We start from the raw sequence: 128,046 nt of genomic DNA, 5'->3' as shown, positions 1-128,046 counted from the left end.
TGGGGAGCGTATTTTGGCTAACACACTGGGGTGCAGCCATGCCCCTGCTTTGAGGGTGGTGGTGAATTTTTAGGTAACACATTGAGGAGTGCAGCATGCATTCTGCTGGGGAGTGTGTATTTTTTTGGTAACACATAAGGGAGTGCAGCCATGTACCCTACTGGGGATGGGGTATTTTTGAGTAACAGATTGGGAAAAGCAGGCATGCACTCTCCAGCCGGGTCTACTTCTTTGTAACCCATTGAGAGTGCAGGCATGCACACTCCTGGAGGTAACACATTGTGGAGTGCAGCCATGCACCCTGCTGCGGTGGTGTATTTTTGTGTAACACATTAGGGAGTGCAGCCATGCCCCTGCTGGGGGTGCTGTATTTTTGGGTAGCTCATTAGGGAGTGCAGGCATGACAGCACACAGACAGGGGGCATGGTTTGTATTGGCTTACTGTCTTAAAAGCTCTTTCCCATACTGCTATTGCTGCTGGTTGTATGTACAGATGCCCCATTCACACAGGTGGTGGTCATTTCTTGGATCTGCCTTCTCACACTAGTGGACGAACATGAGCAGCTCCTTCCCTGACGCACACCCCCACCCACCCACAATAATAATGCCCCCCCCCCTGCTGTATGCTGTCCCCCCCAGTAATAATGCCCCCTCCTGTGTACAGTCCCCCTCCCTCCCACAGTAATAATGCCCTTTCCTGTGTACAGCCCCCCTCCCATAATTATAATGCCCCATGCTGTGTACAACCCCCATCCATAGAGATAAAGCCCCTGCTATGTTCTGCCCCCCACTCAGAGTAATAAGGCCCCCTGTTGTCTACAGCCCCCCACCCACAGAAATAATAGCTCCCGGCATCTCGTAGGCTGCAAGCACAAAGTGCCCTCGGCCTGTGACAATGAATAGAACAGTAGGACGCTGACAGGTGCTGCTGCTCTATTCTGTTCCTTATGTTCAGCCCGCTCACCCTGCGGCGGGCTGAACATCACACTGCAGGGACATCCCTTGAAGCTGCACGGCCGCAGCTTCTAGGGATGCCTAAAGGAGACGTTCCCAACGGAGTGCCGTGGTACTCAGGGGGCGGCAAGCCCCTCTCAGGGTCTCTGTGCAGCCGAATCGTCCGCACATGCGGTATGTCCGCCACTGGCTCTGTACCTGTGCCAGGATGAGTTGCTCCTATGGACACCAGGTCCACTGTATTTTTCTGGGACCCTGTGTGATCTGTACAGCACCCTGAACAATCTCCTGCCCCGTACAATTTAAAAGGTGATTTACGGCTCTTTCAGACGGCTGTGTATATAGTCTTGCCTTATCCACATTAGTTACCTCATTAGTATCTTAGTTAGTGTTGTGGATGACAATTTGGTGGCTTCACAACCAATTATTAAGTTTTCCATGGAGCTGTGGTCTCACAGTACAATAGGAATTAGTACCAGGTCAACCCCCAGTCAGGGGCGTAACTAGAAATGACTGGGCCCCATAGCAAACTTTTGATTCCCCCTCCGCCCGCCGCATTTTACGGTTCTGGGTCGTCCGCTCCCCACAGTCGTCAGTTTTTCCACACATCCACTGACATGCTGCTCCCACAAAAAAAATGGTCAGCACAGACAGTATATAGAGTCTATGCTGACCGGCGGTCATTGGAACACGCTGACAACATCGGAGAGCGGACAGCCCAGAACCGGAAGGTGTGTCAGGAGCGCAGTTTACACATAAGCACACATGCACATTACATATACATATCAACAGTACTAACACACACACACACACATACACACAAATAAGCCCATGACATAAATCCACACATATGCACAACAATAATGCAGACACATGGCACAGATACACACATACCTATATATGCAGTACAGACACATGAAAGATACACACATGCACATATACAGACACATACACATACTATCCGCATATACAGTACAGACGCGTGACATAGATACATACGTATGCACATATTCAGTACAGACGCATGACACAAATACACACATATGCACGTATATAGTACGGACGCATGACACAGATACACACATATACAGTACAGACACATGATAGACACGGGTATGAACATACACAGACAAAAGCACACTGACTTTTAATGTAAGGAAGATGCAGGGCTGTTTATACCTCCTTCACATCAGATAACACCAGTAGCTTCTCCCGCCTTTCCTCCACAGTTCCGACATCAGAAAGTGAGGAGGAAGCCCGAGCTCCTAGTCAGGAGGTTGGGGATAGACCCAGGGGTGCAGGGGAGGGGGCCTTGCTTCTCTTGTCTGTCAGAATCACTGTCTCCATACTGTAAGCTGGGTGCTTATCCAGCTTACCGTGGGAAGGCTGTGGGCGGCATGACAGGCAGGAGCACACAGTTAGTGGCCGAGCATATCCAATACAGGGAGGCCGGAGGTGCAGGAATCTGTCCAGGACCAGCCCCTGTGATCTCTCTGACGCAGTCCTGATTGTGGCCCTGCTGGGCCCCCTGATGCCCCGGGCCCCATAGCAGCCACTGTGGCTGCTACTGTGATAGTTACGTCCCTGTCCCCAGTATATTACAATGTGGAACACTGCAGCTTGTTCACGGCACTTTAGCTTTATTAACCCTTTAGGACCTTTGTCATCTAGGCTCTATACAGTGTGAGGTTCTTAGCGCACAATCTGATCACATTGTGCGAGCCCATCTGCCACGTCAAGGCGACCTCATTCAGATGGGTCCCTACACTAAGACTATTTCTAACAGGATGCATGATGTAAAAGCACATTGCTGGTGATAAAGCTCCCCAATGCCACCCAATGGATCCTGTTATACATATGCAGTGTTAGTGTAGGGACCCACCTGAGGGCAGAAGTGCTGCAGGTGGGATTAAATAATAGATAAAAACTGCACCCATGTGATTGTATAACAAAATTGGGTGAAAGAATGTATTATTTGTAGTCACTATAGGGAAAAAGAATTTAGTTTATGGGGTGTTGGGGGCACAGGCCAAGCTTTATGATATCTTTTGGGAAAATGAAGTAAAGTGGCTCCCCAAAAGGGGCTGCTTCTCTCAGTGTCCTCCTGGTGCACCGCTCTTAGTCAAAGGAAGGAAAGTGGCTCCCATAAAGGGCTGCTCCTCGTGAATCTCCACCTGGTGTGCCTTTGATAGAGATTGAGAGGAGCAGGCCCTTTATGGGAGCCACTTTCCTCCTTTCTCTTATCGAAGGCACACCAGGAGGTGATTGAGAGGAGTAGCCCCTTTTGGGGAGCCATTTTCCTTTATTTTCCTAAGGGGGGCGTACCTGATGAAGATTGAGAAAAGCAGCCCCTTTCGGGGAGCCACTTTTTTTCCCCTTCTATTGATGGCATAACAGGTGGAGATTCAGCCCCTTTTGGAGAGCCACTCGCCTTCCTTTTCCTAAGGGCGGCGCACTAGGTAGAGATTGAGAAGAGCAGCCCCTTTTGGGGAGCCTCCTCTCAATCCCCACCGATGGCAGAAAAGAGAAGAGATCGGCTCCCTGAAAGGTGCTGCTCCTCTCAATCCCCACCGATAGGAGAAGTGAGGAAAGCGGCTTCCTGAAAAGGGGCTTGTCCTCTCAACCCCAACTGGTGTCGCGTCGATATGAGAAGGGAGGAAAGCGGCTCCCTAAAAGGGGCTGCTCCTCGCAATCTCCACCGGAGGAGAGCGGCTCCCTGAAGGGAGCTGCACCTCTCAATCCGCACCTGGTGTAGCGTCGATAGGAGAAGGGAGGAAAGCAGCTCCCTGAAAGGTGCTGCTCCTCTCAATCCCCACCGATGGGAGAAGGGAGGAAAGCGGCTTCCTGAAAAGGGGCTTCTCCTCTCAATCCCCATCTGGTGTCGCGTCGATATGAGAAGGGAGGAAAGCGGCTCCCTAAAAGGGGCTGCTCCTCGCAATCTCCACCGGAGGAGAGCGGCTTCCTGAAGGGAGCTGCACCTCTCAATCCGCACCTGGTGTAGCGTCGATAGGAGAAGGGAGGAAAGCAGCTCCCTGAAAGGTGCTGCTCCTCTCAATCCCCACCGATGGGAGAAGGGAGGAAAGCGGCTTCCTGAAAAGGGGCTTCTCCTCTCAATCCCCATCTGGTGTCGCGTCGATATGAGAAGGGAGGAAAGCGGCTCCCTAAAAGGGGCTGCTCCTCGCAATCTCCACCGGAGGAGAGCGGCTTCCTGAAGGGAGCTGCACCTCTCAATCCGCACCTGGTGTAGCGTCGATAGGAGAAGGGAGGAAAGCAGCTCCCTGAAAGGTGCTGCTCCTCTCAATCCCCACCGATGGGAGAAGGGAGGAAAGCGGCTTCCTGAAAAGGGGCTTCTCCTCTCAATCCCCATCTGGTGTCGCGTCGATATGAGAAGGGAGGAAAGCGGCTCCCTGAAAGGGGCTGCTCCTCGCAATCTCCACCGGAGGAGAGCGGCTCCCTGAAAGGAGCTGCACCTCTCAATCCGCACCTGGTGTAGCGTCGATAGGAGAAGGGAGGAAAGCAGCTCCCTGAAAGGTGCTGCTCCTCTCAATCCCCACCGATGGGAGAAGGGAGGAAAGCGACTCCTTGAAAAGGGGCTGCTCCTCTCAATCCCCATCTGGTGTCGCGTCGATATGAGAAGGGAGGAAAGCGGCTCCCTGAAAGGGGCTGCTCCTCGCAATCTCCACCGGAGGAGAGCGGCTCCCTGAAAGGAGCTGCACCTCTCAATCCGCACCTGGTGTAGCGTCGATAGGAGAAGGGAGGAAAGCAGCTCCCTGAAAGGTGCTGCTCCTCTCAATCCCCACCGATGGGAGAAGGGAGGAAAGCGACTCCTTGAAAAGGGGCTGCTCCTCTCAATCCCCACCTGGTGTCGCGTCGATATGAGAAGGGAGGAAAGCGGCTCCCTGAAAGGGGCTGCTCCTCGCAATCTCCACCGGAGAAGAGCGGCTCCCTGAAAGGAGCTGCACCTCTCAATCCGCACCTGGTGTAGCGTCGATAGGAGAAGGGAGGAAAGCAGCTCCCTGAAAGGTGCTGCTCCTCTCAATCCCCACCGATGGGAGAAGGGAGGAAAGCGACTCCTTGAAAAGGGGCTGCTGCTCTTAATCCCCACCGATGGGAGAAGGGAGGAAATCAGCTCCCTGAAAGGGGCTGCTGCTCTCAATCTCTACCTGGTGCGCCACCCTCAGGAAAAGGGAGGAAAGCGGCTCGCTGAAAGGGGTTGGTGCTCTCAATCTCCACCTGGTATGCCATCGATAGTAGGGAGGAAATCGTCTCTGTGTCTCTGTTACAATTTTACATTTTTTTGTGTTTTTGTCTTTTTAACTCTTTTACTTTTATATCTATGTATATAACCAGAAATGAGTGTACTTTGTAATGGCGTCTTTCAATCTACCATAAAATTAATGGAGCCACCACCAAAATATTATTTATGCTGTGAAATTTGGGGAAAAAATACAATTCCGCAAATTATTATTTTTTTTTCTTCTGGGGGTTGGGGGTGGGGGTTCTGCATTTATGTAATGCACTTTTTGGTAAAACTGACTTGGTATTTATATTCTGTAGGTCGGACTGAATACAGCGATATGCAGTTTCTAGCTTTTCTAATGTTTTGCTATTTTTTTTAACAGTAAGGGGGAGATTTATCAAACATGGTGTAAAGTGAAACTGGCTCAGTTGCCCCTAGCAACCAATCAGATTCCACCTTTCGTTTTCCAAACAGTCTGTGAGGAATGAAAGGTGGAAGCTGACTGGTTGCTAGGGGCAACTGAGCCAGTTTCACTTTACACCATGTTTGATAAATCTCCCAAGATTTTTTTTTTTTTTTTGCAAATAGGTGTGATTAAATTGGCCCTGTTGTGACTCTTGTAGCGCTTTTATTTTTTCACCTATGGAACTGTATGGGGTGTCCTTTTTTGCGCCTTGATCTCTAGTTTTTATTAATATCCCATTTTTTTAGATGGGACATATTATGTACTTTTTATTAATTTTGTTAAAATATAAAACATTTTTACATGACATATCTAATACTTATTGTTGCTATGCCATAGCATAGCATTGATAAGTGTTATCTGTGATCATTGCATAGAGCCAGCCTGTGGCAGACTCTATGCAATGATCGCCCATCTGACTGCCGGGAGGAAGGTAAGATACTTCCAACACTCAGAACGATCGTAACCCCAGCAGTCACACTGTGGTGGTCCCGATCGGACAGTGACAGGAGCTCAGCTCATTATTTCCGGCTGTCAATATTATGAGAAAGCCGGCATTCCCAGCTATGATCCCGTAGTGGGAACATAGCCATAATGTGCTGAGTACATGATAACCTCCATATGTCCCATACATATAAATATAGGAGGGGGAGATTTATCAGACTGGTGTAAAGTAGAATTGCCTTAGTTGCCCCTAGCAACCAATCAGATTCCACCCTTCATTCCTCACAAATTCTTTGAAAAATGAAAGGTGGAATCTGATTGGTTGCTAGGGGAAACTAAGACAATTCTACTTTACACCGGTATACCTGAGCCTGCCTGGTCGTCCTGCTTTTCTTCTTTCTTCTGGATCTTGATTGGTGGCTTCTTCTCCTCCACTGCAGAATCCAGGATGTGCCTCTTCTTGGCCTGTCGCCTGTTTGGGCTCTCCATGGAGGTCTCCTTGTTTCTCCGGCTCTGCCTTGGTCCAGCAGACAGCTCTCTCTGTCGCTTAGCAACAGTCACAGATAACATCACACCTGCCCTGGCCGCATGCACGGCAACGGTCATGTGATCAGTGAGTGATACCATGATTGGGCTATAGAGATATGTATTACAATCAGTATCATGGCGGCTTTACTTTGCTTCAGGACTTGTTGGTTTTTCTTGAGAGACAAAATACAACTTCATTGGTGAGACTGATCCCACCAGGACTGACTCTACACTTGGATATGTATATGTGATAGAAAACCATGGCAGAATACAACCAGTGTAGAGTCATTGTAGCCTCAGAGGCCTCAGATGGCCCCATGGATGACATTACAGCAAGTCTGTACCCACTGAGGCTGTTTGGACACCGGAAGGAACTGGCACATGGCTTTTAGCCATCTAAATGCCACAGTAAGCCTGACCTATAATATACTCAATCTTTCTTTTTCAAATGAGATATATATATATATTGTTTTGCAGAAATCAGTAGTATAAGCGATTTTAAGAAACTCTGTAAAAGGTTTTCTTAGGCAAAAAAGCCTCTTTCTGGACTCAAAAAGCAATTTCTAAGCCTCCTCCCCTCACTTCTTGTCTGTGCATTATCAGGCAAATCCGTCTTCATTGCAGAGAAGCAAGTGAAGACGGGCTCTGCTGTCTCCATTATTTCCTAGAGAGGCGGGAGGGGCCGAGGGAGATGAGTGAGCAGGAAGAAGAGACATGAAGGTCAGCTGTTTGTAGACTGTCTGGGCACCTAAAACCCTGGATTATTGTTTTCAGAAAAATTACCCTGAAATGACAGTTACGCTTTAAAAATACAAATATATGCCCCCTACCCAGACTGCGGATATGACGCCCCCATGTACCACATTTTTATTTATGTGACTTTTTGATCACTTTTTTGTTACATTTTACAGCTTGGGCAATTAGGCATGCAGTGATGCCAAATACATGTATTTTTCTTTTTTTTAACTTATTTTTTTTGTAAAAGGAAAAAGGGGGGGATTATTAGAACCTTTATTAGAATTTTTTAAATAATTTTTAAAAGCACTTTTATTCTCTCTCTCTTTCTCTCTCTTTTTATTTATTTATTTTTTGACATTTTTTAACTCCCCTCTACCTCCCAGCAGGGCTCCTTGTGCACAACCCCCAGTATACATTCCTAGCACTATAATTCCTAGCATACCTCCTTGTGCACTACAACTCCTTGCATACCTCCCTGTGCACTACAATTCCCAGCATACCTCCTTCTGCACTACAACTCCCAGCCTACCTTTTTGTGCACAGGGAGGTATGCTGGGAGTTGTAGTATATAAGAAGGTATTCTGGGAGTTGTAGTGCACAGGGTGGTATGCCGGGAGCTGAAGTGCACAAGGAGGTATGCTGGGAGTTGCAGTTGTGCAGCAGCAACCACCTGACACAACAACTCCCAGCATACCTCCTTGTGCACTACAACTCCCAGCATAACTACTTGAGCACTACTACTCCCAGCATACCTCTCTGTGCACTTCAACCCCCAGCATACCTCTTTTTGCTTAAGGAGGTATGCTGGAAGTTGTAGTGCGTAAGTAGGTAACTTCTCACAGCGTTGGCGGTATGCAAAAAAAGGATGAAAAAAAAACCGACTGCAAAAAACACATAAATAGTGCAATAAATTTTGCAAGATGTATCAAGGCACTTGCGTCTAATGATGATTTTTGCGCAACAACAGTACAATTTTGCACGGCCCATAAAAACCTCAGATGATGCAGTGATGGGACAGCGCCACCTACTGTCAGTTCAATGTAAGCACTGTACTGTATTTCTCAACAAGAGGAAGCAGCTGTGTGTCCGAGTATGATAGAAAAAAAAAATGTGCGCACTTTTCAACAAATTAGAGATAAAGTGACAAAAACACTGAAGTCATAACATTATGACCTGGAGGGATATATTCTGGCCTAGGCTATATTACACCCCCTGGTATAGAATATATCCCCTGGGGTATACTGTAGCCTGGGTCAGAACTGAAAAAAACAGTGACATGATAACTTTGAGGGATATAGTCTGGCCTTGTTTTACACCCCCAAATATAAAGTTTTTCCCCCGGGGTATATTGTGGCCTGGGCTAGACTGTCTCCAGGTTTATCGTATAGCCTAGGCTATATTACACCCCTGGGTATGAAAAATATATGCCCTGGGGTATACTGTGGCCTGGGCCATGGGTGAGAAAACCAGTGAAGTAATAACATTATGGCCCGGAGAGATATAGCATGGTCTCCGCTGTTTTACACCCCCAGGTATAGAGTTTATCCCCCGGGGTATAATGAGCCTGGTTCGACATTAGATGGATATATTCTGGCCTGGATGGGTATACTCTGGTCTAGGCTATGTTACACCCTGGGGTATAGTTTGGTCTAGGCTATTTTACACACCGGGTGTAGTTTGGCCTTGGCTATTTTACACACCCGGTATAGTTTGGCCTAGGCTATTTTATACCCCAGGGTATACTCTGGTCTAGGCTATTTTATACCCCGGGGTATACTCTGGCCTAGGCCATTTTATACCCTGGGGTATAGTCTGGCCTGGCGGGGTATAGTTTGGCCTAGGCTATTTTATACCCCTGGGTATACTCTGGCCTAGGCTATTTTATACCCCGGGGTACACTCTGGCCTAGGCCATTTTATACCCGGGTATAATCTGGACGGGCGTTAATCTGGCCTGCTACACTGGGTTGGCTGCCTGGCAGCAACTTAACTGCTTGTTTTCCTGTCTGGGGGCTATATATGTCATTACAGCCTTGATGACATCATCACGGAAAACTTTCCTGGCTGGTTAGCTGTAAACAACTGTTGCTCTATGCTAACATGGTAATGGAGACAGAAAAGTGCTTTATAAGAATACAGCCATGCACCTTGCAGGGGGTGTATTGTTGGGTAACACGTTGGGGAGTATAGCCATGCACTCTGCTGGGGGGTATATTTTTGGGTAAAACATTGGGGAGCGTGGCCATGCACCCTGCTGGGGAGCGTATTTTTGGCTAACACACTGGGGGGTGCAGCCATGCCCCCTGCTTTGGGGTGGTGGTGAATTTTTAGGTAACACATTGAGGAGTGCAGCCATGCATTCTGCTGGGGAGTGGTGTATTTTTTTGGTAACACATAAGGGAGTGCAGCCATGTACCCTACTGGGGGAGTGGTGTATTTTTGAGTAACAGATTGGGAAAAGCAGGCATGCACTCTCCAGCGGGGTCTACTTCTTGGTAACCCATTGGAGAGTGCAGGCATGCACACTCCTGGAGGTAACACATTGTGGAGTGCAGCCATGCACCCTGCTGCGGGTGGTGTATTTTTGTGTAACACATTAGGGAGTGCAGCCATGCCCCCTGCTGGGGGTGCTGTATTTTTGGGTAGCTCATTAGGGAGTGCAGGCATGACAGCACACAGACAGGGGGCATGGTTTGTATTGGCTTACTGTCTTAAAAGCTCTTTCCCATACTGCTATTGCTGCTGGTTGTATGTACAGATGCCCCATTCACACAGGTGGTGGTCATTTCTTGGATCTGCCTTCTCACACTAGTGGACGAACATGAGCAGCTCCTTCCTGACGCACACCCCCACCCACCCACAATAATAATGCCCCCCCCTGCTGTATGCTGTCCCCCCCAGTAATAATGCCCCCTCCTGTGTACAGTCCCCCTCCCTCCCACAGTAATAATGCCCTTTCCTGTGTACAGCCCCCTCCCATAATTATAATGCCCCATGCTGTGTACAACCCCCATCCATAGAGATAAAGCCCCTGCTATGTTCTGCCCCCCACTCAGAGTAATAAGGCCCCCTGTTGTCTACAGCCCCCCACCCACAGAAATAATAGCTCCCGGCATCTCGTAGGCTGCAAGCACAAAGTGCCCTCGGCCTGTGACAATGAATAGAACAGTAGGACGCTGACAGGTGCTGCTGCTCTATTCTGTTCCTTATGTTCAGCCCGCTCACCCTGCGGCGGGCTGAACATCACACTGCAGGGACATCCCTTGAAGCTGCACGGCCGCAGCTTCTAGGGATGCCTAAAGGAGACGTTCCCAACGGAGTGCCGTGGTACTCAGGGGGCGGCAAGCCCCTCTCAGGGTCTCTGTGCAGCCGAATCGTCCGCACATGCGGTATGTCCGCCACTGGCTCTGTACCTGTGCCAGGATGAGTTGCTCCTATGGACACCAGGTCCACTGTATTTTTCTGGGACCCTGTGTGATCTGTACAGCACCCTGAACAATCTCCTGCCCCGTACATTTTAAAAGGTGATTTACGGCTCTTTCAGACGGCTGTGTATATAGTCTTCCCTTATCCACATTAGTTACCTCATTAGTTATCTTAGTTAGTGTTGTGGATGACAATTTGGTGGCTTCACAACCAATTATTAAGTTTTCCATGGAGCTGTGGTCTCACAGTACAATGGGAATTAGTACCAGGTCAACCCCCAGTCAGGGGCGTAACTAGAAATGACTGGGCCCCATAGCAAACTTTTGATTCCCCCTCCGCCGCCGCATTTTACGGTTCTGGGTCGTCCGCTCCCCACAGTCGTCAGTTTTTCCACAACATCCACTGACATGCTGCTCCCACAAAAAAAATGGTCAGCACAGACAGTATATAGAGTCTATGCTGACCGGCGGTCATTGGAACACGCTGACAACATCGGAGAGCGGACAGCCCAGAACCGGAAGGTGTGTCAGGAGCGCAGTTTACACATAAGCACACATGCACATTACATATACATATCAACAGTACTAACACACACACACACACATACACACAAATAAGCCCATGACATAAATCCACACATATGCACAACAATAATGCAGACACATGGCACAGATACACACATACCTATATATGCAGTACAGACACATGAAAGATACACACATGCACATATACAGACACATACACATACTATCCGCATATACAGTACAGACGCGTGACATAGATACATACGTATGCACATATTCAGTACAGACGCATGACACAAATACACACATATGCACGTATATAGTACGGACGCATGACACAGATACACACATATACAGTACAGACACATGATAGACACGGGTATGAACATACACAGACAAAAGCACACTGACTTTTAATGTAAGGAAGATGCAGGGCTGTTTATACCTCCTTCACATCAGATAACACCAGTAGCTTCTCCCACCTTTCCTCCACAGTTCCGACATCAGAAAGTGAGGAGGAAGCCCGAGCTCCTAGTCAGGAGGTTGGGGATAGACCCAGGGGTGCAGGGGAGGGGGCCTTGCTTCTCTTGTCTGTCAGAATCACTGTCTCCATACTGTAAGCTGGGTGCTTATCCAGCTTACCGTGGGAAGGCTGTGGGCGGCATGACAGGCAGGAGCACACAGTTAGTGGCCGAGCATATCCAATACAGGGAGGCCGGAGGTGCAGGAATCTGTCCAGGACCAGCCCCTGTGATCTCTCTGACGCAGTCCTGATTGTGGCCCTGCTGGGCCCCCTGATGCCCCGGGCCCCATAGCAGCCACTGTGGCTGCTACTGTGATAGTTACGTCCCTGTCCCCAGTATATTACAATGTGGAACACTGCAGCTTGTTCACGGCACTTTAGCTTTATTAACCCTTTAGGACCTTTGTCATCTAGGCTCTATACAGTGTGAGGTTCTTAGCGCACAATCTGATCACATTGTGCGAGCCCATCTGCCACGTCAAGGCGACCTCATTCAGATGGGTCCCTACACTAAGACTATTTCTAACAGGATGCATGATGTAAAAGCACATTGCTGGTGATAAAGCTCCCCAATGCCACCCAATGGATCCTGTTATACATATGCAGTGTTAGTGTAGGGACCCACCTGAGGGCAGAAGTGCTGCAGGTGGGATTAAATAATAGATAAAAACTGCACCCATGTGATTGTATAACAAAATTGGGTGAAAGAATGTATTATTTGTAGTCACTATAGGGAAAAAGAATTTAGTTTATGGGGTGTTGGGGGCACAGGCCAAGCTTTATGATATCTTTTGGGAAAATGAAGTAAAGTGGCTCCCCAAAAGGGGCTGCTTCTCTCAGTGTCCTCCTGGTGCACCGCTCTTAGTCAAAGGAAGGAAAATGGCTCCCCAAAAGGGGCTGCTCCTCTGAATCTCCACCTGGTGTGCCTTTGATAGAGATTGAGAGGAGCAGGCCCTTTATGGGAGCCACTTTCCTCCTTTCTCTTATCGAAGGCACACCAGGAGGTGATTGAGAGGAGTAGCCCCTTTTGGGGAGCCATTTTCCTTTATTTTCCTAAGGGGGGCGTACCTGATGAAGATTGAGAAAAGCAGCCCCTTTCGGGGAGCCACTTTTTTTCCCCTTCTATTGATGGCATAACAGGTGGAGATTCAGCCCCTTTTGGAGAGCCACTCGCCTTCCTTTTCCTAAGGGCGGCGCACTAGGTAGAGATTGAGAAGAGCAGCCCCTTTTGGGGAGCCTCCTCTCAATCCCCACCGATGGCAGAAAAGAGAAGAGATCGGCTCCCTGAAAGGTGCTGCTCCTCTCAATCCCCACCGATAGGAGAAGTGAGGAAAGCGGCTTCCTGAAAAGGGGCTTGTCCTCTCAACCCCAACTGGTGTCGCGTCGATATGAGAAGGGAGGAAAGCGGCTCCCTAAAAGGGGCTGCTCCTCGCAATCTCCACCGGAGGAGAGCGGCTTCCTGAAGGGAGCTGCACCTCTCAATCCGCACCTGGTGTAGCGTCGATAGGAGAAGGGAGGAAAGCAGCTCCCTGAAAGGTGCTGCTCCTCTCAATCCCCACCGATGGGAGAAGGGAGGAAAGCGGCTTCCTGAAAAGGGGCTTCTCCTCTCAATCCCCATCTGGTGTCGCGTCGATATGAGAAGGGAGGAAAGCGGCTCCCTAAAAGGGGCTGCTCCTCGCAATCTCCACCGGAGGAGAGCGGCTTCCTGAAGGGAGCTGCACCTCTCAATCCGCACCTGGTGTAGCGTCGATAGGAGAAGGGAGGAAAGCAGCTCCCTGAAAGGTGCTGCTCCTCTCAATCCCCACCGATGGGAGAAGGGAGGAAAGCGGCTTCCTGAAAAGGGGCTGCTCCTCTCAATCCCCATCTGGTGTCGCGTCGATATGAGAAGGGAGGAAAGCGGCTCCCTGAAAGGGGCTGCTCCTCGCAATCTCCACCGGAGGAGAGCGGCTCCCTGAAAGGAGCTGCACCTCTCAATCCGCACCTGGTGTAGCGTCGATAGGAGAAGGGAGGAAAGCAGCTCCCTGAAAGGTGCTGCTCCTCTCAATCCCCACCGATGGGAGAAGGGAGGAAAGCGACTCCTTGAAAAGGGGCTGCTCCTCTCAATCCCCATCTGGTGTCGCGTCGATATGAGAAGGGAGGAAAGCGGCTCCCTGAAAGGGGCTGCTCCTCGCAATCTCCACCGGAGGAGAGCGGCTCCCTGAAAGGAGCTGCACCTCTCAATCCGCACCTGGTGTAGCGTCGATAGGAGAAGGGAGGAAAGCAGCTCCCTGAAAGGTGCTGCTCCTCTCAATCCCCACCGATGGGAGAAGGGAGGAAAGCGACTCCTTGAAAAGGGGCTGCTCCTCTCAATCCCCACCTGGTGTCGCGTCGATATGAGAAGGGAGGAAAGCGGCTCCCTGAAAGGGGCTGCTCCTCGCAATCTCCACCGGAGAAGAGCGGCTCCCTGAAAGGAGCTGCACCTCTCAATCCGCACCTGGTGTAGCGTCGATAGGAGAAGGGAGGAAAGCAGCTCCCTGAAAGGTGCTGCTCCTCTCAATCCCCACCGATGGGAGAAGGGAGGAAAGCGACTCCTTGAAAAGGGGCTGCTCCTCTCAATCCCCACCTGGTGTCGCGTCGATATGAGAAGGGAGGAAAGCGGCTCCCTGAAAGGGGCTGCTCCTCGCAATCTCCACCGGAGAAGAGCTGCTCCCTGAAAGGAGCTGCACCTCTCAATCCGCACCTGGTGTAGCGTCGATAGGAGAAGGGAGGAAAGCAGCTCCCTGAAAGGTGCTGCTCCTCTCAATCCCCACCGATGGGAGAAGGGAGGAAAGCGACTCCTTGAAAAGGGGCTGCTGCTCTTAATCCCCACCGATGGGAGAAGGGAGGAAATCAGCTCCCTGAAAGGGGCTGCTGCTCTCAATCTCTACCTGGTGCGCCACCCTCAGGAAAAGGGAGGAAAGCGGCTCGCTGAAAGGGGTTGGTGCTCTCAATCTCCACCTGGTATGCCATCGATAGTAGGGAGGAAATCGTCTCTGTGTCTCTGTTACAATTTTACATTTTTTTGTGTTTTTGTCTTTTTAACTCTTTTACTTTTATATCTATGTATATAACCAGAAATGAGTGTACTTTGTAATGGCGTCTTTCAATCTACCATAAAATTAATGGAGCCACCACCAAAATATTATTTATGCTGTGAAATTTGGGGAAAAAATACAATTCCGCAAATTATTATTTTTTTTTCTTCTGGGGGTTGGGGGTGGGGGTTCTGCATTTATGTAATGCACTTTTTGGTAAAACTGACTTGGTATTTATATTCTGTAGGTCGGACTGAATACAGCGATATGCAGTTTCTAGCTTTTCTAATGTTTTGCTATTTTTTTTAACAGTAAGGGGGAGATTTATCAAACATGGTGTAAAGTGAAACTGGCTCAGTTGCCCCTAGCAACCAATCAGATTCCACCTTTCGTTTTCCAAACAGTCTGTGAGGAATGAAAGGTGGAAGCTGACTGGTTGCTAGGGGCAACTGAGCCAGTTTCACTTTACACCATGTTTGATAAATCTCCCAAGATTTTTTTTTTTTTTTTTTTGCAAATAGGTGTGATTAAATTGGCCCTGTTGTGACTCTTGTAGCGCTTTTATTTTTTCACCTATGGAACTGTATGGGGTGTCCTTTTTTGCGCCTTGATCTCTAGTTTTTATTAATATCCCATTTTTTTAGATGGGACATATTATGTACTTTTTATTAATTTTGTTAAAATATAAAACATTTTTACATGACATATCTAATACTTATTGTTGCTATGCCATAGCATAGCATTGATAAGTGTTATCTGTGATCATTGCATAGAGCCAGCCTGTGGCAGACTCTATGCAATGATCGCCCATCTGACTGCCGGGAGGAAGGTAAGATACTTCCAACACTCAGAACGATCGTAACCCCAGCAGTCACACTGTGGTGGTCCCGATCGGACAGTGACAGGAGCTCAGCTCATTATTTGCGGCTGTCAATATTATGAGAAAGCCGGCATTCCCAGCTATGATCCCGTAGTGGGAACATAGCCATAATGTGCTGAGTACATGATTACCTCCATATGTCCCATGCATATAAATATATGAGGGGGAGATTTATCAGACTGGTGTAAAGTAGAATTGCCTTAGTTGCCCCTAGCAACCAATCAGATTCCACCTTTCATTTTTCAAAGAATCTGTGAGGAATGAAGGGTGGAATCTGATTGGTTGCTAGGGGAAACTAAGACAATTCTACTTTACACCGGTATACCTGAGCCTGCCTGGTCGTCCTGCTTTTCTTCTTTCTTCTGGATCTTGATTGGTGGCTTCTTCTCCTCCACTGCAGAATCCAGGATGTGCCTCTTCTTGGCCTGTCGCCTGTTTGGGCTCTCCATGGAGGTCTCCTTGTTTCTCCGGCTCTGCCTTGGTCCAGCAGACAGCTCTCTCTGTCGCTTAGCAACAGTCACAGATAACATCACACCTGCCCTGGCCGCATGCACGGCAACGGTCATGTGATCAGTGAGTGATACCATGATTGGGCTATAGAGATATGTATTACAATCAGTATCATGGCGGCTTTACTTTGCTTCAGGACTTGTTGGTTTTTCTTGAGAGACAAAATACAACTTCATTGGTGAGACTGATCCCACCAGGACTGACTCTACACTTGGATATGTATATGTGATAGAAAACCATGGCAGAATACAACCAGTGTAGAGTCATTGTAGCCTCAGAGGCCTCAGATGGCCCCATGGATGACATTACAGCAAGTCTGTACCCACTGAGGCTGTTTGGACACCGGAAGGAACTGGCACATGGCTTTTAGCCATCTAAATGCCACAGTAAGCCTGACCTATAATATACTCAATCTTTCTTTTTCAAATGAGATATATATATATATTGTTTTGCAGAAATCAGTAGTATAAGCGATTTTAAGAAACTCTGTAAAAGGTTTTCTTAGGCAAAAAAGCCTCTTTCTGGACTCAAAAAGCAATTTCTAAGCCTCCTCCCCTCACTTCTTGTCTGTGCATTATCAGGCAAATCCGTCTTCATTGCAGAGAAGCAAGTGAAGACGGGCTCTGCTGTCTCCATTATTTCCTAGAGAGGCGGGAGGGGCCGAGGGAGATGAGTGAGCAGGAAGAAGAGACATGAAGGTCAGCTGTTTGTAGACTGTCTGGGCACCTAAAACCCTGGATTATTGTTTTCAGAAAAATTACCCTGAAATGACAGTTACGCTTTAAAAATACAAATATATGCCCCCTACCCAGACTGCGGATATGACGCCCACATGTACCACATTTTTATTTATGTGACTTTTTGATCACTTTTTTGTTACATTTTACAGCTTGGGCAATTAGGCATGCAGTGATGCCAAATACATGTATTTTTCTTTTTTTTAACTTATTTTTTTTGTAAAAGGAAAAAGGGGGGGATTATTAGAACCTTTATTAGAATTTTTTAAATAATTTTTAAAAGCACTTTTATTCTCTCTCTCTTTCTCTCTCTCTCTTTTTATTTATTTATTTTTTGACATTTTTTAACTCCCCTCTACCTCCCGGCAGGGCTCCTTGTGCACAACCCCCAGTATACATTCCTAGCACTATAATTCCTAGCATACCTCCTTGTGCACTACAACTCCTTGCATACCTCCCTGTGCACTACAATTCCCAGCATACCTCCTTCTGCACTACAACTCCCAGCCTACCTTTTTGTGCACAGGGAGGTATGCTGGGAGTTGTAGTATATAAGAAGGTATTCTGGGAGTTGTAGTGCACAGGGTGGTATGCCGGGAGCTGAAGTGCACAAGGAGGTATGCTGGGAGTTGCAGTTGTGCAGCAGCAACCACCTGACACAACAACTCCCAGCATACCTCCTTGTGCACTACAACTCCCAGCATAACTACTTGAGCACTACTACTCCCAGCATACCTCTCTGTGCACTTCAACCCCCAGCATACCTCTTTTTGCTTAAGGAGGTATGCTGGAAGTTGTAGTGCGTAAGTAGGTAACTTCTCACAGCGTTGGCGGTATGCAAAAAAAGGATGAAAAAAAACCCGACTGCAAAAAACACATAAATTGTGCAATAAATTTTGCAAGATGTATCAAGGCACTTGCGTCTAATGATGATTTTTGCGCAACAACAGTACAATTTTGCACGGCCCATAAAAACCTCAGATGATGCAGTGATGGGACAGCGCCACCTACTGTCAGTTCAATGTAAGCACTGTACTGTATTTCTCAACAAGAGGAAGCAGCTGTGTGTCCGAGTATGATAGAAAAAAAAAATGTGCGCACTTTTCAACAAATTAGAGATAAAGTGACAAAAACACTGAAGTGATAACATTATGACCTGGAGGGATATATTCTGGCCTAGGCTATATTACACCCCCTGGTATAGAATATATCCCCTGGGGTATACTGTAGCCTGGGTCAGAACTGAAAAAAACAGTGACATGATAACTTTGAGGGATATAGTCTGGCCTTGTTTTACACCCCCAAATATAAAGTTTTTCCCCCGGGGTATATTGTGGCCTGGGCTAGACTGTCTCCAGGTTTATCGTATAGCCTAGGCTATATTACACCCCTGGGTATGAAAATATATGCCCTGGGGTATACTGTGGCCTGGGCCATGGGTGAGAAAACCAGTGAAGTAATAACATTATGGCCCGGAGAGATATAGCATGGTCTCCGCTGTTTTACACCCCCAGGTATAGAGTTTATCCCCCGGGGTATAATGAGCCTGGTTCGACATTAGATGGATATATTCTGGCCTGGATGGGTATACTCTGGTCTAGGCTATGTTACACCCTGGGGTATAGTTTGGTCTAGGCTATTTTACACACCGGGTGTAGTTTGGCCTTGGCTATTTTACACACCCAGTATAGTTTGGCCTAGGCTATTTTATACCCCAGGGTATACTCTGGTCTAGGCTATTTTATACCCCAGGGTATACTCTGGTCTAGGCTATTTTATACCCCGGGGTATACTCTGGCCTAGGCCATTTTATACCCTGGGGTATAGTCTGGCCTGGCGGGGTATAGTTTGGCCTAGGCTATTTTATACCCCTGGGTATACTCTGGCCTAGGCTATTTTATACCCCGGGGTACACTCTGGCCTAGGCCATTTTATACCCGGGTATAATCTGGACGGGCGTTAATCTGGCCTGCTACACTGGGTTGGCTGCCTGGCAGCAACTTAACTGCTTGTTTTCCTGTCTGGGGGCTATATATGTCATTACAGCCTTGATGACATCATCACGGAAAACTTTCCTGGCTGGTTAGCTGTAAACAACTGTTGCTCTATGCTAACATGGTAATGGAGACAGAAAAGTGCTTTATAAGAATACAGCCATGCACCTTGCAGGGGGTGTATTGTTGGGTAACACGTTGGGGAGTATAGCCATGCACTCTGCTGGGGGGTATATTTTTGGGTAAAACATTGGGGAGCGTGGCCATGCACCCTGCTGGGGAGCGTATTTTTGGCTAACACACTGGGGGGTGCAGCCATGCCCCCTGCTTTGGGGTGGTGGTGAATTTTTAGGTAACACATTGAGGAGTGCAGCCATGCATTCTGCTGGGGAGTGGTGTATTTTTTTGGTAACACATAAGGGAGTGCAGCCATGTACCCTACTGGGGGAGTGGTGTATTTTTGAGTAACAGATTGGGAAAAGCAGGCATGCACTCTCCAGCGGGGTCTACTTCTTGGTAACCCATTGGAGAGTGCAGGCATGCACACTCCTGGAGGTAACACATTGTGGAGTGCAGCCATGCACCCTGCTGCGGGTGGTGTATTTTTGTGTAACACATTAGGGAGTGCAGCCATGCCCCCTGCTGGGGGTGCTGTATTTTTGGGTAGCTCATTAGGGAGTGCAGGCATGACAGCACACAGACAGGGGGCATGGTTTGTATTGGCTTACTGTCTTAAAAGCTCTTTCCCATACTGCTATTGCTGCTGGTTGTATGTACAGATGCCCCATTCACACAGGTGGTGGTCATTTCTTGGATCTGCCTCCTCACACTAGTGGACGAACATGAGCAGCTCCTTCCTGACGCACACCCCCACCCACCCACAATAATAATGCCCCCCCCTGCTGTATGCTGTCCCCCCCAGTAATAATGCCCCCTCCTGTGTACAGTCCCCCTCCCTCCCACAGTAATAATGCCCTTTCCTGTGTACAGCCCCCTCCCATAATTATAATGCCCCATGCTGTGTACAACCCCCATCCATAGAGATAAAGCCCCTGCTATGTTCTGCCCCCCACTCAGAGTAATAAGGCCCCCTGTTGTCTACAGCCCCCCACCCACAGAAATAATAGCTCCCGGCATCTCGTAGGCTGCAAGCACAAAGTGCCCTCGGCCTGTGACAATGAATAGAACAGTAGGACGCTGACAGGTGCTGCTGCTCTATTCTGTTCCTTATGTTCAGCCCGCTCACCCTGCGGCGGGCTGAACATCACACTGCAGGGACATCCCTTGAAGCTGCACGGCCGCAGCTTCTAGGGATGCCTAAAGGAGACGTTCCCAACGGAGTGCCGTGGTACTCAGGGGGCGGCAAGCCCCTCTCAGGGTCTCTGTGCAGCCGAATCGTCCGCACATGCGGTATGTCCGCCACTGGCTCTGTACCTGTGCCAGGATGAGTTGCTCGTATGGACACCAGGTCCACTGTATTTTTCTGGGACCCTGTGTGATCTGTACAGCACCCTGAACAATCTCCTGCCCCGTACATTTTAAAAGGTGATTTACGGCTCTTTCAGACGGCTGTGTATATAGTCTTGCCTTATCCACATTAGTTACCTCATTAGTTATCTTAGTTAGTGTTGTGGATGACAATTTGGTGGCTTCACAACCAATTATTAAGTTTTCCATGGAGCTGTGGTCTCACAGTACAATAGGAATTAGTACCAGGTCAACCCCCAGTCAGGGGCGTAACTAGAAATGACTGGGCCCCATAGCAAACTTTTGATTCCCCCTCCGCCGCCGCATTTTACGGTTCTGGGTCGTCCGCTCCCCACAGTCGTCAGTTTTTCCACAACATCCACTGACATGCTGCTCCCACAAAAAAAATGGTCAGCACAGACAGTATATAGAGTCTATGCTGACCGGCGGTCATTGGAACACGCTGACAACATCGGAGAGCGGACAGCCCAGAACCGGAAGGTGTGTCAGGAGCGCAGTTTACACATAAGCACACATGCACATTACATATACATATCAACAGTACTAACACACACACACACACATACACACAAATAAGCCCATGACATAAATCCACACATATGCACAACAATAATGCAGACACATGGCACAGATACACACATACCTATATATGCAGTACAGACACATGAAAGATACACACATGCACATATACAGACACATACACATACTATCCGCATATACAGTACAGACGCGTGACATAGATACATACGTATGCACATATTCAGTACAGACGCATGACACAAATACACACATATGCACGTATATAGTACGGACGCATGACACAGATACACACATATACAGTACAGACACATGATAGACACGGGTATGAACATACACAGACAAAAGCACACTGACTTTTAATGTAAGGAAGATGCAGGGCTGTTTATACCTCCTTCACATCAGATAACACCAGTAGCTTCTCCCGCCTTTCCTCCACAGTTCCGACATCAGAAAGTGAGGAGGAAGCCCGAGCTCCTAGTCAGGAGGTTGGGGATAGACCCAGGGGTGCAGGGGAGGGGGCCTTGCTTCTCTTGTCTGTCAGAATCACTGTCTCCATACTGTAAGCTGGGTGCTTATCCAGCTTACCGTGGGAAGGCTGTGGGCGGCATGACAGGCAGGAGCACACAGTTAGTGGCCGAGCATATCCAATACAGGGAGGCCGGAGGTGCAGGAATCTGTCCAGGACCAGCCCCTGTGATCTCTCTGACGCAGTCCTGATTGTGGCCCTGCTGGGCCCCCTGATGCCCCGGGCCCCATAGCAGCCACTGTGGCTGCTACTGTGATAGTTACGTCCCTGTCCCCAGTATATTACAATGTGGAACACTGCAGCTTGTTCACGGCACTTTAGCTTTATTAACCCTTTAGGACCTTTGTCATCTAGGCTCTATACAGTGTGAGGTTCTTAGCGCACAATCTGATCACATTGTGCGAGCCCATCTGCCACGTCAAGGCGACCTCATTCAGATGGGTCCCTACACTAAGACTATTTCTAACAGGATGCATGATGTAAAAGCACATTGCTGGTGATAAAGCTCCCCAATGCCACCCAATGGATCCTGTTATACATATGCAGTGTTAGTGTAGGGACCCACCTGAGGGCAGAAGTGCTGCAGGTGGGATTAAATAATAGATAAAAACTGCACCCATGTGATTGTATAACAAAATTGGGTGAAAGAATGTATTATTTGTAGTCACTATAGGGAAAAAGAATTTAGTTTATGGGGTGTTGGGGGCACAGGCCAAGCTTTATGATATCTTTTGGGAAAATGAAGTAAAGTGGCTCCCCAAAAGGGGCTGCTTCTCTCAGTGTCCTCCTGGTGCACCGCTCTTAGTCAAAGGAAGGAAAATGGCTCCCCAAAAGGGGCTGCTCCTCTGAATCTCCACCTGGTGTGCCTTTGATAGAGATTGAGAGGAGCAGGCCCTTTATGGGAGCCACTTTCCTCCTTTCTCTTATCGAAGGCACACCAGGAGGTGATTGAGAGGAGTAGCCCCTTTTGGGGAGCCATTTTCCTTTATTTTCCTAAGGGGGGCGTACCTGATGAAGATTGAGAAAAGCAGCCCCTTTCGGGGAGCCACTTTTTTTCCCCTTCTATTGATGGCATAACAGGTGGAGATTCAGCCCCTTTTGGAGAGCCACTCGCCTTCCTTTTCCTAAGGGCGGCGCACTAGGTAGAGATTGAGAGGAGCAGCCCCTTTTGGGGAGCCTCCTCTCAATCCCCACCGATGGCAGAAAAGAGAAGAGATCGGCTCCCTGAAAGGTGCTGCTCCTCTCAATCCCCACCGATAGGAGAAGTGAGGAAAGCGGCTTCCTGAAAAGGGGCTTGTCCTCTCAACCCCAACTGGTGTCGCGTCGATATGAGAAGGGAGGAAAGCGGCTCCCTAAAAGGGGCTGCTCCTCGCAATCTCCACCGGAGGAGAGCGGCTCCCTGAAGGGAGCTGCACCTCTCAATCCGCACCTGGTGTAGCGTCGATAGGAGAAGGGAGGAAAGCAGCTCCCTGAAAGGTGCTGCTCCTCTCAATCCCCACCGATGGGAGAAGGGAGGAAAGCGGCTTCCTGAAAAGGGGCTTCTACTCTCAATCCCCATCTGGTGTCGCGTCGATATGAGAAGGGAGGAAAGCGGCTCCCTAAAAGGGGCTGCTCCTCGCAATCTCCACCGGAGGAGAGCGGCTTCCTGAAGGGAGCTGCACCTCTCAATCCGCACCTGGTGTAGCGTCGATAGGAGAAGGGAGGAAAGCAGCTCCCTGAAAGGTGCTGCTCCTCTCAATCCCCACCGATGGGAGAAGGGAGGAAAGCGGCTTCCTGAAAAGGGGCTTCTCCTCTCAATCCCCATCTGGTGTCGCGTCGATATGAGAAGGGAGGAAAGCGGCTCCCTAAAAGGGGCTGCTCCTCGCAATCTCCACCGGAGGAGAGCGGCTTCCTGAAGGGAGCTGCACCTCTCAATCCGCACCTGGTGTAGCGTCGATAGGAGAAGGGAGGAAAGCAGCTCCCTGAAAGGTGCTGCTCCTCTCAATCCCCACCGATGGGAGAAGGGAGGAAAGCGGCTTCCTGAAAAGGGGCTTCTCCTCTCAATCCCCATCTGGTGTTGCGTCGATATGAGAAGGGAGGAAAGCGGCTCCCTAAAAGGGGCTGCTCCTCGCAATCTCCACCGGAGGAGAGCGGCTTCCTAAAGGGAGCTGCACCTCTCAATCCGCACCTGGTGTAGCGTCGATAGGAGAAGGGAGGAAAGCAGCTCCCTGAAAGGTGCTGCTCCTCTCAATCCCCACCGATGGGAGAAGGGAGGAAAGCGGCTTTTTGAAAGGGGCTGCTCCTCTCAACCCCAACTGGTGTCGCGTCGATATGAGAAGGGAGGAAACACATCGTACACGCTCCGGCCGGGATCTATGCGGCGCCGCAAATAACTGATAGGTCATTTTTCTGCGGCCGGAATTCAGTGAAATCTGGCCGCAGAAAGGCCTGTCAGTTCACACATTGAAGCGAGCGTCTCCGGCCGCTTGCTTCACTGTGTGCTATGGCAAGCTCTGATGCGGGCGCGCGCTGATGCACCCGTATCAGAGCTCCGCGCCCGAAAGATCATCCGGCCGGTACTTAAGTACCGGCCGAGATGATCCGGCCAGAGACCGGCCGTTTTGTGATCCGGCCGGGGTCACGGAACGGCCGGTCTCTTACGTAGTGTGAAGATAATAGGAAATAATAGGTTGGATGTCTTTGACTCTGTCTGGGCTCCATGGGATTCCTATTGTGCTCCTTCTGCATCCACCAGCGGAACGTCCTAGATGCTTTCCTCTTTATCTACCCTTCTCTGTTTGTCATTTTTTTCTTTTCCCCTTCTGAATTTTGCCTTGTCGTTTGCTTTTATTGAGATTCCTTGAAAGGCATCGTCTACCTGTACCCCAGTTGATATTTCTATTGCTATCTTATCTTGACATGTTTTCTTTATGCTACCAGTTGGGGTGTATAGTTTGTGTTTTGATTATTTTGTTCTATTACAATGTACTGATGAGACTGTAGTTTTGCAACAGCTGGAGAGCCAAGGTTCCCTACCCCTGATTTGACATGTAAGAGGTTTCTATTGGTGGGGTCCAGGTGCTGATGCAGTGTCCCAGAACAGAGTATTTATTTGTCACTTTATCTCTGCACCTTTGTTATGGCCAGTTCTGTTCTGGAAAGCTATGGTCCACTGCAAACTGTGTGTATTGTGTCACCCCTCTCAGTGTTCAGGTCTGCTATTCCATTCATTTCTTGTATGCATGTTCAGTTATCATTGCTTAATGGTATGGTACTTCTCATGTATATTTGGTCCTATATGCCTAATGGTGTGATGATGCAATGGCTTGCTGTCACGCGACTGCCCCTGCTTCTATGGTAACTCCAATAGCCGTCGAGCTTTGGATGGGGAATACCATGTGACTTCCTCTCTACCTCATTCCTGTCTTCCACCTTCAGGGGAACAGGGTGTGTGTTGCTGCTGCTCCTGTGTCACAAGGCCGCAACCCTGCGGTATCTTCTGCAGCATTACCAGAAGTGTTCCTGGCTGTGTTCTATTCTCAAGTCCTCAAGATTCTCATCCTAACCACAAGATCTGGGTCCTGTCTTCAGTCATTCCTCTCATCATCTTCTCTAAATCATCAACAGCAAGCATTCATCTCAGTTCCATTCCGCCCAGCATCTTATCCTCAGTATCACTACTACTCCCATCATTCAGTACGCTATCATCACAGCCTATTGCAGCATCACCCATTACTCTGCCTTACCCAAGATTGCCTTATACCCGGTTGCACCCGAAGAGACTGTTGCTACTAGTTACCACCGTTACAATAAATATACAACTACTGTTGTTTCTGAACCTTGGCATTGGTGTGATAATTGGTGCCCTGACTAAGGATAACGAAGAATCGCATGCCTAGTCTCCGCTCGGTCAGGAGCCCAGTTTCCAGCTGTTACCCCTCGTGCCTAAACCGTGACAACCCTCTAGCTAGCAGATGCCCCGGTTCCTGCCCGCAACAACACCTCTCAGCGGAGTGGCCCCTAGGGGCCCGGGCATCGCACTGAGACCCCTTCCAAATGCTAGAATGAAGAGACAGAAGCATGATGGTGCACGCACTCTGCCCCTTCATCTCCGCTCTGAACAGCTCTAGCTATGGGACATCCTATGTACAGATCAGAAATAGAGCAAGAGAAAAAAAACTGGGTGGAAACATAGCCTATAAAAGGAAGTGAGCCTTGATCCAGGTAGGTCGTATGCAACTTTCCCGTTAAGGGTATGTTCACACTGAGTAAAACTAAGTAAAAACAGAATTCCACAGCAGAACTTTCCATAGCTATAGCCCGTCTATGGGAGAGAGCGCGCTCCTCTGCAGTCGCCACTCTCCGCTCAAAGAAGTGACATGTCACTTCTTTGAGCGGAGAACAGTGGCAGCGGAGGAGTGCACCCTCTCATTCACTCACATTGGGACACTGAGCACGGCGGGAATTCCGCTGTATTTGCTACGAGTGGACATACCCTAAGGGGGCCTTTACACAGAGAGATTTATCAGACAGATTTTTGAAGCCAAAGCCAGGAATGGATTTGACAAGTGGAGAAACTTCAGTCTTTCCTTTATGACCTGTTCTTTGTTTAGGGTCTGCTGCTGGTTTTGGCTTCAAAAATATGTCAGATAAGTGTGTGTGTGTGTGTGTGTGTTTGTGTGTGGTGTGTGTGTGTGTGTGTGTGTGTGTGTGTGTGTAAACGCAAAAGCTTTGGCCACTGCTGAGCAGTATAGCAAGAGAGCTAAGAAATGTTCAAGCAAAGTTGGGCAAACCAAAAACTTAACACACGAACATGAAACATAGCAAATTAAATATATAGCAGTATATAAATGTAGTATTCCTCAGGTCGGTAGCTCCCCATGGTAGTTAGCAATCCCCTCCCCGACAAATCACCCTGAAATATGGAGTATCCCCCCCTCTGGCGTCTTCTTCCTCTCCCAGTTCTGTGAGCGCACAGGTGATGTCACTTTTGCTCCGCCAGACCGCTGGGGGAGGAATGATGCCTGCAGCTACAAGATAGATTGCCCCGGCGGGTGCCAATAGTTCTTCACTGTGTCAATCTTTGCCAGCTGCAGCTCAGAGATCACGGGTTGGTCAGGTGGCAATAAGCTAATACTGAAAGCAAGACCAAATATTTTACAAGTGTTATCAATTTACGGAAACTATTTCATAATTTTTGGCAAATCCACCAAGATCTTTGGGTCTTAGCACAGCCACTTTCCTGGATGTTTTTTTTTTTTTTTGAGGATGCACATTATATTCAGTCCACATGTAACTATGTGCTGGAGAAGGAAAGGGGGAAGGCCAAGGGAGTTTTGGTGGTGGTCACAATTTTTACCGCTATGTCAGGGACATAATGGCCCGGATTTATCAAACTGGTGTAAAGTAGAATTGTCTTATTCGCCCCTAGCAACCAATCAGATTCCTTCTTTAATTTTTCAAAAAATCTGTGAGGAATAAAAAGTGGAATCTGATTGGTTGCAAGGGGCAACTAATGCTGGGTTTACACGGAACGATAATTCGCCCGATCGTACGATTAACGACTTTGAAGTAACGATTTTTCTTTTATAACGATCAACGTTTAGACGGAATGATAAATCATACAAAAAATGTGTTTTGCGATCGCTTAAGCCTATCTCGCACATAGGTAAAATAGGTTAACGACTGTTTACACGGAACGATCTGCGAATTTTTTGCGAGCGACGATTTAAGAACATGTTCAAAGATCAAAATGAACGATTTCTCGCTCGTCGTTCGATCGTTCGTTGCGTTTACACGTACGATTATCGTTCGAATTCAATCGTTATCGTGCAAATTTGCACGATAATCGTTCCGTGTAAACGCAGCATAAGACAAATCTACTTTACACCAGTTTGATATACTCCTATATAGACCAAAGAAGATCGGCCTGTCCTCCAGCCAACTACACAACTCCTACAACAAGGACAACAATGTAATCAATAGTAATCTTTATTATTAAATTCACATAAAATCTTCAGACAAACGATAATAAAAAAGCCATAATAGCCATGCACATGGGGCAAGTAATACACAGGAAATATTGAACAGTATTGCACAAGATCCAGTAAACCAGTTATGTAACAATCTATTATTATTGGTTCATTGCACAATTCCCTTCATGGAGATTATAAATATATTGCACAAGACCCAGTGGCAACAAGAGGAATTAATAAAGAAGGGTGAAATCACATAAAATATATAATACCTGTGGTCAAGGTGTGTGCACGCTCCCCTCCAACGCACGTTTCGCGCAAAGCTTTCTCTAGGAGGTGATGTTCCCCTATCCCTAGGTCCCTTTTATACTAGTCTTAATGGAGAATCCGGCCTCCAGACGCCGTCCTCACTCCCGTTTACGTGATCGCAAACCGGCGCGGCAACGTGACTGCATCACGTGATCCGTCATGTGGACGGGTCTCCGTATGACGTCACGGTGCGTTGCCATGGAGTCGGCCACGCTTCTAGAGGTGATTTCGGCGTCTGGCCATTCCCGGGAGCACACACCCACCAAAGTCACATGACTGTTGCTGGAGCACTATAGATGTTAAACACACCGCACAGGATATCGTTATGATGCATAGGATAATCTAGGCATCACCAGACAGTATAATATCCCAAAAAAACATATAATAAATACACATAGTATCAAATGACAGTTTAAAAAAATAATAATTAAAGGGCCAATACATAATAATTCCAGCTACAAGTACACCCATAATACAGTCTCCATATCTACAGATGTGAATGTGAATATATGTGAATATAAATGACGACCGTGTTGAGAGAAACAAACCCCCAAGCCAAAACAACACCCACACAAACCCCCCCCCCACACATAACCCCCCACCCCCCACCCCCACACCCCCCAAAAAAACTATCCCAACTAATAAAGTGTGACCAACAATATAAAGATATAAAAAAAAAAATATATATATATATATATACTAATGATGATAATAATTAATGAAAATAAATTAAAAATTGATAATGAATAAATGAAGTGCAAATATGCAAAGTATCAAGTGTGAAATATGTGAATAAAAATTAAACAATGACAACCTGTGTAGTGATACCTAACTGGTAATGCCAAATGAAAAAGTGACCATGACCTATGTGAGGTGTATAAATGTAATCACTAAAAACTGTGGAAATGTGCAAATGCAGGGCCTCCTAGAATCACGGAAATAATGGAGGTGGCAAATAAAGTGAAACAATGTATAGGTAATGGGCATGGACAACTGAGTCCTGATCATAGATAAGGTGATGCAATGGCCTGTGCCATGAATGGTGTAATGTGCCTAGTCAGAATAAAAAATAGTAATACAAGTGTACCTAGTGTGACATCACGACACGTGGTGACCATGTGAATTGATATATGATGTAAGAATGCACTATATAATATACCGCGTGCAGTGTGCTAAAAAGTAGACACCCAACAGTTAAAACCAGGATATAATCAAATAGAAGGTGAGACTCCAGATAGATGGACAACACAGGAACGGAACTCCAACACTCCAAAAGGCCTGGGGGTTCAACACTTAATCTAAAAAAATATATATAAAAACAACAATTAATGATAAAATCAATTTTTACACAAGAGAACCTGAACAAACACTCCCACCCCAACCCCAGGTAGAAATGACCATCTACCCCATAAACAAGACTATAAGAAGGAGGCAAAGCTAAGAACCTCGTTTAACCCTTTCGGACTTACACAATCCACTTTCATAATCCAACGAGTTTCCAACTGCGCAAGAATCTTTCTCCAATCTCCACCTCTTCTCCCAATATGGACGCGGTCGATGCCCTTGATCTTCAACAGGTTCGCATTCCCATTATGTACCGTTTTGAAATGACGCGGGATTGGTTTCAGCAGGTGTAGGTCATTAACATCCAAGGACTTCCTAATGTCGTGTATGTGCTCACGTACCCTTATTTTCAATTTCCTTGATGTGAGTCCTACATAACTAAGGTTACAAGGACACGTGGCATAATATATGACTCCTTCCGTATTACACGTAATGTGTTGCGTGATCTTGAAATTTTTACTCCCATCACTGGACAGAAAATCATTGGCCTTCACAACATTAGGGCATGCCACACAGGTCCCGCAGGGGTAACATCCCCATTTGGGCCCCTTAGAGCCAAATGCATTTCGGGCTGTTATGCCCCCATGATAGCTCTGGACTAAAATGTCTTTCAGATTAGCAGCCCGTTTATACGTAATGGCGGGAGCATCCGAAACCCATTTGCCAATACCAGGGTCCATAGATAGAACAGGCCAGAATTTACATAATATTGCCCTCACTTCTGTTGCTCTCTCATTGTATGGGGTGATAAACCTCACCTGGTTCTCTTTGTCCTTGTTCCGTGGAGATCGCTTCTTAGGTATAATCAGTTCCTCTCTTTTGGAGCGAAGTGCCCGATCAAATCCTTTCTGGATACTACGCCTGCTGTATCCTCGTGCTGCAAATCTTCCGGATAACTCGGTGGCTTGTCTATAAAAGGAAGAATCATCTGAACAAAGGCGGCGGACCCTCAGAAATTGTCCAACTGGGATCCCATTCACTGTCGCTCTAGGGTGGAATGATGAGGCCTGTAACAATGCGTTCACCGATGTTTCTTTACGGTACAAGTCCGTCTGTATAATCCCTCTCTCGTCTTTGTATATTTTCAAGTCAAGGAACTCAATTGCATGCTGACTGTATTTCAAGGACAATTTGATGTTCTTCTGATTCTGGTTCAGGGCCTGGACGAACCTGATGAGCTCCTCCTCCGTGCCCTGCCAGATAAAAAGAACATCATCTATGTATCGAATCCATAGATGGACCTTATCGATGTTTGTGACTGGGTTAGTGCAAAAAATCTCCCTCTCCCACAGCCCCAGGAATAAATTAGCATAGGAGGGCGCACAAGCTGCCCCCATGGCAGTCCCCTGGAGCTGTAGGTAGAGGGATTCCTTGAAGATGAACACATTATGTGTTAATACAAATTCTAATGCCTCCAACAAAAAGTTGCTCAGTTCTAAATCCACCGAATTCATAGATAAGAATGCCTGGGCAGCTTCCAGGCCATCTCTGTGTGTGATGGAGGTATAAAGAGCCTCAACATCACATGTAACGAGCCACATATCATCATCCAGGGTGATATTGTCCAATTTCCGAAGAACATCCCCCGTATCCATCACAAAAGAGGGTAAATCCCCCACAAATGGTTTCAAATGTAAGTCAAGGTACTTACTTAGTGATTCACATAAACTTCCATTTCCGGACACTATGGGGCGCCCTGGTGGATTCTGCATGCTTTTATGCACTTTAGGGAGAAGATATAAACAAGCCATCCTTGGATTCTCCACCATTAGACACTTCATCGTATTCCCAGAGATCACCCCATTCTCCCGAGCCTTCTCCAGTAGTGTCTTCAATTGTGTCTGGAAGACAGAGGTGGGGTTAAAAGTCAGCTTTCGGTAGCACTCCCGGTCACGTAGTTGTCGAAATGCCTCTTTCTCATAGAGGGTGACCGGCCAAACTACCACATTACCCCCCTTGTCTGCCATTTTAAACACCACTTCTTTCATGGTCTTGAGTTCTTTCAATGCCGCCCTTTGATCTCTACTCAGATTATCATGACGGACTCGAGTAGAGATTTTCCGTAGCTCAGCGGTTACCAATTTGACAAACATGTCCACATTGGGACAAAGATTTAGTGGCGGGAATCTAGTAGATTTTGCTACCCACTGATGAGCTCCCTTACCTTCATAGGCATCCAGTTCTTGTTCCCCCATCAATTCCTCCAATGCTGATAGGGCTTCCCTTTCCTGTGTGGACCAATTGCCGTCCCATGTGAATGGCCGATCATGCAGTTTCTTTAAAACCAATTTCCTTGCGAATAAATGTAAGTCCTTTACAGCTGTAAAAAAGTCAAAACTTGATGTTGGGGAAAATGTCAATCCCAAGCTCAAAACCTCTAATTGGGCCGGGGAAAAGGCAATGTTGGATAAATAACCTGCACCGTTTGACCACTCACCTGATGTCTCTTCCCGCTCGATTGTCCATGCGCAGGGGTCTTCTTTCTTTTCATCCCTCTATCTGCTAGGTACGGTCTATGTGTTGACACTTGACTCGAACTGTCAGTGGATGTCAATGAAGTCATAGAGGCCGACCTAGATACCGGGCGAGTCCTCTTGAATCCATGATGCCATTTATATACCCTATTCGACTGAAAGTCATTAGCATCCCGCTGAAATTTCTTCATCTTGGTGTCCTGGATGTCTTTTTCCCAGGTCGTATATTGTGCCTCCAATTCCCTTTTGAAAAGATCCATACTGGAGGTCGACATCTCCTGTGCCAGTTTAGTCTGGATTTCAGTGATTTCACCCTCCAAACCCTCTAATGTTTTTTTATTTATGCCAATAAGGATCTCCATGAATGTCTTGGAGCACGTACCACATGCTTCTTCCCATCTCGATTTCATTAATGCATCTTCCACAGGAAAGGAGGGGAACACCTGTACACGTAACCCCCTCGGAATGAGGTTTTTGGCCAAATAGTTCTCCAGAGTGGCCTTATTCCACCAAGTGCGCATTCGTCTATGCAGCAGTTGTTTCAGAGTTTCCTTAGATTCTTGTATTTGTCCTCCTTCACTGGCTCCATACAATATTTCTTGTTTAAAAATAGAATCAATCTGAGACAACCACGCTTGGTCCCTCCCTCTCAGATCCATGGTGGTCTGCACTCTGTAAATACACAGAACAAATCAATATACTCCTATATAGACCAAAGAAGATCGGCCTGTCCTCCAGCCAACTACACAACTCCTACAACAAGGACAACAATGTAATCAATAGTAATCTTTATTATTAAATTCACATAAAATCTTCAGACAAACGATAATAAAAAAGCCATAATAGCCATGCACATGGGGCAAGTAATACACAGGAAATATTGAACAGTATTGCACAAGATCCAGTAAACCAGTTATGTAACAATCTATTATTATTGGTTCATTGCACAATTCCCTTCATGGAGATTATAAATATATTGCACAAGACCCAGTGGCAACAAGAGGAATTAATAAAGAAGGGTGAAATCACATAAAATATATAATACCTGTGGTCAAGGTGTGTGCACGCTCCCCTCCAACGCACGTTTCGCGCAAAGCTTTCTCTAGGAGGTGATGTTCCCCTATCCCTAGGTCCCTTTTATACTAGTCTTAATGGAGAATCCGGCCTCCAGACGCCGTCCTCACTTCCGGTCACGTGATCGCAACCCGGCGCGGCAACGTGACTGCATCACGTGATCCGTCATGTGGACGGGTCTCCGTATGACGTCACGGTGCGTTGCCATGGAGTCGGCCACGTTTGATAAACCTCCCCCATAGTGTTTTTTTTTTTTTAATTATTATTTTCCTTTGCCGGCTGGCACATATACTGACCAATGACGATTGATGTCCCGCATTGTGGCTTTGTTACGGTTCTACAGTGCTGCTCTGATTCCACGGGCGCCCACATGACCTCTTCCAGCCTCCTGAGCTGCAGAGCTGAAGCTGAAGTCAGGGTCTCTAATGCATCTCTATGAGAGCGCTTTCATACGAATGTTTTTGGTTTTCTTAGCCTATGTTCTTATGTAGTTGAACTGTCTCAGTATATGTTCTCATGTAGTTTTCTTGGACCTCATTTTTAGATATAAATTACAGTTTTTCCCCCCCATTGAATTGCTTTAAAAATCTTTTTCTTTCAAATCAACTGGTTTCAGAAAGTTGTATAGATTTGTAATTTAATTCTATTTAAAAATCTCCAGTCTTCTAGTAATTATCAGCTGCTGTATGTCCTGCAGGAAATATTGTTTTCTTTTCAGTCTGACACAGTGCTCTCTGCTGCCATCTCTGTCAGAGACAGGAACTGGCCAGGGAAGCAGCAAATCCCCATTGAAAACCTCTCCTGCTCTGGACAGTTCCTTTCTCAGACAGATGTCAGCATAGAGCACTGTGTCAGACTAGAAAGAAAACATTTCCTGCATGACATGCAGAAGCTGATAAGTAAGGGAAGACTGGAGATTTTTAAAAAGAAGTACATTAAAAATCTATAAAACTTTCTGAAACCAGTTGAAATAAAAAGATTTTCGCTGGAAAACCCCTTTCACTTAAATGGGAAACATCTGTCAGTTCACATGTAGTTTAATTTGACATCCAACATCCAACAGTAGAGAAAGTGCAAGGGACATATTTTATGCTGGGTTTACACGGAACGATTATCGTGCGAATTTGCACGATAATGATCAAATTCGAATGATAATCGTACGTGTAAACGCAGCGAACTATCGAACGAGAAATCGTTCATTTTGATCTTTTAACTTGTTCTTAAATCGTTGTTCGTCGTTCACTGATTTTACCTATGTGCGAGATAGGCTTAACGATCGCAAAACGATCTGAAAACTAATTTTCTGTACGATATATCGTTTCATCTAAACGCTGATCGTTATAAAAGAAAAATCGATACTTAGAAATCGTTAATCGTTCGAATTATCGCTCCGTGTAAACCCAGCATTAGGCTGCTTGTGTTCCATGTTTTTCTTTTTTTGTCTGATTGTAGCCAGTAATGTCTGGCTTGTTGTAGCTTATCCCAAGAAGGGTTTAAATTGAGCTGGATTAATATAGCTTAAATATGGCTGGGAAAAAAACAAAAAAAAATGGTCCAAATGCAAAAAATTTAAGACTAATTTTGCTTGTAAAACTACCCCGCCTAGATTTATGAAGTTTTCTGAAACTCACATTGTCTGGTCTTCTCACAGCAACCAATCCCAGCTCAGGTTTCATTTTACCAGAACTTCTCAAGATATAAAACCTGAACTGTGATTGGTTACTGTGGGAAAAAAACAGACAATGTGAGTTTCAGACAACCTGATAAATTTGGGTCATTGTGGCAACATAAGTGCAGTGTCCCACTGCGTATCCCAGGGCGGGGACAAGGAGTTTTGGTGCCCTAGGCAGAGAAGGTAAATGGCTAACAAACCCCTCCCAGTGTATAGCCCCCTAATACAGTATAGCCTCCTGGCTGCCCCCCACATAGTGTATAGTCTTCACACATCCCCACATAGTGTAGCCCCCACAGTGTATAGCCTCTACATACAGTACAGCCTCCTGGCAGCCCCCACAGTGTATAGTCTTCACACAACCCCACAGTGTATAACCCCCGCATACAGTATAGCCTCCTGGCTGCCCCCACATAGTGTATAGGCAGGGGTCCCCAAACTTTTTACACAGGGGGTCAGTTCACTGTCCCTCCGGGGGGATAGAGGTCCGGACTATATGCTGCTGCTATGTGGCTTAGGAGTGTGGAGTTTTAGTTCTACCACAGCCACACAGGAGCATGCTGGGAGCTGTAGTTCTACCACAACCACAGGATCATGCTGGAAGCTGTAGTTCTACCACAGCCACAGGAGCATGCTGGGAGTTGTAGTTCTACCACAGCCACACAGGATCATGCTGGGATTTGAAGTTGCACCAAAGCCACACAGGAGCATGCTGGAAGTTGTAGTTCTACCACAGCCACACAGGAGCATGCTGGGAGCTGTATTTCTACCACAGCCACACAGGAGCATGCTGGGAGCTGTGATATTACCACAGCCACACAGGATCATGCTGGGAGCTGTAGTATTACCACAGCCACAGAGGATCATGCTGGGAGTTGTAGTTCTCCTAAAGCCACACAGGATCATGCTGGGAGTTGTAGTTCTAACTCAGCCACACAGGATCATGCTGGGAGTTGTAGTTTTACCTCAGCCACACATGAGCACACACACTACATTGAGCACAAGAAAACTAGTAAGTATGCAAATAGGGGCAACGGCACACCGAAATAGAAGGATAAATATCTTTATTTAACAAATCGCAGAATATAAAGGGAAAAACACTTGAAAAAGGTTAAAAACACTTAAAAAACAAAACAAGAGACCATGATTATAATCATGTGCTCAGAGCCAATAATGGAGAGTAATCTACTCCAGATACAAGTCTCTAACCCCATGGATGGGGTTAGAGACTTGTATCTGGAGTAGATTACTCTCCATTATTGGCTCTGAGCACATGATTATAATCATGGTCTCTTGTTTTGTTTTTTAAGTGTTTTTAACCTTTTTCAAGTGTTTTTCCCTTTATATTCTGCGATTTGTTAAATAAAGATATTTATCCTTCTATTTCGGTGTGCCGTTGCCCCTATTTGCATACTTACTAGTTTTCTTGTGCTCAGTGTTTTGTGTGGTATGCGGGCTCTGTGCACCCATCTTTCTTATTGGTATTTACATGTACTTTGAATGACTAGAGCAGTGCATCTCCAGCCTTTGTTTCTCACACACACTACATTAGCACACGCATTCCACTAACACACACACACACACACACACACACACACACTCCATTAGCACACACAGAGATACATACAAATACTCACCCACATAGCAGTAGCAGTGGAGGAAGACACTGTCTCTAAGTGGAGGATCATACTCTTCATCTGTCTCTGTTGGGAGGGGGTTGTTGTATCTGTCTCCCCTCTCCTGCTTGGCTCTGGACGTCATGTGACATTGCTCAGAAGCTTATCTTCAGCCAAGCAGAAGAGAGGAGGAGAGCAGGCGCCTGCTGCTGTGGGGCTGGAGCCTTTAGCAGCTGTGGGGCAGAGTGGAGAAGGGATGCTGCTGCGGGAGAGGTCGGGTGGGATTTTTAAAAGAGCTGAAAATTGTGCCCCCTGTAATTCAGCAGGAGATGGCGCCCTAGGCCATCGCCTGCCCTGGCCTACCATTTGTCCTGGCCCTGTAAGATAGGGGTAAGATATTTCCCTTTATTAATGTGTTCTGATGATGTTTCACTGCTATGCACTGTGTTATACTGTTCATGTGTGATTGCGTTGTTGCACACTGTGAGTGATGGTGCTCATTCATTTACACTGTCCCATGGTTTAACATTGGGAACATTTTGTTTGGTGGAAGAAGGGAGAAGAAATTCTTTTGAGTGAGTTCTAGCTAGGAATTTCCTCAGCTCAATGTTAGGGAGGCTAAGGAGCACATAAAGCTAATACGTATGTTAATTTAAGTATCTATGCACACTTCAGCCACATTTAGTTCTGACAGCATGGAATTTACTCAACCAACCATAAAAAATGCAGCCTGTAGCAAGATGCTGCATGATGTGTAGAACCATACTCCCTACTCCAGACAAGTCTCCTACATAGTCCTTTCTAGTCTTTCAAATCAACTGGTTTCAGAAAGTTATATAGATTTGAATTTTACTTCTATTTTAAAAACTCCAGTCAATCTTCTAGTACTTATCAGCTGCTGTATGTCCTGCAAGAAAAGTTGTTTTCTTTTCAGTCTAACACAGTGCTCTCTGCTGCCTCCTGTGTCCAAGACAGGAACTGTCCAGAGCAATAACAAATCCCCATAGAAAACCTCTCCTGCTCTGGACAGCACTGTGTCAGACTGAAAAGAAAACAACTAAAAATAAGCGAGTGCTCGTCTGAGCTTGGTACTTGTTCAAGTATTAGGGTACTCGATGGTACTCGTTATTTGGACGAGCATCACGCGATACTCGAGACAATGGCATCTTCCTCTCCTGCATGTTTGGCGTCTTTTTCTCAGCCAATCATCATGCAGAAGAGTCTTTGGGAGCTTGTAGCATCACGTGGTAACCCTACATGTTAAAAGTAGCGATTGGCTAGCCAGATCAGATGACCTGGGCATATAAGCACCAGGTCCCACGGTGCTCGTTTCAGATGCAGGCGGGATGAGCTTAGGGAGAGAGCTTCTGTCTGTCAGGGAGAGTGTAACGGTGGGTAAAATAGTGTCTGTTAGGCAGGAATCATCCACAAAGAACCCAACAGTCCTTCTAAGGGCTACAACTACATTTTTTTTGGTCTCCTCTCGGCTGCTGGCTGGGACCGCCATCTTGGCTGCACACTGTGCAGAGCGACTAGTGCCAGAAAGGGGACAGCACGTGGTCCACATAGACCCCAAAGAAATTGCCCAAAGTCCTCTCAGTACTCATTTTTACTGCTGCTGTACCTTGGCTTGCTGGGACCTGTAGTGCAGCTACACCTATTCTGGCTGTGCAGTGTAACGGGTGCTCTAAAACATACAGCACCTGGTACACACACACTCCATAGACTACACCAAAAGTCCCCCCAATTCTCATTTTTGCTGCAAAATCTTGGCTTGCTGGGGCCTGTAGTGTAGCTACACCTATCCTGGTTGTGCAGTGTGAAGTGTAACGGGTGCTCTAAAACAAACAGCACCTGGTACCTGGTACACACAGACTCCATAGACTACACCAAAAGTCCTCCCAGTTGCACCTAGTTGGGTGCTTTCCTAACATGTGCCAGCACATGTGCCTTGCCCATCTTGGTCTGGGTCAGCAAAATTGTATTGAGGGCCACCACCCGTTTGTTGCCCATAATTTGGCGTAATGTTGCGATTAGCCAGCCCCAGAGGCATCCATGCATGCTGGCCCTGCTGTTTCCTGTCCATTTCCATGGTGTTTCCATCATTTTCTGAGGTTTCCAGGTTTTTAGGCAACCTTCCCTGTGCAGAGCTTTGGTCCCGGGCAAATATGCTCGAGTTTCCCATTGACTTCAATGGAGTTCGTTACTCGAAACGAGCACCCAAGTATCTGGAATATTCATCTCAAGTAACGAGCACCCGAGCATTTTAGTACTCGCTCATAACTAAAAACAACACTTCCTGCAGGACATACAGAAGCTGATAAGTATGGGAAGACTTGAGATTTTTAAATAGAAGTAAATTCCAAATTTATATAACTTTCTGAAACCAGTTGATGGGAGTCTTTGACACAGGTAGGTCCTATAGGGTTAAGTGTTATCAGTCTCTGGAAATAATATAAAAATCTTGGCAAATGTGCAGGGATCGTTGGGTCTAAATGTGCAGTCACATTCCTGGATGTTATTATGAGAACACACACAGTATATTCAGTCCATGTGTAAGCCATATGCTGGAGAGCAATAGAAGTTGGAAGGGGTGGTTTTTTTTTTTACCATGTTTTATCTCTATGTTGATGGATCTGCCCTTGTGTGGGGCTTTATGTTGTTTTTTTGTTGTTTTTTAAACACGTGAAAAATGTTGGATCATGGTCCAAAAGGTAAAATCTAATCTTATAAACTTTTTTTTTGCCTTTTTGTCCAGGCTGCATCATTTTACTGGTAAAAAAAAAGGAAGCGACTACAAATGATGACTGCATCCGCTCTGCATGTAGTTCGGTTTTAGACTATTTTTATTTAATATTGCCACATCAGGAACGGAAAGCCAGCAACACTTCATTGCATCATATCCTTTCTTCTAAAGAAATATAAAAGATTTATTGTCTTCTCTAAATAAAAATATTAAGAAACTGATATTGTTCTGACCAGGAGCTCCTTATGGCTATGTTCACACAACGTCAAAAATAGAGAAAAGGAGGCCGATTTTGATTTTTAAAATAACGCCTGTTATTGCCGCGATTTAACTGACTGCAATAGCAATGCATTGAAGTCAATGGAAAAATGGACGTCCAACGCACACAATGTATTGAATAACGGACGTTTTTACCGCGGACTTTAAAATAATTATCATGATCATTATTTTCGGCCATCTTTTGCAAACCGCGGACATTTTCTATTAGTTGTTCACACACAGTTTTTCTTTTGTCACTGTTCTTTCTCTGTTTTTACTATTAAATTCAATGGACTTTTCAATTAAGACACACCCAAAGGCCAACCCACAGATATAATAATCACAGGTAATCTTTATTAGTATATGATACAAACAATATAAAAATAATCTTTAAAAAAAAATAAAAAAATAGTTATCATGGAGAGAACCAAAAAGATTAGGAAAAACACCGGAGGGTTAGGCACTGGTGCAAAACAAGCATATACCATATAAAAAAATAAAAAATGGTGCCTAGAAGGTGGCTACACTAATTGGATAAAGGTGGGTGTGTGTAAGACACCTAGTGGCCACTGCAGGTATGGCAGTAAACAGGAGTAGAAAATAAAATAAAAAATAATATATATATATATATATATATATATATATATATACAGTGGTACCTTGATTTAAGAGTAACTTGGTTTAAGAGCTCACAGTTTTTCAAAATTGTGACTTGGTTTAAGAGCATTGCTTTGGTTTAAGAGCTCCATGTACTGGGTGGAGGGGGTATGGTCTGCATAGCAGGGTCTACAGCACTGTACTCTGACCCAGGAAGTTTCCCTCACCTTCCACATCATAGCAGATCCATGTCAGGCTGGGGCTTGCATCAGAGGACAGGATTGTGCAGGTAATCTCTCCATACTTACTTCCATACACAAAAATGGAAGTTCCTACCAAATTATCAGTCTCTATGTTCAGGCCAGTGCCACCCCAAAGCTCAGGAGAAAAGATGCCCAGCACACCGGCCCTCTGCTGTAGCTGAATGAACAGCACATGCATTGTACATAACTAATTTTACTTAATAGGTGGGAGATGATATGTGGGCTGGTGGGGTTTGAGTGTCAGGGCTGATTTTCAGTCCCAGTCCGGCCCTGCCATGTGAAAGCTACTGTATGTGCTGGAAAGTAAAGAGATGGGGTATTTGATGTTGAAAGGCTTTGTTTTTGCCTCATGTTTTATGTATCTGTTGATGGATCTGCCCTTGTTTAGGGCTGTTAGTTGTTTTTTTTAACACGTAGAAAATGTTAGAAAGGTCCAGGCAGTAAACTCTAATGTATAAACTCTTTGTATAAACTTTTTTGTCTTTTTGTCCAGGCTGCATAATTTTATTGGTCAAAAAAAGGATGTGACCTTCATGTGACCTGCGTATAGTATGGTTTTAGACTAGTTTTATTTATTATAACCACATCAGGAACAGAAAACAAGCCAAGAGAAAACAGGTTCATTGCATCATATCCTGTATATTGTGTAAAAATTTATTGCCTGGAAATATATATATATAGCTGTGGTTTTCTATGATGTTGTTCTGAAGTACTTGTGGATTTTCTTACATGTCTCTACACTAGCCTGCATCCCGCTATAAGACATTTTAGCTCAACATTATTATGGTGCTTGAAAAAGCGCTATATTGTAATCCGTATTCTTCTTCTGCTTCTTCTTCTTTTTCCAGCCATTCTTCTGTGATTAATACAGCCCGAACTGCTTTGCGCACAAACTCCGTTCAAACTGCGTTTCGAAGCCCTCGGCGGTGACAGGTGTGCTATCTATTTTTGGTTCCGATCGGATTGTCGTTTTTAAGAAATTAACGTTTAAAGACCCCTAATTTCCCAGAGTAAATAATGGCCCATTGGAAATAATGGCCACACTCTAAACGCTAACAGCCAATCACAGCACATATGCAAATAGCTGAAATATAGCAGCCAATAGAAATTCTAAGGTCTTGTCAGTCAATTCCACACAGTCACATGTCCACTATTGGCCAATAGAAGATGTAGAAGATGGAAAGTCCTTAACGATTTTGTCTCACTGACATGAGTAAGATTGTCATGGTAACCGAGATATGATCTTTACCATTATAAGTAGCAGAGTTCAGTCAGTAAAGTAGCAGAGCGGAGCCAGCCATGTAGGAGAGCCGATACCCACACTACATAGTAGAGCTGAGCCAGCCGTGTAGCAGAGCCGATACCCACACTACGTAGCAGCGCTGAGCCAGCCGTGTAGCAGAGCCAACACCCGCACTATGTAGCAGAGCCGATACCCACACTATGAAGCAGAGCTGAGGCAGCCGTGTAGCAAAGCCGATTACTGCACTATGTAGTAGAGCTGAGGCAGCTGTTTAGCAGAGCCTATACCCGCACTACGTAGCAGACCTGAGGCAGCCGTGTAGCAGAGCCGACACCCACACAACATAGCAGAGCTGAGCCAGCCGAGTAGCAAAGCCGACACCCTCACTACAGTAGCAGAGCTGGGCCAGCCATGTAACAGAGCTGACACCTGCACTACGTCGCAGGGCTGAGCCAGCCATGTAGCAGAGCCGACACCTGCACTACGTAGCAGAGCTGAGCCAGCCATGTAGCAGAGCCGACACCCGCACTACGTAGCAGAGCTTGGGCAGCCGTGTAACAGAGCCGACACACGCACTACGTAGCAAAGCTGTGGCAGCCGTGTAACAGAGCCGACACCCGCACTACGTAGCAGAGCTGAGGCAGGTGTGTAGCAGAGCTGACACCTGCACTATGTAGCAGAGTTGAGCCAGCCGTGTAGCAGAGCCTACACCCGCACTACTTAGCAGAGCCGACACCCGCACTACGTAGCAGAGCTGAGCCAGCCGTGTAGCAGAGCCCACACCCGCACTACGTAGCAGAGCCGACACCCACACTACGTAGCAGAGCTGAGTCAGTAAAATAGCAGAGATGAGTCAGTAAAGTAGCAGAGCTGAGTCAGTGATGTAGCAAAGGTACCCAAGTCACTCTTAAAGGGACGGTACCCAAGTCTCAAAGGGACGGTACCCAAGTCTTTCTTAAAGGGATGGTACCCAAGTCACTCTTAAAGGGACAGTAACCAAGTCGCTCTTAAAGAGACTGCACCAAAGTTGCTCTTAAAGGGACTGTACCAAAGTCGCTTTTAAAGGGAGGGTATCAAGGGTTAACGTTTCTCTTAAAGGGAAGTCACTGTTAAAGGGGCGCTCTTTTCAAGCACTATGTATTCCCCTGGAAATGCAAATCTAGTTCACTAATGCTACTACTAATGCATTGCCTATATCTTCCAACCAGAAGCCAATCAGTAAAGATCCCTTTAACCCCTTAACGACATCGGGCATAAAATTACGCCCTCGCGCCCTGGTACTTGGCGCATCAGGGTGTAAATTTACGCCCGATGTTTCCCTGATCGCTGCGTGTTCGCACACAGCGATCGGGGAAGATGGCCTGCTATAAATCATAGCAGGCCATCTTAGCTTCACGGCACGGGGGGTGGTTAACACCCCCCGTGCTTACGATCGCTGCTATAGGCTGATCAATTCAGATCAGCCAATAGCGGCGATTGGAACCTTTCCGGGTCATTGGTGACCCGATGACCTGGAAAAAAATGGCGGTCGGTGCTGTCCGAGGACGGCACCGACCCCCATTACTGTAAAAAGTAATGGTGGTCACCGTGCCACCGGCCCGATCGCCGTGAACGGCTGTCCGGTACCGGACGGCCGTTCACGGCGATCGGGCCGGTGGCACGGCGATCAGAGTCCCACAAAATAGTAAATACCTGCCCTGGACCCCTCAGCTAGGTAGCCGAGGGGTCCAGAGCAGGTATTTGTACATTACTCACCTGTCCCGGGCTCCTGATCATCGTCTTCCGGGTTCGCGGCGTCCTCGTGTTTGTTCGGGTCTTCGGCTTCCTCCGTGACGTCACGTTCGGCTTCTCTCGGCTATTTTCGGCTCCAGCGTCGGCTTTTTCCGTATTTTGCGCTCTGCTGCCCTCTAGCGGCTGATATGTGTAATACACTTATCAGCAGCTACAGGGATGTTCAGAATGTAGAAAAAGTTTTGGGTTTTTTTTCAATTTTTTTTTTCTATTTTCCGCACCCTATCGCTGCTGAGTGTTAATCAGCATCGCACGAAAGTGCGCTGCTAATCAGCAACTCCTCCTTTTTGGCGTAGGGTGTTTTTTTTTTCTATATTCTACTGCCACGGTCTGCTCATAAGTGCGGCATTTATCAGCAACTCCTTTGTTGGCGTACTGTAAAAAAAACACTACATTACAGCACACTACATTGAATAAAGTTTGACACTACACCACTACATACCCCATATACCAATCCCCGTATAAAGATGACCCCCAGGGTGTTTTCGGTGTCAGAGGGATACGTTATTATTGCCTCCGACACCGAAACAGCCAGTGAGGATGAATGGGGGGATCCTTCTTTCCTCCTTTCATCCTCATCATCCTCATCATCCTGTGACGTGTCTGGGGGTAGCGTAGCGTATGCTGCCCCCCAGACACGTCTTTTCCGCCAGTACCGTCCCAATAAGAGATGACGGTATGGTGTGAAATTCTACAAACTGTGTGACAGTACCTCAGGGTACACTTACAGATTTAGGGTACGTGCACACTGCGGAATGGCAAAGGATAACTCTTCGTGCATTCTGCAGCTGGCACCCGCCGGCAGACTGATGCGGGCGCATGTCTCTACCCGTGTCATAGACTCCGTCGTCCATCCAAAGAATGAACACGTTGGACGGAGAGCGGAATCCGCCCGTGCATAGAATGTAGTCTATGACACGTGTGGAGACGTGCGCCTGCATCAGTCCGCCGGAGGGTGCCAACTGCGGAATGCACGAAGGGTTATCTGTCGCGATTCCGCAGTGTGCACGTACCCTTAGAGTGTATGTAGGAAGGGACACCCGTATCCAGCCCCCAGCTGCCCCCTCCCCCCCCATCCTCGGAACAAGTGGGAATATCGTCCGGGAACTGATCTTCCCACTGCTGGATAAAGGTTACCACCTGTACGGGGATAACTTTTATACCAGCACCCCCTCTTCCGGTCCCTCGCTGCCCGAGCTACTGTAGATTGCGGCACGATCCGAACATATCAGAAGTAGTAATAGAGCCATTATATTTAGCAGCCATGGAGCGGACCCAGCGCTTCTGGATATGAGGGACCCCGTATCGCACCAGGACAACATTTTCCAGGTGACGTCCCCCACACTGGAGAAAGGGAGACCCCAGAAGAAGTGCAGAGTGTGGCGTAACAGGGGGATCAGGATCCAGTGTGACACCTGTCCTGATCACCCCGGCCTCTGCATACTGGATCGCTCCAAGGCGTACCACACGTCATTGGGGTTCTACATTATCTAAATTCTGTCCCTTATTCCTATTTCAGGGGTCACGTTGATCCGGGGATTATTCTGATCGCCAATATGGAGTCGGGAAGGAATTTTTCCCAGTGATGAGGCTACTGTCGTCTGCCTCACGAGGGGTTTTTGCCTTCCTCTGGATCAACACAGGTTGAGTTTGATGGACACCTGTCATTTTCAACCTTATAAACTAATAATTGGCCTAATACCCCCAAATAAATTAGAATTGTCCCTTTTCGCCAGCTAAGTAGGTATGGCCGCCATTCCAATTAGAGGATGCCATGATGCAATTACAAAGCCTCTGTGCGGCCAGGACAGTAGAAACACCCCACAAGTGACCCCATTCTGGAAACTACACCCCATAAGGAATCTAACAAGGGGGGCAGTGGGGATATGGCCCCCTGGTGACGGCCACATTTGGGACGTGAAAATGAAAAAAATTGTATTTTTTATTTTCTCGGCACATGTTCTACGTAAGTGCCCGTCACCAGTGGGGTCCATATGCTCACTGCACCCCTTGTTAGATTCCTTATGGGGTGTAGTTTCCAAAATGGGGTCACTTGTCGGGGGTTTCTACTGTCCTGGCAGCACAGGAGCTTTGTAATTGCGACATGGCCTCCATCCTCCATTCCAGCCTCTAAATGGCGCTCTGTCCCTTTGGTGACTTGCCCTGTGCCCATATGGCACATTATGCCCACATGTGGGGTATTTTCGTACTCAGTGGAAACTACCCTACACGTTTTGTGTTCATTTTCTTTTTTAACCCCTTGTGGAAATGGAAAAAAAGGCTAGACCAACATTTAGTGTAATTTTTGTAAAATTTTTACTCTAAATCATTAATCTTGTCATGATTTTTTCATTTTCACAAGGGGTTAAAAGATAAAAAAAAACATTTAATGTATAGCGCAATTTCCCCTGAGTACGGAAATACCCCACATGTGTACATAAAGCGCCATGCGGGTGCAGGGTAAGCCTCCGAAGGGACGGAGCGCCATTTAGTTTTTGAAGGCTGGATTTGGATGGAATGGATTTCGAGGGGCCATGTTGCATTCAAAAGGCCCCTGTGTTGCCAAGACAGTTGAAACCCCCCACAAGTGACCTCATTATGGAAACTGCACCCCTCAAGGAATGTAACAAGGGGTGTAGTGAGCATATGGACCCCACTGGTGACGGGCACAAATGTGGAACAATGTGGCGTGAAAATGAAATATTACATTTTTTACACTATAATGTTGGTTTAGCCTTGAATTTATCATTTTCACAAGGGGTTAAAAGAGGGAAAAAAAACAAAATGTGGAGAGCAATTTCCCCCGAGTCCGTAAATACCCCACATGTGGACATAAAGCACCATGTGGGCGCAGGGCAAGCCTCCGAAGGGAAGGAGCCCCATTTGGATTTTGGAGGTTGGATTTGGCTAGAATGGATGATGAACGCCATGTCGCATTTACAGAACCCCCCACAAGTGACCCCATTCTGGAAACTGCACCCCTCAGGGAATCTAACAAGGGGTGCAGTGAGGATATGGACCCCTTGATGACGGCACATTTGTGCCATGAAAGTGAAAAAATGAAATTTTTTACTTTTACGTCACTTTGTTCCACATTTGTGCCCGTCACCAGTGGGGTCCATATGCTCACTGCCCCCCTTGTTAGATTCCTTGAGGGGTGTAGTTTCCAGAATGGGGTCACTTGTGGGGGGTTTCCAGTGTCTTGGCAGCACGAGGGCTCTGTAAATGCGACATGGCCCTTGAAATCCTTTTCAGTGAAATTCAGCTTCCAAAAGCCAATTGGCGCTCCTTCCCTTTGGAGGCTCGTCCTGCGCCCCCTTGGCACTTTATCGCCACATGTGGGGTATTTCCGTACTCGGGAGAAACTGCGCTGCACATTTTGTGTCTTTTTTTGCCTCTTATCCCTTTAAGAAAATGAAAAATTGAAGGCTAGAACAACGTTTTAGTGTAAAAAAAAAAAATTTTCTTTTTTCACGCCATATTGTTCGGAAAATCTGTGAAGCACCTGTGGGGTCCAGATGCTCACCGCACCCCTAGTTACATTCCTTGAGGGGTGTAGTTTTCTAAATGGTGTCCCTTTAGGGGTGTTTTTTAGGTTTTGGCACCCCAGAGCCTCTGCCAACCTGAAGTGGTACAGTCAAAAATGACCAAATATAACGGAGGCGTTGAAATTCCCTAGGCGCTCCTTTATATCTGAGGCTTGTGGTTGCGTCAAATAGCGCAATAGGGCCACATATGGGGTATTTCTATAAACTGCAGAAACGGGGCAATAATTATTGGGGTGCATTTCTCTGGTAATAGGTTTATAATTATGAAAAATATTGGATTACAATAAAATCTCTGCACAGAAAATTAAAATTTTCAAATTCCTTACACACTTAGCTTTTATTTCTGTGACTCCCCTAAAGGGTTAAAACACTTTCTGGATATGCTTTTGCAGAGTTTGGGGGGGGTGCAGTTTCTGAAATGGGGTGCTTCGTGGGGCTTTCTAACACACAGTCCCCTCAAATACACTTTAAACCTGAACAGGTCCCTAAAAATATCTGATTTTAAAATTTTACTGAAAATTTGGAAATTTGCTGCTAATGTTTTAAGCTTCCTATCGTCTAAAAAAAATGAAAGATAGTTTAATAAATGCCGCCAACATAAAGTAGACATGTTGCTAATGCTATTTAATATATAATTTATGTGGTATAACCACTTTCTGTATACGCAAAAAAGTTTCAAAGTTGGAAAAATGTTTTTTTTCACATTTTTTCACATTATTTGGGTTTTTTCATAAAGATTTGTTATGAGTATCGACTCCAATTTACCAGAAATGTAAAGTACAATATGTCACGAGAAAACAATCTCAGAATCAGCCGGATAGGTAAAAGCATCCCGAAGTTATTAATGAATAAAGTGACACAGGTCATATTCATAAAATTTGTCTCTGTCATTAAGGCCATTTCAGGCTCTGTCCTTAAGGGGTTAATGTTGTATAGTCAGGAGAATTTTCCTAAAAAAGTCTATAGCCTAGTCTGCTACAGTACAGCTAGAATATGATACCTCTTCACATGCAGTGGTGCTTTACTGTATATGAGAGGCTGTGTCCACCAAAACCAGTAAAGCATTTTTCTGCCATGTAGTTTCACGTGAAGAGTAGAGATGAGAGAACCTGGAGTATGTTCGGATACATCTGAACCCGAACCCTTGGCATTTGATTATGGCTATATCCATGTTTTACAGGGCTACCTAGGGCTGCATTCAACTTCTTCAGCCACCGGCGATATGCGGTGAACACTACAGGCATCCACAGCGAGAGATCCGGTAACAGAGACTTATAATATCAGTGCAACCCCCCAGCAACTTTACTTAAGGTCAGTGGTCCCACACCAGCTGGCATGGCACCAGTTCTACTGGTTTGGCTGGCTCTGAATGTACCATCTGCAGGTTGCATATACTGGGATAGGATTCTTAATAACAGGTTACCTTCTTGCCATGACCAATGCCCAAGGCGTAGCATACTGGGAAAATTTAGTTCTACTTCAGTATTTAAACATGCTATTTGCCAAGGATAACGCAATATAAAAAGGTATTATGTGAAACTACAGGTCCTGAAGAAGGATAACGTATACTGGGGGGGGGGGCGGGGTTCCAGCCATCAACTGCACATCCCTATTACATGGGGATGATTTTTTGACAGTTCACTCTATTTACACTTCAATGTGCTTCTATGCGGTTAGACTTAACCTGCTTTCAAGTATGTAACATCAGCCTGTACGTTGCTCATAGATCTGTAGGGAAAATGTGAGACTCCAGTGTCTGGAATCGCTCGGCTGTGTCTGAAAGCAGCAGCTCTTATAATAACATTCTATGTGTGCCTCATTACGTTGAAGTCTCAATCTTGCGGGGTGCAGAAGCATTTCAGAAATATTATTACGCAATATGAACGTTTCAAAAGGAAGCTTGTTCTCTTATGCCAGCATTTTGCTGTGTGTTAAACGTTACTGGAAGGCGGAGAGACAGATTGGGAACTACCTCACTTCCAGCAGCACAGGAAAGGGGAAACCAAGAAAAGAATGTGACAGCACATACTAACTCTGGATGTCTGAGTGAGAAGTAAGTGTTCAGATTTTATATGATGCTTTATGTATAGTGTTATACTAAATGTTTAGTCTACCTCCTTGTTTTATGTGTAACAATTGTTTTCTCTGACTGTGTTACAAGAATAGTAGTATGATATAAAAAGAGGATAAGGAATAGTATTACATCAAAATCCCCTTAATCTAGTACCTGATCCTCATAAAAGATGGTTGGGAACTTGTTTCTGACAAATGCAAGAAAACCTAGAGTCTTATGAAACCAGGCGAGATGAGATTACATTATTTATTTGTGTCTGTCAACTTACTAAAGATATTTGATGACTGAATAAACCGCTAAATTAACAGTTGACACAGTGAGACTATAAGGACAGAGCTGTAATACAGGACTGAATCAAGATAAAAAAAAATTTCAATATAACTTTCAAAAAGGCAAATCATTTTGAAATACATTTTTATGCAAAGTCTGTATCTCACACATTTTCCAAAGTTCCAGCAACAAAAGTCAGTACCCTGATGAGGAACTACACTATGTGTAGAACATGAAGTGCCTGGTCTCCTATATTGATTTACACAACTTTTTTATGTTAAAGGTAAAAAGAAGCGCAATGTGATGGTGGGGATCCTTTTTGCTTTTGTCAGGATAGAATTTTCGTAGGGCCCATTCACACTACGGATTCGGCGCAGAGATTCCACTGGCAACCTCCATCATCGGACTCTGCACCAAATTCCTCCTGCTATGTCTTTGAATGGGAGGGCTCTGTCAATTCTATGAGCGGAAAGCGGAAGCCCATTTAATGACATAGCAGGAGTGATTCTGCGCGGAGTCCGTGGATGGAGGGTCTAAGAATATTCTTAGAAGGTTCCCAGAATATTTCCAGAAAGATCAGTCATTTTTCACCTGGTGTCTATTTTAATGTATGGCCAGTTTGAACAACTTTAACAAGCAACATGGAAGACAATGTGCATGGCTACCTCTGGCTTCATCAGACAATCATTTGATTAAGTCTGAAGTCTATGATTGAAGTCTATGGTGTATGGGGACGTCAAAGGTGCCGATACACCTTTTAATAGTTGACAGCTGAATGATCTCTCTCATTCTTTCTATACACATGGACATTCGGCATGGGGAGGGAAAGGGTAAGCTGCAGCCAGCCAACTCTGGTATCAGCAGATCTCTCCGAGAACAGTAGTGTTTTGCATTGAAAATCTTTCACGCTTGATCTCTCTCTTCAAAGACATTATCTGACGATGGAGAGTCGGAGACCCCTTACACCTTCTACTGTGGGCCAGCGGCAGTATAAAATATATAGGTACCTAATGTACCAGAGATAGAGAGTCAGAGATAGAGCACAGTGAGGACTGGCTGCCCAGATGTCTAAGGAAAGCCAGAGGAGAAAAACATACATTGGGTGTGAGCTGCAGTTAGAGACGACAGGGACAAACTTTCAGAGTGGCTAAAAGAAAACCAATGTGTTTGCCAGTGTACCCTCCTTCTTCAAGCTGAGAAGGTACAAACGGTACTAAACAGCCCGGTGTGACAGAGTCTGTATTATGAAGAGAAACCCAGTCTGCCAAGTTTGAGTTAAGTGAAGTTATTGTACTATTGCTGTTCCAAACTATGTGTAAGCAGTTCTCTTTATGAGGTGATGTCCCTGTGTGAAAGACTTGGAGTCAGACTAAGTAGATCACCTGGTATGGAATCTGGCAGTGCTAAGTGATGGGCGGTGGACAGTTAGGAGGTAATTTAGAGAACAGTAGTAGTAGTTGTAAGGCATCACAAAGGCTGGCATCGGACCCTCTGAGGGCCTAGTGGTGTGTCCCCAGGTCCTCTCGGCCTAGAAGAGGCCTGGGTGCTACACAACTTATTATTAGCCACTCTGTAGTTACTGCCTATGTGATTTAAAACCATCAATGGTGATGTGCTTCTTCGAGAAGATAACTAAAAACAGAGAAAATTATTGTCAGAAAAAGACCACTTGGTCCATCTAGTCTGCCCTTAGCAATCCCTTTCTTATTATCTTAGGATAGATATTAGAGATCAGTGAATTGCTTTGTTCCTATCTGCATTCTGCTCATTAGGCTGTGGGCTTTGAAATCTTCTCTGCTCCATGACGCTTTTCCCCCGAGTGCTGGAAAGATGGATCCAGTCCTGGGAAACTGGGAGAAGTTTCCCAGGACTGGATCAATCTTTTTCCCAGCACTCAGGGAGGAGCAGCCCAGAGCACAGCAGAATCCAAATCCTGCAGCCTGATGAGCAGAATGCAGATTGGAACTCAGTGAACACATCACCGAGGTGGTGGGGGCGCTGGGCCCGCCTGCAGTGCCGGGCCGTGCACATGCAAAAACAGCACCAATTGCAGGAACTGGGCAGCATTTTGAAAAATGGACTGCGCCACCTCTTTTTTTAGGTGAGGTCTCTAGAACTAGACATTATTCCAGATGTGGTCTCACTAGAGTTGTATATAGCGGGATCACACTTTCTCTCTTCCTTCTGGTTATACCTCTAGCTATACAACCCAGCATACGATTAGCTTTCCCTACTGCCTGGTTGCACTGAGAAATCACTACCCCTAAATCCTTCTCTTCTGAAGTCTTTGCTAATATGTTGACATTGCAAGAAGGGACAACCCACTTAGCATATGTTTACTCTCTTAGATCTTTGCCTAGTGCAAGTAGATTTGATAGACCTCTTACAGGCTTTGAACGATTGTGTAAAGGAGCGGGTCCTGTGCGTCATGTATTGTCCTCTATTTACTCAGTTCTCTCTACCCCCCCCCCTCCCCAAACACTACGAGCCCTTATTTTTGCGAGTGGGAGAGAGATTTTGGGAGATCTCTTACAGAACAAAAGACACGTATTTGTGTACTTACTCATAGGTCATAAATTTTGAGTAGATCTCTGGAAACAAGTTTTAAAATTTTGGCAAGATGGTATCAGGTGCCAACGAGACTTTATAAGATCTACCCAGATTATTCCCCAAGGTGCTGGAGAGGTTGTGGTGAGGAGGGGACATTTATCCATATCTTTTGGAGTTGTCCTCGTTTGGTGAGTTTCTGGAAAGAGGTGTGGAGAATTGCTTCCAATTTTACAATATATCCATTTCCGTTTTCTCCCGAATTTTTCTTATTGCATTTGTCGGAAATATCTATGAGGCAGTGTTGCAATTCGGTGGTCCGGCACCTGGTCAATGCCGCTAAAGTTTGCATTCCAGCATTGTGGAAAAGTGCAGAGACTCCCTCAGTAAAAATGTGGCTAAGAGAGGTTTAAAAAACGTATAAAATGGAAGATCTTACAGCACAGTTAAGGGAAAATTACAATAGACGAGAGATATATGGGCTTTATAGGGTCAATATATAGAATCAAATAAATTCAAAATATAATGGCTATATAGATTTTGTAATTGGAAGGAGGGGGGGGTACAGGGTGGAATTGAGTTTGTTTCTCTTCTTCAATAATTGTGTGTACCAAACCCTATCCTGAATAAACACTGAAATAAAAGTAGGCACAATGATCATTCTGTCACTTAAAGCAATAGATATCAATAGAGTTTTGTCAAAGTGTGCAGTACAACACAATAGATGGCGTGTGTGTGTGTGTGGGGGGGGGGGCATGTGGCAGCATTGGTATTTACCCAAGGAGTAGCTGCTTAGAACTTTATGGGTGGTTAACAATTAACTGGAAGCCATGATTTACCTTTCAGGCACAGTCTGAATCCTCTGGATGAGCCAAACAGGCTGACAGATTGCAGGGACACTGCCCAGGTTTGCTCTCTTAATCTCATAACACTAGCTAAGAAGCATCCCCACTTTATGTGTTCTGTCTTAGTCTCTCTGTTACCACAGGTGGACTAAGGTAATGTTCACACTGAGCAAAGCAGGCAGATTTCCACAGCAGAGAAGTGAGACACCTTGTGGTCTAGGCTTTAGGGCTTTTTCTGGTGTTGGAAGTCATTTCTGGTAAATAATGTTTTACAGATATGATATAAACCACCCATGAAATGGTGGGAAGTTGTTTGAAGCAAAGGAGACCATTTAAACTCCCACACATAGGGAAGTTTGCTCACCTGTCACTTACAAATAGGACATGGACACAGGGCCGGTTTTAGGCTAAGTGAGGCCCTGGGCAAAATTAAAAATGGGGCCCCAATTAAATGTACCATGTTTGCTGTAGATTGGATGCAGTGTTTCATCATTCATTTACATAGCTTAGTTCTGGCCCTGCATTCTGTATATCTGCTGCAGGAATGTAGTGACCGCCATGTTTAACTAATTAACTGCCAGTAAAAATAATAAAGAGCAACTGCTTACCTGTCTGCGCACCCTCGCCACGCTCCTCCATGAGTCTCTGGGTCTCTGCACTCAGCCACTCAATGTGCTGTCCCGCTGCAGCCTGTGATTGGTTGAGCGGCTATCAGTGAGCAGGGACCCAGAGACTCCTCAAACAGGAGCATGGACAGGTAAAAGCAGACAGGTAAGCATGAGCAGGTAATCATGGGCTGGTTATTATTTTTACTGGCATCTAATTAGTTAAACATGGCCATCACTACATTCCCATAGTAGAATGAATATCCTATGTAAGAATCCCGGGCCATTGACTATAATGATACTGAGTATTGCAGCGGATTTGCTGAGAAACTTGCAGCATGAAAGCCACTGCAAACTCGCTACATGTAAATGCACAATAAGGGTACATGCACACGTACTGACTCACAGCGGAAATCTCGCTGCGAGTTTGGCAGCAAGATCTGCTATGAGTTAATATCCTGCCAGGTCCTGTGCACACATACTCGCAGCGGTAGTATGTAATGCAGCTGCCCCCTTAACCCCTTCCTCCGCTGTGTATATACATTACCTCTCTCCTGCACGGGGTCCCGGCGTCCTGCTCTCCCGCCCAGTGGCTGCGGCTGAGCTAAACACTGATTGGCCGGGCGGGAGAGCAGTACTCCGGGACCCCGTGCAGGAGAGAGGTAATGTATACAGAGAGCGAGAGCTGGGTGGCAACGGAGGAAGGGGTTAAGGGGGTGGCTGCATTACATACTCGCAGCAGTCATTCAAGGGGTTATCCAGCGCTACAAAAACATGGCCACTTTTCCCCCTACTCTTGTCTCCAGGTCAGGTGCGGTTTGCAATTAAGCTCCATTTACTTCAATGGAACTGAGTTTCAAAACCCCACCCAATCTGGAGACAACAGTAGGGGGAAAGTGGCCATGTGTTTGTAGCACTGGATAACCCCTTTTCAGACCGCTGCGAGTATGTGTGCACAGGACCTGGCAGGATATTAACTCGTAGCGGATCTCGCTGCCAAACTTGCAACGAGATTTCCGCTGCGAGTCGGTACGTGTGCACGTACCCTAAAGGAGATTTGTTTTACTTCGTACATATCAATAAGAATCTGCTTTGCTCCTCTCTAGTACACATACAAAGTACAAAAAGAACACATCACGCATATGCTTTCACATTACAGACATTATTCACACTAATCAGACTTTTGCCCACCTCTGACCCCTGGTAGAAAAGCTCCAGGCAAAAAGGCGGCATCTCCCAATAAAACAAAGACACACTTAAGAGTGTATTGCACGGGGCACTGAAGGAGCAAACGAGTGTTGTCAGTGCTCGTTCACTCTTCGTTCCCCGCTCGCTACCGGAGTCCAGAGGGGGCCGTGGGGATCTGCGGGGGGGCTGCCCGGGTGATCGCTAGATCCTCCCGGCAGCCCATAGCATGTAGCAGCGGTCTGCTGCCGCCGTTCCTATTCCACGGAGCGACTGCAGCAGATCGTTGCTATATGAGCCAGACAAATGACTGCAATGATCAGTGGACATCGTTCATGTCGGCTGATCGTTGTTTTCTATTACATGGGACAATTATCGGCTGTAACGGCCGATATCAGCCAATAATCGTTCTGTGTAATAGGGCCTTTAGGGTATGTTCACAAAGCAGCTGAATTCTTTGTGTGGGTAACAGCGGGAGCGGAGGCGCGCAAGCGCTGCCATAGGGACACTGTGGCAGGTGGGATTTAGCAGAGGAGAGATCTGCTGCTTTCACTCCATGTGAACATACCCTTATGGTAAAAAGAAGCAATGTCAATGCATGTAGCCATAGACACTATGAGAGAGTTTAACATTCCTAGGCCAGCACAGATTGGCAAATTTAGAATTTTTTTTATGAGAATTTGCACAATTTTTTCACTCTGCACCTGAGCAGGGGATGATAAATTCTGTATTGGTGTCACTGTGTATAGCACATTTGTTTCCATGATTTCACGAGAGATCACTTCCCTCTACACAATTGGAGGTACAGTATGATGGCAACCAAGATACAGGTCCATGTAACAGATCCATCCAACATATTGATGATGTTTCATGTATATCTCAGTGACAAATTGTGTTTTTATTTCATTTCTTCCTAGAGATGAAGACAAAGATCTACCCTTCACTTATCCTCCTCCTTCTCTTTGCCGAGACCTTTCACAAGGCAGATGGAGACTGTTCCTACGATAGAGACCGCAGGCAATGTTCCTGTTACCTCCTTGACTTGACCAACATCATGAGCATCATTCCATGTATCCAGGCTTCAAGCTTCGAATTTAATGGAGGGACCTATATGGAGGCTGACTTAGACATAAAATATGTTATTACCATGATAGCTTCCTTGGCCAAGATAAGCTTTGTCAATGCGGTCTTGTCCGAGAACTTCTTGGCTGCATTTATAAACATAATATCCCCCATTACTGTTGATCTCTTATCATTTGAAAACACAACCTTTGTCGGACAGCCTGTGGATGACCTGAGGGGATCGCCTCCTAGTATATCAGCTCTACAGTTCATCAATGTCTCCTCACACCCATTAAACCAGAGAGATTCCACCTTTGACCAGTTTGGCAACTGGATGTCTATTCTGAGGGACCTGACCGTGAAGGAGTCCCAACTAGGAGGTGTTCCTTGTGACATCAGTTTACACTTTCAAGCTCTGTCAACTTTAGATCTATCAGGGAATCTCCTGTCGGATGAGAACGTCTCCTCGATTTTTTGTAACGGTGCTTTTCCTAACCTTCAAAACCTAAAGCTAAGAGCCAATAATTTTAGTAATTATGAGACTTTATGCCAAGCACTAAGCAGGTATAACCAACTCCGACACTTGGATGTAAGTCTCAATGGCTTCTCTTTTATATCAAACTCTTTATGTGAGTGGCAGCCATCTTTAACTCACATAAACCTATCTAACACTGGCTTAGAACATGTGGCTATCAGTCTACCGCCAAATTGTGAGGTATTAGATTTAAGCCACAACAGGATTACATACCTAAATATTTCTCTGCCCAGTATTATAGAGCTGTACTTGTCTTATAATCACCTTACTACTCTTCCCTCCATGGGTCATACCCCTATCCTACAAATTCTGTCTGTAGATAGGAACCCCATAAAGGCCTTACAAGTCAGTCAGATCCAAACCTTTAAGCATCTTCAGAGCTTTAGAGGTGATAACCTTCCATACACATGTTCGTGCTCTTTTATAAAAGAGATGAAAGAATTGGCTAAGTCGGGTCTGACAATCCAGCAGTGGCCGGACGGGTACACGTGTGAGTCTCCTGAACCCTTTAAGGGTAAGATGATCAATGAGGTCAACCACTCAATGTTCGAGTGTCACTCACAACTCTTAACTGCTGTCATATGTGTTGTTATATTGTTATTGTGCGTGTCCATAATCATTTGCTTTGTTAAAATTTGTCGGAGTAACAAGACAAGATCTCAGTGCATGGAGCCTGGAAACTCACATAGTTTATAACTGGATATGAATGGGTGAGGATGCAGAAATAATGGTTACTTTGGGTAAGATCTTCTTAGGTACAAAGACATTTGACAATGCAATCCTGTTTTTTTTTAAACCCCATCAAAGTTATAGCATTACTGTCATTTGTAGTAACTTTTGACATGTCTGAATACATCAAGTAAAGTACAAGGTCGAAAATGCAATAAAACCTTGAAGTGATTTTCACCTATTGAATGCTGTCGGACCTCGTACTTTACTTGATATATATGTACAAAGTGATTGGCAGCCAGACGTGCAGCCACACCTTTGAAAGGGTTATTCACCAATTTTTTTTCTTTCAAATCAACTGGTGCCAGAAATTTGTAATTTACTTTAAAAAAAAAAAAAATCTCCAGTCTTCCAGTACATTTCAGCTGCTGCATGTCCTGCAGGAAGTGGTGTATGCTCTCTAGTCTGACACAGTGCTCTCTGATGCCTTCCCTGTCCATGCCAGGAACTGTCCAGAGTAGCAGCAGATCCCCCTAGAAAACCTCTCCTGCTTTCCAGACTGGAAAGAATACAATTTCCTGAGATTTTTTAATACATGTAAATTACAAATCTCTCCCACTTTGTGGCACCAGTTGCTTTAAAAGAATTTTTTTTTAGGGTGAACAATCCCTTTAGCCCCTTCCCGCATGAGGGTGTAACTACGTCCTCATGCGGGTGGGGGAGTTCAAAAGGGGGCTGCACGGTGACCTCGCTCTGAACTGCCGCAATTAGCGGGCACAGTCCGATCGCCGTGTCCGCTAATTAGCCTTTTATATGCAACTGTCAAAGCTGACAACTGCATTTAAAGTGCTCCTTTGCAGCTTCCCTGGTGTCTAGTGGGGGTCCCGGCCGGGGTCTATGCCATAATGGCCCTGATCCAGGCTCGCCATTCTATTGTTTTCGGCTGCAGCAGCCAAAAGCAATAGAGTACCTATCTCATGGATCTATGCAGTATATCTATACTGCATAGACCTCTATGAGAGATCAGAGCAGTCATACTAGAAGTCTTCCAGGGGCAATAACCCTAACCCCAGGGGGACTTCTAGTATGTGTGTAAAAAAGTAAATAAATGTTTTTTTATTAATAAATAATCCCCTCCCCTAATAAAAGTTTAAATCACCCCCCTTTCCCCATTTTATAAATAAAAAATTAATAAATAAACATGTTTGTTATCACCGCGTGCGTAATTGCCTCAACTGTGGGTCTGTAGGTGAAAAAATGTAAGCGCTATGGCCTTTTAAACACGACGAGGAAAAAACAAAAGCCCCCCCAAAAAATTAGTCCGGTTCTGAAGGGGTTAAGTAAACTTACTGGACATCACATTCTTATGCTTTTGGACACTTTGCATTGTTTGGTATGTCTAATGTCCAAAGTTACTGATTGCACCAGGAGTGTTCTACGACAAGGTTATATGTGTTAACATAAGATTTTTTTTTCACATTTTTACTATTGCAAAGTGAAGCACATTTTTTAATACCAGAGCATTCTGCAATAGAAGGTATAAAGCACAATGTGCAGCAAAGGGTGTATAGGTCAAACAATTGCATAAGTTCAAGTCACACGTCCAACATATACACCAGACACACACTCTGAACACAACATATTGTTCTAGGACAACATTTTTGGTTGTCCAATGAAACTTTGCTGTCTGTAACTGTTTATAAAGAAGAACACTTTTACGCTGCATAATTGCTTTATTGTTTATTGATAAATTAGAACATTAAAAATTGTTAAAAAGGTCATGCACATAAAGGGGTTATCCAGGATAAGAAGAATCACAGCTACTTTTTTGCAGAAAACAGCACCACCCCTGTCCCCAGGGTAAGTGTGGTATTACAACTCAGCTTCATTATCTTTAATGGACTTAAGCTGCAAAACCCCACACCCAAACTAAGGACAGGAGAGGTGCTGTTTCTGGAAGAAAGTGGTCATGCTTCTCTAAGCCTAGACAACCCCTTTAAAGCGACTCTGTATTCAGCAACCCACCCCACCAAACCGCTAGTACCATCCGTTTGATGAGAGACCATACCGCTCATGTCTTTTAAAATTTGCCTGGTGCCTTGGTTAGAGCAAAAAAAGATTTTTTAATCTGTAGCAGTCAAGTAAAACTGGTGTGGCCTACAGTGTCTGTGCCCCAGGTCTGCGATGCCTCTCCTTTCCTTCTCCATACCCTCCTCATCATTAGGAATGCCCCCAGGCAGGATTTCTATATATTGCTCGTCTAAACTGCACCTGTGTCGCTATGGCACATGTGCACAAATGATGAATAAGAGAAAACCTGCCTGGGGGCGTTCCTAATGATCAGGAGGGCGGGAAGGAAGAAAGGAGAGGCATCGCAGACCTGGGGCACAGGATCCGCAGCAGATTTGATGGTATGTTCAGTTATTTAGTTACACTCATTATCTGCACCATCAAATCTGCTGTGGATTCTATAGGTGTGAACCAGGCACCCTAACCCTATGTTCGCACACTGTAAGAGACCAGTCGTTCCGTGACCTGGCTGGGTCACGGAACGGCCAGTCTCTGAAAAGATCATTCTGGCCGGTACTGCTGATGATCTTTATGGCCGCAGAGTCCTTATGTGGTCGCATCCATGCGCGCCTGCATCAGAACTCTCCACTGCACACTATGGAGCGTGCGGCCGGAGCCGCAGGCTCCATAGTGTGCACTGACAGGGTTTTCTGCGCCCGCTATTTAATGACATGTCAGTTTGTCGCAGAGCCGCTAGGGATCACAATCGGCAACAACGTGTGTAGTTTTACGAAAATATATGTAGTGTGAACATAGCCTTAAAGCTAATTTTTTGCTCTAACCAGGCGCATTTTAAAAGACACAACTGGTAAGGATTTACTCTCATCACTGATGATAATAGCGGTTTAGTGGGGTGGGTTGGTGGATACAGAGTCGCTTTTAGGCTTGGTTTTGTGATATGTGTATGTATGATTGTAGCTTACATCTATTGATTACATTTTGGTTACAATTACTTACTGATCGCTAATTATCTATTAACTAATCACATTTTCCCCACGATATGGTCTCTAGTAGCAACTGATGTACAGCCACCAAACCCCGCGGAGAAGCTGTTGAGTTGTTTTTTTAATTGATTGGTATTATGCTGCGCTTACACGGAACGATTATAGTTCGAATTTGCACGATAACGATCGAATTCGAATGATAACCGTACGTGTAAACGCAGCGAACAATCAAACGACGAGCAAGAAATCGTTCATTTTGATCTTACTACATGTTCTTAAATCGCCGTTCGTCGTTCGCAAAAAATTAGCAGATCGTTCCGTGTAAACAGTCGTTCACCGATTTAACCTATGTGCGAGATAGGCTTAAGCGATCGCAAAACGATTTTTCCTTATGATATATCGTTCCGTCTAAATGCTAATTGTTATAAAAAAAAAGTCGTTACTTCTAAATCGTATGGTGACTATGTTCACACAATGTAAAAAAAATTGCAAAGAACGGCCATTGCTGTAAAACAACGGACGCAAATAATGTTCATGACCATTATTTCTGGCCTCCGTTTAACTACCACGGCCGTTGTTTGCAATCTTTGGTAGGTTGTGGGAACATAGCCAAAAATTGCTGTTCCTATGAGTGAGAAGACCTTATAGATTTTACAGGTAACAGCAGTTTTACTCTCAAAACCACAAGACCATTAGCAATCAGTAATAAAATAGCGGCAGACAATGTCTCCATGGTTTTTGACTGAATTAAGGCTGCACCTCAGTTGCGGGGTGGCCACTATGTGATACTGTACCCTAAGAATGAAAGTTTAGTTCATCAAGACTCTCACATTTACTACGTAATTTTTCTCCTTAACATAAAAAATTCTGCTGTCCTAGCGTCATGGGGAATAATCCTCTCTTGTGGCTATTGTTTGCAATATATTTTTTTATTGTTTTCTGTTGAGTTTATATTTTTGTATTTCCAAAGTGTACGATTACTGTGTAAATATAATAATTTATTCTATCTGATTTTAAAATCAATTTTAATAAAAATTTGCATATTCTGACTTTGAGTTTCACTTTGTGTAAACTGTGTATGCCATCAAATAATAAATCCCCTAGGGTCAGTTTAGCACTTGCTAAAGCTGGGAATTTGCAGGTGCTTTAAAGGGGAACTCCAGGTAGAAGTTAAAAATATGAAACTTCTGCAGAAGCATATAACAATACTTACCTATCTATCCCAGTTTTGAAACTACCAAAAATCCATTTGTTTGGGGGATTTTTGTTCTGTTTTGTGTTTCTGTCCTTCCTGGTTGAGCAGTTCCCAGAATGCAATGCTTTCCCTCAGCTGATCATCACAGTACCCCACCCATCACAATCAGTAAAATTAGTGCTGCACCTGCTTCTGGCCATTCAGAGATGGTGAATCACTCAGGGGATTGGGGAATCCAGCCAAGCCTCCTGGGACATCATGCCATGCTCTCATCTACATCATCAGCCTGTGCTCAGCAAACACACACAATGTGAGACAAAGGCATGGAAGATTTGTCTCCTAAGAGGGGATAACAGAAGAAGCAAGAAACAATGTGAATTGGCACAGGGGCCATTTATTTTCACTTCCTGGATTTCTATCAGCTACCAATGTGGCAGAACTGTACAGATACAGTAATACATTGTGTAGACACATCTATATAACTTTTAATGTACTTTTAATAGAAAACAAGTTTTTCTTATCCGGAGTTCCCCTTTAAGCTGTGCTCCCACAGTCACAAATTTCTTGTGTTTCTTTGCTTACATCAATAGGGTGCGATCACACTAAGGAATCCAGGTGGATTCTGCCGTCCGCCCAAATTGTGGAAACCCCGGCCACAAAGTGGAGTCTATGGCACGGGTGTAGATGCGCGCGGACGCGAGCAGGGGTGGATGACGGAATCCAGTGGTAGGTGATTCGCCCAGATTACTCAGCGTGAACGCACCCTGTCTATGGGAGAGCTTGCATGCCTCCGCTGCCGCCACTCTCTGCTCAAAGAAGTATCGGGGGGAGGGGGTGGAGAGATTGGAGGAGGGGGGAAGGGGTTGAGATGGGAGTGGAGATGGAGAGAGCAGCTCACACAGTATTCTGTGTCCTCAGTACAAAGCATTGAAGTCAATGCAAACAACGGTCATTGCTCACACAATGTATTAAACAATGGCTGTTGTTCGCTACGGCTGTGTAAATAATTAACATGGCATTTATTTTCGGCCGTTCTGCATTGATTCCAATGCTATTTTTAATACAACGGCCGTACCGTGTGTGTACAGAGCCTTAGGCCAGATTCTCCTTCCGTGAATACAGTCTGTGCAGAGAAGATGTCTTATGGACTGGACCTCCTGGCATGATGAGTCATTATGATGCCAGGAGCTCTGAATAAGTTACATTTTTTTGCGGTACTTTACTGACACAGCCACGCAGCTGTGTCAAAACAGTACCGCTAAGCTTTAAACTCAGAGCTCCAACTTCTCCAGCCACCAGGTGTCAGATGCTGCATCCAGACAAACCTGAATGTTCGGTAAGTTTGTTTATCACTACTGCCCAATAAAATTCGTCATATATAGATCCTGACTAATCAAAACCTAAGAGACATATCTTTATCTCATCGCCCGGTGCACAATTGGTTCAGGTATCAGCAGGTTAGATTTGTCTAACCTGCTGATAGTTCCCCTATAACTACAATTTATGCCTGTTAGGTTGTATACACACATTGCTGTACTGTTGCGGATCTGCATTAATTCAGTGAAAACACTGCAGTATCACAACTGCACTGCAAAGAAACTGCAACAGGTGTGAACACAGTCTTAGAAGTTGTAAATCTGACGCGTGGGGAGGCCATCTTTGCACAAATACACTCAGCAAGCTCGGCAAGGAGCGACCAAAGGTCCCAAAATTTTTGTGCAAAGCAGGGGCTTGTCAAAAAACATGAGACTTTCTGCTCCCCCCGCTCCAGGTAACAATGTTATTTCCCCCTATGTGCAAAGAAATCTTGAGCTGCATTACACATATGTAATAAAGCAAAGTGTACGCCCCTCAGGTTCACTGGCACTATCATATAGGAGGGGTAATAGGCCAACAAGCAGGAACAAGCCAAGGCCAGATGTGGATCCATCAGGAGATATATAAGTCCTTTCTAAGTGTTTTAGTATAAAAAATAATATTAATAAAAAAAACCTTAAAGGGGCACTCTGGCACTATTTATATGAGTTCTCCAGCTCCCATAGTGGAGGCGTGGTCAGTTTCTGAGGGCGTGTCTCGTGTCTCAATAACAGCAATCATCAATAGGAAGCAGTGTGCTGTGTGTTGCTCCATCTCTTCTATAGCATTACTGTCATTCAGCACTCGAATCTCCCACTCTCGTTTCCAGCGAGCGGTCACGTGATACACCGACCCCTCTGACGTCATTAAGGTCCTGTTAGTGCAGCGTTGCCTGCCGCTAGGATTCATATTGTGTACGCAGTTCCGGGTTACACAGTTGCCAGGACCTGGATTGAAGTTTTTAAACATGGCGGCGCCCATGGAGGTAAGCACGCGAGCGGCGTTCATGTACTGTACCGCGTGATTGTCAGGGTGGAGTACTGATCGCTGTAATATGGTGTAACATAGATCGTTACTAATGGCTCTGCTGTCTATTCTGATGTATAACCCACATGTAACTTACAGGTGTTGTCACCTTTAGAGATGAGCATAAAGTGTTGGTGTATTAGAGGTGGCCGTACATTAAAGCAGCAGTCTCCAACCTGTAGCTCTGCAGCTCTGGCAAAATGACAACTCCCATCATGTCCAGTTTTGTAACCGCCTCAGCCTTAGGCCCTGTGCACACAGAGCAACAGCAGCAGAATGCTGCCAGTCTCCGTGTCATTCTTCAGCGCCGAGAGATGCGGTGGGCGAGACTCCCATAGACTGTCATTATGACACAGAGGCTGGCGGAATTTTGCTGCTGTTGCTCTGTGTGCACCTGTTCATTCTTCGGGTGGTGGGCGAAATCTACCTGACCATAGAATGGAGTCTATGGGACAGGCAGACAGTGAAGCGGGAGCGTACAGGGGCAGAATCCGCTGTGTGATTTCAGGCTGCATTCACACGTTCTGTGTTTCGCACGGAAAACGGGTGTGGAATGCCTGTAATGGACTTCTCCCCCCGCCCGGGCGGAATCTGTGATACGTTGCTGGGAGCAGGGGAACTGTACAGATATGCGCCGCGCTGTAATGATCTAGCCGTGCGGCTCTTCACAGATTCTGCCCGGCGGGGGGGGGGGGGGAGACATCCGTTACAGGCATTCCATGTCCGTGTTCCACGCGGAACACAAAACGTGTCAATGCAACCTCAGGGCCCTTGCACACTGAGCAATTCTCAAGGAATTGTAGCTGAAAGACTTCTGCTTGAAATTCCTCGCCTATTCTGCTCTGGCAGAATTTGAGCGGAATTTGAGCGGATATCAAGCGGAATGCAAGCGGAATTACCAGCAGAATTCAAACCCCATTGACTTCTATAGGATTCCTCTAGCGGAATCCGCCCAAAGAATTGACATGTACATTCTTTGGGTGGAATGCGGATTCTGCGCGGAATTCCGGACGGAAATTTACTCTGTGTGCACGGGCAGTCGGAAATCCCATTGTTCTCTATGGAAAGAGCAATGTTGCATTTACACGGGCGGAATTCCACGCGGATTCTGCCCGCTTTTTATGGCGGAATTCGGGCAGGATTCCGCTAGAATTGCTCAGTGTGCACATACCCTCAGTGTGGACTTGTTCACATGGTCACTGAATACAAACCAGGAACAGATGATAAATAAAGGACTCGCGTATAAGAAGGCATGCATTGCTATGTATTCAGTGACCCCCTCCTCCCTCTTGTAACATTTTATTTTGAATCCTAGTTGTGACTTGTGGGTAATGTTTCTCATTTTTACCTTTTTCCTGTAGACTGTACCAATCAGTAAAGACCTGGACGCAAACAATGACGGAAGCCAACAGGTCAGAATACAATACCGCCACCTTCCTGCTCCTCTCATCATAACCCTAATAAATACTGCAGCCATCACTGCAGAGGGGCAGACATTAGAGCTGGGGGGAATAGTCTGTACCACTGGTACTGCAGCCAACGCACAATGAAACGGGGGATATCTGTCAATCACTGCTTCATTGTGCTGCGGTACTACAGACACAGACAGATACTCCCACACTAGTGTCTGTTTTTATAATAACATGCAGTAGTATAGACATTGGCGGAGGCCCTAGTGTTGCATGCTGCAGTGCTAGTGATGTGTTATTGCTGGGCTTGACACTGATTGGCGGCAGCAGAGAGGCCGCATTACCCCTTACTGCTGCCAGTCAATGTATAAATGTAAAAATAAAATTACATCTTCTTTAATAAAGTTATGTTACAAAGTTATATAACTTTATGGAAGTAGGGTAAAAAATAAATATTAGTCAGAATACCCCTTTAAGACTTTAAAGTAACTGTACCACCAGGCCCAGGCTGAAGCACTGGAGGCGGGCTGACCCACCCTTAGTGGGAGGAAACCCTAGCCCCTCTGATAGGGTTCCATTGATTCTAATGGAGTCACGTCAGAGGGGCTAGGGTTTTTTCCCACTGGCAGGGCCGTATTTACCACTAGGCACCCGTGGTCCGGTGCCAAGGGCAGCACCTTGCAGAGGGGCAGCACCAGGGAGCAGCGGGACAGAAAAAAACAAATTTTTTTTGTTTTTATTTTTTTAGTTTCCCTCCTCCCGTTCAGACTTGCCAGTAAATCTGGTGTCTTTTCCAGGGGGGTGGGGGGTATGGTGGTATTGGTCAGGTCTGGTATCGCCAATAGGTGCGTGAAGATGGGGCGTCTTCAGGTTTAGTGCCTAGGGCAGCAGCAGCTGTTAATACAGCCCTGCCCACTGGGGGTGGGTCGGCCCGCATCCAGTGCTTCAGCCTGGCCCTGGTGGTACAGTCACACCATTTGGTAATTGTGTTGTGGATCAAGTTGTACTTGTACTTAGTCTGAAAGGCATGTAGCATTTATTTTGATAGGATGCTATACATGGCCCCAATGAAATACAACTTTAGAGGGAACGACCACAGTTTCGAGAACAGGGACCCGAGTTTCATTTTGCATCACATTGATGAGTCATGCATGGAAGCCCCTGCTATATTGATTGTCTATGGAGATGCCTAAGATAGCCAAGTACAGGTCCTAGGTAGGGCTGGGCGATATGGGCAAAAAATAAAATCTGGATTTTTTTTTTTTTTTTAATTTTTGGATGATTCTTGATTTAAATCTCGATTTCATTTTTTTTTTCTTTCCCCCCTGCAGCATCACATACTATTTTAATGATATTTCAGACAACAACTGTATTGCTTTCCAGTGTAACAGAGCCCCCATATAGTATAGGAAATCATGTTTGTGCCTCCATCTACGTAGAGTGTAGTAGTGGAGGTATAGTGGATAAGGGGTGTAGTAGTACAGGTATAGATGAGGGGTGACTGGCGAGACTGAGGGGGAATGGGGTAAAACTGAAGGAGACTGGGGTGACACTGTGGGACACTTAAGGGGACTGGGGTGACACTAAAGGGGACTGGGGGACACTGAAGGGGACTGGGGTGACACTGGGGGACACTGAAGGGGACTGGGGGGACACTGGGGGACACTGAAGGGGACTGGGGGACACAAGGGGACTGGGGTGACACTGAAGGGGAGACTGGGGGGACTGTGAGGGGATTTGGGGGACACTGAAGGGGACTGGGGTAAAACTGAGGTGACACTGAGGACACTAGGGGGGGAGACTGGGGAGGACTGTGAGGGGACACTGAGGGGATTGGGGGACACTGAAGGGGACTGGGGTAAAACTGAGGTGACACTGAAGGGACACTGGGGGGGGGCACTGAAGGGACACCGGGGGGGGGGGGGGACACGAAGGAGACTGGGGGGGGGGACACTGAAGGGATTGGGGGACACTGAGGGGATTGGGGAACTGGGGGGACACAGGATTGGGGGACAATGAGGGAACAATGAGAGGACTGGGGGGTGACTGGTGCAGCTTGAGGTGATTGGAGCAGGAGGGCACATACATCTCCTCCTCCTCTCACCTCCACACACTCACGCTCCACTCCCGGCCAGACATGGAGGTCCCGGGTCTGTGGAGGAGGAGGCTGCAGGGATTACAGTAGGGGGTGATTGCGGCGCTGCGGGTCACAGAGCTATACAGCGGGAACGGGGGTCTGCACTGAACCCCCCGATCCCGCTGTATAGCTCCAGGACGTGCAGCGCCGCGATCACCACCTACTGTAGTCCCTGCGGCCTCCTCCTCCACAGACCCGGGACCTCCACGTCTGGCCGGGAGGAGAGCGGGACGCTCAGTGGAGGGGGCGGGGGCAGGTCAGCGGCGGCGCTGTCAGTGGCTGGAGGCTGCCGGCACCGCAACGCCCCTCTCCAGCCTGGCCACCCAGCATATTCTCCCCGCTCACTCACACCGCCCCTCTATGGCTCTCCCGCCGGCCCGCACCGCAACCCCCCTTCCTCTCAGCTCCTCTCCGGCACCGCAGCCTGAAATGACGATTTTCGAATTTACGATTTTCACAAAAAATCAAATCAATTTCAACGTTCTGGACGATTAATCAAATTAATTTGATTAATCGCCCAGCCCTAGTCCTAGGTATCTTTAGCAGCTCCATAGACAATGTGGAAGATTTATGAAACACGGTGTAAATTGAAACTGGCTCAGTTGCCCCTAGCAACCAGTTAGATTCCACCTTTCATTCCTCACAGACTCATTGGAAAAATGAAAGGTGGAATCTGACTGGTTGCTAGGGGCAACTGAGCCAGTTTCACTTTACACCATGTTTGATAAATCTCCCCCAATGAATGGAGTGGCTTGACTGTCGCTTCATTCCTAAACCAAACTTTGGTCCCTATTTGTGTCTCCACCTCTCCGTTAGGAATGGGGGCCCTATGATCACAGTGTCCACACATTCATGGTTTATACAAATGGGCCATCAGTTTATCTGGAAAAAAAATACGCATGATAATCTTTGATAAATCTCATCTCATTTAATTTCAATACCTATTTAGGAGTCTGAAGAGCTTGATGACACTCCAGGCCCAGCAGAACCCCGGGAGAGGGACACCCCTATGGACATCTCATTTGAGGCTGCAGTGAACACCATCGCTTTCCACCCCAGCCGGGACATCCTGGCTGCCGGAGATGTAGATGGAGATGTATTTGTGTAAGTCATTTATTTCATTCCGAGTCATGTACCTCTCATCAGTATCCACCACATAAACACTATTGATGTTTATACAGATGTTTAATAAAACTGGCAGTAGCATGTGCCAAGTAGGTCCTTCCCTACATAAGAGCCCATACAAATCAAGTACAATGGAGACATTACAGTAATTTTTTCATTGTAGTAAATTATAGTCTATTTTTTATAATATATTTTTAAAATAATCCTGGAAATCCAGCTTGTTAAAACCTCGTCTTTAGGGTAACCCTGGGTGCCATGTTACCATCTGTGTAACCGTGTGTTTTTTCTAGGTATTCATATTCCTGCATAGAAGATGGAAACAAAGAACTCTGGTCTTCCGGGCATCACCTGAAGTCATGTCGAGATGCCGCATTTTCCAGCGATGGCCAACGTAAGAAATCTCTTCACCCGTCTGGGGTTCTGTTTGAACTTCAGTGAACTAAGATGCAGCGGGGTCCCAAGAAGTCTTTGTGTGCCCCATTATGGCCACATACAACCTGTGCACTGTGCAAAGCCATACGGTCATGTATAAGGCTAAGGCTTCTTTTTTTGCTATATCTCTCACAATAGAATTCACTAGAAGACACTGGAGTGATTGATCTCCATGTCAATTATGTATTTTTTTTTATATGTATTCTTTAACATCAATGCATACACTGGAGCCTCTTCTTACAGCCCGAACCTGCCCTATTGACTTCGCTAGTTTAAAGCCTAAATATAAAAACATAAGATTTTATGTTTTTATATTTGTATGTTCAGTATATCACTAATGTTTTTGTTTTATATTTTTTTTAGAGCTTTTCACAGTTTCCAAAGACAAATCTATACACATCCTTAATGTGGAGGAGGGAAAACTAGTGAAACGTATCACCAAAGCCCATGAGTAAGGATATTAATCACAAGTTTACAAGGGGCTAAAAACAGAACGGCCCCATGCATGTTTTGGCTATGCAACTGTATTTTTGACTGTATATAGCACCTTAAAGGGGTTGTCAAGCTTAGGGCTCGTTCCCACTGAGGAAAGGAAGCGGAATTCCGCGACGGAATTGTCCGCCGCGGAATGCCGTTAGCCTCCCGCTCATAATGGGAGTCTATGGGAGGCGCGCGCTCCTGCCCTGTCCGCGCTGAAGAATGAACATGTTCATTCTTCAGCGCGGACAGGGCAGGAGCGCGCGCCTCCCATAGACTCCCATTATGAGCGGGAGGCTAACGGCATTCCGCGGCGGACAATTCCGTCGCGGAATTCCGCTACCTTTCCTCAGTGGGAACGAGCCCTAAAACAGGATATGCCTGCTCAGCCAAACACTGGCTCAGGTGGTTCATTGGTGCGGCCAGTGATTGGCTGATTGGTATTGAGTGTTTGGTGGACAGAGACCAGGAATTAGGGATTAGCGGGGACCCAGACACTGCCAAAACTGCAGCGGTGGCGGATCGGTAAATTACAACTGTTAATTAACAGCAGCTGTCCTATGTGCTGTGGCTGTTATAGGCATGTTCAGCAGGGGAAAAAAAATTTGGACTGACTTTTTGACACTCACTTTTGTCTAGTAGATGGGGTTATTGCAAAATGGTCATACTTTCACATAAAGGGAAAGAGGTCTCTACCGTGTGACAACTTACGTCTCATAGCTATAGATTTCTAGTTCTGCCACAGGTGTGCCTCAGAAGTGCCTGAATTTATCAAGAGGTGTTTGCACTGATGGGGATTTTTGTAAGACCAGCTTTTATGAAATGCCACATAATAAATTTTCCCCTGGGCTGTTTTGTATTGTTGTAAAGCAGTGTCATTCTCACAATGACCACTAGGTGTCAGCACAGTCATATACTAAACAAGATTAAATAGCAGGGCAGCTAGAACAGGTTAGGCCCATTTTCACCCTGCGTTTAACAGCATCTGCAGAGGTATACCTTGATAGATATCTATATATATGTACTGGCCTCCATAATAAATAGTCCCCCTGTTTTGTTTTTTGTTTTTTTGTACTTGATCCAGCTTAGTGGAATATTGCAGAATGCTAATGTATTCCACCTGAGCAGAGGTCAAAGTGCCTTATGGTGCGTTTACACGAAACAATAATTGGCCCGATCATACCATTAACTATGTCGGAGTAACGATTTTTTTTTCATAACGATCAGCGTTTAGACGGTCCGATATATCGTACGGAAAAATCGTATTGCGATCGCGCGCCCCCAGCCCGGCCCGCTCATCCGCAACCCGGTCCCCCGCTCATCCGCAGCCCGGCCCCACGGTCAACCGCAGCCCCCTGCGCCGCTCCGATCGCCCCCGCGGGCATACGTTACCTGCTCCGCGTAGCAGGTCTTCGACATCCCCGCCTCTGCTCTTCAGTGCATTGATTGACTGAAGAGGGGATCCGGGAATTTCAAACGGCTCCTCTTCAGGCAATCAGTGCTCCTCTTTAGCACTGATTGGCTGAAGAGGAGCCGTTTGAAATTCCCGTCTCCCCTCTTCAGCCAATCAATGCACGGCAGCACTGATTGGCTGAAGAGGAGCCGTTCGAAAATTCCCGGCTCCCCTCTTCAGCCAATCAGTGCACTGAAGAGGGGAGCCGGGGATGTCAGAAGACCTGCTACGCGGAGCAGGTAACGTATGCCTGCGGGGGGGGGGGGGGTGCGGTCGACCAGAGCTTTGGGGGGGGGCCCTATCAGAGCGGCGGGGGAGTGACTGGAGCAGGGGTGGCGATCAGAGTGGCGGCGGGGGTGGCAATTGAGCCGGCGCGGGGGGCCGGGCTGCGAGTGGGGCTGCAGGCGGCCGGACTATCTCCCGACGACTGTTTAAACGGAACGATCGGCAAATTTTTAACAAACGACGATTTGATAACATGTTGAAAGATCAAAATGAACGATTTCTCGTTCGTCGCTTGATCGTTCGCTGCGTTTACACGTACGATTATCGTTCAAATTTGATTGTTATCGCGCAAATTCGCACGATAATCGTTACGTGTAAACGCAGCATTACTTTTGGCCATCATGGCCTAATGGGGACTCATGCACCTGTTTAAAGCATTCACAGAGACCTACCCTGCCTCTTGCATCATAAGGACACTGCTAAACACAGTGTAAAATCAGCATTAAGAGACACAGATAACAGCAGTAGTATGGTAATACTACCAGTAATACAAAGAGGAGTAGCAATGACTTGTGATAACAGAATGGGGGTAGTGAAGAGGGGGCTGATAAGATTATCAACTTAAGCATAATGCTTAACCTATTCAACATTGTCGCTATTTTTTAGATTTATAACAATTTGTAAGCGTGTCATATGATGTTGGTTTTGATCATTTATCAGACCACCTACCATGTATTCAATACTTTAAGCTTGTTCAGTCCCTTCTCTTCATTCATCAACAAGTCTGTGTGGTGTCTAATGAAAATAATTTGGCCCATAGTAAATGACCCTTCTGTGCATGTTGTCTGCAGCTCTGCACTGAACAGCCTGCTCCTCATAGATGAGAACCTCTTTGCCACTGGTGACGAAAGTGGGATGTTGAAGCTATGGGACCTCCGAAAAGGGACGTCTTTCATGGAGATGAAGAATCATGAAGACTACATAAGTGACATGGTCATTGACCAAAACAAAAAGATGCTCCTTACAGCCAGGTACCTAGAATATGCACTGTGATTGAGGTCTGGTATTATGACGACAGTATTATACAACCAACTAACAACACATCCTGTTGGTTTTTTTTTTTACTTACAACTCACCTTGTTAGTTGTGACACCTGGATTGGAAATCGCAATCTTACCTTTCTCAATGTTAAACTGTAAAATCATGCAACTTATCAGATACACCTGACTGTCTGATTTCTTGTACATCTATGACCCTCTTGTTTTATCTTTTCTAGTGGAGACGGGACAATGGGAGTGTTCAACATAAAGAGACGGAGGTTTGAGTTGCTTTCAGAGTACCAGAATGGAGAGTTGACATCTGTCAGTATAATGAAGGTCGGTGGTGGAGTGGTTTCCTACACACCTTAAAGTTTTTTGTAAAAGTTTAATGGTTCCACCTGCCCATTTGTCACCATTTGTTTAATATTGTAGAAATAACAATGTAGCAGACTAATAGAGCCTCTGTAATCTGCAGACTTTATATCAAATGTAATGATATTCTGCGCTGTTGGAGACTGTAAGGGGCTAATAGTGTCCTGATCAATACTGTAAGCAAGCAGCAATCTGCTAGATCGGCGCTCATTTACTGGGCCTATTACACGGCCCGATAGTTGTTAAGCAGGGACTGCACGGACATTGTTAGCGGGCGAATCGGTCTGATTTGGCCAATTATATAGCACCCTAACAGTGGGCCTGTACTTCTCCAAGCAAAGACATTATACATTACCTGTTGCTCTTTTCTAGGTGGACTCTCCAGATCACTATACAGCTATTATCTCTTAGCAGCACACAAAGAATATTTTATGCAGAGTACAAGGACGATAGACAGATATGTAGTTATATGAAAGCTGAGGTCAGGAAAGGCAGAATTTCTACAACACTAATAATATAGGCCCAGGGTCGGGGTAGGCATCATACAGATGTTGTATAGTCAGGTGTGAAGCTGTTAAACTAAGCACAGAGATGCACAGCCATGTGTTAGTCAATGTATGAATTCTTTCATGACCTTAGAATTTTTTTATTTTTTTTTCCGTTTTTGATCAGTGGTGGAATTGGGTGTATTACATGGTGGAGGCAAAGTGACATTTATTATCATGCACTCATCCATAAGCAGCCATGTATAAATGGGGAAGTTTTCTAGCTGACACATGGACCTGAGGAATGGAGTAAGGGCCCCATACAGCTTCAATAACTGATGGCCGAATGCTCATCCAGCCATCAGTTACATCTCCAGCCACCTACCGCCACCTGTCCTGCTCATACACAGGAACGTTCGGCATTACCAAGCCCTTCTGTGTTCTCTATAGGGAGGGTTAAGCTGCAGCGATAAGTATGAGTAAGTGCCATATTTTAATAAATAGTACAACTTAAAGAAGTCAATTAGATGTGGACAACCCCTTTAACTAGTTAATGTAATGACATTACTTAGGTATTGAGCAGTGGTGTAACAGCAGTGCCTCTGCCTTAATTTATATACACCATACATACTAGAGACCACTTCTTAGGAAGCCATTGAACTATGAGATATGTGGGAAATAAGCCACACAAGTACAGGTAGAACTTCCAGTATAACAGGATAACAATACAGACCACCTAGCCAGTGGTGCTTCCCAGGTAGTAATGTCAAGGAAGTATGTTATAGAACACTGCCTATAAGTGTATGGTAACAATTTATATTAAAGGGTCTTATGTTAGACTATATGTGTGTGTATATATATATATATATATATATATATATAAATAGAAAACCTTTCTGTATACATTGGGTTTAGTTTTTACATTTCAGCATTGTATTGTAGGTCTTCATTGGAGTATATGCCCTTTCCTGTTGAATAACACCGGGCTGCCATATATATATAGCTGATGCTAATATTTGGTTCAGGTTCAATAATCACATGTCTCATATACTTAAATCTAATACATTCATTCTTTCTTTCTTTTTCATTTTCTTTCTTTATTCTTAGAGAGGTAAAAAGGTGGCTTGTGGTTCAAGTGAAGGAACAATCTACCTGTTCAACTGGAATGGATTTGGAGCAACAAGTGACCGTTTTGCTGTGAAGGCAGAGTCCATTGACTGTATGCTCCCTATCAATGATAACATTGTGTGCACAGGCTCCATGGATGGCATCATTAGGTCAGTGGTCAAGATATCTATGTTTAGCTACCAATTGTAAGGTTCTAATCAGACAATGTCCCTGACATTTAAGGCATCTGAATTGTGTGAGCCAAAAAAATGTGTTTACATGTGACTAAGGTGTAGCCCTGTTGCAGCCAATAGGTTGTGCATACCAGGTGTCCCTCTGATACTGTGTGTATAATCGTGAGGACTTAAATTTGTGGGACCCCTGTATCCTCAAGGACAATGGACCTGAGACTTTGGTCAGAATGGAGTGGTGGTGACGCATGCACACTACCACTCCATTAACTGACTGTGGTACTGCCTCAGATAGCGCAGCTCTATACCATAGCTCCCAACTGTCCCGGATCCGGCGGGACAGTCCCGATTTTGGGGTGCTGTCCCGCCGTCCCGGGAGGGCATCCAGAGTGTTCCGCTTCACTGCTTCATTTAGCGGTGGGGAAGAAGAGAAGCTCCTGCGGCCGCATCAGACTAACCCAGGACCAGATGGGTTAACCTGCTGCCTGTACCGGACCTCACCAAGCGGCACCCGACAGCAACCCCCCTCTCCCTCCTCCCGTGCTCGCTCCGCACCGATTCTATCACATTATAGCATATCTGGGGGCAGAATGGAGGCACTCTGTTAAGGTCCGGGCATCATTAGTACCCGGACCCAGTGCGGGCCGCAACCGGGGGGGTTGTACATTGTTATCGCTAGTCCAGGGCACTACTTTCTTTCTCAGCTGCTGCGCCAACTTACTTGAAGCAGCGCGGTCACAGGCCGCACTGACAAACACGGCCTCTGCGGCTCCCTGCTTCTCCTCATCTGTTGTAGTTCTGCAAGCTGTGACCATCCAGTTTGCAGAACTACATCTTCCATCATGTCCTATTTTTTCTTCTGATCAGGAAATCCTGAAGGCTTTTTCTGACTGTTTCCTGAAGGTAAAAACGGATTACTGTCAGGAAATCCTGATACTTGCCATGACATTTGAGGTCTCCTGATCAGGATTTCCTGAAAGTAAAAACTGACACGGACGTGTGAATGAGGCCTGAGGTGGTCACCCAGCTTTCCAGCATCATGTAGTGAGTATATGGAGGTCACCCAGCTTTCCCAGCATTCTCTACTCAGTATGATGAAGGTCACCCAGTTTTTCCCAGCATCATGAAGTCAGTATATGGAGGTCACCCAGCTTTCCCAGCATCTTGTAGTCAGTATGATGGAGGTCACACAGCTTTCCCAGCGTCCTGTAATCAATATATGGAGGTCACCCAGCTTTTCCAGCATCCTGTACTCAGTATCATGGAGGTCACACAGCTTTCCCAGCATCCTGTATGTCAGTATATGGAGGTCACACAGCTTTCCCAGCATCCTGTATGTCAGTATATGGAGGTCACACAGCTTTCCCAGCATCCTGTAGTCAGTATATGAAGGTTACTCAGCTTTCCCAGCATCCTGTAGTCAGTATGATCGAGGTCACCCATCTCTCCCAGCATCTTGTACCCAGTGTGTTGGTGGTCACCCAGCATCTTACAGTGGGAGAAGTGTTTGGGCGTGGTTAAGGGGTGTGTCTTCGGACGTGGGTGGGGTTAGGGGCATGTCTTAGGGTGTAGTTGGGGCGTGTCTATGTCCCTCTTTGCATTCAGCTAAAGTTGGGAGGTATGCTATACTCAGCTACCTTCAGCATTCCTGTAGACAGTGCATGTAGTGGAATTGTGCACAAATTACCTTGGACCCCTGTTTTTGAGATCATGGGGGTCCTAGTGATCTAACCCCTCCACAGGTGGTGGGAAGGTGGGTGGCGTAAACACCTCTGGGGAGATTTATCAAACATGGTGTAAAGTGAAACTGGCTCAGTTGCCCCTAGAAACCAATCAGATTCCACTTTTCATTCTTCACAGACTCTTTGAAAAATGAAAGGTGGAATCTGATTGGTTGCTAGGGGCAACTGAGTCAGTTTAACTTTATACCATGTTTGATAAATCTCCCCCCTCATGTGCAACATCAAATGTATAATAACAAAAACATAGGGGTACTCCAGAGCAAGAAAATTGTAGTTATATAGCATTGCAATGTACTTATGTGGCTGATTCTGAATGCTTACACAGTTTTTTTTTTTATACTCCACACCCACCCACCTGTTGTATAATCATATAGCTTTTTTGACTGTTGTCACCGCTATTCACCATGCCACCGCCATTTTGTGACAATACGTCACAAGTTCTATCATGTCAAGGCATTTTAATAGCTCCGATTTCCTCATTCAGGCCAGTCCCCTGAATGATGTCTTCAGATGCACAGCACTGGTTGGCTAAACCACGCTGGAAGAAACATGACCCAGAAAGCTGGAGCGGGTACAGGGCACCAATCACACACGCTGGGAGTGGTGGAAGCTTTAATATTGTGCGTATCATTTGCCATGATGCCCAGTGTGGACGTAAAGCAACTTTACACATTGTGACCGTGGGTTTTTTGTTTTATAATGGGCCGTATAACCCCTTTAAATAAGTCGTACCCCTTTTATGTTTGAAGCGTGTTGGTAAAGAGAAGGTTGTCTGCCCAAGCCTGGCACCCTTTAATTCAAGAGAACATTAGTAGTGCTGCCAAACCAATAGCCATTGTACCCTATAAAATATAATGGTAGAGAGAAGGTTGTCTACCCAAGCCTGGCACCCTTCAATTGAATGTCATGTCATACATGTATTTTCTGTTTAAAATGCTTTTTATGCTCTGATGTACTAAATTTAATACCAATAGGATCATTTTATTTTTATTTCTAGGGCCATTAATATTTTGCCCAATAGAGTCATTGGTACAGTGGGCCAACATCCAGGAGAGCCCATAGAGCAACTAGCAAAGTCCAGAGATGGCAGGTTCTTAGCCAGCTGTGCCCATGACCAGAAAGTGAAATTTTGGGATGTGTCAAACATTGGCTCCATCACGGTGGATGTTTACAGAAAGAGGAAGAAGAACAGGCAGCTGAAGGCCTTGAGTAAGAAAGCGTTTGGAGGAGCTGATGACTTTTTTGCTGACTTGAAGGAGGATGAAAATAAGGAAAAAGAGGATAAGGAAGAGGAAGATGATGAAGACGACAGTGAGAGCGATGACTCGGACAGCGATTAAAATAAACAATACTGCTTAACAAAGATATACTGGACCTTTCGTGAACATTGAAGCCATAGACGTATATTTTATGTCCTGCTATGTTCTGGTTATTATTGAAATTTGTACAGGAGTTACAAAATTATTTTTACCCAGGTCATTGAGTGGCGTATCAGAGGCGTCACCAGCCTCTGTATAACTACAGCGTCGTCTTGTATTAATCTGATCCTGCCGTACTACTATTATGGTCCTTCTGCACGTACCGATACTGGTAGGTGTATGATGGTGGTGATAATCGGGTTATACCTTGTTATACCTTGTAAATACCTTAAGATGGTGCTCTGTTTAAAAATGATTTTATCAAACTTTTTATGGAAAAATATTGAGCGAAGAGGACATTATAGCAGTGATACCATGTACCATGAATGCTAAAGTGGTAAACTAGAGTTCTCTTTTGCAATGTACCCAGCATGTAGACCATGTAAAATATAGGACATGGTACTGCTCCATTAACACGCAGAATCTTGCTACTCTTCTACCTTACTTGAATTAACACTTTTGGGCTATGTTCACACTACGTATTAGACCGGCCGTTCCTCGACCCCGGCCGGGTCACGGAACGGCCGGTCTCTGGCCGGATCATCTTGGCCGGTACTTAGGTACCGGCCGGATGATCTTTCGGCCGCGGAGCTCTGATGCGGGCACATCAGCGCGCGCCCGCATCAGAGCTTCCCATAGCCCACAGTGAAGCAAGCCCATAGTTAGTATTTTATAGGGTGTTCAAAGGGGCAGTGTTTATATGGGCACTATTATTTAGAAAAAATATATGACATGTCACAGGGACTTGTCAGAAGTTTTGATTGGATGGCATGCCGAGACCTACATTGATTGGAGAACAATTGGAGAGAATTAGCGATTTCCTTTCCCCAGAGTGCCGTCATCTCTGTTCAGGGGCTCTATTATAAGTTTATATTGGGCCACTGGAGGGAGATTGACTGACTGACTGACTGACTAATTGACAGTAAGGAAGTGAGGCTTACTACTGTATGCTTCTCCTGCTCATTCTCCTAATGGGTTGGGGTCTCAGACCGAACTGATCAAAACTTTTGACATGCCCCTGGGACCGATTATAAATGTAAATGAGCACTGATTTGCTAGATCTGCGCTCGTTTACTGGGCCTATTAATGGGCCCGATAATCGTTTAACAAGGGCTGCAGGGACATCGTTACCGATGTCTTTGCAGCCCTTGTTTAAACTTTATACATTACCTGTCCACGCAGCGAGCCCGGCCAGTGATTGGCTGAGCGGCCTGTCGGTTGAGATAGGCCTCTCTGAAGCTGGAGCGCGCAGGACCCGGGGAGAAGCACAGAGCAAGAGGAGCCCTGCAGCCTGGATAGGTAGTGTATTCTTTGCATATCGTCAGCCGCCGGCTGCACACCGCTGTTACACGTAGCGGTCCAAACCTATATCAACGATCAGCAGATGACAATGATCATCGGCTGATCGTTGTCTTTATTACGCGAAACGATAATCGGCCGGATAGGGCCAATTATCGATCTGTGTAATAGTACGCTTACCTTTGTGAAAAATTACTCTCATGTACTGCACTGGTTTTTTTACTGCTGGAATAGGCTTTCGTGCACCTGTTCTCCGCACCACATAATGTGGAACATCATAAGACGGAGCTTCCCGGTCAGTGAGGATTTGGATTTGGGTTGAATTCAATTCAGCAGTGCCAAACACAATGATATTAGTAAAATATCTGGCTGTTTTTCAAAACCTCAAATGAACTGAGGAACTTGTGATAAAACATTAAAACTTCTGCTTTGAATATCAATCCGAGGCTGAGAATTGTGGTGTGTCCATTTATTAGAAACCACAATAAGATGCTTCTACAATGCTCACACAGTGAAAGACAAATGAACCGCAAAGCTATTTCGGGACCCCCCCCCTCCCCCTCCCCCAAGGCAGAACAGATGTTAGCCCTCTGTATAGGAGATCCACAAACAGGAGTCATGGAAGCTGAACTTAGGGCTACACAAGTAAACGGGCACAGGACAGGCCTGTAGGTAATGTCTGGTGTCAAGCTGAGCACAGGGTTACCAACAGTCTGTAATGAATGGATGAATTTTTTTTTTTATTTTTTTTTTATATATATATATATATATATATATATATATATATATATATATATATATATTTCTGCATCAATTTGTTCCAAAACTGCATTAGAGAACTGAATCAAACAAGTCAACATCTGTTATTTATTCATTGAGGAAGATCCAATATCACGTAACAGTGTGTGGCAACAGTATGTGAAGTTTTGCTGCTCCAGCATGACTGTGTCCCAGTGCACAAAGTAAAGGTCCATAACGGCATGGTTGGGCAGTGTTGAGGGTGGTTTAGAAGAACTTGACAGGCCTGAGCCCAGCCCCATCGAACACCTTTGGGGTGAACTAGAACAAAGATTGTGAGCCAGGTCCTTAAATCCAACATCAGTGTCTTATCTCACAAATTCGGTTCTGGATAAATAAGCAAAAATCCCCACAGACACTTCTAGAATCCAGTATAATGGTGCCTTTACACAGAGATATTTCTATGACAGATTTGTGAAGCCAAAGCCAGGAATGGATTTGAAAAGAGGATCAATCTCGGGCTATCCTTTGACCTATTCTCTGTTTCTGGCTTTGGCTTAAAAAATCTGTCAGAGAAATCTCTCTGTGTAAAGGCACCCTAAATCGTCCCAAAAGAGTGAAAACTTTTATAGCTGCACTGGGGAGGGGGTGTTGTGACTCCGTATGGGGTGCCTTTACACAGAGAGATTTATCTGACAGATCATTGAAGCCAAAGCCAGGAACAGACTATAAACAGGGAACAGGTCATAAAGAAAACACTGAGATTTCTACTCTTTTCAAATCCATTCCTGGCTTTGGCTTCAAAAATAGATCAGATAAATCTGTTTGTGTAAAGGCACCCTTATAATGCGATGTCCTAGAAAACCATGTAGTTGTATTGTGTATAAGTCACACTTTTGACCATAAAGTATATATACCAATGGTTGTAACATTCACATAGTCTTTAAAGGGGTTATCCAAGAGTAATAATGTTGTTGTTGTGTTTTGTTTTTAATAATTCAGCATAGATTTTTGTTTTTAGCACATGCCCAAGCACCAATTCCAATAAAAGATGCTTTTTTGCAGATATAGGCTGGGTTCACACTACGTATATTTCAGTCAGTATTGTGGTCCTCATATTGCAACCAAAACCAGGAGTGGATTAAAAACACGGAAAGGATCTGTTCACACAATGTTGAAATTGAGTGGATGGCCGCCATTTAATGGCAAATATGTGCTGTTATTTTAGAACAACGGCTGTTGTATTGAAATAATGGCCGTTATTTACTGTTATATGGCGGCCATCCACTCAATTTCACCATTGTGTGAACAGATCCTTTCTGTGTTTTTAATCCACTCCTGGTTTTGGTTGCAATACTGACTGCAATATACGTAGTGTGAATGCAGCCATAGTCTGTATAAATACTCATTTCACGCACAACAAGTGTTTTAGAGTGTGCTATCTTCGGCTTTGCTGCTGGATCTGTCTTGTTCTGCTTTACTGATCAGGTCAAAAGGAACCTGAACTGGACTTATGACATCAGGACAAATAGACGCTGTGATCAATAATTTAGTGTAATTGTAGACAGGATCACTGGCAGCTTTCTCTCACAGCACGATGGAGGTCGGACAGGTAGGAGCTTTCTCCAAGTTTACATTAGTATGGATGGAAGATAAGAAATATATATGTTGTAGTATATTGGGTCATTTTGAGATTAAGGTAGATTATTAAACAACATAAAGGTGTAATTGAGGTCAGTCTGGCCAAACAAGCTTTTCAAGCTGTATAAAAGGAACAGGGAAGACAGCCCCTTTACCAACTACAATGATTTTTTTTTTCAGGCCATGCATTTAAACTTTAAAGAAATTATTATATGTCCTATATAAGCATATGGGCTCATTGCTTAATATTCCAGTTTAACAATCAGAACAGAGATCTGCTCTATAACGCTATGTTCACACATATATTTTTTTTTTACTGTAAATGGCAAGACTAAATGGACTGAAAGCAAAAAAAGGTAGTTGTTTTTTTTTTTTTAGCTGTTTAATGTGTGAACGTGGCCTAAGAGTAGCCCCTGCTCTGGGGAGACTGGCTTGTCCGTACTTTACATGAGTAGAACCCTCTGGTCATAAACTGCTCTAATGCGGTCTGTAGAGGAGGAAGTGGCACCCTCAAAGGGAATCCTGGTGCAAATCACCTGGGGATTTGTACTTCTAAAAAGGAATAAAACTTTAGCATTTGAACTACTGCTTTACATGTTGCTGTTGTTGATTCTCTCTTTATAACGTCTAATGCATGAATAGTCATTTCACTCCAAGCTGTCACTTATTTTGGAAGAAATATAATTCTCGCAAAGGTTAAAAAAAACAAAAAAAAAAACCATTGATGACCCATCCACAGGATAGGCTATCAATAGTTGATTGTTACCCACAATATATTAAGAACAGAGCATTACCCCGTCACTGCTGCTACACACTTTACAGAGACAGCTGCTTCAAGTTGTTGTCAGTGTAGTACGACCACCAAACAGCTTTCCATCAAATTTTTTTTCCTGGAAAACCCCTTTAAGTTATGCACCATCTTAGTCAACTAGTCATTGTTGTCACTATTCTCCATTAGAGATGAGCGAATATCAAGCATGCTCGAGTTCGTCCGAACCCCAGCGTTTGAACGAACTCGAGCATGCTCGATATTCGCTCATCTCTATTCTCCATGTTTTGTTCACATGGCTTATAATGACTATTCATACTACTTTGTGTTAAATTTGAAAAAAATAAAATAAATAAAAAATATCAGGAAATTTAAAGAATCCCACAAGCTGAAATCCTGATTTAGTTGACGTTTGCAGTCGATTGAACGATCACTATTGACGTTTTTGTATCCTTCATCAAATGGTCTTGTCTAGTTCCAGCTTCTCTGTCATTTCTGTTACTTCTAAAAGACGATCGTACATAGTATGGTAATAGCCCAAAAGTTATGGTAAAGATTTCCGGTGGTCTCTCAACAAAGCATACCGGCCCTGTATGGCCCCTAGTGGTGAGGCTGAATTATTGACCAATTGGTTTCTATTTTGCTTGCAGCTTGGACAAGAAATATGTGTGAAAGCTGTCATAGGACTTTGGCAGACAGACGGTAATGTGCAAGTTGTTATTTATTTTTTTTTTTTACTCTTTACATAGTTGGCTTTTCTCTCTGTTATCGCATCACTGTATAACGAAAATGGCCAGAGGGTTTTTCCTGGACTTTTCCATTGATGACCTATCCAGATAGGCCTTTACTGTCTAATTGGCTGACACTCAGCATCCCTGTCGATTAGGTGCTTAGTAGAACAGCTTCGGAGTATTGAGCCACCTGCTTTGGCCATTTTTATTGCATATCTGTCCAACAGCTGGTCTATAGGTGTTCTAGGTGTTGGCATCCCATTGATGAAACATTTATGACCTTCCCTCTGAAGAAGACATCAAGTTGCAAATTTAAAAGTTGTTTTTTAGGACAATAACCTTATCACCTGCCAAACGGACCCCAGAACAGATCTTGGATTAAAAGCAGCTATCTGATGGGACAAGTGGGGGGGGGGGGAGGGGGGAGGGGGCTGGTCAGACTGTGGGTACAGAGTTGCTTTAAAGAAATTTTCATACATTTCTGATTGGTTGATGGCCATAGGAAAGTATATACAATTTGAAAGTCAGAACAAAGTACTATGAGGCCCAATGATAAGCTGATAAATTCTAATACCACCACTTTTATTATTCTTAATATTCAAGTGGTACTTGTCGTGGGGCATAAATTACATTGCAATTTTGTTGTGGAAGTATGTACCAGATTTCTGGATGATACTAGGTTAAAAGGCTTCATAGTGTATTGATTCCTTAACCTGTTTATTTGCCTTTGCAGAACATGAAAAAACTATTAGTGTTAATGAAGATCGCAAGAGTTTAATTTTCAGAGATAAAACTGACAGTGAGACTAAGGTAAAGCTTTGCTGGCCATGTGATATTGTCTAGAAAAATACTCTCCTTCTTTGGTCAGCTACTGTGTTGCCGCTCCTGGCCCTCTGTTAGTCTCCATTTCTTTTGAATTGTGTACCACCCCCACAGGACCTGCCAATCAGTGGGCACAGCACTGTCCTGCCTTACTGATTGGCGGCAGCACTTGGTGATTCATGGTAAGGGAGAATACAAACAGATACAATTGCTTAGTCCTGAAGGCTAAAAATATGAATGATTTCAAATTTTAAACAAATATATATTTTTTTCCATTTCCTTTAAAAATATTTTTGTTAGTCTGACTGTGATAATTTCCATTGAGTTGAAGTGCTATGAACTATGCTGTTATCCACTTACCTTATAGAAAACATTTTCCATTTTTCAGGAATATCACTTTACTTTTGATGGCGTCTTTAATTTCACAAGTGGACAGGTAAGGGAAACTGCTGATTGTGTAATTAAGGAGAAAAGTTTAATTATGAAAACTTTCTCTTGATGTTATGCATGCAGATACACATGCTTGTATTGCAGAAGCAGATCCCAACCTGATCATGGGTCCAATCATCTTAACTGATAACATTACAGATCCACATCATACTGTTAATTTAGGTCATTAAACCCACAGCCATAATATGGATACAGCAATGTGTCCATATTACAAGTGTGTGAAAGCAGACTTGCACCATGTATATAAGGAAGCATTACAGTGCATACTCTGAGCCCCACAATCATATAAGCCTTTGACTCAGAAAAGTCTGCTGTATTTGTTTATTCACCATTGGGCTATTAGTGTTTGGAATATATGATCTTTTCTCGTCATGTTTTCCCCATATTCTCAGAATACACTTCGGCAACCTAGTCACTAGTGGACTACATTCGGTCCGTTAAAAGGGTATTCCAACCCTAGGCTATTAAAATTTATATTGTGCATGGTTGATTACAACACAGAAAAAAAACAACATACTTACCTAGTCCCAGTCCCCTGCAGCTCCTATTTGGCTTCAAACGGTTCCCCATTCTTCTTCCGAGATGACCTGACAGCTTTAACTATGGGAGTCGTGGATCTTCTGTACCGTCACCAGCGATGGCATAAACCGCACCAGGGAGCGGAGTCTAGGGGGCCGCTGGTTTTCACTAGAGTCCGCCACAAGGCGGGATGGGCTTGCTGCGGCAGGCGACCCCTGGGTCGCTACCCCTGGCTTGGTTTGCTAGTGACGGCGGGCAAGGTGTAGCAGGAGCAGTAGGCAGGTGGCAGGTGCAGATGGTGCTCTTAGGCGTAACCGCAGGTGGCAGAGGCAATGGACAAGGGCAGCGGACAGGAACAACGGACACGGGCAATGGACAGGAACAACAGGGAGCTGGGCCAAAAACACTAAGGGAAGCACGTAGAGGCTCCAACACGAGGGACAGGGCATGCTGGGATTTATAGGGAGTGATTGTGTGCATACACCAATTAGGAGCGTACTGGCCCTTTAAATCTGTGACAGCCGGCGCGTGCGCGCCCTAGGAGGCGGGGAAAGCTTGATTAAAATCAACCTAGAAAGCTTGATTAAAATCCCCCATCATTTTGTGCATACAGCTCCCATACAGACCTATGTGTCTCCAGGTGAACAAACTACAGTTTTCAAAATATACTAATTTTTTTTTGAAGGACAAGTTCTTTTTGGAACTCATTCAGTCCATGTTGAACGCAGTTTCCTCAGGATACAGCACATCTATTCTGCTACATGGGTCTCACAGCCACGGCATGGATTTCTTACATTGGAATGAAAAGAATCAATTTGGAATCATATATCAGGTATTTATCATCCCTGATCATATACTGTCTCCATCATCATCTGGCCTCTCTTTGCTTCATGCCTTGGAGACAACGTTCTAGTAATACATTTGAAGGCCTCATATTGTAATGATATAATTCTGGACCATTATGTATAAGCTTGGCTAGGAGTGTGGAAGATTTAGTAGCTTGACATTTTATTCTCCAAATGAAAATCTGTTAGATTATTTAGCATCAATACAATGTGTATAGGAGTGTGCTTCACGTTCAGTAGGTGCCATTGCGCCCCCCTCCCATTTGGCAATTAGTGCACCTCCCTGTCTGTCTGGCCAGAATGTATGATGTGGGGCAGCCATGGCACTTTGAAGCGGAAAGGAATTACATCCTTAACTATAAGGTGCCTCTTTGCTGATCAGTCGGGGTAGTACCATAATAAGCAAGTGATAGGCTCGGTTACATTGCACCATGAACAGGAAGGGGGCACTCAAGACCCTGCTGTAGCAAAGAACTATCTACAAAAAAGGAAGCATTGAAGGAAATTGGTGTGCGCCTCATAGGACATGATCCAAAGTCCCATACATGTACAAACATGGAGATCCAGGCAGTACTCCAAATTAAGATTCTTTATTCACCCATGTAAGGCTTCAGCATTCAGGGCGCTTTTCTCCTGAGACTTTAAATATTACATGGTCGAATAACTCTTTATTAGGAGCCTGAATCTCCATTGTTACACTGTGAATAGCTGATGTTCTTTATAAAGGATTTGTCCCATTGTTAAATGTTACTTTTCTCTAATGAATACGTTTTGCATGATCAATCAGAGTCGTTAAAAAAAACCAAAAACCCTGTGACTAGTTATTGTTGTTGTAACCTCAGTATGGCGCAAATCTGTCAGCACCTGGACCGGAACCGACGTGCTGACAGTGTAGTGTAGATGTATGTGTCCTGTTGTGCACGATACCTTTCTTAAGTGATCCATTCAGTAGACTTGCCAAATTCTTGTCCCACCCCCGCGAACCAAGTGTCAAAGAGTAGTGGCTTGGCTTTGTGCCGCACTTCAGCATGCCTCACCGCTACTTCCTCCTCCCTAATTCTGCTGCGGTGTCCGGCCTACTGCTTCACTATGACGTCACCTTCTTCCACACATGCGCCATTGATGGCAAGGGCCTTGTCAGTTCGCGCCTTCGCTGCCGAGCACTCAGTTGGGTCCCCCTAATAACCACGATCACGTATGTGCCGGGAGAGCAGTGCACACGCTTTGTGAATCCCTACTGAGGGCATTGGCTTCAGGCACTGCTCCTCTGCCGCATTCGCAATCACGGTTATCAGGAGCGTGTGACTGAGAGATTGGCGGTGCAGATGCGAACTGGCAGGTCAGCACGCACCAGTCTTGCCAGCAACGGCTCATGCGCGGAAAAAGGTGATGCCAGGGTGGAACAGGAGGCCGGACATCTGGTAAATATGCAGCAGAATTAGGGAGGAGGAAGTAATGGTGAGGCATGCCGAAGTGCAGCACAAACACAGAGCCACAACTCTTGTTTGACACTGGGTTTGCAGGTGTGGGACAAGAATGTGGCAAATCTACTGAACGAATCACTTAAAGAAAGGTATGCAAAAGGGGACACACCGACACTACACTAGCAGCACCTCGGTCCAGGTGTCGACAGATTCCCTTTAAAGCATCCATCTAATGCAGGGCTGGGGAACCTATGGCTCTCCAGCTGTTGCAAAACTACAATTCCAATAGGCTGTCCAGGCATGGTGGGAATTGTAGTTTTGCAACATCTGGAGGGCCATAAATTCCCCAACCCTGACATAATGTCTCCAGCGCTGGAGATAAAATATACTCAGGAATTCAGTCCCACCACATGGCTTCTTATATACAGAGGCGGCGACTGAGTGGTTACACTGATTGTATAGACCAGTCACTAAGAACCGGTGCACTAGAGGCAGAAACCTCTTACCAGTAGGACTCTCTGATAACCATAACAAGCATAAAAATGGAAGAACTGTTGCCTTCTATTACTACTTTTATGCAGTAATGTTTCCCAACCCGTGGATCTCCATCTTTTGCAGAACTACAGCTTATGGAAGGTGTCATTTTGGAACAGCTGGAGAGCCACAGGTCAGGGAACCTTAAAAAACTGCATGCTATCTACTACTGACCGATGACATTATTTTTTATAGAAATTCTACTTTTGGTTTGTGGTTCTCAAAAACATCCTACGTCAATGGGAAGCCTGATTGTCTTCTGATTAACCCCTAATAATCCAATATGTATATTTTATATCCTTTGTTTATTAGCAGAGCTGTGAGGGATACACTATATACTAAACACAAACACATATTGAAAGATCAGTCAACAGCACCTTGTCGGCAGATTTTAGGTAGTTCAGTATAAAAAAAAATTCTAAAATGGCAAAGGATTTTTTGATGAATGTGATGTATATATACCATATATTGAATCATACATGTTGTAATGCTTTAAGTATTACATTTGTATTTTGTCAGGTTCTGGAACAAGTGTTTCAGGGAGCTAAGTCGTTCAGTAATGATGAGTGTCTTATTACAGCAGCATTCATGCAGGTATGCAATGTATGTAGCATTCTAATCATGGATTGAAGTACAGTAATCTGCAGGTTTATCTACCTACCCACTGGGGTATCTATGTTTCTAATGCAGAGAACCCTCCATCTACTGGGGACAGTCTTTTCAATTACTGGGGGTGGGACACCTACCTACAAACAGGTAGCCTTTGTACCTAATTTAGGCTTACCAGCCTACCTACAGGGGGCATTTATATACCTACAGGAGGGACCTGTATACATCTATCTACCCAATAGTGAACCTGTAAACCTAGTGAGGGTGGCCTTTCAATCTACCGGGGGACAACCTTTCTACCTACCTGCAGGGGGCACCTATATACCTACAAGGGAGCCTACCTACATACTGTGGACATCTACCCACTTGTGATCTACCTACTTATAAGGAGGACCTACCTTACTACTAGAGGGAGGTGCTATTCTAAAACAGGGACCTACTTACAGTATCTACTCACTTTTACTGTGCAAAAAAGGGAAACATATTAATGCGACATACTATGGGTAAGGAAGATGCTTAAAATCTAAGTTAAGTTGTGATAGGGAGACTTCTTCATAGTGGTCTGGGCTGGATGGAAAAGGAAAGAGAACAACAAGGTGGCGCCCCCTGTGAGTCACTGGATGTAACTGAACTGAAATACCTTATATCATCTGCAGAATTTTTTATGGTGGGGGTCAAGAATCCTTCCTTGATGATGATGTTATATTGACTGGGTTTGCCTCCGGTTTTCTTTGTGGCTGCGGAACTGATATGAGATTATTTTTCTAACTAGCATAAAGGAGACTTTGCAGCTTCCCAACAAAATGATTTTACTTTTATTGCTGTTTAGTTTAACCCTGATGGAAAAGCCATGGATTTATTGAATTCCTGCAATGAAGATCTGGCAGCAGTCTACATATCTGCGCTTGGAGCGTAAGTCCTATGCTAAATACTGAAAGTGTTATATTTGTGTTTTCCATATATAGCTATGCAACCCTCTTCAGTGTTTAACGCAAGAAATCAGGAGAAAATCAAAAAAGCCCAACACTGACTGTCATTCCACTATCCTAATCTGTACACGCTGAGCAGTCCTAACATTAAAGGGAAACTAAAGAAGCATCTAACCTGCCGTTATGTCTCTATAGCGCACGAGGTGCTGAATATGAAGGTAGTTTCCTTACCTTGATCCTCCATGCCATTTTCAGGAAAATCAAAGTTTATTCCCTATACAAATCAGGTGGTTTGGTGCACTGGGGGTGGGACTACTGCCCCCAGTGCACTAAACCTCCCCACCTGACCTGTTTTTCCAAATTAATATTCACCGGCGCTCTGCAGTGATGAGCACAGGAGTGACGTCACTGAAGAGTGCCACCTCAATATTCATTAGGGGGGCGGGTAGGCAGGGGGCAGATTGGTGCACTAAGGGGGGTAGATTGAAAATGGTGCTGAGTAGAGATGAGCTAGCGCTTTGTTTCATTAGTGCTCTGCTTATAAAGCCCCAGCCTTCCAGCACTGCTCAGCTCCCTGCTGCTCTACCCCGGATGTCGGGGAAAGCTGATCCAATCCTAAGAAACTGAGAGAAGTTTCCCAGGATTGAAGCGCTTCATTTAGATCAGAGATTTACTCATCTTTAGTACTGAGGATCAAGGTAAGGAAACTACCTTCATCCTTAGCCCCCTGTGCACCATAGGGATGCTTCTAACATGTTGTACACAGTAGAGATGGGTTATGTTGAAAACAGAAAAATAGGCAAGCTGTTTTGGCAGCAGGAGGGATACCGTCAAAATAAAAGGTGGTTACATCTCATATACACTATATTGTGGTTTTAGCTTCTATTATTTGGGCACTCGGCTGTACAGCTTGCAGTGTACGTGACTTCTATGTGGGCATTATTACTTTTAGGGTACTATCACACGGAACGATAATCGGCCGATTATCGCTCCATGTAATAAATACAACGATCAGCCGATGACAACGTTAATCGGCTGATCGTCGATAGAGGTTTGAACCTATAATTGTCCGGCGCCGATCGTGCATCACTACGTATAATAGCAGTGCGCAGCCAGCGGCTGACGATTTACAATACCTATCCAGGCTGCAGGGCTCCTCTTGCAGTCTTCTTCTCCCAGGGTCCCACGCGCTCCAGCTTCAGAGCAGCCTGTCTGAGCTAACAGGCCGCTCAGCCAATCACTGTCCGGGACCGCCGAGGCCAGTCAGCTGAGACAGGCCGCTCTGAAGCTTGGAGCGCGTGAGACCCAGGGAGAAGAAGACCGCAAGAGGAGCCCTGCAGCCTGGACAGGTAATATATAAAGTTAAGCAAGGGCTGCAAGAACATCGGTAATGATGTCCCTGCAGCCCTTGTTAAACAATAATTGGGCCATGTAATAGGCCCAGTAAACAGTTGTTTACAGTTATTATCGGGCCTTTATCGGCCCGTGCAATAGTACTTTTAGACACAGTCGGCACCTCTAGATTCAATAGTTTTTCATTTAATACATTTAATTATGTAAGTTCATTTTTCTGTTCCAGAACTATTGATGGGTCCAGTGAAATGATTATCACCAGTCCAGAGGACGCCTATTCCTTGTACCGCTGTGGAAGAGAGCAGCTAGAAGACCACAATTATACGTATGTCCCAGACACAAGCTTCTATGGAAATGTTTTACTGTATGCTTTTATCATTTCGTGCTCATATATTATCAGATGATCATAATGGATTGGATAATGGATATTATTTCCTTTTGAAGAAAACAAATATAGGTAACATCAAAAGGCTGAAAATTTTTTTTTCAACCTAGTAAATGATCATTATTAGGCTAGGTTCACACTGCATTTTTGCAATCCGTTTTTTTTCATCAGTTTTTAAAAAAACAAAACAAATGCAGTGATGATGGAGGATTCTAGAATTGTCCCGATGACCTGACCCCGATACATCTACAGATTTAGGATATATAAAATCTAATACATGCATTTCCTCTATTTACAGCACACTATTCAAGATTACAATGGAGAGAAATGAGAGTGGGAATGACACAGGGTCCCTCTATGTACGATCCACAGTCAAGATTTTTGAACTCAGCGAGAAGTCTCTGCAAGCCAGTGAGAATATGTACGTATGAGAGTATCGGGGTGTCATGTGAGCGAGTCCAGCTTCTCTTATGTATCATAAGAAGAAGGCCCCCTATGAACCAGAGCACAGAAAGAGGGGTGTCTACGGAATGGACGGAGTGCACTCTGCGTGTACAGTCAGTGCTTCATTCGTTCCTTATGGGGCCAACGAATATTGCTAAGTAAAATTTTCTTCATCCTTGGCATCTGTTGGTCGGACCCCGACCTATTAGCTTGTTATTCCCTATTCTTTATATATACTTTAGATAGGAATATTCTGAGTTAAAGGGCTTTCTAGACAAAATAGACAGATAAACTACTTAGAGGATAGGTCATTGGCCACTGATGGGCGGAGTGCAGACATCCAGCACCCACATTGATCAGATGTTCGGTGCCAATGCTACACAGTGAATGAATTTTGTCTCCTTTCACTGTGTGGAGGTGGTGATGTGTTACTACAGCTAAGGTCACAATCAAGTTAACAGGAGCTGAGCTGCAGTTACAGGTCGCCACCGCTAGACAGTAAATGGAGGTTGTCTCACTAGCTGTGGATAACTCATTAGGCTATTTTGGATGGGGGTAAAAAAGCCTTTAAAGAGGATGTCTAAGCAGCTTAAAAAAATAAATAACACGGGCTGATAAATATTACACGGGCTGATGAAGGGCCGATCAATACTGTAAATGAGCGCCAATCTGATTGGCACTCGTTTACTGGGCCTATTGCACGGCTTGATAATCAATTAGCAAGGGCTGCATGGACATTGTTAGCGATGTCCCTGCAACCCTTGCCCAAACACTTAATACTTTACCTGACGCATACAGAGCACAAGAGAGGACCGGGAACATGGACAGGTAAAGTACTGGCTGTTTGGGCAATCGTTTCATTGGCTGATCATTGTCTCTATCAGTGATAGTCGGCCGATTCGGGTCGACTCAGACAATTATCGCTATGTGTAATAGGGCCCTAAATGTGTCTTTATTTAAGGCTGCCTGGAAAACCAATTTAAAAGGATTTGCCCCCTATTCACAGAACAAGGCCCCAACCCCTGTTTTGAATGGAGTGGCAATTTCTAACTTTATTATCTCTATATGTAAGCAAATAAAAGGCTTTTCAAAGATAAGGAAAACTTTTGGAAATTTTAAATGTACATCACCCTAGCCTGATGCTTCATCCTGTGCTCCAGGGAGCGAATTAATGCCCAGTAAGACACAGTCATAGCATATGACTATGGCAGCCTGTCATGGCCAATAAGAATAATAGGTAAGAGATCTGTATATCCCCATAGACATGGTATGGGGGCAACAAGTTGGGCCCATCTATGTACAATGTAGTTGTCTGCAGATTTATTTACATCAGGCGCTATATGTAGGTTTTTTTTTCTGTCTTTATACACGTACTGACCACTCTTTGCTGTCTTTAGCAGCACATGGCCACTGTTACAAGTCTTAGAGAAAACTGAAAAAAACAATAGATTACTTCCGCTACTTTTGAAAGATGCCTTGGAGGGAAACAGTGTGACCATTTTGCTGACCTGCTTCAATGTTGAAGGTAAACTTTTACTATGTGCATTCTTAGCATTACAAGAAATCCAGACTATTGTAATGAAATATGATGTTTTTGTGGTACTGTCCCATTTACTATATTTATTATTGGCCTATACCCATCTATGTCACTACTTGGGAAGATATTTCCTGCCACCCAGGACCCATAGGTCCACCTTCTTATTAATCCTCCATTTGCCAAATATGTGGCCTTGCCCATGCAGTACTATGGAGAGTGAAAGCTTTGGAAGCCTTCCATCCATGTCTTTGTATTACAGAACTCTCTGGAAAGGAGATCCTCTCTGCGCTGTCAGTAGCCGATCGTGTTAGAGGAATATCAAAAAAAGTTTCAGCAACGCGCTGGGACCCAGAGGAAGCTGCTCACAAACTGAGAGGACAGATTAAAGAGCTGCGAGACGAGCTTCTCTCTGACAACACGCTGGAGGAAAGTTCTGTGAGACAACTGGCGGAAGCAGTGAAAGAGCTGCAGGTCAGCGACTCCATTCTAAAGTCCCTGTTCCCACTGTAAAAAATGCATGTTAGGCTACATTCACACCATCTGTAATTTTCAAGGTCCGTGGATGAAGTCCGCTATCAACCTCCGTGATACGTGAAAAACCATCCGTGAAAAAGCTTTTTAATCTACACTGATTACATCACTTTGTGTTTTTCACAGATTACACGGATGCACACAGATGTCAGATCTGTGCAAATCTTGAAAAACACGGATGTCATGCGGGAATCCATGCTCTGATCTCGTCCAAGTTATGACATATTTTTTCATAGAACAGATTGCGGATCTGTGAAAAAAATAGAAAGCAATGGGCTTTAAAATTGTCTATGATGATGGATCCGTGATCATGGACAACTTCACAGAATAGGATGCTCTCAATGTTATGGCCTTTTGAGGCCCCTCACTCTCTTATCTATTAAGTGCTGTAATATCTTACCAGAGGTCTGCAGTTTTTAACTAACACCAGTTTTTGTTTGAAAAAGTCATATAGTGATAAAAAAAGACATCATTGTGAGATCATGCTTGTACTCCTATAGAGCATACTGATGAGTCCTGCTATCAGGACTAGGAATGGGATTTCTATAAATTTATCCAACATGGAGAAAGGTATGGATTCTTCCCTTCTCTATGGCCATTGTGCTGCACTAAACATAGGTAATCCCGAAACCTGTAATGCAAAGTATCCATGGCGGATCAAGTGTAGTATACACAACATACTAGTTCACACATGTCAGGATTTACAGGTTTACTAAGGATGGGTTCCCACTACGTATATTTCAGTCAGTATTGTGGTCCTCATATTGCAACCAAAACCAGGAGTGGATTGAAAACACAGAAAGGATCTGTTCACACAATGTTGAAATTGAGTGGATGGCCGCCATATAACAGTAAATAACTGCAATTATTTCAATATAACAGCCGTTGTTTTAAAATAACAGCAAATATTTGCCATTAAATGGCGGCCATCCACTCAATTTCAACATTGTGTGGACAGATCCTTTCTGTGTTTTCAATCCACTCCTGGTTTTGGTTGCAATATGAGGACCACAATACTGACTGAAATATACATAGTGTGAACCCAGCCTTAAAGGGGGTTTCCCATCTTGACAAATTATCGTCTATCCACACAGTATTGTGGGGGTCCGACCATGGGACAACCCTCACAGTCTCAAGAACAGGGATCCAAATATCCCCACTGGATGGAGCCGTGGGATGTGCATGTGCCACCGCTCCTTCCGATGTCCATGGAAACACTGGAGATGGATGAAAGCTGCATTAGCCACTTTTGGTGACCCCCATAGAGAATGAATGACAGTGGCACGCACCTGTTGCCCTTCTCTTTGATTTTGAAGTGCACACTTTCAGGATTACAGGGGCGCCAGCAAGTTGGACCCCCCACAGTCTCTTAGTCACGCCTTATCCCATGGATACTGTGGATAGGGAATAAGAGGGGAAAACCCCTTTAAGTCCTAAAATATTCCCAGATGTTGACTGTGTCATGACTATTCTAAAACTATGGAAGTGTTATTAAACTATAAATGTGGGACCTGGGCCATTATTTTAGTGAATGCATAAAACCAGTTTGGTAGGAAAAATAACATCAGTGAGATTATAGACATGGAATAAAATGGCTGAATTGTATGGGATGTGGGCGACAGTAAGATCGGAATAAAGCATTCTCACCAATGCGCTAATGACTAGTTTTCAGCTGTTTTCTTGAGATCATAAATCTTTGGATTTCGGCTTGGTCTGATGGGATCCCTTAGGGGGACATTGTTTCTAGACAAAGGCCACAGAGATGGGTCTCCATGGCAACCTGTTTCGGGAGAAAAGAAAATGGCATAAAAGTATTGTTTTAGCTCAAGGTACCGACCCACTTGCTGAACTTGAACAGGCTCTGTGTATAACAAAGCATTTGAGCTTGTCAGACTTGAACATAACAATTGTAGGAAGGTTTGTGCTCCCTCTGTGGGGACCCACTTTGCCAAACAACAGTTTGACTTTTGGCCACTAGGGCACTGTCCAAGTAGCCCACATGGTTAGCATCCTTTACCCTTCCTACCGTGACCTGGACTTTGCTGCAAACGGCTACCAGATTGCTACCTCTTACAGCAGTCCGAATTTGTATATACTAGGTAACAAGTGTACTGCAATGGCTGACCTAGGGGCTGTCGCCAGGCTGTTAAAGGGGTTGGCCACTTTATAGTAAAATTGCTCAGTGTACAGTATTAGTAAGTGTACTCACTGCACTTACTGACAGCAGCTCCCTGTGTACCCCATAGAGCTAATATCAGCCTGCCCTGCTCTGTGGTGAGTCTGTCCATATGATGGCTGACATGGTGGAGCATGTGACCATGCTCTGCCCCAAGTGTGCACCATAGGCATATAAAGGCTCAGTATTGGACATTTGGGTGTGGACATGGTCACATGCTCCTCCATTTCGACCATCTTATGGACTGACTCACCACAGAGCAGGGCAGCCCAGCCTGGAGGTGGAGAGTCTGATTTTGGCTCTATGAGGTACACAGGGAGCTGCTGTCAGTATATAGAGTAAGTACAGTTACTATCACTATACACTGAACTATTTTACTATAAAGTGGCCAACCTCTTTAACTAGGCTCTTTGGGACTGCTGTCCTTACTGCTTAGCACCCTGCGATCATGTTGTGTAGAGGAGGTAGAAGGAAGCAACCAGGATAGAGAGGAGGCCTCCTTCTAGCTAAGCACCAGGATGCCTCATTGCCATTCACTGTGACATCTAGGGAGTTAAACAACCATTTACAATCCTGGCCACTTATACTTGGTGTCAGTCGTAGTTAACAGTCAGAAACTACAGTGTATGGAGCCGTGGACAGGATTGGCATTGTTTAGCTGAGAAAGTAGTCAAGTTTTTCTAATTCTGTACTACTCCATTACGGCTGCCAGTGCCCCTTAGGGTCTTGTTCATGTTTGTGGTATATGTCAGCATACCAGTGACTATGTTTAGCCCAATTCTAAGTCCTTGCAGTCCCACAAAATAACAGTATATACTCAGAAACTAAATAGCTCTAGCCCCTAATGGATAAAAATTAGTCCACTGAAGTCAATGTACCTGGCACAGGCTTGCAGCGGTATATATTGACATATTGTTATTCTGGTATGCCAACGTATGTCACAAATGAATTACAAGCAGATCACAGATATTAATGTCTGGGACCACTAATAGGGACATAATTGACCCCAAAATGATTGGTGCGATTAGGGATTGGTGAAATATTGTTTTTAAAAAGCCCTAAAAAAAGACCCCAAGGCCGTCTATACGCCAAGGAAAATATGGTTACCTTACAAGAGTTTGTAAATACATTCAGTAGCGTAATTTGGTGGGGGCAGAGGGGGCAGCCACTCCCGGGCCCACACAGGCAGGGGGCCCACTGAAGATTTTGCCAATTGATGCAGGGTGATCTACAGCACTGTACTCTGACCCAGGAAGTCGCCCTACCTTCCAAATCATAGCAGATCCACTTCAGGCTGGGGCTTACATCAGGGGACAGGACTGTAGAGGTAATCTCTCCATAGCTGTAACCCCTCTCTCCCCGGACAGAGAGTGCTTCATGTATGTGCCCACATCTGCCCTGCTCATTCCTTCCTGCTCCCTGGAGTCTCTGTCAGCTCTTGTATTTCCCAATGTGTTTCTCCATTACTGTACAGTAACTTATAATATGACACATTCAGCATTTTCTAAATCTTTGTTTCATTTGTTTTACATGCTATTCAGAATAAAAAAAATCATTATATTTTGGAGTGGGGAACCAATTGTCTGCATTTCAGTGATTTCTTATGGGAAGTTTTGCTTTGGTTTAAGAGTGGATTTGGATTACAAGCATGGTCCTGGATTGAATTATGCTCGTAACCCAAGGCACCACTGTATTCCATTTAGTTATGTTGCAGTAGTCTGGCTTTTTTGTATATAGATTATTTAGTATAATTGCCTTGAACTCCATGGGACTATTTATTGTTATTATTGCCCAGCATTTGTACTATACATTTACTCTATTGGTACTGCGGGTATACCCTTTGGATGTTGCCTATTTGGTCATTGACCATCAGCTATGGTGTAGTCCTCATGCTGCCCAATAGATATTAGACAGATAGGTATGAGATAAAGAGATAGAAGAATGGGTGGATGGCCAATTAGAAAACAGAAACAGTGCCATAGCTTTCTCTATGTTGTGTGTGGTATCACAACTTGGTTCTATTCTCTTTTAGTGGAACTGAGCTGCACTACCACATACAAGCTTTGGAGGAGAGTGGCGCTGTTTCTGGAAAAAGGCAGCTATGTATTTGTAATGCTGGATAACTTTAATTTTTACATGGTTATATATGTGAAATGTAGAAAGTCTTTTCCATTGTTCTCAGTCCCTGTTCACTATGAATAATGTAGCAGAATATTCCCTTTATTATTCGGAAAGCATTGTCATCTACTGAGGTTCCCTATGGGTAACATAATCGGTTGGGGGCCCACTGAGACTCACTCGCCCCCCCTAGGCTGAACCGCTAGCTACGCCCCTGAATACATTGTAAGTTTAAAATAAGAAGGTTCTAATAACTCCTTAATGGTGCGTTCACACCTACAGGATCTGCAGCTGATTTTCTGCAGCAGATTTCATTTAAATAACTGAACACAGCATCAAATCTGCTGCAGATCTGCTGCAGATCCTGTAGGTGTGAACGCACCCTAAAGGGATAAAAAAAGCTATTTAATAATAAAAAGTGCAAAAATATACAATACACATGATATAGTTCAACAGATACATGATTGTCATATTGTGGTTGTTTAGTATGAACAGTCAATTGTAGATAAACAGCAAACAAGAACAACAATGAAGCTGCTCTGGGATAAGAATCATCCGCACTACATGGCACTAACACTTGTTAGATACCAGTCTGGCTGATAATACAGTCCGTTCTCTGCCGGCTTCAAATCCCCATAAGGCTGCAGTACAGATTATTGCTGAAATAACTCACTTGTACTCTTGGTCTCAGCCAAGCAACATCTAGAAAATGTAGATAAAAATAAATTTCATCTGTCTGCTCCCCACACAGATGGTGAAGAAAGAAAGTTGGAGAGAAAAAAGAGAAGTATCGAAACAACTTGGAGATAAGAAAAGATGCCATCATGAGGTATGAAGGAACAGCTGAGTTTTCTAGATTAAATGAGGTCTATCAGCTCTGGGGGACCCATTACATTAGTGCATTGATTTTTATTGTGGTCACACTGCAGGGAATATAAAAGCTTGCAGTCAGGTTTACCAACCATTTACAGCTGAGCACTAAGGGCCCAGCTTAGGGGGGATACTACTTAGGGCCCTATTCCACCGGACGATTATCGTTCGCATAATCGTTAACGATTAACGATCTCAAACGACCACTATTGCGAAAGACCTGAAAACGTTCACTCATTTCCATGGAACGATAATCGTTACTTATGATCGTATCTGCGATCGTTTTTTCTTCGCTATTGCGTTCGTATCTACTGCGAACGACGGAACGACGTCTTATTCAATGCGAACGATTTGTGAACGTTTTGCGAACGAGCAACGATAAAAATAGGTCCAGGGCTTATAAAGTGATCAACGATTTCTCGTTCGGTCGTTAATCGTTAACTGCATTTCAACCAAACGATTATCATTTAGATTTGAGCGATTTAACGATAATATGAACGATAATCGTCCGGTGGAATGGGGCCCTTAATCACTAGAGAACCTTTTGAATACATAAGAAATTGACCAAAGCAGACAACTCTAGCAGACTCAAAGAGACCAGTTTATTGGTTTCAACCCCCCAAAAAATCCTCTCAGTGTGATCATTATGTTTTTTTGTTACCAACAGAGATAGGACTGATTTTCTAGTGGAATGGAGGGCCCAACACTTCTTTTCTTTTGCCCCTTTTTGAAAGTATTATTCAGTATTAGAAAAACCTGGCGGCTTTCTTCCAGCAACAGCACCCCTCCTGTCCTTAGTTTGGGTGGGGGTTTTGCAGCTCAGTTACAGTGAAGCAAATGAAGCTGAATTGTAATACCACACACCACCTGGGGACAGGAGTGGCACTGTTTGTTGGAAAAAAGTAGGTGTGTTATTCTCTTCTAATCCTGGAAAACCTCCTTAAAGGAAATTTACCATCAGGTACATTAATTATTATTATTTTTTTTACTTTACCTTGTCAGTGCTGGCATGGTGATCAAGGTGATGTGGTCCTTATTTTAAAATGCCACCTGGTTCCCGTGCTTGGTGCTGTTTTTGTATTGAGCACCCCGTTTGATGATATCCCGTTTGATGATATACCCATACACACATAACAATCAGACCACAATGATACTGATACACACATAAGAATCAGACCATACTGATACACTCATGTGTGTATCAGTATCATTGTGGTCTGATTGTTATGTGTGTATCAGTATCATTGTGGTCTGATTGTTATAAGAATCAGACCATACTGATACACACATAACAATCAGACCACACTGATACTGATACACACATAACAATCAGACCACAATGATACTGATACACACATGTGTGTATCAGTATGGTCTGATTGTTATGTGTGTATCAGTATCACTGTGGTCTGATTGTTATGTGTGTATCAGTATGGTCTGATTCTTATAACAATCAGACCACAATGATACTGATACACACATAACAATCAGACCACAATGATACTGATACACACATAACAATCAGACCATACTGATACACACATGTGTGTATCAGTATCATTGTGGTCTGATTGTTATGTGTGTATCAGTATCAGTGTGGTCTGATTGTTATGTGTGTATCAGTATCAGTGTGGTCTGATTGTTATGTGTGTATCAGTATCAGTATGGTCTGATTGTTATGTGTGTATCAGTATCAGTGTGGTCTGATTGTTATGTGTGTATCAGTATGGTCTGATTCTTATAACAATCAGACCACAATGATACTGATACACACATAACAATCAGACCACAATGATACTGATACACACATAACAATCAGACCACAATGATACTGATACACACATGTGTGTATCAGTATCATTGTGGTCTGATTGTTATGTGTGTATCAGTATGGTCTGATTCTTATAACAATCAGACCACAATCAGACCACAATGATACTGATACACACATAACAATCAGACCACAATGATACTGATACACACATAACAATCAGACCACACTGATACTGATACACACATAACAATCAGACCACAATGATACTGATACACACATGTGTGTATCAGTATGGTCTGATTGTTGTGTGTATCAGTATCATTGTGGTCTGCTTGTTATGTGTGTATCAGTATCATTGTGGTCTGATTGTTATAAGAATCAGACCATACTGATACACACATAACAATCAGACCACACTGATACTGATACACACATAACAATCAGACCATACTGATACTGATACACACATAACAATCAGACCATACTGATACACACATGTGTGTATCAGTATCATTGTGGTCTGATTGTTATGTGTGTATCAGTATGGTCTGATTCTTATAACAATCAGACCACAATGATACTGATACACACATAACAATCAGACCACAATGATACTGATACACACATGTGTGTATCAGTGTGGTCTGATTGTTATGTGTGTATCAGTATGGTCTGATTCTTATAACAATCAGACCACAATGATACTGATACACACATAACAAGCAGACCACAATGATACTGATACACACAACAATCAGACCATACTGATACACACATGTGTGTATCAGTATCATTGTGGTCTGATTGTTATGTGTGTATCAGTATCAGTGTGGTCTGATTGTTATGTGTGTATCAGTATCATTGTGGTCTGATTGTTATGTGTGTATCAGTATCATTGTGGTCTGATTGTTATAAGAATCAGACCATACTGATACACACATAACAATCAGACCACACTGATACTGATACACACATAACAATCAGACCACACTGATACTGATACACACATAACAATCAGACCACACTGATACTGATACACACATAACAATCAGACCATACTGATACTGATACATCGTTCCGTGTAAAACCACCATTATGTGTGTATCATTCTAATTTGCACGATAATGGTCGAATTGGAACGATAATCGTACGTGTAAACGCAGCGAACGATCAAGCGACGAGCGAAAAATCGTTCATTTTGATCTTACAACAAGTTCTCAAATCGTCATTGATCCTTCGCAAAAAATTCGCAGATCGTGCTGTGTAAACAGTCTTTCAACGATTTCCCTTATGTGTGAGATAGGCTTAAGCGATTGCAAAACGAATATTCCGTACTATGTATCGTTCCGTCTAAACGCCGATCGTTATAAAAACAAATTGTTCATTCAAAATCGTTAATCGTGCGATTGGGCGAATTATCGGTCCGTGTAAAACCACCATTAAGAATCAGACCACACTGATACTGATACACACATAACATTCAGACCACACTGATACTGAACCCTTCCTTTTTGTTGGCGTTATACACGATCTACTGCTAGACAGTCATACAAGTGTGTCATTTGTATATGCTTTATATGCCATATTTTATGTTTTAGGAATGCCAGAACTGTGAGTGTTATCACTTATCAGATATGTCAGAGCCCGTCACTGCTGACCCCTGCCCCCACCAGCGACTTATCAACCTTATTTACCAGAGTAGACAACAACTTGATGAAGACTATGAAGCAAATGGCGAAGGTAAAGGCACCATGGGGCATTAATCTGCATACATTACTGTTAGGTCCAGGCTTAACCTGATGACAAAATCCATTCTCTTTTGTGTGCCAGAAGGACACCGCCATTAAATGTTGTTATCCCTATATATCTGGATATGACACCCAACCTTTAAATTTTTTTCATTGTTTAATGAGAAACATTTATGTTAATAGATGCAACCACATATATTGCTGATGGGTGACAGACCTCTCCTCTAAAACACATGCTCAAAGGGGTAGTCTGCTTAAACATACCTTTTCCTATGTTGCTTCCCACGATGAGACTAACAATTCATTCCATACTTATTATCTATTCAGTCTCCTTCCCCCAGTTCAGAGCTGCTGCTTTTTGTTGAAGACACAAAAACTGTGTGTGAGCTTTTCTCTCTGTCTTCCCCTCCTTTCCCCTCCTTTCCAAGATGTCTGATGTAAACAAGTCAGCCTGGCAGGCTGTATCTGCAACTTTGTATTTTCTTTGTAATACTGGGAGGGTTAATCTGAGGTCAAGTTGCTGATGAACCTACTGTGATTATCCCTCCTGGCTTTCCAAAGTTGCTACAAAATTGATGTAAACAAGTCCCTATATGCAGCCATCTCAGAAGGGAGGGGTAGACAGAGAGAGAGAGACTCACACAGATTTTTGTGTCCTCAGCAGAAAGCAGCAGCTCAGAACTGGGGGACGGAGACTGAATAGATAATAACAAATATGGAAGGAATTGTTAGTCTCACCATGGGCAGCAACATATCAAAAGTAATGTTTGAGCAGAATACCCCTTTAATAGTTTTAATAGAATCTGTAAGCACATGTGGCCTAGATGTTGATTTATGGAGAGGAGCACGACTCAAGCATGCTTGGCATTTAATTACCGGTGGCTAATGAAGTGAGATGCAGCCCTAGGGAGTCCTGGAAAACATGGATAAAGTCATAGGCCATAGGCTGTATTCCTGTTTTCCAGGGCTCCCTAGGGCTGCATCTAACTTCATCAGCCACTGGTATTTTTATGATAAGCATGCTTGAGTCGTGCTCATCTCTAGTGATTAACAATGGAAAATCTAAAGAAATAATTTACATAATTTCTTAATAAAGGTGAAACAGACTAACAAAAAGAAAGGATGCGCATGTAGATAAAATATACAATTTATTAGATATGCAGTAAAAGGTAACAAGATATAATTTACAATAGGTAATTCTCCGATATCAAAAAAGCATGAGTATTATGTCAGTACGTCTTGTCGTGTCGTGTCTAGGAATCATCTATGTACTACTCACAGATCTCGATTCCACCATTCAAAACACCTCCAAGGTACGCTGACTACTCAAAAAGAACCGTGACAATTCACGAAAACCAATAAAGAAGTTGCTCCTATTCAACCAAAACCATAATTCATCAGTAGAGGTCAGGAGGTCATTCGACCATCAAGTCCCTTTAAACCAATAATGCCCAACGCGTTTCAGTAACACAGTACGTTACGTCATCAGGGGCCGTAGGGTGCGGGTAGGTCAGTATAGGTCAGGGTACATAGGTTAAGTCACAAACGTCACATTCTATTTAGAGGCTATTTATGCCATAAAGTGATGTGACCCGACAATGATGCGTTGCCACATACTGTACTCACTGTGTCCCCTTAGTGCGACCCTCAGGAGGATGTCCCACCTGTCAAGTTTGTACACGTGGACACTGTATAATGTAGAGGGGGGGGCGGTATAAGCATATACAGGCATAAACAAATGTACCATATCGTATGTGTGTTGCCATTACTTACTGAATCCCCTGTTAGGGTCTATCATGGGGCAAGGCAGTATGTGCCGGCGTATGTGAGCGTGTTACCTAAGGTAAAAACCATACACCAAAATAAGATATGCACAGTAGGGTCCTTAGTTTGTAAAAAACTCAAGGAGAGGCCAGGGCCTATTACTTACAGTTTGTGTGCATTCCGGAGAAAAGTCCCTGACATCTGCAGAGTGCCGGGAGTGCCGCCGTAAGCTAGAATTTGTAGCCGCCGCGCGGCCCGGCGCGTCTGACGTCACAGACATCATGGACGCGCGCCAAAACTCGGTCACGCCCCCTGCACGCCCCGGGGGTGTGTTCGGCCTCTGAATGTGATCGAGAGAGCCGCGGCTCCGGCACTGGGAGCTGTCCATGGTGCTGTAATGTCCTGTTCAGTGAAGTGTGAACCGCACTGAATCTAATTAGCGGGGTAATGTGTGTTCTATTGAAAACTGGTACATAAGCGCAGCTGATACTGTTAGACAATGTGGATGTGGTACAGAGGTAGTCAATTATAGTTACAGCGGGGTGGAACAGACTGCATTAATTGTGGGTTTCCATGAGTGGCATATATAGTGTATATATGTCAGGGAGATGAATACTACGGTTATGTAGCTGGATAAAACGCAAATTCATAGGCTATACAGGATCATAACAAGGTTGTGGGTGGGGGGGAGGGCCTAATTAATGCCCTAGTTTATCCCTCCTCTTAGTCCCTATGCCTAGGTGGGGTGGTCGTCCTAATAAGCTGTAATCTACCTGGCTACATGTGTGTGCGGTAAACAATACGTGGGGAAGACCATAAGGGAGTGGAGAAAAAGGATTCTGGAACATTTAGGGGATATTAGGAATAAACGGGAAAGCCTTTGGCCCTACATACACGTGAACAACATGGAGGGAATCAGGGAACATTTACATTTACGGCAATTGAATGCTTGAGACCATCTCCCCGAGGAGGAGATTTGGACAAGACATTGCTCCAGAAAGAAACAAGGTGGATCTATACACTACAAACTACAACACCTTTAGGCCTCAATGAAGCTCTTAACTTTGCCTGCTTTATCTAGTATATCCAGTAAACCCTAAATATTCCCCTACATCCCCTCACATTCATTACACACTATTCCACCCCCGGACAATTACCCACGCTCGCACAGATCCGTATATACCCATGTAATATTATGCCTTTACCGCCATCTATATCCACATAGATTAGGATGCTGGTTTAACAGGTAGTGAGGGAAGGTCTTAGTTGACCTATCCAAGTTAGGAACCAGCTGGTGTGTAGTGGTGAACTAGGGCTTAACAGCTTTAGGATCCTGAGTGGGACCGCCCTTATTAGGACGACCACCCCACCTAGGCATAGGGACTAAGAGGAGGGATAAACTAGGGCATTAATTAGGCCCTCCCCCCCCCCCACAACCTTGTTATGATCCTGTATAGCCTATGAATTTGCGTTTTATCCAGCTACATAACCGTAGTATTCATCTCCCTGACATATATACACTATATATGCCACTCATGGAAACCCACAATTAATGCAGTCTGTTCCACCCCGCTGTAACTATAATTGACTACCTCTGTACCACATCCACATTGTCTAACAGTATCAGCTGCGCTTATGTACCAGTTTTCAATAGAACACACATTACCCCGCTAATTAGATTCAGTGCGGTTCACACTTCACTGAACAGGACATTACAGCACCATGGACAGCTCCCAGTGCCGGAGCCGCGGCTCTCTCGATCACATTCAGAGGCCGAACACACCCCCGGGGCGTGCAGGGGGCGTGACCGAGTTTTGGCGCGCGTCCATGATGTCTGTGACGGCTACAAATTCTAGCTTACGGCGGCACTCCCGGCACTCTGCAGATGTCAGGGACTTTTCTCCGGAATGCACACAAACTGTAAGTAATAGGCCCTGGCCTCTCCTTGAGTTTTTTACAAACTAAGGACCCTACTGTGCATATCTTATTTTGGTGTATGGTTTTTACCTTAGGTAACACGCTCACATACGCCGGCACATACTGCCTTGCCCCATGATAGACCCTAACAGGGGATTCAGTAAGTAATGGCAACACACATACAATATGGTACATTTGTTTATGCCTGTATATGCTTATACCGCCCCCCCCTCTACATTATACAGTGTCCACGTGTACAAACTTGACAGGTGGGACATCCTCCTGAGGGTCGCACTAAGGGGACACAGTGAGTACAGTATGTGGCAACGCATCATTGTCGGCTCACATCACTTTATGGCATAAATAGCCTCTAAATAGAATGTGACGTTTGTGACTTAACCTATGTACCCTGACCTATACTGACCTACCCGCACCCTACGGCCCCTGATGACGTAACGTACTGTGTTACTGAAACGCGTTGGGCATTATTGGTTTAAAGGGACTTGATGGTCGAATGACCTCCTGACCTCTACTGATGAATTATGGTTTTGGTTGAATAGGAGCAACTTCTTTATTGGTTTTCGTGAATTGTCACGGTTCTTTTTGAGTAGTCAGCGTACCTTGGAGGTGTTTTGAATGGTGGAATCGAGATCTGTGAGTAGTACATAGATGATTCCTAGACACGACACGACAAGACGTACTGACATAATACTCATGCTTTTTTGATATCGGAGAATTACCTATTGTAAATTATATCTTGTTACCTTTTACTGCATATCTAATAAATTGTATATTTTATCTACATGCGCATCCTTTCTTTTTGTTAGTTTATAGACGCAAGGATATTGTCAATTTTTTGGCGTTTGTACCATTATTTACACTACTTGTGATATAAAGGTGAAACAGACCTAAAAAAAACAACCGGGTACTGTGACCGGACCCTGGAAGAAAATTCAAAATACAGAGATGCCTGTATCCAAGACACAACCTCTAATAAGGTAAGGTCTCCGCTTAGCTGAAATGGAAAAAGCTTGTGAGTAAAGAAGATTACACATATGATAGATTAGATGGTAGAAGATTACGGCGCCGGTCTACTTCTGAGTAGAGATGATCGAACATTGGAAAATCTTAGGTTCTACAGAACGCGAACCTTCTGCATTTGCTTCCCGATGCCTTCCTGGTCCGTGGGGGAGGAGACAGCCCGGGTACCGCCTGGAATTCCGAGATTCAGCCTAGGTAATAGGCTGTATCCTGGAATTCCAGGTGGTACCTGGGCTGTCTCCTCCTTCCCCACGGGCCGGGAAGGCATCGGTAATCAAATGTGGAAGGTTTGCGTTCTGTAGAACCTAAGATTTTCCGATGTTCGATCATCTATACTACTCAGGACCGGCTGGGGGTGGAACACTGGAGGCCCACCTGCCGGTCCCCAGTGTGACGATCGACCTTCCCTTCTGTGGTGTGGCTTCATTGATTCTAATTGAACCACGTCACAGAGGGGAAGGTCTGTAAAAATCACAAAAGCAATGTACCCGTGGTTTTTTTTCCGAATGGAAAAGTAAGGCAGACATCTTTAATAGAAAGAAATCCCTCAATCTTCCGTCCACAAGCTGGAGCCTGAATAGATGATATTGTTACAAAGTGATGAAAGAATAATAATATATTCCCATTTCCATCCACTTCTATCTTCATTACTTTTAACTGTTGGCCATCATTTCACATAGTTGTAGTAGTGGTAAGCAACATTCCCTAACCTTTTTCTAGGAACAGTCACTACTGAATATTGGCCAATGTAAATACGCCGACAAGCCAAACTTTTTTCCTTATTCAGTAAACAAACAATGGTGTCTATGGGAGGGGGATTGAACGAACAATTTTTGCATAGTACACAAGTAAGAGTAACCAGTGCCGATTGACTTATTATTGTCGATCAGCTCTTGTAAGGTCAATTCATTGTAGTCTCTAGTGGCGTGTATATATATATATATATATATATATATATATATATAATATGCAGTGTGACTTATCATGACAGTGGTCATATTGACTAAAATTGTTTTGCCAGAGGTTATTATCAGATTGTCTGGGGATGGAGCTGGAATTCCTAATGGCACAAGCGAGAAGAGAGTGGTTGAAGGAACAACACAGAGCCTTGATCCATATGGAAATGGTTGGATTGGAGCAAGACAAGGATGAAGAAGAGGTCAGAGACACATCTGTTTATTATAAACTTTTATGTGATAGTTTGTAATCACTGGACATACTTAAAAGGTTTTTGCAATTTTTTAACTCCTATGAAATGTCCTTAGCATAAGCAGTCAGTGTGCTTGGTGGGGTAGCTCCTGCCCTGCAATACCTGTTATAGTGTCATAAATTTGTATGCAGCTATGTCATAGTTGACAGATTTACTTAAGATGGATCTGTCAGCTCCCGCACCCTACCTAAGGGCCCTATTCCACCGGACGATTATCGTTTGCAGAATCGTTAACAATTAACGATCTCAAACGACCGCTATTGCGAAAGACCTGAAAACGTTCACTCATTTCCATGGGACGATAATCGTTACTTATGATCGTATTTGCGATTGCCTTTTCTTCGCTATTGCGTTCGTATCTACTGAGAACGACCGAACGTCTTATTCAATGCAAACAATTTGCGAACGTTTTGTGAACGAGCAACGATAAAAATAGGTCCAGGTCTTATAAAGCGATCAACGATTTCTCGTTCGATTGTTAATCATTGACTGTATTTCAACCGAACGATTATCGTTTAGATTCAAACGATTTAACGATAATCGTCCGGTGGAATGGACCCTAAGGTGCTGACAGTGTGCTGTAGCCAATTATCCCCTAGTGAGCATGGTGCCTTTTGGTAATTTGTTTGTGCAGTGGATTATGATCTGTGGTCTCCTACTGTAATGAAGAGTCAATGAGGAGTTGTGGTTGTGACTTGAACCTTATTAAGTCCTTTAACCCCCTCACGCCACTGGGCAGTAAATTAAGGTCGCTGCAGCCTATGCCTGATGCCGTAGGATCCACGGCGAGTTCCGGCTAACAGTGATAGCCGGAGACCCGCCGCAACTCTCAGTACCAGAGCCACGCTCCGGTGCTGAGAGTTAACCCTATAGATACTGTGGTCAGCACGACAGCAGAATCTATAGGGCTTCTGACAGAGAATTCTCCCTCTACAGAGGGAGAATTCTCTGTCCGCTGTCCATCGGGGCTCTGCGAAGCGATAGCAGAGCCCCAATGGTAACCATGGGAACCGGAAGCCTCAGACTTCCATTTTCCTGGATATGGAGGCAAGCTTGGGGAGGGAGGGAAGGCTGGGCGCACGCTCGTGAGCTCTGTCCCCTCCCCTCTCCTCTCTCCCCTGCCGCTGTCACAAGATTGTAACATCAGCAGGGGACAGAGGAGAGGGGGCAGACATACGGACATCAGCTTATGGGATCATTATGATCCCATAAGCTGATGTCCTAAAACGACCTGGGCATTGATGCATCAATGACCCACATCTTGAAAGGGTTAACATATTCAAAGGTTTCGATGTTGTTTCCCCTTCATACATTTGTACATGCATTGACAATCTCTACCTTTTTATATTTTACAGGTAAATTCAATGGAGCAGGAGGTTCAGCACCTGCAGAAAGAAAAGTCTGTTATGGTTCTGCAGCTGGAGGCTCTGAGGAGGGAGAGGAACGAGGCTGAAAAGGACCTGGATTTACTCTGTCACTTTTACAAAGAAGAAGCTCAAGCCCATAAGCAGCATATATTACAGGTGCAAACCTGAACGTCATACTTTTTGGGAATACGAGAAATACTACTTTTAATAATCCTTTTCAGGGGCATTTGTTCATATTAATCCTATGAAAGGGAATGTGTCATCAGAAAATGACTAATTGTGTAATGTTTTTATGTTAAACAGATTTTTTTAAAAAATTTTGGTGCAATTTTTTAGCATTTTAAATTTTTCCATCTTGTTATAAAATAATCTCGTAGTTTTCATTCTCACTGGGCTAAAACTAAGCTTAGACTTCCTGTTCTGTCTATAGTAATAAGAGGAGGCTGCTGTAACGTGATCTGTACAGCGTTACAGGAATATGTGACATTAGTAGATAGAAAAGACGTTCAGTAATGTTTATCATTCATCTCAAGAGACAGACTGTCTACTGTCGTCTATGTCCATGAGTCTTGCTGCAAAGCATGTCACTAAATGCTGTTAAAACAGCCCAGGAAATACACCAGCCTGCATAACAATGTACAAAAAAATTAAATAAAAATTAAAGACAGAAAATAGAAACAGATACAAGATAATAATAATAGTATCTGACTCTAATTAGTAAAGGAACATTAAGGTGACACATTCCCTTTAAGGGTATGTGTTTGTGTCCCTGGTTTATCTTTCAAGTGAAAAATGTGTGCGGCGTCCTGATAGTTGTATATTACAAACAAACAACACAAAAACTTACATAGAAAATGCTATGCTATTAGCACATGCTAAATTCCCCCTGTCCACACAAAGCTACTGTGTGCCAGAAACCGAATAAGATGCTGCAAGGATGAGCCAGCGGAGCCCTTCCCAGAATGAGGATTTATATGTGTACAGTAGTCTCTGTGTACAGCTTTTATTCTATCACTATCTGTGGTGTCAGCAGATTTTCCATGCTTATCGGGGTTTGCTGGAGGAACAGATGGATGCCCAGGAACATCGCTACAGAAAACTTCTAGAAGAAACTATCCAGGATGCTGTTCAACTTTCTGCTCGAAACCAAGAGCTGGAAACTGAAAACAAGCAACTACAGAACAGTAAGATGGCCAATGGAACAATTAATTTGTGACAGTGTTAGCGCCCCCCAATATCATAGCTGTCAGCAGGAGAATCTCATGGCAAACATATTTATACAGATTTCTTTGAATTTAGTACTAGCTGTGTAAATATGTAGTTGTTGAGCATGGGTTTTGTCATTCCATTCAAGTCTATGGGATTGCCAAAAATAGCTATACATATGTGTATGGTTCTGACTGCTGAGTTTCCCATCACACACTATTACTGGCCTTTTTGCTGTTGCAAAACTGCAACTCCAAGCATCCTGCGACAGCCTGCAGCCATCAGCGCTTGCTGGGAGTTGCAGTTTTACAGTGACAGAGTAACACGGCGAGATGTAATATAGCGCTATTGTGATAAAAGCCAGATAATCTTTGTGTTTTATTGTTTTCTTTATGTCTTATTTCAGGTTTAACAGAGTTCAAGAGAAAAGACCTGAATAAACCCTAGATAACTGCTGAATGGAGATGTATAAAGAGAAGAAAGGACATTATATACTGTTGCGTTATTTGTATATACATGCGGTTCACTAGCCTCGGACTGTACCTAAATGTGATATCCTGTATCTTTTTCTAAAGTTTCTCATCTGTAATAACATCTATGTTTTTCAATAAAAAAAAAACTTGAAGCTTTTTTTTTTTTTTAAGCACATTTTAGCTATATTTCCAGGGAATTCACAAATTTCTTTGAGTTCATTTCAATAGTAAGGGGGCATCTCTGTAACATCTGCAATCTGCTGAGAGTTTCAATTTTAAAGGGGTTGGCCACTTTATAGTAAGTGAGCAGTGAACAGAATTAGTAAGTGTATTTACTCACAGCAGCTCCCTGTGTGCCTCTTAAATCAGACTCCCCTCCTCCTGGCTGTGCTGTCCTGCCCTGTGGTGAGTCTGTCCATAAGATGGCCGACATGGGGGAGCATGTGACCATGCTCCACCCCCCACCCCCACCCCCCCAGTGTCCTTCACTGAGCTTGTATATGCCTATGGAGGACACTGGGACATGGTCACATTCTCCTCCATGTCGGCCATCTCTGGACAGACTCACTACAGAACAGCACAGCCTGGAGGAGGGGAGTCTGATTTTAGCTCTATGAGGTACACAGGAAGCTGCTCTTCAGTATATACAGTGAGTACACTTACTAATACTGTACACTGAACTTTTTTTTACTATAAAGTGGCCAACCTTTTTAACAGGACTTCACTGACTGTTGCTGCTCATTCGGTTTAGTGATCATTTAGTGTAAAGCACTCTGGCCTATCAAACTTCTCACATGTTACTCGGTACATAAGAAGTGTGTTCAAAAGAGCTGAAGTAACCTCACGGCAGAGTGCCACCTCTACAGTCATTAAAACAGCACTGTGGATAAAGGTAACAAAACTACTTTATTCCTCAACATTCCCAGCCCTATGGAAACATACATGTGCAGTAATACGGTGAATCTGTGCTGTGCAGACGTGTATAGGTGCTGTATTATAAACGTTGTACGGAGCTGTACATAGTGTACATCAACCCTTATCCTGTACATGGTTTTCCAAGGATAATATTTGACCTTTTCTTAAATCTGGTGGTCTGTGGCAATGAAATGGTGATCTAGGTCAGTATACGGATAACGTCAGCATAACTGCCTATTTGGTAAAGGTATTGTTGCCAGGGAGAGGGTTAGTTCCAGTATCTCTGCTCCTGTAAAGTTTAATTATTCTTGCAGTTAACTATATGGGCCCTATTACATCGTCCCAATTATTGTGCGAAAAATTGTTATATTGTTCAAGTTTAAACAATAATTCCATAGGGTTCTATTGGTGTGTCCATGGAGGAATTTTAGCCCGCACTAGGAACTGTCCTTTTATTTTCCAGTATGGATCACAGCTCTGTACCAAACTACAGACGTGTGAATGGGGCAATTGAAATACACTGTTCCTATTTTCTGTCTAGAATTACGGATCCAGCTGTATAATCCCCAGATCACTCAACTAGTTATGGAACAGATGGAAGTGTCATTTCCACCATAATGAGAACTATTTTTAAACACACAGCCTCCATCCTTCGCCAGTATAGTGGCAGCCTTGTACCATATGGGTTGGTGACCCAAACAACAGTTTTGGGTCACACTTAGAAAAAAGAAAAATACATTTTATTATGCATTATAAAAGCATGTATATACACTCTGTTAACCATAGATAAGGATTTCAGTAAGATTTAAGCCAAAAAGCAAAAATATTTCTAATAAACTCTTACAACTCAAATGAATACAGCACTTACATGCAATGTACAAAGTGTACCTATTTTTGGCATAAGAACTTTTGTTACTTTTTTGATGTAGGACGTAGAAAACCTTCATGATATGTTTTAACTTAAAAATAAATAAATAAATAAAATAGTACATAGAAACCTAGTGCATTTGGTTTATTATACATGATGCTCTTGTACTGTAATCATGTAAATTGTGGTACAAACAATCCATTTTGTATCATTATTTGCATAGTCACTGTAAAATGTTTGCCAGAATTTTTTTTTTTTTTGTACCCTTCCTTATGGCTGCTTGTTGTCCTGTGACACTGGAATGGAAGCTTCACCAGTGGGAGGGGTTGGTTATTTGGTATATTGCCTAAGGGAAAAAACTTGTCTATGTAATAGACAATCTATAATACATCAATAGGTCACTGCAATGTTGTTTGCATGTCAGGATTCACATGAAGTCCGCCTTACAGGAGAGAGCTATATGTTATGTTCTGCCTGCCCAGGATTTAGTTAAGTAGTAATAAATGGCCCATTGCTGTATTTGCTATGTACACAGATGATTATGTGCTTTAAACACAAAGGGGGAGATTTATCAGTGTAAAGTGAAACTGGCTCAGTTGTCCCTAGCAACCAATCAGAGTCCACCTTTCACTTTCCAAAGAGCCTGTGAGGAATGAAAGGTGGAATCTGATTGGTTGCTAGGGGGCAACTGAGCCAGTTTCACTTTACACCATGTTTGATAAATCTCCCCCCCAATGTGGACATGTATATACGATCCATGCAATATAAAGGCTCTGTTCACAACCTACATTAGGCTGGGTTCACACTACATTATTGCAATGTTTTTTTGCAAAAAAACAGATGCGTCCGTTTTTCCATTGAATTCCATTATAAAAAAAAAAGGCTCAGTTTTTTTTAACGGTTGACTAAAACAGATTGCAAAAACGTAGTGTGAACCCAGCCTTAGCCTTTTATCATAATTATGCACATCAGGAGTGTTCTATACTATAGCTCTAGCACATGTCACAGTTTAGCCACTCATTACCATATGTTTCCCATTTTTTGAGCCATAAAACATCTGTGTTTTTTTATTTAGTTCTATTGCACACAATGGAAAAATAATTAGTAATTCTCATTGAGAAAATTTTTTTGGGCCATTTACAAAGTGATTTTGCACACAGTGATCAGGACCCGCCCACTCATCTTAACATTTACTTCAGACACATAAGAACAGCAGAAGTAAGTACCGGGGAGTAGAAGACATGAAATGTTTTCTGCACCCTAGATAATCCCTTTAAGTATAAGGCCCTATTTTTATGTTGTTTCCAGCTTAAAAAACTAAAGTAAGTTAGGTTTTTGCACTTTGCAAGACAGAAAACGTCTTGCAAACAGCATTTGTTGTAGGAAACTGCAAGGTTAAATATACATACTGAAAAATTGGCATCCTCACTGTGCATGCGCTGGATGCATGCTGCACCCTATTGATCAGTGACCTGGGTGCGCCAAAACACATTCTAACAACTATGTGTGAACAGAGTCTCAGGCTGTGTTTCCACATAGTCCATATTTCTAACACTGCAGAAACCACAGCCTCCTGTACATCCACAACAGATGTGCAACGTTGCCGATAAGCCCGGCAACATCACAAGCCTATGGCTGCATTCACATGTTCCGTGAAGTTGTCTGTGCATTTATGATCTGCACTTAGGACACATTGTCTGCTGACAAGCAGCCTTACCTAAAAGTGTAGTGGTACCCCCAAAACTGATTTCACTCAATCTACATAAGTCTTAAACCATTTATCATAATCCATTTGCACTAGGGCCATATATAAAATTACTAAATAAAAGTAATGTAATCCACAGCACATAGATGATGGCTAAAGCGATTGTTTTTCCATCAGCAACATTAAAACACTTATTATAGTAACTATTGTTTTATTTGTTTTCACTCATCTATGAAAGTCAAAAATTCATAACAGATGTATTATACACATGCCCATGATGCACTGCTATATACTCTCGATAGTTTGGTGTGGAGACACAGCCTATGTGGGTGTATCCAACCCAAAATTGGAAGAACACATGGCAATGCATAATGGCAGTGACCCTTTAAAGGAGAAGTCCCACCAAAGTAAAAAATCTGAGGCCGGAGGGGTGCAGGAACATAAGAAAATTATACTTACCAGCCCCTGTTACACAGCTGTCATCCGCTGGATGTCATTCTCGGCCAGCAGCGGGGTACATGGCGTTGCAGCAGGAGCAGCTGCACGACATCAGCGGCTGGCAGGAATCGGCAAATAAGCGCTGAGAGGGGGGGGGGGGGCAAGTATGCTTTACTATGTTCCCTCACCCCCCACCTGCCTGAGATTTTTAACTTTGGTGGGACTCCTTTAAAGAGGATTACCATCAGGTACACTCTCTTTAAAATTAAACATGAATTGAACGGCGCTGTACGCGGGAACCGGGCCGCGGTTCAAAAACAAAAGGACTGCGGCAACGGCACCATTCGTTTCATGTGTAATCTTAAAGAGCGTACCTCATGGTAATCCTCTTTCAATTTGTTTTCTGGGCTTTTAACGTGATGGCCTCTATTCCTGATATTAAACATTTATTGGCACCTCACCTCATTAATCGGCTGTTTCCAGAGTCACAAACACTGCAATACCCAGCACAGCTGCTATATACATTGTGCTAGTATGGCCCTCTTAAAGAGGATGTACCACCAGGTACATCCGCTTTAACCTGAAGCCACTGATCGAACGGCACCGACACGGGAAAGCCGGTGCCGCAGTCCATTTTTCGGACCGAGGCCCAGTTCCCGTGCACGGCGCCATTCTATGCAACGGAATCGGACGGTGCTTCATTCATTCTAACGGAGCCGCGTCATACAGGGGAGGGAATTCCCTCCCACTGGGGGCGGTCCGGCCGGCCTCCAGCGCTTGAGCACCGGCCGGTTCCGTTGCATAGAACAGCTCCGTGCACGTGAACCGGGCCTTGGTCCGAAAAACGGACCGCGGCACCGGCTTCCCCGTGTCGGCGCCGTTCGATCAGTGGCTTCAGGTTAAAGAGGATGTACCTGGAGGTACATCCTCTTTAAACAGCTGATCAGAGAAGGATATACAAAAAGTGTGTGCTACCCCCTTCTAAATGATTAAAATTCCTGCTGGTGGGGCTGCTGGCCAGAATTTTTAAGGAGGCAGCAATACAGATTACCACCAGCATTATCTGGAAAAACGATCAGCAAGGAATTTCTGATCTAGTAAAGGTTTTTTTGGCCAAAATAGATGAGCTATCCACAGCCAAAAACAGACATATAGTGACTTCAAAATAAAAACAAAATCTATATGCCTAGGAAGTCCTAATAAAAACGATAGCACGGACCAGGCGAGGGAAACATTTAAAAGGGGTTAGTCAGGATTTGAAAAACTTAGCTGAGATCTTCCAGTAAGAGTACAACTCTTATCCACACTTAGTGTGCTCAATCCCCGGAAATGAACGGAGCAAAGTTGTAATATCACACACAACCTGAGGACAGGGGTGGTGTTTTTTTTTTTTTTTATTTAGAAGAATGTAGCCATGTTTTTCTATTCCTGGAAAACCCCTTTAAGGCTGGCATCACACATGCAATAATTTTTAAACAGACACAGGAGTGAATACAACAGTAAGGAGAAGTATGAGTTATTCCTCTATACTTGTTCTTCCTTTTGAATATACATCTGGCTTATTTTACCCCCAGAACCCAGGGAGGATAGAACCACTTCATTTGATTCCATAGAACAAATAGACAGCTAAGCCAATGAGAAAAACAGCAAAGAAAAACAGGAGAGTCAGCTGGAGCTGGAACAACAGGTAAGACAGAAATCCATTGACAAGCATGGAGAAGGAAATGATGAAGAGTCTGGTGAGGTTACTGCTGTGTTTCATTACGGCAGACATAATTAACCCATTAAGGGCCTGACTTACGATAATAACCAAAACCCAAATGGAGAACCCATCCAAAAAACGTCTGCCATCACTTTCTGTCAAGTGTACCAAAGAGTTGACAATGATGCCGAAGGAGTACAAGAAAATGTTCTGTAGGTTCAGAGGGATTTTCTGAGTCTTCAGTGTCATCTCGGTGTAAACTGCAGACAGTCCAGATATCAGGCAGTAGATCACCATGAGGAGGAGACCTTGTAGACTGATATAGAGATGAGTGTCGGCAGATTGCTTCTCTAGATCCTGAATGCCACCATAGCTGTAAAACACACCGGCCACAGTCAGCAAGGACAAGGCAAGCCACTTCCGGATGGAGAGAGTCTGATGTAAGAAGATGCTGTACATTAGGGCGGTACTCACAATCTTTAAGTTACTCAAGACCTGGAAGCTGCTTGGGTCCATATAGTGCTGCATGTGAACCACTAAATTATTATTGGCACCATACAGGATAGCAGGCAAAGCATATGGCATGAACAGTCGCCAGGAGACTGGTAACCGCCCAGACTTGCAATCCCAGATCACAAGCATCACCACAGATATCATCAACTTGGATAATTCAATTAGAAGGACAACAGAAGATGAACTGAAGGGGATTTGTCCGCCAACTCTACATAAAGATATGAGCGGAGCATGAGAGCCGTAAATGACTACAGACACCACCAGCATCAGTCCCCATAGAGCAGTCCTAAGTATCTCACCACTGGCAGAACGCATGGCATCCTCTGGTCCCATATTATTTACAACAAACATCCCTGCTGTACTATATAAAGGCAGCTATGCGGAGGTTTACGTAACTGGCATCACATTTCATTTATTTATATACATATTAAAATGTGTGTGTGTGCAAATCTGACGGTACAGAAATAAAGCCTTGGACGCCAACAATACATGTCAGGTAATATCTTCGCTAAATGAAAGCCTCTTGTACGATATTGATGTGGATCCGGGTCAAGAAAGTAAGAAGGACAAGTGTTCTGGTGCAGACGTGGGTATTTCACCGCTTGCTTGGCAAAGGCTAAGTGTGCCAATCGATGGTGAGATTTCATTGCCTTTCGCCACGGCTCTGTAACATTTCATCCAAAACACTATTTGCATTAAATATAGACAAGAAATGGAGGAAAGCACTTAGCAGCATGTTATATCTGCTGAGCTAACTGTACTATCTACTGCAGATCCAGCCGAGACAACTGCACACCTAGCAGCAATGTACAGTTATCAAGTTTCCCACATAGTGAAAAGTTCCAATAAAGCACTTAAAGCATTGAGGGAGCGGGGAATGGAGTGTCAGCACTTTGTTTCCAGTCTAATCCGGCCCTTTTCTTAAAGAACTAAGGTAGTCCTTGATCGTCTTCTCCACATTGGGTACGGCATAGGCTTGGGCAGCGTAAATCCCTGTGCAAGTTCCGACCACAAAGCCGAGGAAAGCAGAAGCCCTGAGTTTGGAAACGATATAGCCAGCTAGGAATCCCTTGAGAAATGGAGAGCTGAAAATAGTGCTGCCTTCCTATAAGAGATCATGACAGAGTTAACTAAAGTTTATATTAAATATATTTACATTGCAGAACCTAAGAATGAGAAGTTATGAAATATTCATAAGATCCAATTTATATTTATCAGGGAATAACATTATGAATCAGACAGAAGAATAGAAGCAGCAGACTACTGGCAGACCAGAGCCATCTATGGATTAAATGGTCAACCACTAGGCTGAAGTGCATGGATGCAGCTTTAGTGATGATATCCGATTGCCTGATTTAACCTTCAGGGTGCCTTTACACGTAACGGATCCACAGCAGATTTCTCGCAGTGAATTTGCAGCGAGATCCGCTGTGGATCCCTGCCCTGTACACTATGGGCAGACAAACTCGCATGCACATCCAGCTGTAAGTATGTCAGCAGCCCGCCCCGTTAACACCCACCCCACCCCGCCGCCAGAGCCTTTACTTCACCGGTCCCTGCTTCGGCTTGCTTCGAGGTTCCCGGCACGTGCCGCTCGGCCATCAGTGTGCTGCGAGTCCTGCTGCGTGTTTGTCTGCAGATTGGGTGGGTTTTCAAACTCAGTTCCATTAAAGTAAATTAAAGGGGTTATCCAGTGCTACAAAAACATGGCCACTTTTCCCCCTCTCGTCTCCAGATTGGGTGGGGTTTCAAACTCCGTTCCATGGAAGTAAATGGCGCTCAATTGCAAACAACACCTGAACTGGAGACAAGAGAGGGGGAAAAGTGGCCATGTTTTTGTAGTGCTGGAAAACCCCTTTAATTGCAAACCACACCCGACCTGGAGACAGGAGTGGGGCAAAAGTGGCCATGTTTTTGTAGCGCTTTAAAGGTAATCTGTTAGCTGCAATTTAGCTTCCAAACTGATGACACTGTTAGGAGCTGGAGGACGAGGAGACACTTGGTATCTTTCATATATCTGTCAGAACGTAGATAAATTATTTTATACTCTGATGCAAAATGCTCAAAGAGGCTTTCCAGAGCTCCTGAAGCGCTGAGTGCTGTAATTCCATCTTGCTCTCCCTCCCTGTATGATTTCTGCCATGTACACACAAGTTGTGCACAAGTGTGAGATATGAAGGCAGGAATTAGATTCCAGCGGATTGTCAAGAAAGAAAGGATGGGGATGGGAGAGGATTTGAGCATGCATTATTACCCTCAAAGCTTCAATGATGTAGGTACGCTTATTTGACACTTTGCCCCAGTGAATAAAAAAGAAATGCTTTTATTATGGAAGCACAGACTAATTTATGAAAGTTACCGCTTTACTACAGTTTATTAATAATTACTGGCCATTAATGGCTTATTTGACTCCACAGCCTTGATCTATGTAACAGTATGAGCAGGTTGGAGCATGAATTGTAGACGACAAAAGGACCACTTTGACATAGAAGCAAAAAAACTATTGCAAAAACTTTGATCGATTTCACTGCAGTGATACAGTCTCTATATGGTGCAGATCTGCTAACTTGCTCACTCCTACCGTAAACTGTACATGGACGGAGCAAAAGCGGCAATAATTTAGCCTATCAATGACATCTAACTTTCCATAGAGCTTTCACAAGACTGTTCCCACACCTTAAGGAGGAGTCCGGCGAAAATTTTTATTAAAGTATTGTATTGCCCCCCAAAAGTTATACCAATTACAAATATACACTTATTATAGGAAATGCACATAGAGGGGGAGATTTATCAAAGGGTGTAAAATTTAGACTGGTGCAAACTGCCCACAGCAACCAATCACAGCTCAGCTTTCCTTTTAGCACTGCCTAAAGCTGAGCTGTGATTGCAAACTACCCACAGCAGCCAATCACAGCTCAGCTTTAGGCAGTGCTAAAAGGAAAGTTGAGCTGTAATTGGTTGCTGTGGGCAGTTTGCACCAGTCTAAATTTTACACCCTTTGATAAATCTCCCCCAAAGTGTTTTTTTTTTCCTGCACTTACTACTGCATCAAGGCTTCACTTCCTGGATAAAATAGTGATGTCACGACCCGGCTCCCAGAGCTGTGCAGGCTGTGGCTGCTGGAGAGGATGATGGCAGAGGCATGCTCAGTGTCCCTCCAGTGCCCTGTGTCCCCCTGACATCACCCTCTACAGCAGCCACAGCCCACACAGCTCTGGGAGCCGAGTCGTGACATCACCATTTTATCCAAGAAGTGAAGCCTTGATGCAGTAGTAAGTGCAGGAAAAAAACACTTTATGTGCATTTCCCATAATAAGTGTATGATGGTGATTTGTATACCTTTTGGGGGGCAATACAATACTTTAATAAACATTTTTGGAAAAAGTATTTGGTTACCTTCTCAGTGCTGTTATCTGTAAAGTAGGAAAAAACATTAGATAAATCATTACCTGAGATACTCCGGCCTGTACTTCACCCTCCAGCTTACGTTGCAGGCTTTCTAGCTGACCTTTGAGAAAAGCGAGGTCCTTTAGCTTTGGGGTGCCCTAGCAGAATAAACACAAGGGAATGGTTGAATGAGTACATTAAACAAATAATAGCACAGAATATATATATGTTAAAAAAATAGGATCAAACAACGAAACAGATTATGGGATATATATAAATAGATCAGCCATGGTCACATGGTGACTAACAGCGAATCACCCAAACTCCATACACATTGCAGAAGTGCATTAGCTATAAAATTGGTTCCTGAACTGGTATAACTGGCTCCTGAGGACTATGGTCCAAACCTGTCTTGGGTTATAACAGAAATCACACGTGATCTGCATAAAGATCTGAACTATTCTTTCTGAGTAACAAAAGCTAGCCCCATGTGTGTATATTAGGGAACAGCATATAGATCCTTTTCCTACTACACAAATCACTCCCTTTGTGAGAGACAGTATTGTGGGAATAGAAAAGGAGAGGGGAGATGTGTGGCGTGTATTCTGCTGATGGATTTGCAGGGCAATGGCTGCTAATCCGACCTATTTTTTGTAGAACTTCTGCCAAAACATGAGCAATTTCAATAATAGAGGGGGAGGACTGCCCTACATACAGTCCAGTAACACACGTGTAAGGTTCCAATAAGGATCAGCAATGAGGCATCTAGTATATATTGCCCCCAAAATCCTGTCCAGCTATCAAAACCTTGTCAGCTAAATGACAGCTTCTGAACAGCACAGATCAGCCTGGATCACCCATATGTGTTTACTATGTCAGGGCTATTACTATGCCATGTAAAATTATTCCAGCCTGGACTGGTGGTTACATTTACAGCAGAGTATTAAATCCCCATCAACCGGCTTATGCGTTATCCCTATAAAACACAGAAGAAAAGCAGATGGCGAAAATCAAATTACATTCGTGACATCAGCGGAGAAGGAGATTTCATGATGAGTCCGGCTCCACTCACTGACAGCCAGCAGAGATCTGTGCTACCCGCTAGATGCTCTAATAGAGCTTTAGGCTGTGTTCACACATAGTATTTCCATCAGTTTTTGGTCAGTATTTTTTGAACCAAAAACAGGAGTGGGTTAAAAACACAAAAATTGTGCAAATTTTTTCTATTATAATTTTCCTTGTCAGTACCACTCCTCATTTTGGGAGTTCTATTCAGGGGTGATGTTACCTGATGGTACATTTACTTTCATAAGATAATATGCGGATGGAAAGTAGATTTCCACTAACAGGTATCACTTTTTTTTAAGGGGTATTCCAACATATTGTTACAAAAAATAAAACCAGATGCTGCTGGAGTGTAAAAACTTATACTTACCAGGCCCTGGTCCTCTGCTGTTCCCATTCTTCTTCCAAGACAAGCGCTTGGTACAGGACCTTCCTGCTCAGCCAGTCACTGGCTTAATGGGCAGGTCCTTTACCAAGTGCTTGTCTTGGAAACATAAAGAATGACTTTGGGGGGGGGGGGGGGGGGGGCAGAAAGAGAACAGGAGCTTCAGGGTGACTGGGGCTGGGTAAATATAGTTTTCTATTTTTCCCAGCCACATTTTTTTTCACCATATACTGGAATACCCCTTTTCTTTACATTTGTATCAAAGGCTTCATTCAGGACCTTCATCTCAGATTCCATTTTGGCTGGACATCAATGGAGTGTAACGGACCCCAGTGACTAATTTTTTTTGGTATGGTGCAGTCTTTGGCTGTATAAAAAAAAAAAAAAAAAAAAAAGCATAATTTGCATTTCTGGAGTATCAGTAAGCCTGGCAGGATGGGAATGAATGAGAGCAGCCAACACTGTAATATTTAAGAGTAAAAACAAAGAATATACTACAGGTATACAGAATGAAGAGATATGGCTTTATAAGTGGACCCAAAAATGTCCTTCAGAAATATCAGTAATATTAGTTGTATGTGTATTACAGCGTTTACCATCCGGGGTGCCGGCCGAACCCGCCAGGGGCGCCGCGGGATCCCGGTGGGAATAGTGACACTGTCTCTTTAACCATCCCTAGAAGCTGCGGCCGTGCAGCTTCTCGGGATGCACAGATCACTGGGAGCGGGCGGAACATTAAAGTGAGCAGAATGTAGGAGCAGGACGTGTCAGCGTCCTGCTCCTACATTCACTCCCATATGCCGCCGGCACTTCCTGTCAGCAGCCTATGGGACGCCGCGGCGTGACCTCTCCGGCAGGCATGATGATGTGACATCATCACGCCTGCTGGAGGTCCCGTCCCCGCGGCTCACAAGATGGAGCCAGAAGAAAGAAGAGCAGCTCCCTGCAGCAGATTAGGTGAGTAGGATGTTTTGTTTTAATAACTTTGTGGGGGTGGGGGGGTCCAGTAGTATGGAGACATATCATGGGGGGGACATACCAGGGGGGACGCATAGCAGGGGCATTATTAGTATAAGAGGGAATATCCGGGGGCATTATTAGTATAATGGGGGCACATCAGGGGGCATTCTTACTATATGGGTGGGGGCACAGCAGGGGATGATACATATGGAGGCAACCCACATTCCTATTCGCTTTACTGCACATGACACCAAACAGCTCAGTTACTATAGGAGCCTATAGGAGGGAGAAAGAGAAGAAAGTTGGTAGAAATGTGCGGAGGCCTAAAATGTTTGTCTGGCAGGTTCTGAAGACATGAAAAGTAGCTGGAAGAAATCATCACGGTGGCCTGAACCGGATGGAGAGGAAAAGGAAAGTGACGCCTCAGATCAGAAAAGACGTCACCTGTGAGTCTCTGAATTATGGTTTATGTATTCTGTAGAACATTATGTAGTAGGGGTATCCAGAGCTAATTTTTTTTTTTCAAGGGGTGCCCTGAGGTGGAGAAGGTTGGGAAGCACTGGTGAATTACATGGATGTTACATCTTATCACACACACACTGGATACTGTTAATAGAGAGAATGAGTAGTAAGAGTCCTATTCCACCGGACGATTATCGTTTGAATAATCGTTAACGATTAACGATCTCAAACGATCGCTATTACGAAAGACCTGAAAACGTTCACTCATTTCCATGGAACGATAATCGTTACTTATGATCGTAATTGCGATCGTTTTTCTTCGCTATTGATTCGCTATTGCGTTCGTATCTATTGCGAACGACCGAACGATGTCTTATTCAATGCGAAAGATTTGCTAACGTTTTGCAAACGAGCAACGATAAAAATAGGTCCAGGGCTTATAAAGTGATCAACGATTTCTCGTTCGGTCGTTAATCGTTAACTGCATTTCAACTGAACGATTATCGTTTAGATTCGAACGATTTAACGATAATCGTCCGGTGGAATAGAACCCTAAGTTTACACTGTGGATATGCTACAGATTCATAAAAACCACAGGAAATTACAAAGTAGAAAATTGGAGATTTTAACAAATTTCATCTAAACTCTGTTACCTGCAGCCTGCAGATCAGATCTTGCTTGGATTGTAGAGATTTGTTAAAAGGATCGCCCCTCCACACTTGTTGTGCTCATGGTCAACTACAGATGGGAGAGGGAGGTATAATGTATGGAGACTACCTGCAAGAGGGAGGAGGGGGTATACTGTATAGGGGCAATGTATACAGTATGGGAGGAACAACTACAGAGGGGAGAGGGAGGTATAATGTATGGAGACTACCTGCACATTAGGGAAGGGGGATACACAGTTTGGCGGCCTTATTGCAGAGGGGCAATGTATACAGTATGAGGGGGAAAAACTGCAGAGAGAAGGAGGTATACAGTATGGTGGGCCTAAATGCAGAGGGGGATCCATACAGTATAGGGAAAGAACAACAGGGGGAGGTATATAGTATGGGAGGAACAACTACAGGGGATTTTATTGTATAGGATCCTAAGAACAGTGGGACATACAGTATGGCAGCTAACTACTATATAGGGTGCTAGCCCTTTTTTCAGACACAAATAATATAACACCCAGCGTTATTTTTGGAGAAACAAGGTAGCTGTGCTTTCTAATTCTGGATAACCTGTTTGGGGAATGTAAGGGGACAAATAAATCAGCAGAAACCACACCTATGTCTGTAGACAGAAGCAGGGCTGACAGCTGAACAAACCTTTGGCCAGCAGCTGTCTGTAATGTACGGCTAGTGGTCATCTTTAGATCACGGCTATCAGATACTGGTATAGTTAGGAACATATGGAAGTTAATACAATAGAAATATTAACACCCCCTTCATGTGATTATTGGCATAAATGGACGTTAAAGTGTCACTGTCGTGAATTTTTTTTTTGCAGAAATCAATAGTCCAGGCGATTTTAAGAAACTTTGTAATTGGGTTTATTATCCGAAAAATGCATTTTTATCATGAAAAAGCAGTTTGAAGCTCTCCCCCCTGTCTTCATTGTTCTCCTATGGAGAGAGCTAAAGAAAAGACCAAAACAGGACAACAAAGAGTTAATCTACAAATCCCTCACGGGATATCTCATGTGACCATCACCAGTGACCTGTCTGAGCTCGGATTACAGCTGTCACCCAGCTCCGTGCCTGTAATCCTCTGTTATCTGCTTTCTGCTGCCGGCTAACTCCCTCCTTCCTCCTCCCCCCTCCCCTCTCCCTAGAACAGACAGGGGACGTCTCCTGCAACAAGTCACAATTTTCAGATTTTTCAGAGTGGATGAAAAAGAGGAAGGAGGGGGGGACCTGGGAAAAGGCTTTTTACATGCAGATAATGGCAGATTTGGCTAATAAACCCAATTACAAAGTTTCTTAAAATCGCCTGGACTATTGATTTCTGCAAAAAAAAAAAAATACGACAGTGACTCTTTAAAGTGTCACTGTCATTTGTTTTTTTGCAGAAATCAATAGTACAGGCGATTTAAAGAAACCTTGTAATTGGGTTTATTAGCCAAATCTGCCATTATCTGCATGTAAAAAGCCTTTCCCCAGGTCCCCCCCCCCCCCCCCTCTCTCTCATCCACTGCTCAATATCAGGAAATGTCAACTCTTACATCAGTCGAGCCCTGTCTGTTCTATGGAGAAGGGAGGAGGGGGATTAGTCACCAGCAGAGAACAAAGGATTACACAGCCTGACCTGTGTGAAAGCCTGTATTCAGAGGTCAGTGGTGACTTCAGAGGAGATAGCCCGGTGATGTAGCTGTAAATTAACTCTTTGTCGTCTTGTTTTAGTGCCTCATCTCCCCCCACCCCTCCCCTCTGCATAGAAAACCATGAAGACAGGGGGGAGAGCTTCAAACTGCTTTTTCATGATAAAAATGCATTTTTCGGCTAATAAACCCAATTACAAAGTTTCTTAAAATCACCTGGACTATTGATTTCTGCAAAAAAAAAAAATGTAAACGACAGCGACACTTTGATAACAAATTGTTTCCAATGTACCCAGTGTAATAGGGTTAGTGGTCAGCCAACAAAGACCCAGCGATCATTCATGAGGCCCTTACTCGCGCTTTCCCACACGGATACACTGACTGGCCCTATGTCAGCCTCAGACGTCTGCTGTATACAGTAATTACTATGGATTTTTCTAACATAGGAACAGCCAACAGCTGTCCAGGCATGCTGGGAGTTGTGGTGTTGCAGCAGCTGGGGGGGCGCAGACCACTGCAGTCAGAGGGTACCAGCTAAGGGGGCGCAGTCTACAGTATTCTGGGAATGATGAAAAAATACCTGCACTCCCTTTCTTTCTAGTGGAGATCTGTTCCTCCATACAACCAGTCACTGCTCATCGCCCCCTACTGGACTGAAAGCTGGTAAAAACTTTTGCAACTAATGGAGTTGCCCTTGAAGCCCACAAGCAACTGATGTCACGTGACCACATTGCTGCAAGCGGTCTCCGGGCACACAGTGATGGCGAATATTCCCTGTACGGGAAGCAGCCTGGGTCACCCCCGGGCTACAATGTACAGAAAGTGTCAACTAACTGCTGAACCGCCCCGTTTCCCTATGACTCCAGCCAGGACGATCCTCACAGGGACCAGAAATCTGGGAGAAGCAGAAAAAGCCCATTCACATTTAACTCCTCCGCCTCCATGCCGCTCTGGCAGTACTAACCTTGTCGTCCGCCATTTCGTCCGGTCAGCGCATGCGCACTGACGAGCTCGCCGCCGGCGTCTCGGCGCTCCCTGAAGTTACCAGGCAGCACGTGGTATGATCCGTCACTCCGGCATCGTTTGCTTCACCTTGGGACTCGGACACGTGACTCGTGGAGCCGCTAACACGTGCGGTGTGTTCTGTACAGAGGGAGGGGCGGGGCTGCCGGAGGCTCCTATGTAATACACTGCATATCCGGGATAGCTACAGCCGGCTACAGTGGCCTGCAGGAGAGTCACACAACAAGGCTGCGTTCATACATAGCGGTTTTGACTGCTGATCAGGCGGTTTCTGCAGACTTAGTTTACTTTTTGCACTGGATCATTGGGAATTACAGTTTCCATCCTGGATAGCCAAATATTTTCCAGACCTGGTAGAAGTTGTAGTGTGTACAGTGTCCCTGCCAGGGGCGTAACTACCACCATAGCAGTCCTAGCAGCAGCCATGGGGCCCAACGCATCAGGGGGCCCATCCCTGCAATACACTGGGCCTCCTGAGCTGTCATCATACTACCAAGGGAGACGCCTACCACAGAGGACACTATGTACTAGGGGGTAGGATAGTAGGGGAGATGCCAATTTTGGGGGACATTATTTACGGGGGATACAAGAGGAGATACCTACCATGGGGAAACTAGGTAGATGTCTACCATGGGAGCACTGTCTACTGGGTGGGATACCAGGGGAGATGCCTAACATATGCTATCTACTGGGCGGAGGGCTAACAAGCAGGGGGATTACTTACAGTGGGATGTGGCGGAAGGGGGACCAATCAAAGATTTGCTATAGGGCCCAGTGCTTTCTAGTTGCGCCCCTAGTCCCTGCTAGGGACTAGACACGCTTGCTTGTCGCCTGAGCATCCAGACCCCTATTGATCCCTAGATGTCACTGAGAGAACACAGTAGTGCGCTTTAGTTCCCAACTGGCTGCAATCTCCATCCAACTAAATTGAAGGGACTAAGGGGTTATAAATCTAGAAAATCTAAGCAGTGCGGCTGGATGGAGCTTGTGGCCACATTGCTTCTCCGGCAATATCTAGAGATAGCCAGGAGGAGCCGGCTGGCCGTGGTCTTCATCCAGCTGCACTGGACGGGCTTCATAGACCTGTAATGGAGATTGTGGCCAGTCAGGAAGTGAAGCGCACTGCTGCACACTTCTTTCAATGATACCTAGGGATCTTTGTGGTCTACACACTTAGGGCCCTATTACACGGGACGATTATCGTTCGCATAATCGTTAACGATAAATGGTCCAAACGACCGCTATTACGAAAGACCTGAAATCGTTCACCCATTTACATGTAAAGATAATTGTTTCTTATGATCGTTCTTGCGGTCGTCTTGTCGTTGCTATTGCGTTCGTCACTACTCCGAACGACTTTTTATTCAATGCGAACAATTTGCGAACGAGCAACGATAAAAATAGGTCCAGGTCTTATTAAACGATCAACAGTTTCTAGTTCGGTCATTGGTCATTAACTGCTATTCAAACAAACGATTATCGTTTAGATTCAAACGATTTAACGACAATCTGAACGATAATTGGCCGGTGGAATAGGGCCCTAAGACCCTGAGCTATCAAAACTTTTGACATGTCTACTTAATATTCCTGATTTTTGCACATGCTTGACTATCGCTCCATTCTAATGGAGGGACAAGAGACTTTCAATCTTCAGATCGTGCTTGGACCTTCACCACACGGTCTTATTCTGTGGATGACGTTTTGGGATAAGCACTTGAACAATACCCTCATTAACGGTGAAAGTCGGTAAGATCAAATGCAAAAATAGGCCCACCTTCTGCTTCTCTACTCCAGGAGGTGCTTTAAAGGGGTTATCCAGCGCTACAAAAACATGGCCACTTTCCCCCTACTGTTGTCTCCAGTTTGGGTGGGGTTTTAAAACTCAGTTCCATTGAAGTGAATAGAGCTTAATTGCAAACTGCACCTGAACTGGAGACAACAGTAGGGGGAAAAGTGGCCATGTTTTTGTAGCGCTGGATAACCCCTTTAATAACTGCAGTCATCCAGCAGGACCTGACTCTTCTCCCCAGCCCTGGTGTATATATGCTGATTTGCTCCATCAGTGACTGACTCTTATTGCTTACTGCTAAGCTGCTGGGGGACTTTCCTTGCCATTAGCAAATCCATAAGAAGTGCTTTTTCTCGGAATACCAAGTTCATATATGCATTCATTTCAGGCTTAAAGGGGAACTATCGGCAGGTTAGACGAATCTCACCTGCTTATAGCCCCCTATAGTGCCCAGGACGCTGAGGAGGAAGGTAGGTGTCTTGATAATCAATGAAGCGGGCGGGCCGGATGATGCTGTGGGGGCAGGGCAGTGCTCCTAACAGTACTTCTGGCAAAGATTACCCCAACTTACAGCGCAGGACCGACGCAGAGGAGGAAGATTAGACACATACCTTCCTCCTCAGCATCCCGGGTGCTATAGGGGGCTATCAGCAGGCTAGATTCGTCTAACCTGCAGATAGTTCCCCTTTAATATGCAAAGGATCTGGATCTGTTCCCATCAAGTAGATGTGAACAAAGCCTAAAGCTTGCCAAACATTAAGATTGCTCTCAGCCAAATGTTTAGACATCAGCTCCCTCTACCAATCTCTCCCACCCATCCCATAAACATGCACACTATCAGCTCCCTCTACCAA

General features: G+C 44.7%; 5 protein-coding genes across 13 annotated transcripts; 3 read left to right on the top strand and 2 right to left on the bottom strand.

Moving 5' to 3' along the window:
- Positions 1–16,413: 16,413 nt before the first annotated feature.
- CD14 (CD14 molecule) lies at positions 16,414–56,628 on the top strand. 7 transcript variants are annotated; one of them, XM_069954116.1, is made up of 5 exons: positions 16,414–16,668; positions 47,637–47,767; positions 48,183–48,509; positions 52,194–52,254; positions 54,900–56,628. In XM_069954116.1, exon 5 carries the CDS (start codon positions 54,902–54,904, stop codon positions 56,273–56,275), a length of 1,374 nt encoding a protein of 457 aa, XP_069810217.1. In that variant the 5' UTR covers positions 16,414–16,668; positions 47,637–47,767; positions 48,183–48,509; positions 52,194–52,254; positions 54,900–54,901; the 3' UTR covers positions 56,276–56,628. The 7 variants fall into 7 exon arrangements, with proteins under 7 accessions (XP_069810217.1, XP_069810219.1, XP_069810218.1 ...); XM_069954119.1 differs by lacking the exon at positions 16,414–16,668 and adding an exon at positions 40,385–40,492; XM_069954118.1 differs by lacking the exon at positions 48,183–48,509.
- A 6,067-nt stretch (positions 56,629–62,695) lies between these two features.
- On the top strand, positions 62,696–76,386 carry WDR55 (WD repeat domain 55). The gene is made up of 9 exons (XM_069969853.1): positions 62,696–62,798; positions 64,201–64,251; positions 67,335–67,489; positions 67,801–67,901; positions 68,306–68,393; positions 70,949–71,128; positions 71,374–71,473; positions 73,102–73,271; positions 76,032–76,386. Exons 1-9 carry the CDS (start codon positions 62,781–62,783, stop codon positions 76,372–76,374), a joined length of 1,206 nt encoding a protein of 401 aa, XP_069825954.1. The 5' UTR covers positions 62,696–62,780; the 3' UTR covers positions 76,375–76,386.
- Positions 76,387–76,534: 148 nt separating this feature from the next.
- On the top strand, positions 76,535–109,778 carry LOC138792414 (chromosome-associated kinesin KIF4-like). 3 transcript variants are annotated; one of them, XM_069969831.1, is made up of 18 exons: positions 76,535–76,624; positions 81,550–81,601; positions 82,364–82,440; positions 82,841–82,888; positions 84,107–84,253; positions 86,744–86,818; positions 87,663–87,745; positions 89,342–89,440; positions 89,799–89,921; positions 91,345–91,469; positions 91,741–91,952; positions 97,058–97,135; positions 100,549–100,690; positions 105,277–105,377; positions 106,442–106,579; positions 107,986–108,153; positions 109,031–109,181; positions 109,610–109,778. In XM_069969831.1, the coding sequence occupies exons 1-18, from the start codon at positions 76,598–76,600 to the stop codon at positions 109,648–109,650; spliced, it is 1,887 nt and encodes a 628-aa protein (XP_069825932.1). In that variant the 5' UTR covers positions 76,535–76,597; the 3' UTR covers positions 109,651–109,778. The 3 variants fall into 3 exon arrangements, with proteins under 3 accessions (XP_069825932.1, XP_069825924.1, XP_069825941.1); XM_069969823.1 differs by having other exon boundaries at positions 91,342–91,469; XM_069969840.1 differs by lacking the exon at positions 82,841–82,888 and having other exon boundaries at positions 91,342–91,469.
- Positions 109,779–113,756: 3,978 nt separating this feature from the next.
- On the bottom strand, positions 113,757–116,175 carry SLC35A4 (solute carrier family 35 member A4). The gene has a single exon (XM_069954114.1). The coding sequence runs from the start codon at positions 116,166–116,168 to the stop codon at positions 115,200–115,202; it is 969 nt and encodes a 322-aa protein (XP_069810215.1). The 5' UTR covers positions 116,169–116,175; the 3' UTR covers positions 113,757–115,199.
- Positions 116,176–116,203: 28 nt separating this feature from the next.
- On the bottom strand, positions 116,204–125,458 carry LOC138773488 (SLC35A4 upstream open reading frame protein). The gene is made up of 3 exons (XM_069954115.1): positions 125,345–125,458; positions 119,267–119,362; positions 116,204–116,922 (listed from the first exon to the last, which is right to left on the bottom strand). The coding sequence occupies exons 1-3, from the start codon at positions 125,357–125,359 to the stop codon at positions 116,722–116,724; spliced, it is 312 nt and encodes a 103-aa protein (XP_069810216.1). The 5' UTR covers positions 125,360–125,458; the 3' UTR covers positions 116,204–116,721.
- Positions 125,459–128,046: the final 2,588 nt, after the last annotated feature.

This window comes from Dendropsophus ebraccatus, chromosome 1 (assembly GCF_027789765.1).
Source record: "Dendropsophus ebraccatus isolate aDenEbr1 chromosome 1, aDenEbr1.pat, whole genome shotgun sequence".
NCBI lineage: Eukaryota > Metazoa > Chordata > Amphibia > Anura > Hylidae > Dendropsophus > Dendropsophus ebraccatus.
Note: the sequence above shows the minus strand (reverse complement) of the source record. Positions and strands in the feature narration are given on the sequence as shown.

Bases quoted from the DNA above. Each gene is read 5' to 3' on its own strand.
- LOC138792414 (XM_069969823.1), top strand. From the start codon at position 76,598: ATGGTCCTTCTGCACGTACCGATACTG. The intron at 82,441-82,840 runs GTAAAGCTTTGC...TCCATTTTTCAG, and splicing joins AAACTGACAGTGAGACTAAG to GAATATCACTTTACTTTTGA. The intron at 86,819-87,662 runs GTATGCAATGTA...ATTGCTGTTTAG, and splicing joins TTACAGCAGCATTCATGCAG to TTTAACCCTGATGGAAAAGC.
- CD14 (XM_069954122.1), top strand. From the start codon at position 54,902: ATGAAGACAAAGATCTACCCTTCACTTATCCTCCTCCTTCTCTTTGCC.
- WDR55 (XM_069969853.1), top strand. The intron at 67,490-67,800 runs GTAAGTCATTTA...TGTTTTTTCTAG, and splicing joins GTAGATGGAGATGTATTTGT to GTATTCATATTCCTGCATAG. The intron at 73,272-76,031 runs GTCAGTGGTCAA...TTTTATTTCTAG, and splicing joins TCCATGGATGGCATCATTAG to GGCCATTAATATTTTGCCCA.
- SLC35A4 (XM_069954114.1), bottom strand. From the start codon at position 116,168: ATGTTTGTTGTAAATAATATGGGACCAGAGGATGCCATGCGTTCTGCC.
- LOC138773488 (XM_069954115.1), bottom strand. The intron at 116,923-119,266 runs GTAATGATTTAT...GATCTCTTATAG, and splicing joins TACAGGCCGGAGTATCTCAG to GAAGGCAGCACTATTTTCAG.